Source organism: Homalodisca vitripennis, chromosome 7 (assembly GCF_021130785.1).
Source record: "Homalodisca vitripennis isolate AUS2020 chromosome 7, UT_GWSS_2.1, whole genome shotgun sequence".
Taxonomy (NCBI): domain Eukaryota; kingdom Metazoa; phylum Arthropoda; class Insecta; order Hemiptera; family Cicadellidae; genus Homalodisca; species Homalodisca vitripennis.
Window position 1 is genome coordinate 145,162,668 of NC_060213.1, and position 144,179 is coordinate 145,306,846.

At 34.7% G+C, this 144,179-nt stretch overlaps 2 protein-coding genes across 4 annotated transcripts; one reads left to right on the plus strand and one right to left on the minus strand.

Moving 5' to 3' along the window:
• Positions 1–4,312: 4,312 nt before the first annotated feature.
• On the plus strand, positions 4,313–30,616 carry LOC124366462 (nuclear receptor corepressor 1-like). The gene is given in 4 exon segments (XM_046823036.1): positions 4,313–4,606; positions 13,899–13,979; positions 24,989–26,263; positions 26,265–30,616. Coding segments are annotated over 2 exon segments (2,244 nt in total). The 5' UTR covers positions 4,313–4,606; positions 13,899–13,979; positions 24,989–25,020; the 3' UTR covers positions 27,266–30,616.
• Positions 5,824–51,036, minus strand: LOC124366461 (zinc finger protein 708-like). 3 transcript variants are annotated; one of them, XR_006922813.1, is made up of 6 exons: positions 50,255–50,558; positions 46,936–47,419; positions 44,772–44,841; positions 41,040–42,362; positions 15,416–15,542; positions 5,824–6,645 (listed from the first exon to the last, which is right to left on the minus strand). XR_006922813.1 is itself a non-coding variant. In XM_046823035.1 (4 exons), exons 2-4 carry the CDS (start codon positions 47,167–47,169, stop codon positions 41,050–41,052), a joined length of 1,617 nt encoding a protein of 538 aa, XP_046678991.1. In that variant the 5' UTR covers positions 47,170–47,419; positions 50,910–51,036; the 3' UTR covers positions 40,927–41,049. The 3 variants fall into 3 exon arrangements, 2 of the variants coding, with proteins under 2 accessions (XP_046678991.1, XP_046678990.1); XM_046823035.1 differs by lacking the exons at positions 5,824–6,645; positions 15,416–15,542; positions 50,255–50,558 and adding an exon at positions 50,910–51,036 and having other exon boundaries at positions 40,927–42,362; XM_046823034.1 differs by lacking the exons at positions 5,824–6,645; positions 15,416–15,542 and having other exon boundaries at positions 40,927–42,362.
• Positions 51,037–144,179: the final 93,143 nt, after the last annotated feature.

The window sequence follows — 144,179 nt, forward strand, 5'->3', positions numbered from 1 at the left end:
TAATATTCAAGAAAACAACACAATTATGTTTATTAATGTTTCTCTCCTCATCTCTTCAAACCTATGTGCCAAACATGGTTTCTTTAGCTTAACTAGTTTTAAAGAAAATACATATTTATAAACAGTACTAAATGGTGGCTAGCGCCTAAACGAGTCATTTATCGACCTATGTTTATATAAATTTTCTTGTAATGATGAGTAGTATTACCAACATACGTTTGGGATTCCTTTTTGTGAACGCCCTGTATATAAGTATACAATATTACATATAAAACTCAACTTTAGTGTAGTCTGTCTTGTGTACACAAGGTTTGGTAACGATCTACACTTTTTCAGACAGACGAATGCTTTGATTTGCCTTCAATAGTTTTCTAAACTACTTATTTACATTACGGTAGCGTTCACAGTGTGTATAAATGAGAAGGCGCACAGTTTGTAAGGTCGTAAAATAGAACACTCTTAGGAGTTAAAAAGTCAGTATTATTTAGACGATTGGTAAAGTTTAACAACAATTCTATATATTTTATTCGTTTTGTACCTTCAAGTGTCACTGTTATTGTTTGTGTCGGTGATCTGTTGACATTCTGCTTGCTTTTTGTTAACTTTTTTGGATATTACTGATCAACTGAGATGTATTGGGCTACCTGGGATAAGTCGTATATGATCATCATTATCATCGATATTTATGATAATTATTAACTATGGCATTCGCATTAATTAATATTGTAAATATTGAGTACCTTAACATTACATTTTGGTTATGTTAATTTCCGTGTCATAAAATAATCATAGCATGCTAAGTTGAACCTTGTATTAAATTATAAAACTTGTTAAATAGGCTATACTATCGTCTGTATTTAAGGGCGCGTTTTATAACAGGCCACACACAGCCTTTTTGTACGGTGGCTTGAAAGCCCATGATATTGTTTTTGTAATAACCGAATGAAATCCTTTCAAAAACTATTCTTTATCGAACTCTAAACGTGTTAAATAAATGTAACGCTTATTAAAAGTACTACCTAAAACTTTAGTTTTCGAAATTAGCCAACCAAAAAGTCCATCTGAAGCTGAGTTCAAGAAGAGAGCTAAAATTAAATTTAAAGAAGTCAAAACGCAGTATTGGAACTTTGAAAAACTGGTTACCAACACAAGTGCACATACTTAAAACAGATGAATTTGTTCCTTTAATCTGTACAAGTACTAGTGGCATCTCTACTGATGAACTCTCTTCCTCCACTACCAGTGTAGGCCTAAATGAAGAAGAACAACTTAGAACAAGTTTAGAACCCAAAACATTTAGCTACGATCGCGATCCGGCGAACTGGGTTATAAATAATGCATTGCGTGATTACGAATCCACGCTAAAAGATGTGTGGGAGCCGTTCTTGGCATTTTCCATCTAATTAGTTAGTTAATGGAGAAAAACAAAATAGAGCCTGGGCGGTGTTCTCTGAAACTAAACGCCCAGTTTTTTGTAGTCCTTGCCGTATTTCTCATTTCAACACAACCCAAGTATTCTTTTGTGAAAGAAGGTTTTAGTGACGGGAAAAATGTATCTGTGAGACTTATATAACATGAAACCTGTTTCCTACAAAACCAATACAATGATTTTAAAAGAAAGAGGAGAAAAATTGGGTAAAGTTGATTACTGAAATGATTTATCAAACAATGAGCCACCAGAAAATTATACTGCAAAGAGTTTTCGTTGTGATAAAGGCTTTAGCTTCTCGTCGATTGCCGTTTCCGGAGTCAGAAGTATTTGGTACAATTCAAATGGGAACTACATGATGATGCTTGAAGATCTCGCTGAGTCAGACACTTTTTCGGCCGAACAAATTAGAAAATATGGAAATCCTTGGAGATGAAACATTTCGTATTTCTCATCCGATGTGTGCAATGAATTCGTTTACCTACTTGAAAAGCCAGTACGGCACTAACTTACATTTTTAATTCGGCTAGAAACTCCCAATACTTTTCATTTGTTGTGAATTCTACTCCGAACATTTCGCATGTGGATCAGTTGTCATTTGTAACACGCTATTTGAAGCAAAGTGGAGAGCCAGTTGAGAGATTTCTTAAGTTCTTGCCAAAAGTTGGACACAAGGGTTTTGATTCCAGCCGTCAACGAGGCTCTGCAACATTTAGGATTGGACATATAAAAGTACTGCGGGCTATCTTACGACAACGCGTCAAACATGTCTGGGAATTTTGGTCTACAAGCAAGAATTCTTGGTCAGTCCATTTGCATCAAATGTCTCTTGTGCGGCCCATTCTCTGAACTTAATTGATACTCTTGCAGTAGATTCCTGCCTTGAAGCTGTATAGTTCTTTAATCTCCTCCAAGAGTTGTATAATTTTGTTGCAGATTAATATATAGATGGAAAGTATTAAATATGTACAAAGACATTAAATTTACAACAAAAATCCTTTACACGACGAGGTGGTCTGCTAGGTATGACGCTGTGAGAGCTTTATAAAAACAATGGTCTGCAGTTATCAAAGCTTTTGAAGAACTGGGGAGCGACCGAGATCAAAAGACTGGTACCTGAGCGGAAGCAAAAGGTCTGATCAAAAGACTAATGCTGTTAGAAACAGCTGAAAGCAAAGCACTAGACGTTTACGAAACAAAAACGTATGGCCTTGACGGAAACGCAAAACAACCAAGAAACTTAAGCTGACGAGTTCCGGAATGCCGAAGTTTGCTTTTCTATGAGAAGTTTACAGACAACTTTGGAGCAACTATAAAATTGTGGAACTTAACTACACAACAACTGGAAATTGAAAGTAAAAAACTTGTTGATGATTTAGAGACTTCGATTTTTAAAGAACTTGATAATCTAAAATCCCACTTCATAGTCAACAATATTAAAACAAAAATTCCACTGCCCCCCCCTCTTTCTCAGCAAATAGAAAGTGGCTTACAGGAAATCCTATTGTAGAAATCTTTATGAGGATGTTTCTCTCTACCCCAGTGACGAACTGAGAGGAATGTAACAAAATACAAACAGCCTAATTTAATATTTAAATTAAGTTTAGTTCGCGGAGAACTATGATGACAATGACTTTACTGTCCATTGAACTTAATGCGGTGTAATAATCATGTGTAACCTAAAGCGACTTACCCAGTTTGTGTTGTGACATTAAATTTGTTTGTTTTCTAGTACTAATCTTATCTTAGTACATCTCTCGAGCTCAATTCACACTCTCAGGATATCTTGTTTTTGTGTCACCTTTTTAGAAGATCTTTACTTATTCGCCTTCATTGTACCACCTTTAAGCGCCATCTCATCTGTCTACTATAACTTACCTTATGCACATTTCCACACTGTAAACTCCCACACATACACCTCACTGTATCTCTTGTTATTACTTTGATGTCTATTTTTATTATTTTCTGGTGTTAATGATAGTTATTTGTTAATCATCATATACTGCATGATATTGATTTTTGTTTTTCATCAATCGTCTCAAACTCAATTAGGACGATTTCCATATCCGGTATGTTTTCTCATAGTAGACTGACGTCGCTGAAGTGTATTTGAAGATAACAAAACTTGAGGATGATATGCAAATGACACATTGATAACTTGTCTGGGTAGTTAGCAAGAGTCCTGTTCTACTCAGGAAGTATGGAGCATGACAGCAAAACGACTGTGTGTTACATATTTTTACAGTAACCTCATATATGACCTGGTATTATGGATACTTCTCTTGAGGTAGATAGGGCTGGGGATTCTTCTAAAAAGGCAGTCAGGATATTGCGCAATTAAAACATAGCAGCTCATGTATGCCACTTAGAAACCATGACTGTCTTTTGCTAGTATTGTGTGGTGGCTTTCTTAATCTACGTCAAGGAAGACATTGCTAACCGAACCTTCTTATAAAGGATAAAGTGCATAAATTCAACATACGTGACGCGGGTGATATAGAAATCCCTTTAAGAATTCTTTTATATTGAAGAAATTTCCTGATGCTGCCATGATAATGTTCAATAATATGTCCTACAAAGAGCAGTGTACCGACAAAGACGATGATCATGGTAATGTTAAATTATTATCTAGGTTACATGACTACATAGTAAGCCCTGCGTATAATTCTTTCCTATTCTTTGCGTGACTACATATTGAGCCGTGGCTGTTGAATTTAGATACTGTAATAATTGACATAGCGTTAAAATATAGTAATATAATAAAGAAGGAAATGTACATTAATACTTGAAAAATATTAACCATTATACAGGGAATTGTATGAAAAGTGTAGGAAATCTTACCTCTATTAGGGAATATATTTTGGCTTTAGCTGGTAACCCTGCAGTAAGAGCTGTATTGTCAGTTTCCCTCCGTTGTCCAAATACGGGATTTTTGTGTTATTGTTTATCTTAATGTTAATGTTATCTTCTGAAAATTCCACATTTTAGTGTTTTTTACTGCATAGATTTACTACTGTGGATATTAAAGTTCAGCTCATTTAGTCACTAGGAATCCATACCGACTTATAAATATTTTTAATTCTAAATGTAGATTTTCTTATAATAATGGAATATAGGCTTAGGCCTAAAACTTCTAAAACGTGTAAACAAGGCAGAGAAAGAAAGGATCTTGGATCAGTAAGTAGGCAACCTTATATTTAAGATTTTCTGTAATATTACTAAAATATTTGTTATAGGTACCTATTTTAACCGTCAGTATGTTACAAACAAGCCACACTCATAAATTTTGATACTAGAATTTATTATCCTTTATAAATTATTAAATCAATGTGTAGGCCTAGCAGGTTATGAATGAACAACACAAAATCTCTATTGATATGAAAAATAACACCTTAAGTCAAACACTGTGATATGTTTTGTGCTACCTAGTAATTATGAGTGTTTGCCCATTTTTCATGTAGGCCTAGGCCTATCTGAAAAGAGTTAAGGTTAGTGAAATTTTATGCCAGAGGTATACAATTATTATTACTTTAGCCTACCAATTTTTATATTAAATGATTTAATAACGGTTTTCATAATTTGCTATCTATACGTCATTGGCTAATTAGCCTATGTGTAAGTGAGGTTGAGGTTAAGTGAAAGAAAGGAATTGTAGTCTTAACTTCGCCTCCAATAAAGCCAAGGCAATTGTGAAGTTAAGGGCTAACCTGGCAAAATACGAGTATCATGTTGTTAACCTATTGCTATCGTCCTGAACAAAACAATATTAAAGTTTCAATCTGTGGAAATGACAAATAATGAAGTCATAGAGCATTAAAAGTGAAACTACTTTTCTTGCGCAGAGTAATATTTAATTATTCTAAGAGAGTCATGTGGTCTTGTTATGATCGTAAGTCAACCTCGTATTGGTTGCTACTGACGTCAGCCTTAATGCCATCATTGGATACGTAAAATAATAACAATGCTAAAATCAGGGGAAGTTACCCAAATATAAGATGTTTTCTTAATTTAAACCTTCAAAGAATAAAGGTTTATATCTAAAAAAAATATCTAAAGGTTTAAAGGTCCCTGACACAAGTGACTCAGCACGGAGCAGCATCAAAGGATGGTGAAAGATCATGGTGACATACGAAAAACCTCCCTTGAGGTAGTACCTATCAGTAAAAAATAAAATTCTAAATGGTTTGATCACAAATCCCTTCAGCCATTACTGCGTTATAGGAAACACAACTAAAAAAAAATCATGAACAACCTGTTGTAAATTCACCTAACCATAACTTCCTACAATCTTGAAATGTTCTACTTTGAATGTTCTAAAATTCATTATTTGTCATTGTACAAGGCGTGTTCAGAAATTAGGAAGTACCGTTAAAAAATAAACAAGTAAACAATTTTTTAACACAATTTTATTTCTTCATGAAAGCCCAAACCTTTCACTGCAGTTTTAACTTCATCGTCGGTTTCAAAGTGTAGGCTGCCTAGATTGCTCTCTTCATGTGCAGGAAGAAGTGGTGGTCAGATGATGCCAAGTCAGAGCTGTAGGGCGGGTGATTGAACTGCTCCCAACGAAATTGTCGAACCAATGTTTTGAGTGTCACCAGCTATATGGGGCCGAGCATTGTTGTGGAGCAACACAATTCTGTTACTGAGTATTTCTCTCAGTTTGTTTTGAATTGCCCACCTCAGTTTTCTTAAGGTTTCGCAATACCTTGCCGCATTAGTGGTTTCACCTCTTGAGAGAAAATGCATTTTTTATGCATACATTGTTGTCTTGAATTTTTGTTTCTTTGGGGATTGTGTCACTTTATTGACTGGTGTTTGGATTCTGGTGTGACATGACAGACCCAAGTTTCATTACCTGTCACAATTTTGTTAAAAAAAAATCTTCACCATCATCACTGTACTGTGTTAGAAAATTCAAAGCACTTCCGAGTCTCTTGGTTTCGTGCACGTCAGTGATCATTTTCGGAACCCATCGGGAACACAGATCACGATAACCTACGCGGTCCATAATAATTTCGTACAAAAGAGTTCGTGAAATTTGTGGAAATCATCAGATAGCGTTGTCATGGTGAAATGTCTGTTCTCTTGGATTTTTTTGTCAACTGTCCTTACTAGATCATCGGTGAGAGAAGACTCTATGCACATTTGTTTGATCGCCATTTAACATTCTAACCGACTTTCTCACCATCATTCCTTCACTCATCACATCTTTCCTGTAAACATCATGAAGTTTGAGTTAGCTAAAAACCAGCATGACGTAACAAGAAATGCTTTATTAGTAGTTTGGTGTTATACAAAGCCCACTATGACACTATCTACTACTTGTCATTACGCGTTATAAGTAAGTGTAGATTAGGTTATCGTTAATAGGTTACTAGTGGTAACAAAGTTAACTTTTACAAGCACTCATGTGATCAGAGCTTAAATTTGGGTATTATCTCAAGGAGTGTTTCTTTTTTTGCCAGAAGTGCGGAGTGGCGTTCTACTTGATTTGACGTTGGAAAAGTACTGTTCGGAAATGGCTTCAGTGGCGCCTTCTATTCTGCACTTCTGGAAAAAAAGAAACATCCCTCGAGATAGTACTTAAACCAAGTTCAGATCCTGTTGAACGTTTGAAAAAGTTAACTGCAACTTGTTTTATTTATAATACGTACGTGTGTATTTCCCTACTTATATTACCTAATATCGAGTAGTTGATAGGGGCAGAGTGGCCTCTGTATAATAATACCAAAGTACCATTTTGTTTATTACATTTTATAAATATGAATAACCTAGATAGTGTTTTCATTTATCAAGATTTCAAGATATACAAATTGCTGATCTAGACTGTAGTTTGAACAACGTATTATAACATAATTTGGTTTATCATTTTGGTGTCATTAGTTTTAGATACTCGTAAATATCAACGATTTAATAATCATGAAGGTACTTTGGTATTATCCGAAAGCCACTATTTTTGGATAAATTTTTGTTACCAGGCACCTAAAACCTACACTATTAGAAAGAACGGACTTTATTTGACTTACTATGAAAATTACATATGTCATTATGATGATTGGTTCTGTTTTCTGGTTCCCTAAAGGAAGTGTATTCGACGAGAAGGAGACCACTCTGTACCTATTTACTGTTTGTTAAGGGGCTATATAAGTAGGTTTATATTAGGTTATCATAAATATGTTACTTGTAGTACCACAATTCTATAACCCTTAAAAAAGCTCATGTGATCTGAGCTCGAATTTGAGTACTATCTAGGAATATTTTTCTCCAGAAGTGTGGGATAGGCGCCACCAAAACCTGCACTGATGGCTAGGGGCTTTTGCTATTGGTACTTTTCCTACCTCAGATCACGTCCCAGATTGTATCTAATATTGGACGATTTGGCATGTGATCTGAGGTTGGGAAAGTACCGATCGGAAATGTTCCTGGCCATCAGTGTTAGCTTCGGTGGGGCCCCCACACTTCTGACTATAAAAGAAAAAACATACCTTGAGATAGTATTTAAATTCAAGCTAACATCACTTGAGCACTCATTAACTTTTTATATTTATAATCTGTACATATGTATTTACCTACTTTATATAGCCTAATAACATATAATACATAGGGACAAAAGTGGACTCTTTCTCGCCGACATCACTTTCTTTTGGGAAGCAGAAAACAAGAATCGATCGCCTTTACACAGTATGTCCACAAAGTCATGTCACACTTTTAAATGATTTTATTTACAAAAGTATATAAAGCACAAAAATGATGTAATCATAGGCATAAATAGTACGTTAAACAGTCTTACGTCAGTATATCTGAGCTCGACATGAAGCACTCTGCAGACGTCCAAGTGAACTTGATCTCCTCCCATGCTTTAATAAGGATTTCCGGGGTACAGTAATTAATTAATTTGCTGCTCTGATTCTTTGCTTTAAATGTTAAATATATGATTTTTTTAACAATTCACATTTCGAAATAAGTTAGCCTCATTACTGAAACCAATGTGGCTTATAACATTTGAATCCAGTTATTTTCATACATAATAACAAGAATAATGGACTTCTTGCAAAAAAAGGGTTTTGAGCACTCTCGATGTTTCCATCTCTTGTTTTTAGCCTGCCTGTCCATGTTTTGTCCAATAAGCTGTGTGTGCTCCCTTAAACTTCTTAACTTATCGATAAATGCTGCGTCATTAAGACTGATTTTCATGACACATTTGATAATACTTACGTTGCGCTGAAATCAAGAATAAACTTTGTTACCCACAACATAATGTACACTAAAATTTTCTTTGCAAAAGTTGCCATGTTGACTGTTGTCATAAAAGTGTTAGCCACACTTTACTAGATGACAGCAATGGGTAACTGAACTAATGAAACTTTAGAAACCGCTGTTTTAATTTACATCTGTTCATAGGCATGCGTTCAATAATATATTATTTATAAACAATTAAAAGTGTGACATGACTTTGTGAACACACCGTATTGCAGCCTAGACCTATGGCAAAAAAAAATGTAACAATTAAAATAATGGTATATCTCAAATTGACCATCGATATACAGGACCAGGAGGAATCGGGTTTCTGGATCAGAAGATAGCATTTGAAGAAGTGATAACAGGAATATCAACACGTACACACGAAAAAAAGACATCCAACAACTGCATTTGAGGGTAATTTTTGGTTTGACTTTTGGCAACAGTTTCTTCCTTTTTAATTTGTTCAATATTTCATTCTGGGCTGTAATTTTGGTCTTGTTTGCAATTGGGGATCTTTTATTGAGTATTGTTTGCGAATCCTAATTGGTCAGTATATTTTTCCTTGTTTGATTTGAAGAGTAATGTCCTAGTTCTCCATTATTGGTTGTGAGGACAGACCTATGTTTTTGTGCCTTTGAAGATTGCAAAATGGTAGTATTCCTTCCAGAGCTATGGTTAGGTGAGCTTATATTTTTTAGCACTCTTCAAAGCACTGTGGTTAGACCTTCTAGAATTTTGATCTGTTATTGAAAGCTACAATCTCAAGGGATGTTCCTCGCTCACCACTATCAGCGTGGAAAGGAGCTGGAAGGTAATAATTTACCAGCAAGCCTTTTCAACTATTTAGCAATATTTCTGAATTTTGGTTAAAGATTTTAGGGCTTTTTATACTTTTAATAGTTCTCTGCTGTTTTCCTAAGGGCTTTCAATTTGTAAAAATTAACAAATAATGTGACATAAGTATAGTAAGCATTTACGATTTTGTTTTATAGGGTAAAACATAGCCTATATTGTAACCTGTTATACCAATCACTGTATAAAATAGAAATAGCCTGTGACAATTAGGAAAAATTCTGAAAATTTCATTTTACTAGAGTTTGGCCTCTGAACATATGATAATTCATGGACTCAACAGAAGGATAATCAATCCAAGAGTAGAAAATTTAGGGATGTATTATGTAATTTTCTTCTACAGACTCACAAATATCCTCAATTACAACCTATTACTTTATATATGTTATATAGTATTTCCATTACAAAATCTACATTATTTATTAATATTATACATTAACAGGTAATTGTATATGCTATTTAACTCTGAATTGAATTGAAAATTTCTTTATTTATACACTATACAAGATTGTATACAATAGCAAAGCAATTAACAATAATTAAGTAATTGTATTATATAATTTATTATTTAAAGAGTATTATTATGTATTATGTACCAGTAGCAATATTCAACAATTAAAATTTTATGTCACAGAAAAGTACGCCTCAAAACTGTATAATGCAATACCTAATAGATATAGTTTTACATTTTTATTAAATTGATTCACATTTTGCTCTTTTTTTTAAAGTTAGGAGTGCTTATTTTCAAACCTATAAAGTTTTTTTTTGCAAAACTGTTTTATGTGATTAGACTTTTCGGACATCTTTTCCTCTTGTATTATAATTATCAATGTCTTGGTTTGGCCAAAAAATTAAGTTATTTTTAAAATTTAGAAGTTCTATATATGAACATGGAGTAAACCGTTAAAAATCCCTGTTCAGTAAAATGTGTCTTACAAGAATCTCATATGTCAAGTTTAAAAATTATTCTAATAGCACTTTTTTGCAACTGTAAAATTCAATCAAATTTTCATTTTTATGCACTTCCATACACCTCTATTTCGTAACATGAGGTTGTATGAGAGTAAAATAACGCATGTGACATCCTCTTAAGAGCAAACAGTGCTGAACTCATTTTATTGTAAATTTTGTCAATAGCTAGTCTGAAGTTTTCATCTAAGATAACGTCTAGAAATTGAGCTTGGAAGTCTAGTTCCTTATGTAATAAAAATTATACTGGTACATTTACATCATTATGTTGTTTTAAAGAAGCCCTAGAAGTAAAGTTTACAAATTTCGATTTACTCAGTTTTAGCAACAAAGTTTTGTCTGTCAAGAAGTTATCAATTTATTGTGATAAAGATTGTCCATTTATTTTTTACTATTGGAAGATTTTTGTTCTGAAGTAACAAGCTTACGTCATCAGTAATACATTTATAAAATTAATCCGCATTATAGAGAATAAAAATTTAATTTAATATTAGTTTATGCAGTATAAAAATAAAAAAAGTTCCAAACACCGTTCTTTGAAGATCTTATTGCGTATGTAATTTCTTTAATATCAGATTTTATGTTTTGTAAAAAAATTTTTGGAAGTGTTTTTATTTCAACATATTTTGGCGATTTCCAAGATAAGACTGTAACCAAAACAGTACTTTATGTTTTATTCCTAAATATGATAATTTTTTGAGTAATGCTGTGGGATACACTGTTGAACACCTTGGTGAAATCCAAGAACACACCAGTGACATTATTATTTTTATCTGAGGCTTCTATGGTATTTTCTACAAAGATAATTAAATTTGTAGTACAAGACTTAAGGTCTGAATCCATGCTGTTCAAAATCCAATAATGAATTTTTCTCAAAAAAATCAGTTAATTGATAAAGCATGCATTTTTTCAAAAACTTTTGACAGTGCTGGCTAAACTGCAACAGGCCTGTAGTTGTTGAGATCGGTTTTGTCACCCTTCTTAAACAGAGGAATCATTTTAGAAACTTTTCAAGAATCAAGAAGTTTTTATTGTCTTTAAACACAAACAGTGTAATTGACAAAGTCATCTAGGCTTATAATTATGTTGTTCATATTTACTAACAATTACAATTATATATTGTTTAACATACAACATGATCACAATTAACAATAAAATGATATTACAAAATAACAATGGCGTAATTAAAATATATTATAAACTTTGTTCTACAGATAACACATTTAGACAAGACAACAAAGTGATTTTAGATTAAAATACTAATACTAAAATAAAATATACAATAACAACAAAGACATATAATAGCTATTAAAATGAGATAAACACATAATTAAAATTAAAGACGTCAACAACTTAATGTACTAATATCACAGGCCAAAAATTTGTCAATGGAGTAAAAAATATTATCCTTCAACCATCTACCTATTACTTTTTTTTGACCGTTTCAAGGACACATCCCATGCATTTTTAGGCAGTTTATTGAATAATTTCATCTTCATACATGATGTATGACTACTTCTGGTTTTTTTCTAATCTTAGTAATGCTAAGTAAAGAAGATGGTTTTTCCTAGTAAAATAATCATGAGTCTGTTTTCTTGTAGGAAGGGTATTTAAAGATTCCTTAACATCGATCAAGCAGCAATAAACATACAGGTTTCGAAGAGTCATTATTTTAAATTCTTTGAAAATTGATAAACATGACTCTCAATCAGAAACATTCTTGATTGCTCTTAAAACCTTTTTTTGCCATGTGAACGCATTTTGTGCACTACAACAGTTGCCCCATAGAGTTATTCCATATCTTATGTGGGAATAGAAAAATACATAATAAGCAGTTAACATTTAAAATTTCATAATAGTTGTGTGAAAAAATTGAATTCAAGTTTTTATTTATCTTAACAGCAGATGATTGAATACTGCCAAGTGTTCTTACCTTTAACAGCCGAAGTAAAAGATGCATCCTTATTTGTATGAGAGTTCCACACCATGTTATATGATCTACTAGTGCATTATTGATAATTATGATAATTAACTGCATTAGGTCTCAATGCATCACTAACTCTTTTAGGATTTTTAGTTTGATTATTCAAGTTGAGTTGCCTTTCCAGTAAAATTATTGTTTCTTCCTTCTTTAATATTGTATTTTCAAGTTGAATGTTTTATGGTTCCATAGTTGTCTTATTATGTATTTCCTTCATTTAGTGCTTTAATTATTGCTTGTTGTGAGTAGAGAGAGCTCCTGAGTTATATCATTATTACATCTTCCAAGCCCAAAGTAATATCAATAGACATGCACTTATGGCAAATCCACTTTTTGTTAGATTTCTCTAAATTTTTAAATTCCTCCAAAGAGAAAGATGTGCATTTACAATGATACCATATTCCCTTACATAAAATACCATGACCGTTTTACAAACATTTTTATTGCACTGTCCACAAGGATATTTTGATGTTTTATTTTTTCATTTTTATTTATTTAAGTAGAAGAAAAGTATCTTCAGAATTTAGTATTAAAGTTATATAAAATAATAAATAGATAATATCAATTTTTCTATAAAATAACTATGACAATTTTTTTACTAGCAAAAAGTAAATTTCCAGTAAGTTGTATTTGATCCATAAACCTCTGTCTTGATAATCCAAGACCTTAGCAACTGAGCTATTCTAGTCTGATAACAAGATATCAGTAGATATCTGTGTATTGTATATAAACTGCAAAAAACAACAAAAAACAAGAACTTCCTGGCAGATACCGTTTATTTCAGACAATCTTAATTATTACTTTTCTAAAATGTTATATTATACTAATGTTACTTCTATGTAAATTTCAGATACTGAATTTAAAAATATAACCAACAATGTGTTCAAGAGTAGTTTGATGAATTAACAACTAGTGGTACTTGTTAATCTAACCAGCCCCTAGATGTCATATAAAGTATTGCAAAAACACTATGGAAATGTACAAATCTGTCTCTTGAGATCAATTAAATAGTTTATGATTTAATTTGATGGAACATAAAGATAAGGAATGACAAAGTTATAAAAATGTTATTGTAAACTTCAAAATTTGAAAACAAATTAATATAAAATTCAGTTAGAAAAATTAGTCAAGAAATGTTCACTTAGTTTAAAATAAACTGGATCAATATATTAGAAAATTATTGTTTTATATCAGTGTTTGGTTTTAAAAATATATTTGATATCCATAAGATTTTTGGATTTGATGTTTAATTTTGCATTAAACCGAATTAGAAATGTATTGCTCTTTCTACTGTCATAAACCATTTAAAAATAGAAATAAGGAAGAGTTAATTTTATTTTACCGAGTAGTTTGCTTAGATTTTAACTAGTACACTTGGATCATAAGTAATGCTTGTGTAATTAACACTGAAGTTATTTTCAGGATGGGGTTGATTTATTGCAATATTCTAAGGACACCAATGCAAATCATAGCCAGGTAGAAGAAGAACCATCAGCAAAAAAGGTTAGATGTGAAATGTTGAATATACCTTTAGTTTTGAGAAATTTGTAAGTGCTGGGAAAATTAAACATGTATGGCACATGCCACAAATAAGAATTTGGCTTATGATTACAATGGCTGGAGAATGTTGATCACTAAATAAATTAACCTATTTAAAGATTTTGCCTTGCTGTTCACCTCCGATAGTGAATGGAATCCACCACCAGTAGGTATTGAGGTATAATATAATTTTGATTCTCTTACTAAATTTGAAACGAGGACACACCAAGTTAGTGTTTGTAACAAAGTACAAATTAAAATTTATGGTTAACCTTGCTCCATGTAGCAATATGCTAGTTAATGTTGTCATGTAGTGATCTACGTATGAAGAGACTAAATGTTTATTCCTGGAAGATGGAATAGTCGTATTTTATCAACCCAGACCGAAGTGAATTAAAATAAAAACCACTATGAAGATAAACTGGAAGTGTAGATGTCCTCCCTGGAGAGCAGCTCCCAGTTATGAGATATTAAGTTGCTATAAAACAAAATTGGAACAATCATAATTAGCAAAGAGTTAGAAACAAACAAAAAAATCTGAATTTTGAGAGTTAATTTAATGGGACAACTATCACGAGTATCTGGGTTAGAGACGGAAGGTAGGTTCTGTTGTAGTTGAGAATCCTTATAGATCGTAATGGCCAGTACCGATTTGATCACTGGTCAAGCCGAGAACTGGATTTCATGAATCCAGTATCAGTATCAGTATCAGTAGTCTAAAATTTAGACATTTAATGTGTTTACATGTTTGTTTGGTAGCAAGTTCAGCATCTGCCTATAATGTTAGGATAGACAAACCAACACTCCTAATATCACCCAATTTGATTTTGAGTGTTTGGTGAATCCCTTGAAATATTGTGGAGAGGGGTTAACTCGTACAAATACCCTGGTGACACTGCACATATGAGTAAAGTGCCATGCAAAGTACTGCACAGCAGTATTACCTGTTTTGGTCTTAGGACTCTTTACAGTGCAATATCTTCCTTATTGGGTTTAAATGACAAGTTAAAGATTAGGATACTTTCAGATGAAGAAAGCTCTTCACTGAATACAATTTTGAAAAATAATTTAAATTAAGCTCTAACTAAACTGGTTAAACAACAGTGAACAGAAGAATACCCTAGTCTGCCAATACAAAATTGTCTTTCTAAATTTTGAGATTAAACTGAACTTCCTGAAGTCACGAGGGACACACCTTTGATGGTGACTTGTGAGGCATGTGATGGAAAAACAATTTCACTAGAAAATTAAAATAATGTTTATTTATTAGGCCTATTTCTATTGTATTTAACTGGAGTGGACCTATACTGTCACAGAACATTAGCCTTGAGTGCTTTTTGTACTCTCCACAAAGCAAAAGAGTGTTTCAGTGAGGAGAATGAAAAAGAGCTATAACTTACCAGTGAGCTTGTTATGAGGTACCATAAGGCTGTGAGTCCATTGTTAGTGTGCTCAGCAGTCTCCCACACACACAGCACACACTGAGGTCTTTGTCTGGATCTTGTAAATGTGCTTTCTACAAGTGCTCTGTAACAATAGACATCATTCTTTATTACATATTCATAAGAACAGCAATAGTGTCATGAGTACAAGTAAATTTGGTTATGTTACAGATATGAATGTTCATGAATCTGTGCATCTCAGGTCATCTTCTCTTGCACTTATGAATTCTTCTAGTGTGTAGACGGGTCTGCTCACGAGGAAGTCATGTAGTCTTCTTTTTAGAGCTGTTCCATTGAGCTGTTTTATTGATGTTGGTAGAAGGTTCCACAGTTTCCGGCCATTGTAAGATGGACTTTTTCCATACAGGGTTGTACGGTGTATTGACAGTACATAGTTTTTGGAATTCCTTGTATTATATTTATGGAAGTTTTCATTGGTTTGCAGATTTAGCTTGTCGATCAATGTCGACAAGCCTCATTTCTCAATGCAGATCTCATTTATCCAGCAGCAGTGCTTCCGTGAGAACTTCTGTAAAAGGTGAATGTAAAAGAAGTTTACTGTTTCTTAGCTTTGTGAGTTCTGCTTAGGTGTTGTCTTTTGCCCAATTATTAATTAATTACCTGATGACACTTTTCACCTTTACTCCTGGAAATCCCACAAAACAACTGACATCGTATGACCTGTGATACATTGCAGTATGTATCATTCAACTTCAGTTTCATTGCCTCGAATTCCAGTGTGGTCTGGGATCCAGCACACAGATTGTTGACTCTGACTGACTTGGGAGATTGCAACACACTCTCCGAGTTAGCTTTAGTTACAGGTGATGTACCATAGGGATCGGTCCTGGGCCCATTCTTATTCTTAGTTTTTATAAATGATTTGCCTACCAATGTGGATTACGGTTCAGTAATTTTCGCAGATGACTCCACATTGTATTGTACAAATGACGATATAGATACCTTGTTTGTAGAGAGGACTCATGTCCTCCACCAAGGTAACCACTGGTTTTCATCTGATGGTTTGTTACTAAATGATAATAAATCACAAAATATTTTGTTTTCTCTAAGTAAAAATCTTACGTTAACGAAGTATAATTTAAATTTAAAGTCCTGTCTAAGACTGTTGGGTATAACTTTAGATTCTAAGTTGACTTGGCAACCCCATGTGCAAAGTGTCTGTTGTAGGCTGTCAAGAGTGGTTTTTTTGCTGCGCCACCTAAAGAAACTTGTTCCCAAAGATTATCTTAAATCTGCATATTATACATTTTTTCACAGTACCATATTGTATGGAATCGCCCTATGCGGTAACAGTCATAATATTCAAAAGGTACTACTAATATAGAAAAAGGCTGTTAGAATTTTGACTAGTATCTTCTCCTTAACTACATGTAAACCTATTTTTGCGGAGGAAAATTATTCTTACAGTTATCAACCTTTATATTTATTTATGTCTGATTAAAGTAAAACAGAATCTTGGTGACTTTTCTCTTAGAAATGACATTCAACACTATCCTACTAGAGGCAGCTTATATTTAGATCAGCCCTACTGCAGATTAAGTAAATCACAATCTAAGTATTCTTTTATTGGTATCTGTTTGTTTAATAAACACATCTTACCAGTCATAACATTAGTCTTAGTAAATTCAAATCAGTGATGTATAAATAACTAGACCTTTTTATAGTATAGATTAATATCTCGCACTTTCTCTGGTGTATGTTTCTTTTTAATTTTAAACCTCTGTATTGTAGCCTATCTAAAATTTTAACTGTTTTAATTGTCTGTTATTGTACTATTAATTTATTCTTTGTTGAATCTGTTTATACAGGGTGTTTCCTAAAGGTGTTCCAATATTTTGGTATTTTGTTCTAGACTTGAAAATGAGCAAAAAACTTCATATGGAGGTATGTCCTAAAACTTTCAGTTTTCTGTCTATCTGTCTGTATGTGATTTTTACCAAAAAAGTTATATCTTTTATACCAGTAAAGATAAAGTTATGAAACTTTGCAGTTGTGTTGGCCTTTTTATGCCCATATGAGAAAAAAATATGAACAAATTATCTTTACCCATTTCAAAATGGCAGCCAATCATAAATTTTGATGTTAAATTCCGCAAAATCGATACCCTGTATGAAAATTTAACAAGAATATTAAAATGTTGTAATCTTTATTCTAAATCTAATAGTGGTTGTTTCATTAAAATCGGATAACAAACAACTGATTAGTACTATTAAACATAATACCATGTTTTACACACTACACAACAGGAAGTATAGTTTTCTAAACGGTTTTACTCTGAACAGCTGATTTAAAGTCTATGAGTTGATTAATGTGAATAGCTCTTTATTTCTTCTGTAATGTAAAAGTTGTTTTGTCTCCATTCCAATTATAGCCCAGTCAATCTAGGTTTTTACCCGGAAATGCGAGGTATAAAGCTAATTTTTTGCACAGATGTCCGTTATGGTATACCAAATCACATCCTAAAAGTCCCCGCCCGTCCCCCGTGTGCGTCCCCCGTTTTAACGAAATAAAGGGGGGAGGGGGTGCGGCTTACTTAAACGCACATTACTCGAGAACAAAAGCAGATGGAGGAAAAATAACAACTGTGTTTAATTCATAAAAATATAAGCTACAAAATATTATGATGATTTTCTTTTAATCAGTTTTAGTTAGTGCATGAAAAATTGTTAACCAACAAAAAAATGTTGATTTACTCTTTATTGTTAAGGTTTTAATACTGAAGTCTTTTTCTCCTATGTTTTTATTTTATCAATGGTTTTCCGTCAACACTACACTTTATTTTCTTTCCTTAAATGTATATTTCAGTTGGGAAATAAACTGGTATATGAATAAACTCCAGTTGAAGTATGTAGAATGAACGTGGTCAATGGTCTAAAAAGTATAACATTAGCATGGTATTAAATAAATAATGTACAGAATACAGTAAAATTTAATGGTTTAACAATTACATTTTTAAGTACAATCATAAAATATTATTAATTTAAAATAATATTTGTACAAATCATATTAACTATATTCAATATGATACCCAATTTTAATTTATTTTAATGATTTTAAAATGTACAACCGTATGTCAAAAAGCAATTGTATTGAACAGTGTGTTGTATCCACTATCTTGTTTAAAACTGACCTTTAGTTACTATCAACGTCCTCTTCCTCTAAATCAATTGTCTGCAGTGTGTTGTTGCAGTCTCTGCCTTGACAATGAGCACACATTGCCGAACAAGCTAATCCTGACCTTATGCAATCACACGATCGGGCACACTCTTTCTTGCAATCACATGTAATGAAGTAATCTTCTGTCTAGCTATCAGTTTATTGAACATAAAGTACCTTAGTTCATTTAATGTTTTGCACTTTGTATCTCCGTATATCGCAAGAAAGTATTGTTCTCCACATGATGTTAACATGTCAGGCTCAGCAGTTGGATCTTTGAAAATGTTTGACATTTTTTGAAGTTCCGCACTTTTTTCCAACACTTTCCATGGCACTTTCTTCCCTTTTCTAAACGTGGCGGATGTTGTATCGCATCCAGAAAATGCGTGTGCAAACAGTATACAGTCTTTCATATTGCCTAAGTTACTACTAATTTCAGCTACTGGGTAAACTTTGTAGGAACCTTTACTGCCTTCTGGTTTGATGAAGAATAATGTATCAGAACTTTTAACTCCATGCACAAGAAGTGCTAGAAGATCAGTGTCTGTACCAACCACAGCTGTTTTCATACCTTTAGAACACTGCTGAAGAGCTGTTGAAGCAATAAAAAAGTCAGCATCTGCTACAGCATGTACAACTGAAAAGCCAGCTCGATCAAAATGTGATTTCAGTTCACTTATAAGTCGGCTTTTATTTGCAGCGTTACCAAGAAATTCAGCCTGAGTCACTGATGCTGTCATGTTTAAGTCGAAATGTATTGTTCTTGATTGAATTCGACATGCTCTTCTATCTTGCTCTTGGTTCTTTGTGGTCGCTGGTCCCTCATAGCCATCAAAAACTACGGTTACACTTGAACCGTAATGGATGCGAATAAATTCAACATATCCTGAAATAATTTGTTCATATGTGGCAGGCTTAGGCCAAACAGCATGATAAAGCAAATGTCCTCCGTCCAATACATAAACATAGTCTTGAGGCCAACTATGAAGGGTAGGTGTGCTCATTTCTATAACATCACAAAGTGCTGACTTAGCTGTTTTTCTCATCGCTGCTCCGTTAAAGAGAGAAGGTGGCCTCGGAGCCAATTCAAAGGCCATGTAATCTTCATAGTCAGATGGAGATTTTAAAATACACGATATTCTAAGAAACAGTTGATTCGGATTCACTTCTATAACATCGTGACCTCTTACTTTGATAGTGGCATAAATAGCAGCAAGAGGAGTAACTTTACTTTTTCTTTTAAGTTTTACATCACCAAACGTTTGGCCAGTCATTTGAGTCATTGCAAGAAGACCTGTTTCTGTGGCGGTCTCCGGGTTTATTTTAGCGTCAGCAACTGTTCCAGTCGACAAAGAAATTAAACCTCCATTTATGTCAACACTGAAAGGCGAATGTGACTTTAGCCAACAAAGTAGTTTGTCCAAATCTTTATCATCTCTTGATTGCCGAGCATCGCGTAGCTCAACATGTTGTTCTGTAGTTCCAGAGTTTATGTGACACAATTTTTCAAACGCATTCGTGACAACAGAACAGGCTGGACGCGCTAGGACAAATCTCGCTAAGTTACTGTCAGTGACGCCTCTTCCATGGATAAGTCCACCTGACACTTTCAAAGAACGCATGAGCTCCTGCTCAATCACCATATCTGTCCAGTTTCCACCCCAGAACCTTTCTGTCCTACGAACTGTAAAGAAACCTAAAGAAATGAATCTCTCGAGCTCGTCTTTACTTAGAACCTGTGGTAAATCTTCCATTTCCTGGACATAGTGGGTTGACGGTTCACTTGAAACTTCACTTCCAACATTTTTAGATATATACTTCTTAATGCTTGTAGGTCTGGTATAATTCTTTCGGCAAACATCATGAACTTTCAGGTCTGTAACTGTACTAAACTTGTCATGTAAGCCATCTCCGCGTTTTTCACTTGCACTTTTTAGTCCTTCTACACCTTTCTCAGTTACGCTAACAATGTTCAGTGTGTTTTTAGAATCACAACCAGCACCAAAGCCATGGGCACACAAAAAACAATCTATTTCCATATTTAATGCAAAAAATACAACCAATCTGAAAGTACACTAACATCACTTCAAAAGACACGCACGCACAAAACGTGAAATATTAACAAAACGCACGCACTGGCTGTAAACAGAACGGGCACTCCGCCTCAACTACAGTGCAGTTGTAAACATGTTCAAGAACGCATGCGCGACACGCCGTTCACGTTGAATCCTGTCAGCGATGACTGTGCCTCTGCCGCACCGCGACCGCTGTCATCGCACCGTGCCGGCGCGGCGCGGCGGGCGTCCGGCTTCGCTATTAAGTAAACACTCACGATTGTCTATAAGTTGTGTATACTTTATTAACATGTAATAGAGCTTTTACAACTTTGTTACATCAAGAAATAACACTAGAATATAGCATTATAACACAATTCTAGCTAAAAAGAAAGTAAAACAATAAATAAATTAATTATTAATGCTTAACGGTTACAGTTATCACATTTTATCACATGACCTTTATTAATGGCCACATTTTACTGAATCTAAATCAGTTTTTTATATTTCTGTATATCTTACCGTTCTAAAGCAGTAAGCGTTTAAGTAATATTCGCCCCCCTCCCCCCTATTTTCGTTATACCGGAAGAAGCACACAGGGGACGGTAGGGGACTTTTAGTATATGGTCAAGGATATCATAAAGAACATCTGTGCCAAAATTCAGCTTTATACCTCGCATTTCCGGGTTTGCATGATTTTTTACCTAGATTGACTGGGCTATTACTTTAGTATAATGTATTGTTTGTTTTAATTAGTTTCTTTTCATTAGCAACAGGAATGGCAAATAATGATATTACCAATTTTACCAACTCAGAATTAAACAACTTTTAATAGCTTGAATAAAAAGCTGTTCACATTAATCAGTTCGTATACTTTAAATCAGCTGTTCAGAGTAAAACCATTTAGAAAACTATACTTCCTGTTGTGTAGTGTGTAAAACATGGTATTATGTTTAATAGTACTAATCAGTTGTTTTTATCCGATTTTAATGAAACAACCACTGTTAGATTTAGAATAAAGATTACAACATTTTAATATTCTTGTTAAATTTTCATACAGGGTATCGATTTTGCGGAATTTAACATCAAAATTTATGACTGGCTGCCATTTTGAAACGGGTAAAGATAATTTGTTTATATTTTTTTCTCATATGGGCATAAAAAAGGCCAACACAACTGCAAAGTTTCATAACTTTATCTTTACTGGTATAAAAGATATAACTTTTTTGGTAAAAATCACATACAGACAGATAGACGGAAAACTGAAAGTTTTAGGACATACCTCCATATGAAGTTTTTTGCTCATTTTCATGTCTAGAACAAAATACCAAAATATTGGAACACCTTTAGGAAACACCCTGTATATGTATTTATTGTTGATTGTCCATGCTTAGTTAAACATAAGATACTATTGTTTCATCTCGGCCAGTCAGGTTTTCACTTGAATTAACATTTAATTTAATCTATTATGAGCTAATATTCTATTGAAGCTTTGGTGAATGCATGTTAATGATGTTATGATGACTAATAAAGATTCTTGATTCTTGCAATGTATGTTTCTCAGATTATCCTTGATGTGAAATCAAGGCAGAAAAATGGACAATAATCTTCATTGACATATTCTATTCAGAATAGTACATGTAAAAAGACAGGGCTTTAAGGAAAATTAGAATTTTGTTAGGCTTTCACTCTAATTCTCAGATTGTCACAAATCTAATCTGTAATCAATGGCTGGAACTTTGGCCTGGAATAAAGTGGAGTACTAATTTATGTGGAGGTAGAAAGAAACACGTACCAGCGTGCTCCCCTTCCATTCTAGTACCATTTCTCCTCTCTTTCGTGGATCAGTTTTTGTGCCATTCCAAACCACAGTGAAGAGTTCTCTGTCCATTGAGCCATTACTCTCATGAAGGCATTCATACTTGTCTGTTCTGGTCTTTAGATTTAGTCACAAAAACTATTTATTTTGCAAGATAGTGTTAAGCAAGTTTGTTATGGATCTTTTAAAGTCATATTTAGTGTTTTTGTTAGTAATTTTATATGTGATATATTGTAATTAGTAAGCGTAGATCATGCTAGGCTATTGTGCAATGCAGTGAAAGTGTTTGGGAGCTACAATATTAGTGATAGAATATCATGGGTGTGGTTTATTATGTTGTTTTATAGCTTGTTACAGGTTTGTTTTAGTCTCTCATTTCAATAATGTCCCAATGTTTTGCTACTAGGTGGTCTCTAACATTAGAGAACTCGTTGACTTATCAGAATTGGACAACCTTGCCTTGACAGTGACACCTCGATTTATCTCTATACTTTCTAGAACTCAAAATAAGCCAATATTTCAGAAAAAAATTCACAATTATTATTTATGTATTCTAAAATAAATATAAACAGTGAAATATTACTATAATAAAAATTTAAAACAATGACCGTATCCATGGTATCAAATTGTGGTACATCCCTCCACTTTTCAAAAATAACATTTTTAAATTGGTTATTAATGTATGTATTGTTTTGTTAAGAATACAATTTTCTAAATTTTGGAAACATATAGTGTAATAAGAATTATATTTTGTATAAAAATTGTACCCATAGTAACAAATTCAATGTTTAATGTAATATTTGTGGTTTTTACAATAGCCTATATTTAATTTTTCTTCAAGAGAACCTGGATACCATTATATATACTCTGATACTAGATAAAATTATGAATATATTGGCTATCCCAAATTATAATATTTATTATATTGTCTCAGGTGACCAGGTCTAATGAAGTCATATATGTTTTAACAGTTTATGCCTAATGTTTCTGTACCATAATTATTTCCACATTCTCATGACAAAAAAATAATGTAATACATATATAGGTTTGTAGTAAAAATTATTTTTGTTACAAAATGTTTAAAGTACGGGTACAAACCATCTGAGAAAAAGTTACTGTCAGTGTAGGATTAATAGCAGCAGTGGTGAAGACTTGCAAGTCTCTACACACCTGCACACTACAGCAAATGTGGAAGTGTTCAACTATGTTGATATGGTTGTTATGCTGTAGAAAGTTCATGCTCAAAGTTTAAATAATTAAATATTTTTCAAGTTTTTCAAGCAGTTTCACAGAGATAATGTTGGGAGTCCTTTTGAAAAGAAATCCATTACTTACTAGTTTAATAAAATAGCAACCTTTGTCCGCTATCGTAGTGGTCATTATTTTCATAATATTACATTGTTAAACTTATGTTGGCAATATATGAATTACATTAATGTTTTATTACTGAACCTGAACATGATGCTAATAGTTAACTTATTAATAACGTCATTAGCTTATTTTATTACACTTGAATTATTCACACATCAAAAAACATTTAATTAAACAAAATTTAAGTAGGCTGTAACTCCTAAACGAGTAAATTATAAAAAATGGCAAGAATAAGAAAGTTGTAAAATGTCGTTTTATATCCAAAATTACATAAAAATATTGGCTAATGGCAGCAAAATTCTAAATTAATATGTTTAATTATCATTGAAATGTAGGTGAAGTTCTTCATTAAGACTTTTCAGTAAATTAAGGTAACAATGATGACACAGTTAAAACGAACACTCTATACAGACAGGTGGCTCTGAATTCTTATGTTTTGGCGAGTCTGTTTGGAACTACTTTCTTCAGGTCTCTGCTGGCCTGCAAAAGTCAATAATCTCTTTTTGTGATATGTTAACAAGTGGGTACAAGAAGTAAGCCACTGATAAGTTGGTAAATGAAACTTCTTCGTTTTGTAATTAATAGACCGTTCTGTGGTCCAGGAGCTCTGTATTCAGACATACTGGCAGTTAAGTTCTGGGCTCAAGAGAATGTGGTCCTACGGTGAGGATCTCCACAAGAGTAAATCTGCACTTCTTGCTCCTTCAAGGTGAATTGTGAATTGGGCTTATGACGTATTGTCAAGAAACACAAAAATATGATGGTGATCTTTATCTTACAGCTTAGTATTTATTGTTTTTTATGGAACTTTTCTGTATTATTGTATTATAAGGAAAAAGGAGTGGACGACATGTATTGACATTGTGGGTAGGGATTTTCACCTTCTCCAGCAGTGCCTCATGGGCAGATTACAGCACCATAAGCCTCATATGCTTTTAGTAATCACCCAAGCACAGAAAGCGCTATAGGCATAAAGAATATGCATTAGGACAGAGGTCCGTACCTCATGATTAGATTATAATAGAATAGGCATATGCTTATATAGTATGTCAGTGATTAGTGACCAGCTAAAGCTGTTTTATCATACTGATAAAAACATAATGACTACAGGTTAGCAAGTCAGTGCCGGCCTGGGACTCACCATGTGGAACTGGAACTATGATATCCTCCCATTCTACAACGAGCCGCTAAGCACCCATAATCCGGAGAAGGTTCTTCGTAGAAGCCTCAATGACGACTCTCCTCAGTCACTTACACCAATCACCCAACCTCCTCAGCCACTTACATCACCTACCCACTCTGCTCAGTTACTTATACCGACTACCCAACCTCCCCAGTCACTTACACCGACTACCCAACCTCCCCAGTCACTTACACCGACTACCCAACCTCCCCAGTCACTTACACCGACTACCCAACCTCCCCTGTCACTTACACCGACTTCCCAACCTCCCCAGTCACTTACACCTACTACCCAACCTCCCCAGTCACTTACACCAATTACCCAACCTCCTCAGCCACTTACATCAACTACCCACTCTGCTCAGTCACTTATACCGACTACCCAACCTCCCCAGTCACTTACACCAACTACCTACCCTCTCCAGTCACTTACACCAACCACCCACCCTCCCCAGTCACTTACACCAACCACCCACCCTCCCCAGTCACTTAAACCAACTAACTACTCTCCCACAACTTTGTATAATGTGTCAAATAACAGTCAGTACATGGTACCATCTATCCAGGCTATCAATTTACAAGATTTAGGTCCTCCTGTCAAGAAAATCTGTTTTGACAAACATAAACATGAGTTGCAACAGCAGGTATCAGTTGAAATTCTACAGGAACCACTAATCTCCATTTCTGATTACAAACCTCAGGTTGAAACCATATCACCCTTAATGTTATCTGAGAATTTTGTAGAAAGGCTCAAGTATCGGACTATCAAGGATGAGATCCTGCAAAAGTTCGACAAACTTAATAGAGAAATCAGCAAGGTAGAGAATACGTTGCTGAAATTAAAGAATCAAGAGCAAGAACTAGTCAAGGCAGCCTGTCAGCCCAATGATAAAAAGGATGATGAGGAAGAGAGGCTGGGACAGCAGCCAAAACTTCAGCCCTTTACTCAGAAGATCTATGATGAAAACAGGAGAAAGGTGAAAAAAGCGGTCTTGGAGATGTTGGGTCCTAAATTTGATTTTCCTCTCTACAATCAGCCTTCAGATACAGCAGTATACCATGAAAACAAGAAAAAACATGCTCATTTCAAGAATAGACTGATGTCATCACTGATAGTTAAGAAAAAGCAAAAGATTCGTGATGAATACTTTGCTCAAACATATACAAGGCTAATGCAAGAGTGGCATCGTAAAGTGGAAAAAAATTGAAAATTCTCCAAAACGAAAAACAAATGATGCAAAAAATCGAAAGTTATTTGAGAAGGTATTTCCAGAGTTGATAAAGCAGAGAGAAAATCAGGAGCGGTTCAACCGTATCGGAACTCGGATCAAGAGTGATGCTGACTTAGAGGAGATCATGGATGGGCTACAAAAGCAAGAGATGGAGAAAAAGAAGATGCGGTTGAATGCAGTTATCCCACCTCTGTTGCTTAATGCCGATCAACGCAAGTACAGTTACATCAACACCAATGGCAAGATTGAAGACTTGGCTAAGGAGTACAAAGAGAGACAATTTTTTAATATCTGGACTGAAGCGGAGGTCAAAATTTTTAAAGAAATGCTCCTGCAGCATCACAAAAACTTTAGTGTAATCGCTTCTTATCTCGAGCATAAAAGTGTTGGTGACTGTATACAGTACTATTACCAAACCAAAAAAGAAGAAAACTACAAGAGTCTTTTACGTAAACAACAGCGGAAACGGTCGAGTCGTAACAACCATAGAAAAGTAAATGTCAGTGCCGGTGCGACTAACAGTGCAATGGATTTAATACTAAGCAGCGGGACCGGTGTGACTACGCGACTGCAGTTCGAACAAATGCAGAAAAAAGAACACCCACCAACTGTCTCCACCCCTATCTGTGATAAACTAACTGTAGAGACCAGTGCCAAGACTCCAGTGCGTTTCGAGTCGTTCACCACTACTGCTAATGTGACTGCTGTCGGCTCTGTTAGTGAATGTGAGACGAAACAGGACAAGAAGAAGAAGGAACGGAAAGAAAAAAAAGAGGAAGGAGTGCTTGGTGACGTAATAGATGGAGAAATGCCAGATCGTGAGAAAAGTTGCACAGTTTGGAAAAATGAGTCCGAGCATACAGGTGCTCTGCGACGGTCACATGTCATAAAGTATGACTTAACAGAGGAGGATATGCCAGCTGGAATTATTCCACGCCTTCGGACTTCCCTCCCGTACACTCATGAAGTCTGAACCTCAGTACTTTTGTGTGATATGTAAATAGTTTACATTTTTTAGACTAACTAATCTATTTACGAATCTATTGCCAAAAACTAAGTGGCTCAGGGAGATCTCACTAAATAAGTTGAAACTACAACACATCAGCAAACAAGAGAAGAAAAATTACGATTGTTAATGTTTTGAAATTCACTCTAAACATTGGCCATAAGTAGTTTAATTCATTACCTTTATAGAAAAGCAAAGCAGCTTTTAGTATAGTTGTATTTAGGTAAATAATTACTACGTCTAATTATAAAGCCATTTTAAGAGTTACTCTCATTAACACGTTTGCTACTGCCATGTTGAAAAATATGCGAAATTATAGACAGACTAGGTGCCACAAATGTGCAGTAACTGGGTTTTACCTTTAGACTGCATCTGCTCATTTGTAGCACATGGTCTCATTGAAATAGACTGTCCTCTTGTCAGTCAATAACGAGTTTTGAAACACTAGTCTATTTTAAACATCAATGCATGTCTTAAGAGATGTCTGCAGCACTGTGGATATGTTGTTTTCAATTTTAATTCTTTAATAGTGGCTGTACTACCTTAACCCGTTGATGAAAAGCTAACATATAATTTACATTTATAAATTGAAACTGATATTTATTACATTTGCCTTGAAATTAGCGTAAATGAGAAAATCTTGTGTTTTTTTTCTCCCTGTGGGAAAATGACAGTTTGTCCCCGCGCTTAGTCCTAAAAGGACCTTTGCACCTGCCTTACTTTAATTTTGTGTCCTCAAAGTCCAAGGCTTTTGCAAAAACCAATCAGATTTGAGGGCTCCTGTTCTCTGATATTCTTAGGGCTCAGGAGACAGTGTTAAGTTTTACAAATGTGTGTTTTTATGTAATACTCTGTGTATATGGCACTCTGTAGCGAACATGTTAATATCAGAACACTTCAAAAACATATACATTTCTTCTCTCTGACTTGCTTTGATACAGAAATCTGAACTATTTCTAAGAAATTATAAGTTTGCTCGAGCAAAGGCTAAAAAATTGTAAGTTATAACTAGACCAAAGAATTAATTATAAACTAATCTTTATTCACTTTGAATTTGAGTTAACCCATCTGGAGAGTTGCAGCTATAAAGTTAGTTACTACTGAAAGTGTTGAGAAAAATTTCAAACCTGGTTACAATGTTAAAATAGATAGCATTATTTACAACTATGTTTTATTCACTTTAATGTCAAACTTGATTTATCCAAAGAAGCCTAATTATAAAACATGAATGAAATGAACCATGATTAAAAGGATAATTCATGTTGTATTGTGTTACCAGCTGATGTAAGGACCACACAACACACAACAGACTGATTATCTATAAGCGACTGATTGTTGTACATAGTTATAGTTTTTGTAAAAATAAACATTTTTTGTACTGTAAATATGTTTATATATGTTATATACATTTTATTCACCATATGTTATACATTAAAGTGCCTTGTCAGTTTCAATTGAATAAAAGCTGCTAGTGATGTTAACAGTTCAAGAAAATACATGGGAAAATTTATGTATGTAATAACAAACTTTGTTTTCTATAAAGTTGTGCACATTGTATGAATCTGACGTGCCTTTGATAGTTCATGTGATATAAAAGCTATCCTAGAGAAACTTGGGAAAGTTTTCAGAAAATTAAAACTTTAAATTTGATTATAAAAAATAAGTGATACCATAACTGTATAAGTAACGCTTTTATTACACAGCATTGATATGTTATATTATATGAAACAAAAGTGTGGAACAAGATACAAGATAGGTCTATCTATCTTTCAGTTGTGTTCATGTTGTTCTGGTTTCATAGCTATCATCCACGATTCACCACAGGGTTAATTTCAAATCACCCAATGGATGGTAATGCACTATTGTTTTTTAGGCCAATCAATCAAAGAATGGCAACTGGATAAACGGGTCCTCTCGGCAGGGAGAGGTAAAGGATGCGGCTCAGTGGTTGGAGAGCAAGGACTTCCGAGACATGTTCCAGGAGTCCCAAGAGTATAAGTGCGTTTGTTGTAGAATTTGCTTAGTGCACGTTAAAGCCTCCGACTATGAAATCCGGAAACACAGTCTGTCCAGGGAAAGCTGAAGGATAATCCAGTTGTGCAGATCTGTTTGGAGGAAAATTTCAAGAGAGCTGAAAGCTTGATGTTTGATTTATTTAAGAAATGAAAATGGCCTCTATCGGTTCAGGAGTCGTTTTACAGTTTGGTTGAAGGTTTCGCCGCTGGCTCAAAAGTGGCCACCGTTCTGTGTCAGCAAAAGAAGGTAACAAGTTTTGCAATAGAAAGTGACAGTGATTGTATTGCTCCTTTATTTCTCAGCAATACTCAAAACACATTGCATTGCATTGCATTGAAAACTGAACATGATAGCCTAATTATGTTAACAAACTGGGGAGTGTATTTAATTATTTAAGCAAGTTGTACTTTGTAAATACTCTTTAAGTTTTAATATTTGTTTTCTATTATTATATTTTTTATACTGTAAACTTAGAATAATTTATGTAGGCCAGCTCAATATTTAATAGGTTTTGTAATAAGTTATTAAGAAGTTTGAAAATATCTCAAACAAAATTATTAAATGGAAGTTTGCTCCATTATAAACAATAAACTACTTTTCCATTATTTATCCTACTTGGAAACAATAATTTGAATCCTTTTGTTTAATTACCATTTGGATTAGCAAATATACTGTACGATACGATCTACAGATACAACCACAGATCGAGTGTACGAGGGATGCCTCTGTAACATCGGTTGGCTGCCATTTTCACCCTAATTGAGTGAAGGTTGCAATGAGCATGACAAATTGTCATCAGTGTATTATATCATAAGTTATGGTACAATTAGACAAATATTACAAAACTGATAGAAAAAGTGCAATTTTGTTTCAATCTCAGAAAGGGGTATTAAGGGTATTACTATCTTTAAATTGTATCTGTATGTAATAATGGAGTTTGAAAATGTCTTGGCAAAATTTGTTCTAATTTACATTTTACATGAAATAATGAATTTGATATAAACCTTGGTAAATAAATCCATGTATTAAAATTGCCCATAAGTTAACTTTTCCTAAGTTTATTCCCTATCTGTACTTAAGTTTTTTTAAAAAAAAACAAAGTAACTTAAGAGATTTTTGGACTCAATGAACTCATCTTCATTATGAGTAATATTTACCAAGTAGGTACTTCAATAATAGATTTAAGTAATTTCATACCTCAACATGAACATGTTACCTCACTTGCCTTAATTGTAAACAATTTATATTATTAATCTATGTCATTTTTACTTGTTATGTGTACCAATAAACTATTGTTTTTAATTGTATTTTTATTTTTTGCCTTTTATACATTAAGTTTAGTGATGAGGAAATATTTGTATTGGATGACATGATAAGACATCCTTTGGTGATTAAACCAAAGCCCTAGAATTGGAAATGGTGAGTATGCTGGTTAGAGAGAGATTTGTATTCTTTGTAAGGTACATTTCAAAAATGCATATCAAATTTTTGTATTTACCCATCAAGATGCTGTCTTATTCACAAGGAGATGCTCATTCATATCATAGTATAAGTATAATTTTTTGTAATGGTTTTGGTTTTGGCACTCATGTAGAATGAAAAAAATTTCATTTAACTAACATTGTAAGTTTAGCCCTTTAATAAATTTGTTTGAGCAATTTGTTATATGCAAAAGATAGGTAGCTTAAACTTGTGTTTATAGGAATTGCAGATATTTGTGTTATGGTTTTATATTATAAAAGTAACATTTCATAATTAGTATACATCTATTAACCCTCCATCAGGCGCTTAAAATTAGAAACACCATCAGGCACTCACGGAGGTTTCCTCCAGGTTAGTGAATAATGGATATTATAGTCGTTTAAACTGTTTTTATTTGTTTAAATATTCATACTGATTTAATTACAATGTAATATATTCATTTTTAGAATTTAAATACAAATTACTCTCTTATGTAATGAATTTTCCAAATGAGAATTTCGAAATTTAAAAAAATGTTATTGTATAATAACAACATGATTTATTTTAAGGAATAATGCAATTAATTGTAAAAATGTGTAACCTTCTGTAATAATATATGGAAATTAACTTAGTTTTTAACTTCTTACAAAAACAAATTACTTCAATACTTAAGATATTATACAATTGTAATGTCAATTATTACTCTAAAATCAAAATTTATTCTTTACTAAAAATTTTTTTAACACTACACAAAGTTTCAAAACATTTTCCTTCTGGTTCTTATAACGACAATGTTCACTCCATAAACAGTACTGAAATGTTCCCTAGCACACGGGTCTAGCACAGTGAAGTCTCTCGTCTTCATTCTCCATTTCACAAAATTCAAATAAAATATATTGTAAAACTTAAAAAGGAACCTGTCTTAATTTGTGGGTTACTGATCTATTGATACAGCTATATTGGAAAAGTACTTAGTAAAATATTAAATAAACACTGATATAAAAATGTTTCTATAGTGACAAATTTTATATTTATATCTATATAAAAGGCAAAGCCCTCACTGAGTATTTAAATCCTACTTAAAAAACTAAATGGAAAATTTGAAATATCAGTCGGGTGACCTTGTAATAGCCAAGTTAAAAGGGCATGCTGCATGGCCAGCAGTGGTTGAAAATGTAGAAAAAAAAGGAAATTCTTTTATTTTTAGTGTAATGTTTTATGGTTCTAAAGATAAAGGAATATGTAGATTGAGTGAATTGTCAAGCTATGTAGAACAAAAACATAAAATTTCACAGGAAAAAAAGATGAAAAATGGAATTTATGCATTAGCACTTAAAGAAATCGAAGCCGATTGGAAAATCAAGCAGAAAAAACAACATAATAGATGTTCACTAAATAATAGTACTGTTTCTCCCCTACGGGAAAACACTTTAGATTTGCCGCTTACACAACCGACGCCCAGGGAAACTCCAATTAGTAATTTATTTACAGCTAAAAATAAAACCGCTAAATATCAAGATGTAAAAACTCAAACGTTATATTCAGTTCAAAACATGGAAACAAATACTTCAAATAAGCTCTCAATCTGCATGTCTATAATAGAATCAAAATATATTACCGATGACTCTATCGATGTGTACTATAATATGCTCACATCTAAAGTAGTTAAACAGGAAATACTGTTGATGAATCCTGTAGTAACACAAGCTGTCAAATGTCTAAATGACACTGATATTTTTGTGGAGCCTCTTCAAATTAGAAATAGGTCATTCATTTTCTTCCCAATTAGTGACTCACCTGTAAATGATGAAGTAGGGGGTTCTCACTGGAGTCTGTTGATGTATGAAAGAGAACATAACGGCTTTTTTTACTTTGACTCAATTGGGGATTATAATTTTCCACATGCAGAACAGTTTGTAAAAAACATATCTAAGCACCTGGGATTGGAAGAAACCACACCAATACACAAAGTAGCAGTACCGCAACAAAACAATGGAGTGGACTGTGGTATATATATGTTGATATTTGGGGACATACTCATCCAACTTATAAATCAGGGTAGAATCCATGAAATAAAAAATAATGAAGGTGATTTCTGGCCAGACATTAAAGCAGGTGATATTATAACTAAGCGAGCACAACTAGCTTTCCTGCTGCATAATAATAACTTTATTGCACTCAGGTCTGATACAGTTGCTGAAATGATGTATCAAGTACCCACTCCTACCCCTAACCTGGCTCCTAGTGAGTACCCAGCTTCGGCGAGCTCCATTGTCGATGCTTCTGCAAACCACATAGCTGACTCCAACCTAAATGTAAATAACCAAAATTGTAAATGTAACATGGAACAAAATATTAAAGGTAGAAGGAATGAAGATGGTAAAGAAATAATGGATGTTGAGTTCTATTCAGACAGCCACGGAAGGGGCCTTCCTGAATTAATCGGTGCCCTTAGCAAGGGAAGGATAAGAGTAAGTGGTCTTGTTATGCCTGGGGCTACAACCCAGAAAGTGTATAGACAGGCTGAAAGAGCTCTTCACCGTCCCCTAGTGATAATTGCAGGGACTAATAATGTACTTAAAAAGTCAACAAAAGAAATTTACTTAAATTTAGAAAAAAATTTGCAGTGTCTAAGTAAAGAAAGAACTGTATACATAACAACAATCCCAAATCGTTATGATACAAATCCCACTGATCGAATACATCATGAAATAGATATAGCTAACAACTACATCAGAGAAGTTGCAGTAAGAATGAAAAAGATAAGCATCATTGACTTGGAGGACCTTAAAAGACATCACTTCACTCGTCATGGTCTACACCTAAATTACCAAGGCAAAAAGAAACTATCTTATATGATAATCAACTCTCTGAGCAAAACTTCTGTATATGAAAACGAAACATTTCTACCGGTAGACCACAACAATATCACACAAGAATTACAAAACGTTAAAGATAACACAGAAATACTGGTGAATGGTGACATAAAAATAATTGAATCCAATATGAGAAAGATAATTAATAAAAATAAAAATAATGAGCATCTAGCATTTGCCCACTGCATTTCAAGAGACTTCAGTCATAAACGACATATGAGTGCTGGGGTAGCAACCGTCTTCTGTAAACAGTTCGGTAAACCGACCACTCTCCTTACCAACTATTTAACCCACCAAAAAAGTATTGATGGAGTGAATGTGTACGGGTTGATTACTAAATCAGACTTTTATAAAAAGCCAATTGTTTCTGATTACGACACAGCCTTTAAGCATTTCACAGAGGACTTTAAAATAAAAAATTTAAAGTATTTAATTTGCTCCCCCATGGGTTGTGTCCGGGATAATATTTCAACAGAACACTTTGCAGCTAATATTGTTGATTTCCAGCAACACACAGGAGCCTCTGTGCAGATTATAATTTTTAATGAAAACTCAAAGTGACCATTAAGAAATGGACTCTCTTTCATTGATTTCAAACAAAGTCTGCATACTGCAATTTCTGCTCATCTGTTAAAACAAATGGAGACCAATCCCAACTTAGAGATGGCTGAAGCAGTTCAACCAACATCCCTGCATTCTGCAAATGGAGATCGAAATGGAGCAGATGCAAACACTGGACTGGTGACGCCTCAGGAATGTGATATATCCCTTGTGACGACTTCACTGAATGAATTTCCACCTTTACCAACTACGACTAGAACTGTTTCAGATAGTAACTATTCCTTTAACTCTTGTAAAATTTCAAATATCTCATGCTCCAAAGTTGATGAAAATGTAGGAATTTTAAAGCAAAACAGAAATGTGAGACCGGATGCCTTGCCTTTAAACTCCCCAATAACTCGGATCCAAAGCCCCACTTAAATAAATTAAATAAAAAATATAAAAATAAAAGCATAAAAATTTTTCACCAAAATATTAGGGATTTACAGATTCGTGTTGAATCTTTAGAAATAACACTATCCGAATTAGACCCTCAAATAATTGTGTTAACAGAACACAATATGTCAAAAATCAAACTTGAACGCTTTAACATAGAAAATTATATTTTAATATCAGAATATTCTCGTACTACAACTTCGGGAGGAGGTGTAGCAATTCTCTCAAAGGAGGGTTTAAGGGGGAGGCAGCTGGTTTTTCCAACTGTTGTTGAACTTTGTCAGGACAAATTATTTGAATGTTGTTTAGCTAAATTTAAGATAGAAAAGTATAGTTTTATATTAGCAGGAGTTTATAGAACACCTCAATTTAACAATAGCGAATTTTTAGATAGATTAGACTCTCTTATAGAATTTCTTGTAGCAAAAGACAAATATTTAATCATTACAGGAGATTTTAACATTAACATGTTAAATGAATCTAAAGAGACAAAGGAACTTAAGAACATTTTAAATCGCCATGGAATGAGTTTCTTAATTGATTTTCCTACTAGAGTGACACCAACATGTAAATCCTGTATAGATAATTTTTTGACAAATATTAATAGAAATGAAGTTAAAGTCTCAGGAATTATAACAGCCTTATCTGACCATGATGCACAAATGCTCGAACTTCTGCAAACCCAAATAAAAACTGGGAAAACATTAACTTTTGTTGGAAGACAATTTTCATTAAATAATATGGTACTTTTTAAATCTTTATTGGAAAAAGAAGATTGGCTCCCAGTCTTTTACTCAACAGTCAATGAAAAATATGATTGTTTTGACAGTATCTTCAGATACTATTTTAATCTTTGTTTTCCACTTACACAAATTAAAAAAGAAAATAAAAAGCAAACTTGGATTACACAAGATTTAAAGGATGAAAAAAATGAAATAATTTGTCTTAGTAAATTGTCAAGGCTTACAAAATCTGATAATTTAAAAAATGAAGTTAAGAATAAAGTTAAACAATACAATTCAAAACTAACTAAATGTAAGAAAAATTATTTTGATACCAAAATCAAAAACACAGAAAATATTAGTAAAACAACATGGCAAATTATAAATAAAGAAACAAAAAAGAATAAAAGTAAATGTGAAGGCAATCTTGTACTAAAAACTAAAGAATCGTCTATTAGTGATCCATCTCTTATTGCAATCTCCTTTAATGATTATTTTATAAATGTGACAGATGCACTGTTAAAGGATCTATCTTCAGTACAGCCAAAATATGACAAATGTGACAATCACAAACCTGGTAACACTTTATTAAAATTTCAATGCCCGCCCTTGACTGAAACAGAATTGATACAAATTTTTGACTCTCTCAAAAATAAATCGTCTAGTGGATATGATGGAGTTCCAGTGAAATTGATAAAATTTGTCAAACATTCCTTAAGTAAACCATTATTGCATTTAATAAATTCTTCTCTCATTACAGGCATATTTCCTGACAAATTAAAAGTTTCAAAGGTTATCCCAGTCTTCAAAAAAGGCTCAGCAACAGATATTCAAAATTATCGTCCAATTTCAATTTTACCATCAATCTCAAAAATTTTTGAAAGAACCATGTATCATAGGTTAGTCAAACATCTAGAGGTAAATGATCTTTATGACAAGGCACAACATGGATTTCGAAAAAATAAATCTACTATAACAGCATTGGTAGAGTTCACTGAATCTATAATAGAATCAGTTGACAAAAACGAAAATGTAACAGGAATATTCATGGATCTGTCAAAAGCTTTTGATAGCATATCTCATGACATTTTACTCGAGAAATTGAAAAATTTAGGAATCAATAACATCCATCTAAGATGGTTTGAAACATATCTTTCCAATAGAAAACAGTATGTTGAGATATCTCACATAGAAAATAACAAATTACAAAAATTTCAATCTAACATCCAAATAGTAAGAAATGGAGTACCTCAAGGATCTATTTTGGGTCCTTTATTATTTATTTGTTATATAAGGGAAATGCCAAAGTGCCTTAGTATTCTTGAAAATAACAAAAACCAGCTCTGTTTATTTGCAGATGACTCAAACTTAATCATTTCTGCCAAAACAGAAGCTGAATTAGAAATAACTGTGTATTTGGAACTTTCAAAATTACAAACATTTTTCATTGACAACAAATTAGTTCTAAATACGGAGAAAACTAACTTTATTTCTTTCAGTACCAAACAAAGTAGAAAACACTCAAGTCCCAATATCTTATTAAATGATTCCTGTTTGGGTCAAGTTCGCAATACAAAATTTCTAGGACTAATCATAGACAACAACCTTAGCTGGGATTTGCATATTGAACAGGTGATAAATCGTATCAATTCTGGAATATATGCTATTAAAAGACTGTCTTACTTATGCAGCTTATCAGCTTTAAAGATGGTCTTTCATGCCCACATTCAATCCCATATTGCATATGGAATAGGTGTGTATGGAGGAACCACAAATCAAAATTTTAATAAAATTCTTATCTTGCAAAAAAAAGCGCTGCGAATAATGTTAAAAATTGATAAGGAAGAATCAGTTAAAAATCATTTCACTGAACTAAATATTTTAACAGTGCATAGCCTTTACATTTTAGAATGTGTGATGTATGTTAAGACTCATCAGTCCAGTTTCAAGAGTCACTGTGAAAATCATACATATAACACTAGAAATAAGAAGGAATTAGTATTACCTAAGCATAATTTGGAGTATTATAAAAAAAAAACTTCTTATGCTGGAATAAAATTTTTAAAATCAATTCCAAAAATAATATCAAGTGTTCGAGACATAAAGAAGTTCAAATCAATGTTAAAAAAGTATTTAATTCAAAAGGCATTTTATTCATTTGAAGAATTTTATACAATATTATGATTTTACTCATAACTATTATAGTAACTTATTTTTAGTGACGCTATTTATTGTACTCATGTGCAAAATATAAATAAAGATATTAAATAAATAAAATAAACCATCACAGGTCACACATTTAGGCGCACACGGATTATTACTCCATAAAAACTAAACACTATAAGGCGCTCACGGAGATTTCGTCCAAGGACTACAAACACGACATCGGGTGCTCACAGAGGAATCGTCCAGTCTCGCACGGAAGTAGACCTCATACTGACAGATTTTGACAAAGATAAGCGGGAGGCTATTGTTTCGCTTCCCCGAAAGATGCTCGTGAAGTACACTGCGGGAAACGACTGCCAACATCAGAAAAGTAGTACTATTTTTAATAATAAAAAATACACGGAGGAAAACTCCGTTTAGCGCCCGATGGAGGGTTAAATGAACAAACAGTGAAATGTTTCTTGCAAACTTCAAAACACCAATCATGATCAGTACTTATAGACAATAGACAATAGACAATAGACAATTTATTGGCCATTAATAATTTTCAATAAAATTACAATAGGCTTCGTCAAATATTAAGGCTTAAATTACTAGCCTAATCTAAAGTTAAAAATCCTTATGAACGATCTCACAGCTAAAATATTCATTAATATTATAGAAAGGTCTATTTTTTAGCCAAGAATACAATTTATTATTAAAAACTTGACATGGTAAAGTTTGAACAGCATAAGGTAACAAATTGAACATTTTAATGCCTAAGGTTGTATGGTAATTCATGGTTTTACCTAATCTAGCTCTATCTACATTTAACTTATCTTTATTTCTTGTATTATAGTGATGAACATCATTTCTTTTCAAAACCATGTGTGACTTTTTTCTTACATCTACTAATACCTCATAAATATACAGATTTATAACAGTTAAAACACCAATATTTACAAACAAAGGTTTACAATGATCTAACACAGGTGCATCCGCTAAAATTCTCACAGCCTTCTTTTGGATTACTAGCACCTGATCAATGCCTGTACCATTACCCCAAATTATTTAAACCATATCTAATAATACTTTCAAAAATGCAAAGTAGGCCATTTTTTATATACCTTTGTGATACTATTTTTTTTAAATTACACAATAAGTAAATAACCCTAGACAATCTCTTGCATACATAATCAATGTGTTGTTTCCAAGATAGCCTGTTGTCCACTATTATCCCCAATAACTTAACAAAAACTTCAGATTCAAATATAGGCCTATTAATATTTCTTAAGAGTTATTAACATTTGTTTTGTTTTTTCTGCGTTTAAATAGAGACCATTTACATTAAACCAGTTAACAGTTTCATTCATTGTAGTCTCTACCAAGTTGTTTAAGTAAAGCAAATTTGTGTGACTATTTAACAAAGTGGTATCATCAGCATATATAATAGTAAAACTAGAGACATTAAAACTTAAATCATTAATAAATATAATAAACAAAAACAGGACCCAACACAGATCCCTGTGGCACACCTATATTTATATCAGCCACTTGGGAATAAGCTCCATTAACCATAACAACCTGTTTGCGATTTGCAAGATAGGACCTTAACAATGTTCAAATTCTTTGCACGAAACCCATAGAATTCCAATTTGTTCACCAATATATCAGGTCTAACACAATCAAATGCTTTGCTCAGATCACAAAGTGTGATCTGAGCCCAACAATTATTTTCCAAAGCTAAGAGAACATTATTTACAAAGAGTATTTACAGCTTTAACCGTTGAACAATCAGTGCGGTAACCAAATTGACTAGAACTAAATAATTTGAGATTTTCAAAATGAATACATATTTGATGTTTAAGTAATTTCTCAATTACCTTAGACAAGATTGGTACACATGAGATAGGCCTATAATTATTCGGACAATCAAGTGAGCCATTTTTATACACAGGTACAACTTTTTGAAAATTTTAAACATGTTGGAAAAATCCCTTCCAATACACAACAATTAATAGAATATGTCAAAGGCTCAATTATATAATCAATAACAGCCTTAATTAAAATACTACTCAATCCATACACATCTTTAGAATGGGAATTTTTTAGAGATAAAACAATTTTACGAACATCATCTACAGTGACAGGACAAAAAAACACACTCCTCAAATGGAGGCAATAACTTATTAAGACATTGATTTGCACTATTCACAGAACTTTTCACTTTGGCACTGATCTCTTCAATAGCTGTCACACAGTGTGAGTTGAATTCATCAGGCAGAATATTACTGGACCGACTGCGTAGGGTTTCCTTCCCCGATGCTTTGTTAATGATTGTCCATGCTGCTCTACATTTATTGACTGAATTTTCTATGTAATCTTCATTACTCTGTCTCTTTGCTTCTTTAATAGCCAGTCTATAGCGCCTTCTAAGAGTTCTCAGCAAGTTGAGTAAATTATCATTATTCGTTCTATTATAAATGTCATGACAACACAAAATTTGCTTTTTCATGTTCTCTAGCTCTGGGGTAATACCAATTTAAATTTTGCTTTTTAGTTCTATTAATTAGGTTTATTAATCTTTATCTCTTGCATTGGATGGCATTGATTAAAAATTTCTAAAAATGTATTATAAAACAAATCAAAAGTTTCTTCTGCTGTTAAGTTACAATTCTGAGGAGCAATAAAATTCCAGTCTACCTTACTTAAACAGTATTTAAACCCCTCCAGGTTCACAGTTGTATACCTTCTTGCAAATTGAATCGAAGGCCTACTTGAATTTATTTTACCGGGGCCATCAGTCTTCTTATTGATAGGCCTATTCTCCGCCAACCAAACCATAACTTGAATAGCCTTATGATCTGACAACAAAGGTTCAAAAATATGCAGCTCGTAATTTTTAGGGCAGAGGTCAGTAATAACATTGTCCAAACAGGCTTCTCCACGAGTAGGCAAATTATTTACACAAAACAAATTATATTGCCGGAGACAGTTCAAAAAGTCATTTACACTAGGTTTTTGAGGTGTTTCGGATATCAAAGTCGGCATTAATATCTCCACAAATTATTACTTTACATTTAGGCCTAAGTCTGATTAAAAATCTCAGAAGTTGATCTAACTTGTCCAGAAAGACATTTTACTTTACCTTCAGGGGAACGGTACAGAGAAATAATAATGACATTTAATTCAATCAGCCTGATAGCACACACCTCAAAATGTAACTATTCACAAAACTGTAATTCTTACCCCCAGCATGGTAGCTGTGACAGTTTAATTATACTAAATAATCGTTAAGTAATATGTTGCTCTCTTTTTTCATAATAAACATTGTAATTTAAATTTAATTTAATGTCTTACGTAAAACTGCAAACAAAAAACGTTTTAGCCAGGAATATGGAATCAGGTAATATTAAAACTATAACAAGTATAATAACAGGATATACAAAAAATATTGCAAAGATGGAAATATAACATGTAACTTACAATAAAAACAATTAATTTAAAGCACATCTAAGAAAATACCACAAAGTTATTAGTTTAATTGCATCTGAACCGAAGTAGAATCCTCTTGCTTAAAAGCTTTGACATTATTGTTATAAGTATTTTCTTCAGCTTGATTTTCAACAACATTACCATAATGCTCATTCACATGTGACTTCAAATGATTAACAAATTCTTCTCTAGTAGGACTAATGGTATGACAAAGCGCACATCTATATTCTGTATCTTTAGTGTGGGTCAATAAATGTTTTATGAAATTATAATTGTTAAACTTGTTGAAATTACAAAGGGGACATTTCTTTGGTAAAGCTTTACTGTGAATTGTAAAATGTCTTTTCAGTCTTTCTCTAACATTGGTGGAATAGTCACATCGGTCACACTCGTAAGGTTTCTCTTGTGAGTGTTTAACCTTGTGGCGGGTCAGGTTGTTTTGAGTCGTCCCGGCGTAGTCACACTGCTCACATTTATAGCTACGAATTACGTCATCAGTTTTCACAAGCTCCTTGCTTTTCAACTGTTCCGTGTTTGAATACAAGCATTGTTCTGAGTGCTTCGATGTGTGTTCTATGATTTTTGACTTCGACATTGTAGAGAAATCGCATTCAGAACATTTAAATTTCCTATCGCCTGTGTGAATCTTCATGTGTTTTCTCAAGTTGGAGTTAAAAGCACAAGTGAATCCACAAATGTGGCACTCAAACGGTTTCATATTCGTGTGGAGAGCCTCGTGCTTTCGTAGGTCATGGATGCTGTTTCCGGTATAAGAGCACGAATCACAAGTGAACAGTTTAGTCTCAGAGTGCACCATCAAGTGTCTCTTGAGTGTCGACTGTTCAGCTGAAGAGTAACTGCACATCTGACATCGGTACGGCTTCTCACCAGCGGTGTGCTGGTTCATGTGGTGCACTCTTAACTTGTATTTTTCATTACACGCGTACGAACACTCACTGCACTTGTACGGTTTCACCTTCGAATGCGTGTACATGTGTTTCTTCAACACTGTCCTGCTGGTGGTCCCGTAATTACACAGAGTGCACCGATAGGGCTTCTCTGATGTGTGGGAGGTGACGTGGCTGCTCAACTTGTACCTATTGATGTTCTTGTACGGACAGAAAGGACATTTTATCGACAGTTCAAAGTCCTTTCTCGAGGAGTGGTCGGTGTTGATGTGATGAACGACATCGTCCTTCCTGATGTACTCCAGACCACACAGCTTGCAGTAAAGTAGAATGTCAGACTTCCGACCGATCAACATCTCCAAGTTGGTCTCTTGGCTGTCAAACGTTCCATAAGATGTTGTCAAAAAATGTTGGCTGATGGAACTATCTATATCACAATTCATGTCTGAAACAAGGGCAGATAATCGGTTGGATGTGATAAAAATTAATAAACAAAAAATTAGTTTTTCAGGTGATGCATTTGGTAATATTTGAAAAGATATGAACAAATGAATAATCCTACATATCCAATAAAAATACCAGCAAAAAATTATAATTATTGGACCTCAAACTTATGTCAAGTGTGAGACTAAGCCCTGCAACCCAGTCTTGCCTATTTACAATCACTAGTGGGTGGGGGTTGGTATTATATTGAACCTGATCCTGATCAAAAATGTTTAGCTTCGTGACGGTGGGCGGCAATTTAAGTTGGCTTAGCCAGGGCAGTTGTTGTCAGGTGGATTCCCGAAGTTCTTTACCAGTTAGTTGGGTCTAGTATATAGAGTAAAATAGCAATTTGAGGTGCTTTTTCAGAAGATGAAAACCTCCAAAAATTCTTTCTTTCCCAAATTCCTTCCTTACTTGATTACTTTCACCTTAAAAGTTCCTGTATAATTTAAACACCGTAACTGTCATTAAGGTTTCTTACCTTGATATCATCGCAGAAAGCACATCCTGATGAAATAAACACAGAGATTCGCTCTCGGAAAAGTCCTAAGTGAATGTAGTCTATTGAATAGTTGTGTTTAATTAAAAAGGAAGTGTTTGCTCATTGCTTTCTTAACACATGACTGGTCTTAGAGTGTACTGGCTAGCTACAGAACTCAGTCATTCCAGTTACAGAATTGGGGTCATTCACGGGTGAGTTATTTTCAAATTGAGAACTAATATGATATATAAAAGAAATTTATTTGTGTCTAATGAAAAAACTCAAAAGCTTAATTTTTATGTTTTTATTTCTTTCAAATTTATATTATTAAATTATTATATTAAAGTTATGGTTATATATTATATTATATAAACTATTATTATATTAAATTTATACAACACACACACATGCACAAAGGGCACATGCTTAGAATTGGTGCCCTTAGCTAATGTTATATAACATTTATTATTATTATTAATATATTCAAATGTAATTAATGATTTTGGTTAAACGGCTTAATTGATGTGGAAATGCTAATTACTATCCTTGGAAACATAAATGTCTAAGAAACTTGAATAATTATTGTCATAAATGTATATATTTATTAAAAAAGTTGTAATCAAATCAAAAAGATGAAAACATTCACAAAATTTCCAAAATACATAATTGTTACATATTTGGTTTAAACAATATATAACATTTTTTATTACTACAATTATTGTGAGTATTATGTCACAAACTTGCTTTTAGTAATACAATAATTTTCATGTTAATGAGTAAACATTGTTTGAGAGGGGATAAGCAGAGAAGAGACAGAGGTCATTGGCGAAGAGATGATTGCTCACTATATGATCAGTTGCTTTAATATTTTAATTGCCATTTCATGAGCCATGTCTTTATTCGTTCCTTATTTCCTTTTTTAGCAGATCATAGAACATAAACATATTAATGAGGCAGCTTGTCACTGTACCATGAATATGAAAGCCAAAAACAATGCTCAGTAGAAGAGATAATGAATTTGAAGTTGAAATTGGGAAGGAAGTTGTAATGTGAAGAAATTTATAGTCACTAGGCGCTAAATTAGGGATGTTTGGGGAATTATCAAATTGTTTCTAGCAAAATGCTGTGATGAGATCTTGAGTTCGTTTTGCTGCATGTGGGTGGACCCTATTGTACAGCAAAACGTATTTCTCAATATTATGTCATAAAAAAATTCTTAAAATTTGAATAAACTCTGTTTAGATGTTTTAACGCCTTTAGCACCAAACCCACATTCAAGCACGCCTCACAATCAGGAGGATTCTTACGCATTAACAGATGTAAAATGTGCTGTAATTTTATTGTGGTTTGTTAACACATGAAGGTAGACAGTTAAGAAGTGTGGAACACAGACCGCAGTGCTGCAGTGGCGGAATTCTAAAACTGTACTTACTTAAAACCTTGTAATTTAGTACAAGTTTAATCAGTTTCATACAAATTGAGTAAGAATAAATGTTTTTACAATTTTTTTCTTATTATTTTCATCACAAGTTGTTATTTGACAGAACATAAAACTTTTCATCAATAATTTACAAACCAACATCACAGCCTAAAAAAAAGAAATAGTTCACATTTTACATTGACTAAAGGACATGGTCATTACATTTTCAATATAGCTGTTATTCACAGCCGTGCTTGTTCTCACAATTAACTATCTACAATTAATTTATCGCCAATGGACAAAATTAACTATAACGCAATAAAATTCTTGAGACCGTTTATTTTAAACTCAACTTCTTGTACTCATATCACCAAAAATGAACTTTTTTAAAGAAACTAAAACTCTTATATAGAAATAATATACTCCTGGTAAATTAAAGTATTTGAAAAATAAGAATCATTCCTCACCTTGTGATAATTCAAATCTTTCTTCATTTAGCATACCATTGGACGCTTTATTTTCAGATTCATTCACCTCCTGTAAAACAAAAGTTTTATACTTACCAACAAAACTATAAAAGTTGAAACTTAAATGTTTTCAATATAAATCTATGACTTCCATATAAGCATTTGCATTGGGTACCGTTGTAATTTGAAGATTTAGTTTTAGATGCCCTGCCATATCAGAATTTCATGTTTTCAGACTACCAGGCAGTTTGAGATTAGTATATGAAAACTGCCATGACTGTCTTGAGAACTATGTTAGAAATTTTATTAAAATTATAAAATCTGATAAAAGTGATTGTTATTTTTGATGTAGAATTCTGATCACCAGTCACCATGGACATCAATCAAACAGTTTAAATTATTAAGAAAATAAAATCTCAAGACAATGTGGCATTGGCTAAAATGTGTCAACAGCTTACTTCTTCTTTGATTATGATTTCTTTAAGGAAATTACAGGTGGTAATTGGGTGAATATGGCAAACTATTCGTGGAAAACAGAGAAGATGTGATGTGCATAAGTAGATATCATTTATGATAGATATGATGGGCAGTTTGGCTCAATGATAAGGAAAAATTAGATGAAGATTATAAATATTATATATATATATATATATATATATATATATATATATATATATATATATATATATATATATCTGCATATGTGGAGGAAAAATCATATTTCCTTCACAATCCTTCCATCGTCAAAAACAAACTTCAAACAAAGTATGTGTATATGTTATAAATACATAACGTCTAAACATTACGTTTACCAAAACGTTGAAAACAATAGGAATTTATTGTGTTTTGTACGACAACAAGGAAACTATAAGTACAGGGCATTGTGTACAGGGAACCAATACACAACAGCTATCTAAATGCTTTAACACACAGTCAAGCAGAGGCGGGTTGGTTTAGCATGAAGTTTGAGGAGGGTTAACAAGTGGAGAATCTGGGTATTATGCGAATACCGCCTATGGAATGCAGGAATTGGGAACCCTCTCACAGAAAATGTAAAAAAAAATGCTCATCTTAGAATGCATTTTTACACATTTTAGAATATAAGATTTACTTTCAAATTAAACCAAAACCAAACAAAATATATATCAGGAAAATATTCACCCCTTTGACTCCCCTCCCCCCCTATATCCGTCACTGCCTACAGTTTGGGATTATTGAATACTTATTTTAATTATGTTATCTACTTCCTAGATTAGGAAAATGGAGTGTATTGCTGTAATATGTTGCTATTTCACAATATAAATTAACCAAACTATATATTTATTATTCCTTAACGTGAGATGTTGACGTACGTTTCTGTGTTAGTACCTCACGTGTATGTCAGACTGATGCATAATAGAAATTAACTTGTAAATGTTGTTTGTTAATTTATTTTTAAGTGTTCATGTGTATAGAAGTTTCATATTTTTTATACCAATTCATGTTAGATTTCAAACAACTAATGATGGGGCTAGTTTGAGCCTGAAACATTTTTCATGAAAAATGTTTTGGTACTCCTACAGTCTAATATTTAAGTATAACAATGTAAAATTCACTAAATCACACCAGAAGTCTGGTCTGATTGAACAACAACATCTAACATAATTCACCCAAGTTGAAGTGAGGCAATACTAGTATGCAGCTAGCTAAAAATGTAAAACAGTTTTACATCTGTGGGAATAATTTTTTGATACAATCATGGTGATATACCCAATCTCTTAATCCTTCAAAAAAATCCAACAAAATAGCCTCTCATACTTTAAATTTTTATATTCAAATATTTTATATAATTTTATTATCCAACAGTATGTCATACATTATATATACGCCTTCAGCGGCCATGGTCGGTGTGTCAATGGTAACATGACTTCTGCTTTTAAAAGTGGTTATTGTTATCATTACCTATACACTTGACTGAGAATTTTCAGAATTCAATCATAACTGAGGTTTTTACAAAATGAAACAGATTTTATGTTATTATGTATATATAACATTATTAGCTACAAAAAAGAACTATCATATAAACTTGGCATACAAACAATATTCATAGCAAAATGTACAGTACTTTTAAAATATACACTTGTATAAAAATGTACTTCTAAATGTTACTCTGAGCCTACTTTACCTGGATTGCTGTACAATCAGTTTTATCACTTCCTTCACAATCATGCATCTTAGAGGCTTGTTTTGATCCAGTTTGTCCTGTACTCTGATGTTCACTAATGGCAGGTTTACTGATATTACTATGCAATTTTCTTTTCTTATACACTGGAGTAGTTTCTGTTTTTTTAGTTATAGTCTCTCCATTTTTCATGGAAATTGTAATCTCTTCTTTGTGTTCTCTAGAAATAGTACTCATTGAGATGTCAGGTGTACCAGTTAATCAAGATTTAATTCTTTTTAAAGAATACCAGGTTGCAAGGTTGCATAATTGATTTTTTCCGCCCCATAGGAATCTCCAGTATTTGGTTCTGTTTCCAGTGAACTACTCATTTATGTGTTTCATAATTAGGATACGTGATATATGTTGGAATAAAGTTATTGTATTTTTATGGACAAATTAAACCAATATGAGTTAGGTGAAAGTTTATTCCTCCTTACAACTGGGCCTAAAACAACACATATAACTGTATAGTAAAGATGTACATTCATTACTAGAAATTATGTCAAAAACAATTACATTAAATTACCGAACATAATTCAATTTCTGTAACACATTCACTGCTAACGTCTAAGATCAGAGACACACCTAATTCCTTTGTAATGCTCTGTCATGACTTTTGACCGACTGCACGATCTATGGTATTTCCAGTACACTGGGTGGTCAACCACTAGATAGGGTCTCCACTATAAAATGGATCTGCACCGAACGCCGATGTTCAAATACTGCCCAGACAAAATTGACGATGCTGAACACACGTTCTTCAAGTGTGTTCGTTGGAAGGACTACAGAAGCAGCACTGAAGAAACCATAGGCACTAGGCTCTACCCCTCGAGCCTGGTGACCTATATGATCGGACAAGAGGAAAACTGGTCAGCCGTTGCAGCCTACGCACAGCACCTTTTGAAAGAAAAGACCACAGAAAGGGACCAGTGAACAGAAGCAGGCATCGTGAGACAGCATAAACTGGATTGATGTAATGCTAACGCGGTTCCAATCCAGACCTCCCCGTAACATCTACGGGGACAGGAGTTCTTTTTAGTGGGTAAGAATCCCACACTACCGACCTTCGTCTTTCAATGATGGCGGTGTCTTCAGAAAATTTTTTTCGCTTCTCTATAATAATAAAAAATATATAAAAAAAAACTAAAGGATTTGCATTTCTTTTCTACTGATCTCTCCTTCAATGAGCATGTTTATGATTTATGCAGGCATGCACAGAATGTTGAGATTTCATCGCAAGTTTAACCCATGGTATGATGACCTCCTGTTATAACACTTTTCATCCTTTGTACCTCAGCTCTTGAAGTATTCTAGTGGAGTTCTTCATCAAAAGAACATTTTAACACATTGCCTGCAGTGTGGTCACTGGCGACCACCACAGTAATGGTGTTTGGCAGTCGCCGAAGACCCCGCCACGCATTTTCTTGAGTGTAAGTATGGATTCAGAATATGTAAAAATATAAAAATGTCCTATTTTATTATATATATATTATTATTTTTTATTAGGCTATAAATATGTGGGCCACGTATTAAAAATATAAAAAAGTTAAAGTCTAAATTTATGAGTGGTCACATAATCTGAGCTTGAATGTAAGTACTATCTCAAGGGATGTTTTTTTTTTCACCAGAAGTGCAGGCCAGCGAAGTTCACACTGGCAGCCAGGGGAAATTTCGATCGATACCTCACAGCGTGCCAGATAGTCCAACATGATCTGATGTTGGAAAAGGCGAAAAACACCCCTCAAGATAGTACCAAAGTTCAATCTCGATAGGTTATCTTTAACTTTGGTAGTAGTACTAGCAATATATTTATGACAAGCTAATCTAGACTTCTTCTCCTATGGGGCGGACTATTGCTATGCACTTAAGCCTCAAGGACACTTAATAACTAGAAGTAGATAGGGACGAAGTGGCGTACTTGTCTTTAACATTGCTTTCTTTGGGAGGCAGAAAACAAGAACAGAACCAATAGTGTAGTTTTTAGGTATCCGATAAGAGAAACTGTTCCAAAATTAGTGGCCTCCAAATAATACATAATAATCCATTTTGGTAAGTGCGATAACTGAGCTGAGATAAATATCAGTGGCCAGGGTATTGGACATCTAATCAAGTGGGACAGTACTTAAAACACCATTCCGAAAGTAAAGAATCCTGGTCAGTTATTAATTTTTTGGAGTAAAAATTACTTGAGAATGACTAGTAGTTTGTTGTGGAAATGAAGTATACTGTTATAGGAAATAATTAACAACTGAATTAGGTTTAGTTGGTAAAATAAATATCAATTGTATATTGGGGGGCGAGTGGATTGTATTAATCGTAATTATAAACAATTTAAAAAAAATTATTGTTGTGCGACATTGTCACTGACTAAAAGAATTCAACATTTCGTAATTGTGAAAGTTTTACGTTATTAACTTATTGGAATTGTCCTACTGAAGAAACAATATAAGGTTTAACGGGGTGGAAATGACAATTAACGAAGTTGTAGAAACTATGAAAACTACTTTTGGAAATGTGCGGAGCAATATTTCCATATTATACATCCACGATAGGCGTTACGTAACCTTTATTGACCGGATTGCATCGGATGTGCCGCCAACTTTGGAAACTTGAATAAAAAAATAATACTGGAATGAGCAAAATTTAGATCCAAATGAAGGATGTTTTTCTTAATTTTGAGCTATTGGTTGTTATCAGGTTGAGACGAGTGCCTCCAGACATCAGCGCAGGCTACATCACGCTGCCCCGCGTCGATGTCAATGAAATTAAAACATCCCTTGAGATAGTACCTAGAAGTAAAATATCAAATTCTAGAGAGGCTAATCAGAAATATAAATTGAAAAGTAATGCAAAGAAATTTATGTTAAGTGTAAAAGATGTAATAGATCATGTAAAATCCCAATATTAATATATAAATGGACAGTAATAGAGAACACTTACCATTAAAAGGAAATAATCTCGTTTCGGTCAAAACGTAAACTCTTAACATGCAGGACAAAACACTCTTAACACACTATTTATGAATGTACCCCTTAAAACCATATATATTTTTGTTCAGGAGGATGAGCAGAATAACGCTAAATTCGTTATTTGCCGGGTCGGCCTTTAACCTCATAGATACTCAAAATTTGTTCAGGTAAGAAAACTATGACTCAATAACTGATTAAATAGGCTATAGCTTGCACATCTGTAAAATACCCAAGCAAATTCAAACTTTGTCCATCACTAGATCTTGAATAGACATATTTAATTCAGAATAAAAACGATTACCCGCACTTACCTTTGTTAACACATTTTATCAATAACACAAACCAGGCCTGTAATAAATAATACATTTAGGTTACAGTTTTAATATCTAAAACAAATTAGCCACTTGTACGAAATACGTATAAGTTTATAGCCACCTTCATGTGCTACGTAATACTTCTATTCCATCATTAATAAGAAAATAGTATTGCCTGTTTCTGTTTACTAAACAATAAACAAACACACTTTGACAGCCAGCAGACGTCCCAATCGCAATTTTTATCACAATTCGAATTCCAGATGGAACTAACTGAACTAACTAACCGATCTGCTCAATTATTCCGTTTATCGGTTTTAATCGGTTATAAACAAGCCACCCTTCGTTGAGTTTTGAGGGGAGAAATTTACCTTGTTTTGCTTGCTTCTTTGATATATGTTCGAGTTGAATATGAATTAAAAATTAAAGACGTTTAGACATATTAATAGTTTTAGGCAGTAGGTATTCGTGTTTTAATGATTTTTGTTGAGTTGGGTAAACAGCAACCTCCGATAAAAATCATTTTTCAATGCATTGTATGGAAAATATTAAAAGAAACGTTTTTAGTATTCTTCGGAAACGTATCTTTTACTGTTATTCAATAGTTTAGATACAGGAATAATGAACCTTTTAGTGTCTAAACATTACACACCTTGAAGAGTATTTGGCCTCACACAGTCAGCGATGAACGAATACATCCCTCGTGTTGCTTCATATCGAGTAAAATATTAAAATTCAAGGGAATCTGGTTGTGCATGTCTCCGGGCTTCAATGTGGGTTGCAACATTTCATCCTACTAGCGACGAACAAAAACGCCCCACATAGTAGTACCAATCCTTTATATATCAAAATATCATCGCGCGAATGAGTCATTAATGTTTGTAATTTTAATTAGTTAACATTATAATGGTCGTTATTTCATCATTTGAAAGGTGATTTCTCCTGTGTTTAGGCAATGTACTTTTTATATCACTTATTCAACGAAATAAGTGAAAAATACGCTAACTAAGTAATAACAATCACATTTCAAAACATTATCAATAGAGTCCATTAAACATATGATTTGGAATTAGAGTAGTTGTCAGTAAATTTAATATTAATTGGAAGTTTAATATAATTTAATCGGTGTATTGCAGTAAATACACGAACCAGGGGTACAAAAACCATAAAGACAGCGATTCATATTATGTATAATCATTCCCTTCACGAATTTTCAGGTAGAAGTTGTGAGATCATGACGGTAAACTTACTTTATTCTCAAACAAGGTAACCACATATTCGTTTATAAAAGCAATGTCTGCATAGGAGAGACCCATTGATACCCACGGAGACAACATGGGGATTTGGATGACTCTATGTGAAGAGGACTCAATGCAGCAGGGGTAATGGTGGTACCTACACTACGTGGCTTAGGGAATATCGCCTGAGTAGGCTAGGGAATATCGCCTGAGTAGGCCAGGGAATAACACATAAAGAGGCGTCGAAGAACAAATCTAAGTCATAACAATCACTGTTTAGAAGCAGCCGTAACATTAAAGGTATTCCTGGCGAAAATCCTAAGTTTAGAGAAGCTGACGGCTTTGGAGAAATCCATCTACAGGTAAATTGTACTAGAAAAATGCGCATACTCTCTTATCTCACTTTGAAAGTATCCTTTAATAAACGGTTACCTTGTAGTGGACAGAGAAAAATTGTTAGGATGGCTGAGGGACAAGGATAACTAGCATGTAAGTGGTTGTCGAATAGATGATATGGAAGAAATCACCAACTACGTTCTTGGAAGTGCGGGAGCAAGACCCAACGAGGCTTAGCACCCTTACCCTATACACCAATATGTTAATTTGTCAGTATAGGTACATTTATTTCTGAAACCTTATGACGTACCAATCTGAAATCTTTACTGTTTATATTTCCTTCGCTTAAAAATCATGCCTGCCACTTTCTGTGAAATCGCAAAAAGTTACTCCATGAATGTTTATTAAAAATTCCGGTTTTTTATTTATTCCTTTTTACAGGCTTTCTAAAAAGTTACAACCATTTAGTCTAGGAGGGGCAATTTGCATAGTACACAATCTGATTGTTCTTGAAATAAATAAATATAGTTTCCTAAGAAAGAAATGATCATTAATCGCACAAGTTTTGGTGGATACCGAAATGGGATGTTATCGTAAGGGTTAAACATATAAAGTGATGATGTTTTTCTTTGTTAATATTTGTATTAGCTTGGAACACTTAACATCAACCGCCAGATACGTAAATACATGTTAAATTATCGTAAGTTGACCACGTAAAGGTCCTTAAATTAGTGACTGTTGTATCTTTATTTAGTTATTTTGAGGCGATATAACAATTATTTTCATATCAACCCTCACATTTTTACCTTAAAACATTTGTCGTGACACCGATCAATTTCTTTATTAGGCAAAATTCCTCTGCCAATTTAATGAAACCCAGATTGTGTGCTTATACAATACCAATTAGTTCTCGGCTCCTAGACGTTTATTTTGCTACCTTACTTTACCACATATTAAAAAAAATACTAACGGTAAGTGGTAAAAATGCCTACACCAGATATGACACATTTTTATATGTGTATAATATTGTACAAGTACAGTCTTTTCGAAAAAAGACGTGAATAAGACTCATTAATATGGCCAGAAGAGAAGTACTCTAAAAAATTCCATGACCACAAGCAGGGATTTTCTGTCCCATGTAATTTTGTGACATACAACCACCACATGGCACGGAAAAGGTTATATTAAGAAAAACCTATAAATTTAAACTTTTTGTGTGTATGATTAGCAATGACCAAAAATTCAATTTCAATTTTAACTTACAAAGTATTTTAAGAAATCAGGCAATGGATTATATGCATCACAATGCCGTTTGGAACTAGGATCACTTATATATATATATATATATATATATATATATATATATATATATATATATATACACACACACACACACACACACACACACACACACACACACACACACACACACACACACACAAAGTACTTTTTGTGATTCAATGTTTATTGAAATTAAATGAGCTATTGCCATTTATACAATTTAATGTATATATATATATATATATATATATATATTCCTTGTGTTCGTGTGTATGTGACTGAAATCCTTCTAAACGACTGGACCGATTTTGATTAAATTTTGTGTGTGTTGAAGGAGATTCGAGAATGGTTTAGATTCATGATTTGGTCCGATTTAAATAGTTTATTTCATAAATTTTTATTTATAAATTGTTGTTGATTTTGTAATGCTTTACCTTCGATCCGGCAGACTGTGCTACGACACGTAATACAAAGTGAACTGATACTTAACAGCTGTTAATACGTTCAGCTGAAGTTCATCAAAGAGGCAGAAACGTTTGTTTATATTTAAAATTTAGAAAATTATTATTGTAAAGTGCTTGATCAGTAGTGTAATGCAGATTGCATAGAAACAGTTATTGCCTAAATTTTAAATTTAGATTGCACCCGTGATAAATAAAGTATATAATGCAATGAAAATACTATTAAACGCTGTTATAAAAAACACCTCATTGTACAAAGCCGTGAATGTTTGCACATAAGGGAATCGAATTTGGTTAGATCGAAGGTAAATGAAAAGAGCCTAAAGAAGACGGTTTATGATCAAAATTGGTTTTCGTTGATACATTTTCTTGATCGTAGCACAAGGCAAACTCCACAAAAATACTGGTAATATCTTAGACAGAAAATTAATTTTAACAGACAGAATTTGATTCTTTATAATCTAATTAGTCTATCGAGATTCATCTATATAGATTAATTGTACTGAATAACTTATCAACAACTAGCAATAACCACGAAATATAGAGACAGGAGATATGGTACACCCCTTCATAATATGCCCAAGAGGCTCACGAAGGAACGACTATCAATTATCTTAGGAGTGTTTAAAAAATATGATAAAAAACAATACTGTTTTTCAACAGGAAATTGTGTGCGAAGCCGCAGGCAACTGCTAGTATTATTGTAAATTAGCCATCATACAAATCTCGACGGACAAAACTGTTCTGCTGGAGGGTGATGACATCTTCCTCACTACCCATTACGTTAATTTAGACCGAAGTCAAAGGTTACGTAGCTATGAGGAATGTATCCTGTACTATGGCAAAAGCTAAAACTCTCTTCGAAGACACGATATCAAGTAAGGGCGCAAAAGAATGGTCAATAAGTGCAAGCACGTAGAAAAAATCGAGAAGGACTATACAGCCGCAGAACCCCAGATTTACAGTATATCTTTATTATATCAGATGGAGATGGTTCGGATACAGACAGCAGTGACAGTGACCCAGAAGAGAAAGACCATTTGAGTGGGATTGGAGAACTCTAATGAAAAAGCAACCATACTAAGTTAAATTTGTTATTAGACAGTTATATTTATTCCAACGTTTTAATTAATAAAATATTATACAACAAGGACATATACTTGTTTATTTTTCAATTTTTATAATGTCGTTTAACGTGTTTTCAAAATAACTTATTTGCCGATACTACGTTCGGGAAATTGAAATAGAGAGTTTAATCTGACGTTAGCGGGTAGCACGTAAACGCAACCCGCCACACAGATAGCGTTTATTTGTTGAAGGGGTAGTATTATGGTTCCGTGCGCGCAGCTTAATTATGTCATCTGTACACATCATTATAAGTACTTATTAGATTCAAACCTTAGATAAAATTTTTTTTTAGAAACCGACCATACTTGATATGCACGAAAGAATTTGAACTGTAAAATATTGTCAGAAGAGAGATACCATGGAAGTCAGTCACATAAATAAATTTAATCAAAATTCTATCAGTTAACATTGACACTTCCTAATGTATTTGAGAAAATAAATTTCATGAATAAGTGTAAAGTTATAATTAACAAAATGTAAAACACCGAGCTCCAAGTAAGACTCTAAGTTTAGAATGTTTTGAGTATTTTCATTTTTTTTTTTTTTTTTTTTTTTTGACTTTAATTTATTTACAATCTGTTTATATACAACAAACAATAAGTAAATTTGATGATAAATCTTAAGGACATGGTTAATCAAAGTTCATTAACCTTAATTAACATAAACATTTAAGAGATTGTTCATCTTTAAAATCGATCAGCTAAGTTTAAGAAATCATGTCTTTTTAGCCGAAATTGATGGTCACTGTTGTCCAGCAGATTAATAGCCAAGTAGTTAGGATGAGAGTTTAATTTGTTTTGATACTTGATGCAGAACTTTGGAATTTCTTCAGTAACAAAAGGGATATTCGTGTCTCTGTGAATGACTTCATTACGAACATACCATGGGGCCTGTAATATCTTTCGGAGAACTTTAGATTGGAAACGCTGTATAATTTCAATATTTGATGTAGAAGCAACTCCCCACAGTTGAATTCCGTACGTCCAGATGGGCTTTAGAACAGTCTTGTACAACAACAGTTTGCTTTCTATTGATAAATGGGATTTGTTCCCAAAAAGCCAATTTAGTTTTGAAAATTTTGAATTTAATTGGAGCCTTTTGTTCCATATGTGTGGTTTCCAAGTCAGCTTCCTATCGAGATGTACACCCAGATACTTAGCTTCATTTCTTTGAGGAATTTGAATGTTGTTTAAAAACACTGGTGGACAGGTGTCATGTTTCAACGTAAATGTGACGTGAACAGATTTAGTTTCATTCACTTTAATTCTCCAAGTTTTAAGCCAAACTGTGATAGAATTTAAGTTAGTTTGTAGAATTTGTGATGCTACAACATGGTTGGAGTGGGATGCCAGTACGGCAGTGTCATCGGCGAATGTTGCTGTCAAAGAATTTTGATTAGTTGGAATGTCTGCAGTGAAAATTAAGTACAGCACTGGTCCTAGTACACTTCCCTGAGGTACACCAGAGTTTATTTCATTCAGATCTGAAAGACAATCATCAAACTTGATTTGAAAATACCTTCGTTCTAAATAAGATTTTATAATGTTGTAAACAGTGTGAGGTAGATGACTTTTTATTTTAAATAGAAGCCCTTCATGCCACACTTTGTCAAAGGCTTGACTCACATCGAGAAATGCTGCAGAACAAAATTTTCTTGATTCCAAATCTTGCCTTATTATATTAGCTACTCTATGGACTTGTTCGATAGTGGAGTGGTGCACTCTGAAACCAAACTGATGATTGGGAATTAAATTGCATTCAGTTATAAAAACCTGAAGTCGTTTTAAAAATAACTTTTCGAATAATTTAGAAGGTATAGGTAGTAGACTGATTGGCCTGTAGGACATTACTTCGTTTTGAGGTTTTCCTGGCTTAGGAACAACAATAACTTGAGCCACCTTCCATTGTGATGGGAAGTATTCAAGCCTCAAAATAGCATTAAATACGAAGGTAAGAAAGAGTATGGCTTTCCTAGGAAGCTCTTGTAGTATCTTACCTGTTATTAACTCATAACCAGGGGCCTTTTTAGGATTAAGATTTTTAATCTCATCATATATTTCAGATGGTTTAAAGGAGCCAATAGGTAGTGAGAGTTGGTTAGGTGAATCAAGAAACTCCTTTACAACATGTCTATTATCAAAGTTGTTATCTACAGGGTATGGTTTGAAAACATTACTAAAATATGCAGCAAACAAATCAGTTTTCTCTCTGTTACTTTTCGCCCAAGAACCATCTGGTTTAGATATTGGAGGAATGGGCACTTGCGGTTTCTTTGTGCTTTTTGTTACTTTCCATAAAGAATAGTCTGTTGCTTCAGTTGGGGAGAGATTTGAAGTGAATTCTTGAAACCATATGTTTTTTAAGTTTTTAAGCAAAATCTTTAACTGTCTTGATGCTCTGTTAAACATTGTTTTATCTCTTACATTTCTAGAATTTTGCCATATTCTTCGTAAGCGACGTTTTTGAGCAATGTGCTGCTTAATATATATTGGGTAATTGATATTGCCACACGTTGTATTATTAAGTTCAGGCGTTGCACTCCAAGCAGATTTCTGAACAGTATAATTAAAAATTTCCACAGCGTTGTCTATTTCCTCTCTTGTTTTAAGTGATATATTAAGACTTAAACTGTCATTTAATGTTTCACGAAACTTCACCCAGTTTGTGCCTTTATTCGATAAGGACGCTGCCTTTTCTTTCAATACAAATGATGAACTTATTGATACGATGACCGGAGAGTGATCGGACGACAAATCAAGAGATGAAACAGCCTCCATATAGTTAGGAGAAATACCTCCCGTAACAAAGAAATCAAGAAGATCTGGAATTTTGTTGGGATCTGAAGGCCAATAGGTTGGTTCCCCTGTAGATACGTAACTCAAGTGATTGTCATTCATGCAATTTAACAAATTTCTACCTCTAGGGTTAATCAACCTTGAACCCCACATGACATGTTTGGCATTAAAGTCACCACCTGCTACAAAACGAGGCCCTAAAGTTTCGAAAAATTCGTTGAATTGAAGTTTGGTAATATTGTGCCTCGGGGGACAGTAAACACCAGAAAATGTAAGTGGTCCCATCCAGTCCTCAACCACTATGCTTGTAGCTTGAATATGATCTTCTTGAAATCTAGGTAATTCATAATGTTTTATTTGTTTTCTGATTAGCACAGCGCTACCTCCATGCGCCGTATTGTCAGGGTGGTTTGTAGAATAAAAAGTAAAATTTGGGATTTTGAAAAAATTTAAGTTTGTAAAGTGGGTCTCAGAAATTAACATAATATCTATTTTGTGTATTGAAATAAAAAGTTGAATATCTTGGCCATGTCGGGCCAAGCCATTGGCATTCCAGAGTCCAATCCTATAAAATCTATTCATTTTAGTTTTGATATGACAGTTGTCAATAGGTTAATCAATGTACCTATTTGCTGGGCTTGTTGAGACATCATCATTTCGAACTTATTTAAAAATCCATCAATTATTTGATTCAGATTGTGATTTGCTTCTACATTTGATTGACCTGATGCCACTCTAGCATAAGATAAGGTTGGTGATACTGGTTGAGACTGATTACCTGTTGAATTTTGAGTACGAACAGATATAGGTCTATCTACTTCTCGATCTTGCACTGGAGGAGGAGTGTCTTTTTTTAACGCTGGTCTTAGAGGTGGAAAAGCCTTTTTCTTAATATCTTTGTAAATAGAGCAACCTTTATAGTTGGCTGGGTGCTCACCACCACATAATACACATTTGGGAGGAACATTTACAGATTTATTACAGCTGCTAGTATCATGATCTGAGCCGCATTTTACACAGCGGTTTTGGTACCAGCAGTAAGCCTTTGTGTGCCCATATCTTTGACACTTTTTGCACTGCACCACATCATTACGTTTGTAAGGGGGCTCAAGTACAATTTTGGCATTTAGTAGGAATTCAATTTTAAAAATGTCTTTGTTGTTTGATGCTGGCTCTAAGTCTACAAAAAAAATTGACAGTGGATCTTTAGATTTGCTACTTCTAAGGTTCGACACATTCCTAACTTTGTGGTTATAAGCTTCTATAGCTGTTTTAATTTCCTGGGGTTCCGTAGAGAAGTGCATATTCTTAAGCACTACTCTATAAGCTCTGTCACCCTTTATTTGGTATGTATGGAAGTTTACTTTCATGTTAGTTAAATGTTTGACTAATGCGCGGTAGGCTTCAATAGTATCAGTGTTAATTTTTACTTTATCTCTAGCTATGCATTTAAATGAATATGACTCTTTTTTAATTACTTGTTCAATGTTTACCATCATTTTACTTATGTTGACAATGTTGGGGACAAATATAGGTGGAGGCCTCACCTTCGTCCTACATTTGTCGTCATTCATCGTTTCTTCTTCAGAGCCTAGATTGGCGTTACTCAGCATTTCAAATCTGTTGTGCAATTCAATAGGTCTAGCAGTTTTTGCAACGTACTCTGTAGGTCTACAAGGTTTCTTAACATCTGAAACGTTGGCTGTTGACAAATGTCTTTTGTTTCTAGTTGTTTCGATTTGCCACTCGTTTTGATTATTGACATCGTCATTAGAAATAGTTTTTCCTGAAATGATGTTCATTGTTTGCTTATTAGAACAATAATTGTGATCATTAGTTATGGTATCAAAATCCAAACAGTTTGAGTTGTTTGAAGGGGCAAATTTTAAGTTGTCCATTACCTTCTCACTTGAAAAACTACTAATAGTAAACAAACACTGAAAACAATTAAAGTTAACGGGTAAGGTTAGTTGTAGGAAAAGTACTGGAAAAAAAAGATTACGAAAAAAATCTAAACATTTTTATGTAAATTATGAACAAAAATGTTTTAAGAACTGTTTTATATAGTTGTAACCACTAATTGGGTAAAAAAACTACATTTTAAATTAAAATAAAGGACACAACACTGTGAGTATTTTCATAAGCACGATAAATATTACTAATGACCGCAGGTACAAAGTGGTAGCAAATAGCCTACTATCGAGCTGGATATACAAAATAATGTACACAGCCAAACCTTATTAGCCTCTTTATTTGAGAAAACGTAGCACACAACTAACTGTTAAAGTGAATTATACTCCTATTTGCAATTAGCTACATGTTAAACTCTTCTGTTATGTTATTTGTATTGTAAACTATCCAAGTAACATTAACTGCTAATTAACTATCTGTTTAGTTTATCGTCGTCAAATGCGTTGTTTATAATTGGCTAGTCAACCAATTAAAACCCCATCTACATTACGTGATGTGATGAAGTAAACAGCTAGCCTACTTCTAGAGAAAAGGAAATTAGTTAACGTATATTCACGAATTTATGAGATACGTGATTATATTATGAATATTATTTACAGTGCTTATAACTAAGATGTTAGTTGATAAAAAAATATTAATGGCCAAAAGAGACAGAGAGCGATTGTTAATATGTTTCAATAAATCCCGAAATGTTTCAAAATAAAAGTTTTACTGTTATCAACTCAACAAAACGTGGAGTTTTACCACCCACCGCCTCTTAGTTTCAGTATTTTAACGTTTATTCTTAAAACTTCTAACTCTCAAATTGAGGTACATTAAGGTCAATGTTAGGCCTATACATTTTATATCAAAACTTTGATTTTACATTTTAGTAATTCTACTTTATTTTATTAGTAACAACAACAACGTTCCAATTCTAAGATAGTAACAATGTTTTTGCTATTGCTGACGGTATATGAAACATGCAATAGCAAAAGTATTGCTGTTTTCGGTACAATGCAGCTTTGATTGCATGTCGTCTACAAAGAATAAAGAATGAAAATATAGAGCTGAAAGGCTAACGTCGGATTGCCACACGCTCTCGCGATGTGATACCCTTCCCCCTAAATCCTAGTTACCGTGTAGTAGATACTACATGATGCCAATTAAAAATTCGCCATTATTCTATCGTTCTACTAAAAACACATCCATTAATTATGTTGACTTTGATTTCTAAAGATTTTATAAAGATGTTTCATGTTTTAGTATGACGATCAGGTATGTCACAAAACATGAACATTCAGTGTCGGAAAACCGTCGTTGACTTTGCCGAGCGATAAGGTTCAAAGTTCACAATATATCATTGGCAAATTGAACACAGTCAAAACGATCCTGTGTGTGTTAACGAATACTAAATACATATTACAGATTCATGCAAGTGTAAATTTACCTTTGCCTTATTTCATCTATCGATGCAATACCCATCGAGATTTGTGTGTATACCCCAGTGGTTTGACCTTGCATTTAGGTACTATCTCGAGGGGTGGTTTATTTTTCTACCACCAATGTGGGAGCGCGCCACCAAAGCCCACACAGATGGGCAAGAGCATTTGTGATCGATACATTCTTGTGCAACATTATTTAACGTTATATGATCATGGGAAAGAACCGATCACCCAGAGAACTGCCTGATCGCCCAATAATTACTCAGAATTACCATTTATCTAAGTTGATGGTTTGACATTAAGAGTGAAACTCTATCAACCAATCAAACACGAGGTCTCTTGACTAGCGCTCCTTTCGGTAGAATACTCAACTAGCACCCCTGTAGTCGAAGAAGAAGAAATAAACGATGGCCTTACACCATTATATGAGTTATACATATGAACATAAACTGCAAACCATACGTAACATTTATAAATTCATTTTAGTCCATCTCAATGACTTCGATACATTCAGCTTACTGAAAGATATTTTCTTAATTCATTATTCACAACTACAGATAACCATTAAACTACATTGTGTAACATACTACTGTATTTTATATTGTTGAAATCCTCAGTGGCAGTTGTATCTCTGATAAATTACTAAAGCCACGACAGTTTGGAGTACAAGAACACGAGTATTCCATTTTCTACTTCAATAACAATAATAAACACGCAAATGGCTGTTACAGCCCGTACTTAAAGTCCATAACGTGTGTAATAAATAGCTTGTGGTTAATACCGAGCTCTTCTCACATAAAACAGTATTAATACTGATATTTATATAGTGTGTTTGAAAGGTCTGGAAGCGCCGTAATATTTTTTAAACCATTGCAGATAAAATCATGAAGATTCGGTTAAAAATTATCGAGTCTACCTTGAAATGAATTCTAAAAATATGCTTTGGTCAACATTTAACTGAACATTGGATAGTTGAAATAGATGTTAGCCTAGACACTGTATACGTTTATACTTATGGTAGAAAATTGATATGTAAGGTAAAGTGGAATAAACCATATAAGTATCTCTACGTCTTATTGCTACAGCCAGAAGGCTACACCATCTGAATAAAAACATAATATAACGTCACTCAATAATTCAAACTACAACAAATAAAAAATAACGACAGGCCTGTTGACAAACAAGATCCCAACGCGATCAGGAGCAGATTGATCGGTTCTGTATCTCGATCTCTCACTTTTATCAGATCTCAGAGAGACAGGTGTACTTTTGATATCGACGAGAACGTTGAAAAAGGAATGAGGGCTGAACTTTAATTTTTTAGCCAGTATTACAACGTTTTATTGCTTGGGGGATATTTATATAGGTTGTTTCATTTTATCTTACATATCAGTTTTCTAATAGTAGTATAAACCAGTGAAATGTCTACTATGCCATCAATTTTAATGTTTGAATAGTTATGACGAAATAGATTTTGGCCAAAAGTAGGTTTTAAGTTCATTTTTGATTGGAGAGTATTCACAACACGTGTAACAGTCTTATTACATCGCAAGGAAAAAATACACGAGAATGGGTTTACAGAAAAGTCAAACATTGCATTTGCTGTTGGTCCGAAGATCAACGACTTAATTGGGACAAAGCCAATGTAATAAATCGAGAATTCCATTTTTGAAAATGAAATTAACTGAGGTTCTATTCATTAAATTGATAGACAAACTGATCAGCCAACTACTCGTATCACTTGAAATTAGGCAACGTCGGTTGCTAATTCTGAAAAAAGTAAACTAACAAGAAAACCTGCAGTATCAAACGTGTTAGAGACAACACTAACAGACTAAACCAATGCGGAGTCTGTCCTATGTGGTTGGTCGGTGAGTGAACAGATCTATTATGACATTTATAATATAGTCCAGTATTAGTAGTTAGTGTTGTGTTTAGTTTGTATTAAGTGCATGTTTTATAGTTAATGTGTATGGAGTTAACAAACAACATAGATGTTGTGGTTCTGATGTATACGTGTCACTACGCTCTTGTATGATTAGTTTAATTTAACCTGGACTGTAGTTATGTGTCAGGTTAGTGAATCGTCTGAGGAAGAGATCAGATTGCAGCATAGATATAAACAATATTGCAGATCTCGAAACGTAATGTTACTGATTTTGTGTATCACTGAACGATAGCAAATGTCTGTAAAACTCCTGTTTTGTATGTTATAGTTAATATTTTACTAAGGGAATATGAACACTGTTAGCGGTCAAAAAGATTATTTAAGACGGAGAGAGATAAACGTGCAAGACCATAACACTTCTCCATAAGCGCAGTTTTCTTTTTACTCTCCGCGAACTGTAACGTGGCGTCGGCAATATAACGTAGGAACGGCCTCCTTAACAGCTTGTCATATAGATACAGCAAAAACTTTGTTCCCTCCGTTTACTTGACAGGACAGTCTCGACAATAACGACAAACAGTGGTCTGCGAACTTTGTCTAAACATTGAACACAGCAGATGACATGAGCACATGGTTATTTTATGATGAAGTTATATTGTTCTTTCAGTTTAAATATATGTATTCTGTTGCGGTTTCTCGTAACATGTATTATTTTTTCATAATTTTTCACTTACCAGTATCTTTTACCTTAAAAGACAATAGGCCTTCCATATATACGGGGAATGTGTGGCAAAGAATTTGTGCTGGTAAGCTAGTTCTGTGTTTATATTGTAGATAGCGATATCATGCCAAACCCTTACGTTATAAATCAGCACAGGATGAAATATCTTTGAATAGATTGTTCAAAATTACATTTTTGACGAAGAACGACTGTAAATATATTAAATATTCGTACAGTGAGAATCTGCGCTATAGTATAGGCTACGATTGAGTTTTCAAAAATTCATAAAAGATTAAATATTTTTCTATGGATCTGAATATTTTTGTGACAATTTTCTTAACAATGTAAATTATACTATTGTAGATTTCTAGTGTATACTGTAAAATGTGTAATCTGAACCAACTTTTCTAGTAGTTCCATTTAACTAATGCCAGTTAGATTCGTTATGTAAAGAAAGTAGCTGACGAACAATTTAGAAACAGATTTAGAAATTTATTATAAGACCTAGACTTAGAGCCTTATTATGATAAATAAAATATTTTAAATAATTGGTTGCTAAAAGTGCTACATCAAGCTATATATTATCGCATACATTTTAGTACTTAACGTAATAATGAAGAATTCTTTATTTCTCTATTTTGTGAATAATTATTGATTTAAGCAAAGTAGAAGTTCGCCACACGACGTTTCATAAGACGCTTCGCTGAGATTTGCATGCTCGAGGTATTTTCCCACACATTCAGAATCTGACACGGACATACAGATAAACAGACAGACAGATAGACAGCAAGTATTCTTCAGTCCTCACACGCAAGAGGCTTCGCTAAAGCTCGTGGAAAATTTGATTAGTATATTGTAGACAGTTAGTAACACTGGGTTGATGACAATCAGCTGTTATTGTAGTACATGGGATCATCAGCATTAGTTCAGCATACAGCAGCGATATGAGTTAATGTTGAAACATGGAGCCCATTCTTAAACTGAACAATTCTATTCTATTTATTTAAAATTTTCTAACTGTGAAAATAAACAAAGCCGTTTTGGTGTTTCTCGTTGAGATTTGGTATCCTCTTGAGTAATAATCCATGTAAGAAAAATCTCATTTTCAGTGTTTTTGGTTTTTTTTAGTTTGTATAAGTAAAAATACACTATAAACAACACATTTAAAATTTAGTTACTTAGTTTTTGTTACTCTTAATTTACCTAGAAAAGACGGTACCTTAGCTGTCGTATAAGGTAAATCATATTAGTATTATTGTTAATAAAAATAGAATATATTAAGCTGTCCTTGTAATTGTTAAAGTAATGGCAGTAAATTCTAATCGATGATAATACAGATTATTTTAAATTTTAATATATGGAAGGCCTATCCAGTAATGCATTATATTAATACAACTCAATACATAGATATAGAAAAGTTGTATTAAGTTCCTTGAATACACGATAACAATTATTTTGACTGGTGAGTAAGTAGACTAACGTACAGAAACAACCGTAACTCTGATGTAACGTGATGTTACGTACAAACCAACGGAACAACGAAATAACGAGATACAGGTATTAGTTAGCGAGTTGTAACAAAGAACGAACTCTTGTTACAATAATAACCATCCCTTTATTTATCCTTAACCTAATGATCTCACTTTTGTTTTACTTGAAATATATTTTAAGTTAAAAAAGAATATTTAGCGCTTGTAGATAATGTAAAACATACATTTTAATTTTAAAAAATTGTAATTTAATTTATACTTATTATGAAATTATTTATGCTGGTGAAAGTGATACATATAATTAGTTTTGTACTAAAAGCAAGCAAGATTGACATAGGGTCCATTCATTAACCTTCTTAATTAAGATTTTCTCACAACTAAGATTGCGAAGCTCTAATTAGCTTATTGCATATTTAAAAATTTCTCGCGAGCGGTCCCTGCGTAAGTAATCAATTTAAAATACGCCTTTCCTGGATTTTAATAAAAATATATTTTGGTCTTTTCCTTTTAAAGTTCAGATTGTGCCTTAGAGTCTTTGAATACTGAATATTGAAGGCAGCCTTGTTGAATGCCTTACTAATACTGTGAATTTCGAGATATCCCTTTTATTGTAAACATATAGTCGTTTGGTAGATTATCAAAATGCAATGGGCCAATAATCCTACTAAAGGATTTAGACTTTCAAGAAACAGTAAAAGGAAGTTCTTTTACATCAAAGCTCGCGTGGGATAAAATATTGATATCATTATTGAACATATTTAGTGATAAATAGTGTCTAAGCTTTCAAAACTCTGTTGCCAAATTTGCTTTTGATTACTTTCTTAAAGACTATGAATAACATAACGGTGAAAGAAAATTACAAGACAATTTAGAATATTGTAAAGAAAGTAAACGAACTTCAGAGAAGCTCAGTAATATTTAGAGCTTTGCAACAGCGATGTCTGCTGTATTCATCCAAATTAGGCGAAAATGCCTTTATCAGTTTTTGACATATTTCAGCCTTCTTAAAAAGTACCTATATAGCGTAGTACATTAGGATGTGCACTAATAAATATATTTTAGTATTAAGGGCTGTGCGTCCTGTCTCAAAAACGATCTATCCTATAGATTTGAAAGTTTGCATGACGCTTCATTTCTGTATGAGCGACGGTGAGTTCGATGATTGTTAATACACGGGATTTGGCTGAGCATTAGCGAATAGTTTTACATCGGTCATATGGGTAACCACAATGGCAACGAGAAAATAGCATAATAAATAAATTTGTAAACAATCTGAGAACATAAATGTATTCTAGAGTTGTTATAGCTTCCCTAACTCACCGGAGCTATTACTATTTGAACAATACTATGAAACCTAATTTGGACATAAATGTGAATGTATCATATGGCAAGGTATCTCAAGAAAGGTTTCATTTGTAGGTTTTAAATTTAGTGTAACGTTTGTACATAGACAAGAACGTGTTCTGTGATGGTGCATTCCAACTGTGGAATTTGGCTGAGCGTCATAGATTTTATCACTCATTAGGCAGACATAATTTCTCTCTTTTTCTCCAGATGAATGTTAAAATGTATTTTCTACACGATTGTCCACATGATATCTCGAGTACGAAATAAGCTTGAAATATGACATGTAACCTCAGCGAAGGCTGTTACGAGACACATGGTGTGATGTGTATCCCCTTACACATTACACATTGTCTATCATAACAGATTGACTTGGGGTACTGATATTCTGACTAGTGCGACTGTTGCTGACTGAAGTTTTAACATTCATAGCCTTATTCAGGATAAATCCTCCTGATAGCCGTAATCTTGAACATTTCCTTTCCAACGCCACAAACTTCCCCAATAATTCTCACCTTTCAATTGGATCTCGCATCTTGACTCCACGGATTCTGATGACCACGAACGCTGATAATCACGAAATTATATTTACCACGAAATTTACCCACCACGAAATTTAACGACCAAAAACCTGCCTAAAACAACCATAATTAGTTCAAAACCGAGACATTTATTAATAAAAGAAAAAACTGCTTCTCCACAAGCACGTGCAAATGCACTACTGATTTTTATCATTACAATTAAAACGGTAAGAACTGGATTATTTACACGTAAATTTTAAAATTTACAAAGAGTTCTAGACGTAATACTTGTTATTTACAAAACTAATACTTACGGAAAAAACTCGCCGGAATCATTCTCTTGGTTGAAACTAACGAATTTTGTCAGCGGAAATCACCACACTTATTCCGGAAGTAGGTATCTAACTCAGCCACGTACAATAAATACATGGTAGTTTATTATAATTGGTATCGTAAGCGCTTCAAGTTTCCTAGCTTTTTAATGTACAATACAATTAGAACACATGTAAATAATTGTTTTCTGACTTAGCTCAGAGAGGCGGCAAAATTTTACTAACATTTTTAAGAAAGTAATTTGATAAAAATGAACTAGGGACATCCTTCTGCCATTCACATCTTTAGCGATCAGTTAACGTAACGATTCCAGTATGTTAATATTAGATCGCCGTTATTTAAACGTACCCACGACTTCGTAGGATTACGGAAATAAACTCGGGTTATTACGGTCATAGTCCAGGTTAATAAGTGTTAACGTCTCTATAAACGTGGCAGTGAACGGTTGTAATATTAGCGGAATTGGTCGCGAAACGTCGCGTTGTTCTGATACAGAACCGTTAACCCCGGTACCCGTTGTTGCTATTCTACAGCAGTTCATTTAGTTCTAAAACGGTTTACAACAATCTATTCGAATAACATCATCCTTGTAATAAATATAAAACAATCCTAACTCCATATGTTTATCCCGGATTTATTATTCAACCGTATTATATAAACAGTTACATTCTTTCAAAGTTTATATAAAAAACCGACAAAATGGAGTATTCAAGGTGCTGACAAGCAGTGGCGTATATAGAAAAATATTTGGGGGGGGGCTGAATACGGGGGGGGGTCGGGGGTATGGAATACCCCCCAGTAGAAGGGTGGTCCCGGGGGTCCTCCCCCGGGAAAAATTTTGCCAATTTAAGTCTTAAAAACACAGGTTTAAGGTTTTTGGCATGTATAAACGCTAAAATGGAAAGAATGAAAATCACTCTTTCGGAGAGATTTTTAAGTTTTTCATGGCGAGTTTCCTTCTTTTCGAGCAGGTTTCACTTTTCCATTTTAGCGTTATTATGTTTATATAGAAGGACCTGTATCCTTTGTATATTATTTTTGTATAAAATTAAAAATTCAAAAACTTAAGTGTCTGCTAGTTTGGTAGTTTTCAGTTGTTAAAATAGAAAATAATAGAGGCTATAAAGTCCTATTTTTAAAATCTTTGGTTTAAAATAGTTGTTATACAAAGAAATATATGTCCTACGTATCTAAAACACAACACACCACAATATTATAAGTTGAAACTAATAAATGTTGACTATATACTATATTTATTTTTAGCAATTGAATTGTTATTTTAGTTTTTTTTAAATTTTACCTTAATGAAATCAGAAATAGTAATTTCAGTATGCACACACAATTCAAATATTTATATCGTTAAAAAACTAAAATCTCAAACAGCCTTCCAAGCAACAATAACCAGTTATTGTAGGCCTACTTTATGAACTGTTACAAGGGAAGAAAATGAAATATAGCTAAAAGTATTCATGAAACACTGTTTTATTGTCATTTTACAAAACAAAATCCAAATTTCTAGACTTCAGTGAAAATTGTTTTAAAACTTCCTCATCAGTTATGGTAATGTCTCTATGAATAGATAAAAGTGCAAGACCATTCAACCTGTTTTCCGAAGTTGTGTTTCTCAGATACGTTTTAAGTCTTCGGAGAGATGAAAAGCTCCTTTCTGCAGAAGCCACTGAAAACGGGTAAAACCGCTAACAATTTTCAAAATATTAAACATGTTTGGGAAATAGTCTTTATCACATTTTTCAAGAGCAGAAATTGCAGTTTTTTGGCAAACTTTTCTTTTTCTTCACGATTCCACTTTTGTTTCCACAGTAGAAATTCACTTCGTACCTCATCTCTGAAAGATAGATCTTTTTCATAAAACGTCAGGGGCAGGTTCCAGGGATGAAAATTCCGTTTTAATGCAGTGCTCAGGAAGAACATTCTGTAGTGAGTCGATTACTTCCCTGTGGTTTTTAAAACGCTCCTGAAAGTGAAACAGCAGAAATCGTCAAGGTATGGTATATACACTACACGCCGGTAGTATTCTTCCACGTTTGTATAAGGAGTATTGCAGCGATTAGTTTGCTTGCGACATGTACGGGGGGTTTCCTCTTTGGATACCTAATTTGTCAGTGCTTACTTTTAGCTCACTGAACAAAGCCTGGAATGTCTCTTCTGCTTTGCTTCGCCTTTCCTTTACTAGTTCCAATACATTGGAAATCTGTTTGTTGGCTTGAGCAAGATCTATATCTTTCTTTTGGAGCATCTCTGAAAGGCGGATAGTCAAAGAAAGCAAGTTGTTCAAAATAAAAAGACATGCAACAAACTGAAAACTGGTCACGGAGGCAATTAGTGTGTGTGCTTTTTTACAGAAGCTTCTGCAGTCGATTCTTCTTCAATAGTTGATAGAGCGGTAATTATAGGCTCCAAAGCTTCTTTAAACATTATAACTGAATCGTGGCGTTGCACCCAGCGAGTCTCACACAGACATATAAGTTTTTTTCTTTTCATCTCAGGGCAGCATTCAGAAATACTTGACTTAAGTATCGCAGTTCTCTTAGCTGACTTGTGAAAGAAACTACACACCTCACTGATGACACCAATACAATTCCTTATCATAGGGATTTTTTGATGCATCAGATAGACATAAGTTAAGAGAGTGAGAGGAACAATGTGTGTATATGGCTGAGGGTACTTTTTCACTTATGTATGCTTGTACCCCTCTGAACTGGCCACTCATGACAGAAGCCCCATCATATCCTTGACCACGTAAATTGTTTAAGAAATCAAGTCCAAGACTGGTTAGACTTGACATTAATGTATTGGCTAAACCTTGACCTGTTACATCATACACGGGTACAAAAGCCAGAAAATCTTCCCTAATTTTAAACAAATTCCTCGTCAACATATCGGACACAGAGGGAAAATTGTTCAATTTGGCTAATGTCTGTTGTCTCATCTGCTAATACTGAATAAAATACAGATTTCTCACGTTGGATACAATTTTTGACTGTATTTGGGAACCAAAAATACCTATAATTTCATTTTGGATAACAGAACTAGTATACATATTTTGCCACCACCAGTTTCTAGCTGTGTTTTTAAGATTATTGTCCCCCGTAATTAGCCCTGTACCTTAATAAAGAGCGAAAATTACCATCATTTTGTATAGGCTCGTCAAGATCCACTCTTCCCACCATCACGATGCCCTCTAAGAGCAATTTGTTGCCTTCCACAAAATCTAATTGTCTGGATTATCGGTATAATTCTATTTTTGTTTTCCTGAACATTCATTTTTCTCTGCATGTTGATACTGTTTATCACACTTTCTGTTTTTCCATGTACTAAGGATTTTACGTCTTCAGCCATTAACATTGCAGTTTTATGATATTGTTTATTTTCATGTTGCATGAAAACCTCCCTAGCTTTCTTAAGCTTTGTAGTAAGTGGTTTTGATACTAATACTCCTAAACTCTGATGGTTTCCTTTCCCACCTGTGTTGTGTGAGAAAAAAACACAATATTTACACAGGGCCCCTTCCTTTGCTTCCGAATAAGCTAACCATTTGAAGTCTTCCAACCACTTATATTGAAAACTTCTGTTATTTTCAACTTTAGGAAAATTCGTAACTACGTTGAGCTTCCAACAGTTCTCAATAATTGAAATTTTTTTCTCTTCATTTTGAAGTGAAAAGGAAGTTGAGGAGCAGTAATGACCAATATCATTGATATTGTGAACTAACAAAGTGTGATTACTCTCGTTAAGGTTATGTTCAATTTCACCTGTGTGATCCTTGATCTCAACAACGCTGCCAGTTGATGTAGCACAAGTGGAGGGACTCGGTGTTTATTTCAAACGATGTCTGCTCGTCGATCTCAGACGAAACACGTTTTTTCTTCACGAAAAAAAAGCTTGAATCGAACTCTGTCTCTTCATTTTAAATGTTTAATGTAGCCTATGTACTTCACACGTAAACTGTCAACTATAAAGTAATCAGATCATGTGTTTAAATAACGCGACAACAAAACATATCACTTGATAACAGTCACTACAATCACAGCACATATTGCATACAGCACTTAAAATGTCACCACGGGTGATACGCACTATACAAGGAATCACCAGAGAGTGCAGTTGGCGGCGACCAATAGAATGGACCTGGCCTGCGCGACGTTGCCACACAACTGCCGCTGCCGCACGGCACGGCTGGTGCATTGTGGCTGATAAACCGCTGCGCTGTCACAACTAACACTGAAACTGAACATTTAAAACTTATCATATAATTGAAAAACAATACTTAAAATGCGTTGACAGTTTGCTATATTATATTTAAATTACTTGTATAGTTTTATTAATGTTATTACAAACTAACTATCGATTAAAAACAAACAAATCGTCCCGTCAGTTAGTCAGAGTAAAGTACTTGCTTATTACCATACGATACAACAATCTTTTCAGTGATTTTAAACGATTACTAAACACACACAAAACATTAATATACATGTTGCTTATATTGGACACTGCATGACGTGTTGCTTGATTAAAAATAATTAAAAAAATATAACAATATAATCAATTTTAAAATTATCGAACAATTATATTTTTAAATTATGAAATAATTAAATTTTCCACTAAATAACTTTTAGGGCCTACTATTTTACAATGAAACACGTTAAAAAGCATGATTGACTTAATGATATTCTTACCTTTGCACTTGTATATTATTTATTCGCTCTCAGGCGGCAATATCGTAGCCAAAACCTCGGAGTCTTCTTCATTTTCACCTTCTGCCTCACTGCTACTCGTGTCAGAATTGTCTGCTAAGTTTATAATTATTTTCTCTACAACACTTGTGCGGATACATTCTTTTTCAAAATCAGCTTGCTGCAAGGCTTCTGCGTGCTGAACTCTTGATTGCCAGTCTTCTTTAGTCACTTTGTCCAGAGCATCATGAACAAGTTTCTCAACGTCGGTTATTTTAAATGTCTTATACACGTGCCGAACCGACATGACAAATTATTAATCTTCTACCTTTGCCGAGAGGAACCTTTAGTCCACCAGACTCAGTCGTATCCTGCCATATGTATTTTTCGAGTATGGTTTTTCATTAACCCATGTTTCATCGAGGTAATATATGGGCCTACAATCATCAGATTCTCTACGCTCTTGCATAGTTCTCAAAAATTTTAAACGAGCCGCCACAATATCATTTCGTTCCAATAAAAACTTCTACCATCCATTGGTTTTCTTATACCTGAAACCAACATGCCTTAATAATCTATTTGTTGAAGTTACCGATCCGTTGTAATCAAGTTTTTGTTTGAGATCCTGCGTGATTCTTTTTGATGTGGGAAATTCCCCTCTGTCGTAGTACGAAAGGACAGTTCGTCTCATAACATCTTTTTCAAAGCCATCAAAGCCTGTTATTTTTATTTTCGACTTCTTTGTTTTTCTGGCGTTGAAAACTTAATTTCTGATTGATGAAGGTCCATCTTCTTCGGACAGCTTAGCTTCTTTACTTATTTTGTTAACGGTTCTTTCACTTACACCGCAGGCCTCAGCACACAGTTTATCACTTTGCTTAAAGTTAGAGTTTCTCGGAAATTTGTCAACGACAGTTTTTTGAAAAAGTTTGTAAACGTTGTAAATAATACGTCGTTCTCCAATACGTAGGGTTTTTCCACTACCGCTCTTACTTCCGGATGGCTGTGCACTTGAACAAACATCATCACACTCCATTTTGTCCAAATAAGGAATCACAATAACAAGTATATTACAATTTAATGACACTACACAGAAAATAATCGGTACACTTATAATAGCTACAATAAACAACACTTAAAAACACGAAAACGTTCATCAACAGTAAAATTCAGCACAAAATAATATACGCGTACTGGAATTGAAGAGAATGCAGTATTTTCAACCGCCACTGATTAAGCGACAATAGGCACTGACTGACGGTCAGAGACCGGAAGGAGGAAGGGGCTGTTTCTTGGAAACAGTATGACTCATCCGTCTGGTATTACCACCACTGCTGGCTGGTGCGGCTTTTGTTTACATGTATTTCACCCGTTTCCTCCACATTTTCACTCGTCTGACATCATCTATTATGTACTGTGTTCAAATTTCATTATATCTGTGGATGTTATAGAAAACTTTAGAATTTTATAAGAAAGTGCATTCATATTATAAAAATACTTGTGCTGTATGATTTTTCAACTATGGCCAGTTTAAATATTTAAATCACCCACGTGTGAAAACAATTTTACATAACACAGATTCAAGACTATTAATAGCCAGGTAGGACAAAATGCCTTTCAAATGGTTATAGAATTTATGAGAACCGAAGTGCGTAACAAAACCGTTGCGGCAACAATTCCCACCGTTATGTACTGAATAAGTATATTTATGGAAAAGAACATATATTTCAGATGTATTTGATAACTTTCTTACCAAATTGAAAATCCATTTAACATAACATGATTTATACTATGCAAACATGTAATGCCTTATTATATATCAGTGATAATGGCATTATCTAACTGTTAATTAAATACGGGAAATTAACATTTTTGCGGTATTTTTATGTTTTCTTTTTAATTTATATTTCGGCTAAAGATTTTTAATCCTACGATCTTCGTATAATGAGTAATATAATACAATAATTTATTTCAATCCATTTAACTCAACATGGAAATAAGCTACAGAGATGTACTTTTTTTTTAAATGACCGTAAAATTACATTTTGTAATACGTAGTTAATTAATTCAAGACAGCTCTAACATTTCTTTCGAGCGTAACGGTTTAAGTATTTTAAGAAACGCTGGACTCGCGCGGCTTGTGGTTACAGCGGGGAACAAGTTTGGCAACGTCGCTCAGTTCTCGTTGGCCGCTCCAAGGCCACGGGCAAAATAGGCTCCTCCCTCAACTGCACTCTCTTGTGGTTTTTTGTATATATAGACAACAGCAGACAATGGCGTGGTAGTGCGGAATGAGGTCAGGTGTGGTGGGAGTGGGTGGGGGGTTGTAGGAGGAGGAGGGTTGCTAGGCAGCGGGGGGCCGCGGCGACACGTCATCGTCATATACGCATGCCTGGCGCTGGCACTACACGAGCGGCCGACGCGACAGTCAGGAGCGTCAGGCTACCTCGCACTCTTTACAGTTGCAACGCTTATTTGCATGCTTACAAAATATTAGTAATTTTCAACCTCTGAAAAAAATAAATATTGAATATTGTTTAGGTATCATAATGTATTCTTAAAATTCCACTATAAACTATAATACTAATGTAGTCGAAAGTATAGAAGCACAGCTTATTGAAAATAAAAATAAATTATCGTATATAAGTTATAATATTTTTTTTGTGTTTCAAATTTCGGGGGGGCTCGAGCCCCCTGAGCCCCCCCCTTATATACGCCCTTGCTGACAAGTAAACGAAGAGATAGTGTAGGCCTACACACGGAGAGCTCACCAGACCGACCGTTCTTTTATTTTGTTACCCTACAATTAATTATTCCATGGACCAAACGGAACCTATTTACCAAGATTCAAGTCTCTAGAACCTTTCTATCAGTTGTTGTGTCACACGGACAGACAGACGGACTGCCCTTTGACCTTTTGACCTGAAAATCAATTGTGTTCTTCATTGGACCAAGAGGAACCTAGGCTAAGTGCCAAGTTTCTAGTCTGTTGACCCTTTATAATAAGGATTATGACGCAGACGCTCCGACGAACGATACGACTCCAAAAAGGCTCTGTCGGATCATTCATACAACTGGAAAAAATAAAAAATGATAAAAATTATTTTTGCTCTCTTAGGACAAGAAGCTTAGAAATTGCGCTTAGTCATAAAAGAACCTTTGTACTGCATCCGGAGTGACAGGATATCCTGGTTGGGTAAGGTTGGTGGTAGGAACCGCCTCCTGTCGAGATCCACGAGGATTTTTGGCATTAATCTCAGTCATGAATGTCTTCTCGGATGAAGGGGAAGCCAGCTTCGAACCTATCTCTCCAGTCAAAGCAAGCAGGGCGTGGCACGCCCTTATGTCTAAGCTGACAAGAACATTTGACTCTTAGAGAACTTAGGGAACCCCATCAACTCCAACTGTCATCTCCCGCAGGAGACTAGACCTGTTTAACTACTTTTCTACCCCAGAATCTCGACATTTGCGTTTAGTGATGTGCCGCTCCTGGACATCCATAAGGTTGCCCAGATTTAAGTGACACATGGGTTTTTGCTGTACCCAGAGAGGGTTCAACTGGCAGGTATAAAGCAGCTAGAAGTGAACCCCCTTGGGACCTAATTATAAAATAATAACTATACCATTCACATTGAATTTATCAAAAGTAATCAGTTATGTCCTGTTTTAAGTAAAATTTAAATTTACTGATTACACCCTTATTGTGTAAATAATTCTGTTTCTATCCTTACTCCAATATGTTTATAGGATATTATAGAAATTTGTTGGAGGATTCATAACAATACGTGCATAAGAAGGCCTCAAACAACAAGTAAATGCTCTAAAAATGGGGATTATTGAAGATAATACAGTAAAATTATTCAGTGTGATTAGTGAACCGAAGTTAGTTAATAAAAAGGCAGTGGAAGATTAATAGAGAAGTTTAAGCGGGGTTTCATTAAAAGTATTGTTAAAGTTTCGTTCAGTTTATTATAAAAGTGATTTTGACTGTTACAGATTATTGAGTAGTATACATCCTTCAATAAAGTGGGGGTTTTACAAGGAAGCACATAAAAAACTTTAAGTACTCTCATTCTAAAAGCTTCTATGTTTAACAGATTTCTGGTAAGCTGCTTAGTTACTCCCTTTTAAGTTATAATATGCACGGAAGTGAGGGGAGTTATATTATACTTAGATTTTATGTTCTCGTACAATTTATTTATGAAATTCCTGAACTGATATACTTTTTATGAACAATGATAAAATCTTAAGTTTAGAATATAACATAAAATTATCTGTAATACTAATTTAAATACGTATATATAGTGGACAGTAAGTGAGTCAGTATAAAGGAATCAAAAAAGACTGTTTTGCTTTCCGTTACTAGTCAATTGGGATTTTAGCCAGTAACGTAGATGTTCATGTCAATTTGCGCTTTCAAGATGTTCATACTTTCCTTTACTATTCATTTGGGATTTTAGCCAGTAACGTAGATGTCCATGTCAATTTGCGCTTTCAAGATGTTCATACTTTCCATTACTAGTAAATTGGGATTTTAGTCAGTAACTTAGATGTTCATGTCAATTTGCGCTTTCAACATGATCATACTTTCCGTTACTAGTCAATTGGGGTTTTAGCCAGTAACGTAGATGTCCATGTCAATTTGCGCTTTCAACATGTTCATACTTTCCTTTACTAGTCAATTGAGATTTTAGCCAGTAACGTAGATGTCCATGTCAATTTGCGCTTTCAACATGTTCATACTTTCCTTTACTAGTCAATTGGGATTTTAGCCAGTAACGTAGATGGTCATGTCAATTTGCGCTTTCAACATGTTCATACTTTCCTTTACTAGTCAATTGGGATTTTAGCCAGTAACGTAGATGTCCATGTCAATTTGCGCTTTCAAGATGTCCATACTTTCCGTTACTAGTAAATTGGGATTTTAGCCAGTAACTTAGATGTTCATGTCAATTTGCGCTTTCAACATGATCATACTTTCCGTTACTAGTCAATTGGGATTTTAGCCAGTAACGTAGATGTTCATGTCAATTTGCGCTTTCAAGATGTTCATACTTTCCGTTACTAGTCAATTGGGATTTTAGCCAGTAACTTAGATGTTCATGTCAATTTGCGCTTTCAACATGATCATACTTTCCGTTACTAGTCAATTGGAATTTTAGCCAGTAACGTAGATGTTCATGTCAATTTGCGCTTTCAACATGTTCATACTTTCCGTTACTAGTCAATTGGGATTTTAGCCAGTAACGTAGATGGTCATGTCAATTTGCGCTTTCAACATGTTCATACTTTCCTTTACTAGTCAATTGGGATTTTAGCTAGTAACGTAGATGTCCATGTCAATTTGCGCTTTCAAGATGTCCATACTTTCCGTTACTAGTAAATTGGGATTTTAGCCAGTAACTTAGATGTTCATGTCAATTTGCGCTTTCAACATGATCATACTTTCCGTTACTAGTCAATTGGGATTTTAGCCAGTAACGTAGATGTTCATGTCAATTCGCGCTTTCAACATGTTCATACTTTCCGTTACTAGTCAATTGGGATTTTAGCCAGTAACGTAGATGTTCACGTCAATTTGCGCTTTCAACATGTTCATACTTTCCGTTACTAGTCAATTGGGGTTTTAGCCAGTAACGTAGATGTTCATGTCAATTCGCGCTTTCAACATGTTCATACTTTCCGTTACTAGTCAATTGGGATTTTAGCCAGTAACGTAGATGTTCATGTCAATTTGCGCTTTCAACATGTTCATACTTTCCGTTACTAGTCAATTGGGGTTTTAGCCAGTAACGTAGATGTTCATGTCAATTCGCGCTTTCAACATGTTCATACTTTCCGTTACTAGTCAATTGGGGTTTTAGCCAGTAACGTAGATGTTCATGTCAATTTGCGCTTTCAACATATTCATACTTCCCGTAACAGGTTTTAAGAAAATTAATTTAATGTGCTACTGATAAAAATGTCCTTACATATATACACATATTTATATTTACAAATTCAAGCTGTTACATACAGAATGTATAGGTTAAAAAATAAAATGTTTCAAAGCGCCTGCACATGATAAACTGCATTTACAAGACAGTACTGTATAAAAATAGCTAAACACTATTTGAAGGCGCTCAGTTATAATGCATATTTGTAATACAGTACATGAACGTGTAGCATTCATCTTTTTATAATTTTGTTGTGGCTCGCAGAAAACCTCTGGCTACAAAAAATGAAAAATCGTCCATATTTATAAATAATATGAGCAATGATGACAATCATGAAATAATATTAATTATTTATTCAATCTTACTTGAATCATTGGGTGCAATCGAATGAGAGCAATCACAACAGGTGTTTTTATTTTTGTTACGATTACTCAAAACAGTATCTAAAAATCCTAACTCTAATAATATTACAAATGCGAAAGTGCCTTTGCTTGTTTGTTTTGCTTTCACGCATAAACTATTCAACGGAATGCGCTGAAATTTGACGTAGACATTCTTAGAGCCCTGGAATGAATATAGGCCTATTGATATTTGAAAAATCCCTCCAGGCTACGCCCCACTGGTCTTTAAACTAGCGACAATATGCCACCTTAGTCTCCAAAGTTGGAAAATATTAATAAAAAGAGCATTTCTATTGTGATCACATTTCTGTGCAAACATAGTTTATTATTTTCAATTTGCTACTCTTATAGTGAATACAAAATTTTTTTAACGCAGTTTTAGACTTCAGAGATTAGGTAAGTACCTATTCATATACGTTACAAAATGCCCCAAACAAGATTTTCAGAATTATTACTTAAGTAAATTAGAATGGCCATCAGTATAAACTTTTTACGTATTTTCTTGATCGTGGCAACAAGGCAAACTCAATATTGGCGTCGGAAATCTAATTTACTCGAATCACCAGTGGTCATACACGTGCAACGCCTACTAAATTTCCTGCATAAGAGCGGGTAACTGCTAGCAGTGAATATACAAGAAACAATGCAGTCTAACCTTACTCTACATTTAAAGACTGTTATAACACCTAAATTAGTGGCTTTTGACAAAAATAGGGTACCAGAGCTGTGTATGCATATACTCGTATATCTTCTTGGTGAGAAAAGAGGCATAATCAAAATAGAACAAAATAATACTAACGTCGAAATAAATTTCAGTTACCATAATTACATACTTTTTAACATATTTTGGGAAGAAGCATAACTCAACATTAGCGTGGGAAATATAGTTTACTCGAACCAGTAGTGTTCATACAAGTGGAAAACCTACGAAATTGTTTGCGGATCCGCGCGTAACTGCTAGTATTTTAAAATAATAACATGAACCATGATTTTTGAGCTAAAGGACGAATTTTTTATTTGGCAGGAAAAAATGGGAAGATTATGTTTAAATATTGACAAATTATAAATACACATTTGATTTTAAATTAAGCAGTAGTACTGCACATGTGTAGTTTCAGTATTGTGGTTATTTATTAAACCCAGCTCTCTAGACGGTATGAGTTAGCTTTTTATACTTTGCTATTTTAGTTTGTTTCTATTCTGCTGCGCTAGCTTGTTTTGTTTTTCTAACCGCTCAGTAAACCCAGTTGGTATTGGAATTTAATATAAAAAATGGCATATAAATACGAAATTAAAAAAAAAAAAAAAAAATAATAATAAACTCAATAATATAATATATTCGAATAAAATCGAAGTATTTCGGTTCTCACCGATCACAATTTGTTTACAAACTCTCTTTTCAGAGATGGAGCTAGTGAAGTGCCAATGCATGAGGTAATTGAATAGACAAATCACACACACAAACAGACGACAAATAAAAAAACACACGACGATTGACAAACTGAATAATACTCCTCTTGAAAGAAGAAACAGACATATAGAAAATGTCAACAAACACTCCCCATCGTTTAGCCACCAAGCTTCTGAAGCCACGCCACTCCACTGCTGTATGCGTAGGATGTATGGAGAAATCTCAGACTGAACACTGACCGGGATCTCGTTCCCCTCGGTACACTCAGATCTATCAACACCAGGAGATCAGGGCAATCCACCAGTCCATTGATCAGCTTCAAGAGAAATATCATATCAAAGAGATATCGATGATGGAGAGTTTGTGGAGAGAAAGGCTGTTATAGTTCGGCGTATATTAGTATTGGCGTTACTTTATGTATTGTAAGTCTAAAAATGAAAAAATATAATATGAATATAAGAATATAAACGTCGTGTTTCGCAGCTAATCGAGATCTGGTCTTTGTTGAAATAATGTGTTATGTGTGCTTGAACTATGCAAGCACACATAGGCTACATATACTAACAAGTGCAAGAAAAAAAACACAATCTAGCCTACATAAAATAAATACGAAAGTAAATAATGTTAACATTATAAACAATCAATCACATAGAGAAAATATTCCTCACGTCATTAGTTGAAAATTCGATCTTCAACCTCCATTTTCTTACAAGTCTAGTATAATCTTTACTATCAAAAATTGACGTCGGATATCCGTAAAAAATTACAAAGTTTACAGAATAATCTATTAACTATTCTAACTAGAAAACCAGAATAATTTCATTCATTGCTTTATGTAAATATACGTTTGATACGTAGATATATGTTAGAGCTTAAACTGTGTCACAGCGTCTACTAAAACCAGAATAATTTCATTCATTGTTTTATGTAAATATACGTTTGATACGTAGATTTATGTTAGAGCTTAAACCGTGTCACAGCGTCTACTAAAACCAAACCATTATCGTTAAATGACAAGAAGTATGTCTTACGCTGTTAACGTCAATGTCCTGGTGTTACATGAAAGGTGCAGACATTGTTTACAAAACGTTCAAGCTATCTTCAACCTTGAACATGTTTCTAAAACTTGTATGATAACATTGCCCACTACTCTCATTGTTCGAATTATATTTAAATAATAATATGTTAAAACACATTTTAGACATGATCTTTATATTGGTTTTACCAATATAGACAAATAACATTGATACTGTTTATAGAAAAGTAACTTTATAATATAACATGACATTACATTATATTGCTCTATACATTGAATGATTACTTTGTGAATAATAATAATAATAATTAATTTACTAAAATTAAAGATATTTGTAATATGTTTTGGAATTTTGTCCTTGGGACGCAATATAGACCAAGAGAATATAATATAAAAATAGCGCTTGTGTTTTATATAAATACTTAGATTTCGTTTGTTTCACTGTGTACGTTTATATTTAAGAATTCATAACCAACAAATGTACCTGGAAGAGTATGGTTTCCAAAGTTTTCATTATCACGATAATTTGGATGAGTCTTAAGATTTTCTCGAATACTCAGATGGCTACAGAAACAGAAACCAATATCAAGTTTCATTGAGATGACATGAAGGTAAATAGTTATTGAGAAATAAACATATTCCCGAGAAGACAGTATTAATAACACCTTATATTATCAGATGGGATGAAAAATAAGTAAAGAGTCGCTTTTTTAAGTCACTTTCATGTGATATAAATGCAGTGAGACTTGATAATAAAACAACTACTTAACTTACTTCTTCCCATAAATTGAAATCGTAACAAACAATGTAAAACATACAATGGTAAAGTATTATTATGGTAATACTTTAAATGTTACCAGCCAACAAGCTGTTTAAAAATGAAATGCCTAATTATTGATTCGGCCAAGAATTGGTGCCAAAATGTCAACCCCCACATTTAAGCCACTCCCTCAGCAAATAACTACCGATATCCCTCGGTAAGAAGACAAACATTTAATCACGATCGGTCTGTATAACCGTACTAACTCTGTTATTTACTCACTCCTCCAGCCTTTCCTGTTTTAATTGCATTATTGAATCGGTTTTAGTGTGATTAAAACACATTTACTGTAAATTTGTCACTTTACTAAATCATACATTCAGAAGGATATACTTGTATACGAGGGACGAAAAACGAACTCCCCTCTTGCAACGAACGGGGATGATATTGAAATAATTTTACAGTAAAAGTAAGTGATTAAATCCTGGTTTTAGAGTCGAAGATACAGCCATGCACATTGTTTTGTCAGTCTGTTCAACATTGTGAAAGTCTCAAACCAATCACCAGAATTGCGTTGGAATCAAATTTAGGAAAATAAAATGGAACAATGTAAAAATTCCAAATTTTGATAATAGCATTGTGCAATTTACTGAACTACAAAATTTAACAGCTAAGCGTAATCGAGCAAGGCTGCACTAGCTATACTGTATCTGGACAAAGTGTATCTAGAGCGGTCTCGTGTGGAGCTGGAGCCTGGATTCTCTATAGTAGGCAACCTTCTGGGAAAATACTGAAGGTAGTTCGAATAAGTTACAGAAATAGTTTAATCGATATTTGGAAGAATCTCCCTCAATTCAGACTGTCAATATTGATTACAGTTGACGTGACGGAGATGTGAATAAAATTTGGAGAGTACTTCACTTCCATATATAAATGTTTGACAAAGCACAGTGGGGAGAGGAGCCGTATATAGTAAATATTGATTACAGTGCTGTAGTTGACGTGACTGAGATGTGAAGAAAAGTTGGTGAGTACTTCACTTCAACATATAAATGTTTGACAAAGCATAGTGGGGAGATGAGCCGTATATAGTAAATATTGATTACAGTGCTGTAGTTGACGTGAATGAGATGTGAAGAAAAGTTGGTGAGTACTTCACTTCAACATATAAATGTTTGACAAACCATAGTGGGGAGAGGAGCCGAATATAGTAAATATTGATTACAGTGCTGTAGTTGACGTGAATGAGATGTGAAGAAAAGTTGGTGAGTACTTCACTTCAACATATAAATGTTTTGGACAAACCATAGTGGGGAGATGAGCGCGATATATAGTAAATATTAAATTACAGTGCTGTAGTTGACGTGACTGAGATTGTGAAGAAAAGTTGGTGAGTTAGAGGTTCACTTCAACATATTAAATGAGTTTGTACAAACCATAGTGTGGGAGATATGAGCCGTTTATATAGTAATAATATTTGATTACAGTGTGCTAGTAGTTGACCGCTGGACTGAGAAGTGTGAAGAAAAGTTGGTGAGTACTTCACTTCAACATATAAATGTTTGACAAACGCAATAGTGGGAGATGAGGCCGTATATAGTAAATATTGATCAAAGTGCTGTAGATTGACGTAGACTGGATATGTGCAAGAAAAAATGTTGTGTGAGTACTTCACTTCAACCAATATAAATAGTTTGGACCAAACCATTAATAGTGGGGTAGATGACGCCGTATATAGTAAATTATTGATTACAGTGCTGTAGTTGACGTGTATGAGGATCGTGAAGAAAAAGTTGGTGAGTACTTCACTTCAACTATATAAATGTTTGACATAACCATTAGTGGGGAGATGGAGCACGTATATCAGTAAATATTGAATTAACAGTGCTTGTGTAAGTTGGACGTTAACTGAGATGGTGAAGAAAAAGTTCGTGTGAGTACCTTCAATTCAACATATTATAAATGTTTGACAAAGCATAGTTGGTGAGAGGATGCCGCAATATAGTAAATATTGTATTACAGTGCTGATCGTTGACGTGCTGAGATGTGAAGAAAAGTTGGTGAATAACTTTTTTTGTTAACTTCTACATATTATAAATGTTTGACAAAGCATAGTGGGGAGAGGATGTCCGAATATAGTAAACTATTGATTACAGCGCTGTAGTTTGACGTGCGACTGATCAGATTGTGAAGAATAGTTGGTGAAGTATCTTCACTTCAAACATAATACATGTTTGACAAACCATAGTGGGGAGATGAGCCGTATATAGTAAATTATTGTGATTACAGCTGCTGTAGTTGACGTGAAATGAGATTGTGAAGAAAAGTTTGAACTTGTGATGAGTACTTCACTTCAACATATAAATGTTTGACAAACCATAAGTGGGGAGATGAGCCGTACTATAGTAAATATTTGATTACAGTGCTGTAAGTTGGGGACGTGACTTGAGGATGTGGAAGAAAAGTTGAGTGAGTACTTATCACTTCAACATATAAAATCGTTTGACAAACCATAGTGGGGAGATGAGCACGTCATATAGTAAATATTGATAACAGTGCATGTAGATTGACGTGACTGAGATGTGAAAGAAAAGTTGTGTGAGATAGTTCACTTCCAACATATAAATGTTTGACAAACCATAGTGGGGAGATGGCATCCGTATATAGTAAATATTGATTACAGTGCTGTAGTTTGGACGTGAGCTGAGATGTGAAGAAAAGTTGGTGAGTACTTCACTTTCAACATATAAATGGTTCTGACAACCATAGTGGGGAGATCAGGGAGATGAGCCGTATATATATAAGTAAAAATTAATTGTATTAAAGTGCTGTAGTTGACGTGACTGAGATGTGAAGAAAAGTTGCGTGAGTACTTCACTTCAACATATAAATGTTTTGACAAACCAAGTTGGTGGAGATGAGCCGTAATATAGTAAATTAGTGATTACAGTGCTGTAGGTTGACGTGACTGAGATGGTGAAGAAAAGTATTGGTGTGATGTATACTTCACTTCTAACGATATAAAATGTTTGACAAACCATAGTGGGGGAGATGAGCCGTATATAGTAGAATATTGATTACAGTGCTGTAGTTGACGTGACTGAGATGTGAAGAAAAGTTGGTGAGTACTTCACTTCAACATTATAAATTGTTTTGGACAAACCATAGTGGGGAGATGAAGCGCGTATATAGTAAATATTGGATTAACAGTGCTGTAGTTGACGTGACTGAGATGTGAAGAAAAGGTTGGTGAGTACTTCAACTTCAACATATAACATTTGTTGGACAAATCCTATGTGGGGAGATTGAGCCCGATATAAAGTAAATATTGATTACAGTGCTGTGAGTTGACGTGAATGAGATTGTGAAGAAAACGTTGGTGAGTACTTCACTTCAACATATAAATGTTTGACAAACCATAGTGGGGATATGAGTGCCGTATATTAGTAAAATATTGATTAACAGTGCTGTAGTTGACTGTGAATGAGATGTGAAGATAAGTTGGTGAGTTACATGCACTCTCAACAATAAATGTTTTGGACAAACCATAGTGGGGAGGATCGATGCACGTATATAGTAAATATTGATTACTCAGATGCTGTAGGTTGACGTTACTGAGAGTGTGAAGAAAAGTTGGTGAGAAGTACTTCACTTCGGCAACATATATATAAATGTTTTGACAAAGCATAGTGGGGAGAGGAGCCGAATATAGTAAATATTGATTACAGTGCTTGTACGTTGACCGGTGACTGAGATGTGAAGAAAAAGTTTGGAGAGTACTTCACTTCCACTATATAAATGGTTTTGGACAAACCATAGTGGGGAGATGAGCCGACTAATATTAAGGGTAAAAAAAAAAAAAAAAAATTTTTATTATTTTTTTTGGGGATTTTACAGGTGCAGTAGTTGGACGTGACTGAGATGTGAAGAAAAGTTTGGTGAGTAGTTCACTTCAACATATAAATGTTTGACAAACCATAGTGGGGAGATGAAGGCCCGTATATAGGTGAAATATTGATTACAGTGCTGTAGTGTTGACGTGAATAGAGATGTGAAGAAAAAAGATTGGTGAGTATTTTCCTTCAACTTCAACATTATACATGTTTGAACAAAACACATAGTGGGGAGATGAGCCGTACATAAATTAAATATTGGATTACCAGTGCTGGAGTTGACCGTGAATGGAGATGTGAAGAAAAGTTAGGTGAGGTACTTAAATGGGCGGAGGTCCAGGGTTTGTCACGTTCAACATATAGAATGTTTGACAAAACCATAGTGTGGGAGATGAGCCGAGTATATAGTAAATATTTATTACAGTGCTGTAGTTGACGTGACTGAGATGTGAAGAAAAGTTGGTGAGTTACTTCACTTCAACATATAAATGTTTGACCAAATCCATAGTGGCGGAGAATTGAGCCGTATATAGTAAATATTGAATTACAGTGCTGTTAGTTGACGTGGACTGAGATGTGAAGAAAAGATTGGTGAAGTAGTTCACTTCAACATATAAATGTTTTGTGGACAAACCATAAGTGGGGAGATGGAGCCGTATATAGTAAATATTGATTACAGTTTGAATGTAGTTTTGACGTGACTGAGATGTGAAGCATAGTTTGGTGAGTACTTCACTTCAACATATAAATGTTTTGACAAACTCATAGTGTGGGAGATGAGCCGTACTATAGGAAAAAAAATCGATTAAAGTGCTGTAGTTGGACGGGACTGAGCAGTTGTGAAGGAAAAGTTGGTGAGTACTTCACTTCAACATATAAATGTTTTGACAAACCATAGTGGGGAGATGAGCCGTATATAGTACATATATTGATTACAGTGCTGTAGTTGACGTGAATGAGATGTGAAGAAAAGTTGGTGAGTACTTCACTTCAACATATAAATGTTTGACAAACCATAGTGGGGAGATGAGCCGTATATAGTAAATATTGATTACAGTGCTGTAGTTGACGTGAATGAGATGTGAAGAAAAGTTGGTGAGTACTTCACTTCAACATATAAATGTTTGACAAACCATAGTGGGGAGATGAGCCGTATATAGTAAATATTGATTACAGTGCTGTAGTTGACGTGACTGAGATGTGAAGAAAAGTTGGTGAGTACTTCACTTCAACATATAAATGTTTGACAAACCATAGTGGGGAGATGAGCCGTATATAGTAAATATTGATTACAGTGCTGTAGTTGACGTGAATGAGATGTGAAGAAAAGTTGGTGAGTACTTCACTTCAACATATAAATGTTTGACAAACCATAGTGGGGAGATGAGCCGTATATAGTAAATATTGATTACAGTGCTGTAGTTGACGTGAATGAGATGTGAAGAAAAGTTGGTGAGTACTTCACTTCAACATATAAATGTTTGACAAACCATAGTGGGGAGATGAGCCGTATATAGTAAATATTGATTACAGTGCTGTAGTTGACGTTACTGAGATGTGAAGAAAAGTTGGTGAGTACTTCACTTCAACATATTATAAATGTTTGACAAAGCATAGTGGGGAGAGGAGCCGAATATAGTAAATATTGATTACAGTGCTGTAGTTGACGTGACTGAGATGTGAAGAAAAGTTGGAGAGTACTTCACTTCCACATATAAATGTTTGACAAAGCACAGTGGGGAGAGGAGCCGTATATAATAAATACGAATTACTATAAGTGAACAGGTTGATGTTGTTCAGTCTGCCATGGAAGTCTAAAAGACAAAAGCCTGCGTTCATTACGAGAGGTAAATGTTGTTGTCTCAAGGGTTCACGGCCTGTAAGTAATTTAGCATTGTTTTTACCGATCCTGTTTTGGATCAATACTATCAAACTAGACAGAGAAACTGTTTGAAGCTCCTAAAACACTTATTTGTGAAAAAATCTAGAGTTTTAGAACTTTCTCTTAACTTAATTGTTGATTCAAATTCATCCTATGAATACTGCAATTTGGTGAGGAGTATTCTGAGAATGTTTTTATCAGTTTTGAAGTGGATTGTGGCTCCAAGATGATGTACGAAAAGTGATAGACCATTAGTTGTATTTAGTTATTGCCTCCTCTTGGTTCTTGGAAAAGAATTCTAAAGATTGTAGCCAGAGTTCTGAAATATCCTGTATAGTAAATGCAATACGTATGAATTCTAAGCATTATGCACAGAACCCAGTGACGGTTTAAGGTATATAATTATTTTAGAAATCCTTGAATCACTTTATAGAATGAAAAATAAATTATACCACTAGAACCAATTTAAAAATCTTTATTTTTTTAAAATTTTAATGGCTGTAACAGAGTAAAATAAGACACAAATTGGAGTTTTCACATTAATGGCCGTATCATCTTAAAATTTACATCTTAGTCCATTTAAAAGATTAAAATAAAAAAATACTATTTAAAAAAAGAGACACAAATATCCATTAGTATAAAATTTATTAAAATAAAATTCTTACGGTTTTTTTACGAAACGGACCAATTGTAATAACCGTATATATTTGGTTAAACACTCCATTCAGAGATAGTTTATACGATTAAGTTGTATATAAAGGAACAGGGTGCGCGGTATACATTACCTTTAAAGAGGATAAACTCAGATAGAATCTACCGTCGTCTAGCAGTGAACTTCCATCACAACATGTAATAATCCTACTTCGTTACCTCAAAGGCAATGACAATAATCCCACAAAGGGAGGATTTTTGGCCGGATTGTGCCCACGGATACAATAATCCACTGCTTAGCGACTTTTCCTTGAAAATGTGTTATTAATCACTCCCTTTCCTTTACTAATTTAAACAAATTACTAATCAGTTTAACCCTTTTGTAATTTATTTAGGATATACCGACTCTGAATTGATTATGTAAATGTTGAATACATGATTCCTAATAACTGATATTTAATTTGTGTAAAATAATAACTTTAAATCTCAATTTAAAATTTGTTTAGTCCCAAAACAATGGTGGATTAGACAATAACAATACGCTCATCGTCTACACCTCACCAGTTCACCCACTGGCCAATTTTAAAAGTCATTTGTATTTAATAATCCAACCTGGCCGTTTACACTGAAGTTTGGTTTTTTAGTTTTACCCACTTTGGTTTATACGGTCGAGGTTTCGTTTTATATGTTTGTGTGTAACACCTTTCGGTTTCATGTCAATTGTCCCGTGCACACTACTGTTGGACTCCTTAACTATGTCCGGTAAGGATATTTAGGACTCGTATATAGCCATTCGTACCTACAATGAGCAGTAAATATTTTATACGTTTTCCTTTAAGGGTTCGGTTTAGCCGCTTCTCAATAGAACTTTTCAAATGTGATCGAGCAGAGTAAAGGTTAATGTATTTATTTATGTTTTACGTGGATGTTGTACCAATCTTTACCTTGGCCAGTTCAAAGTTTTTCATTTTGAGTCTCGCTACTGCGGGTTGTAAGGCAAGCACAAGTTCCACAGCAGTCTTGTTCCTTATCGAACAGCAAACGAGAGTTACGAGAAACAGTTGAGTATCGTCAGTGAATACTTGAGACCCTTGATCACTCTTGTGTGAGATACCATCTTCACCAGATCGGCGTGATACAGATCGTTAAGTTCAGCCTAACTTTGCTTCTATCTAAACGGCTTGTGAAATTGTTTCGCTATTGCATCCATTTTGTAAATGAATCCAAAGAAATAATACAACAATATTTATAACTGTATAAATTAAGCGTGTTTTCGGAACACTCGTACTATGTTAAACATAGTAACCAGGTTAAGCATTATTGTAATATATGAGTCGATCCAGATGTAACTGGTAATAAACACTTTATAACTGGCAGTAAATTGGTGAAGTTGCTGAATCTCCGAGAACAGTGGACGTCTTATTAGCCGCCTATACTACCTCCCAAACAGAGCTCAAAATTTACGTACATCCCGAAGCTCTGGAGAACCAAGTACTGTACTACTACACAGACGGTGTCTTATAATTATACACAAGGGCTCACCAGGAGATTATGTGGGCGAGATGACCGATGAGTTTGTCGAATACGATTCCCAAATAATGCCCCGCTCTTCCAACCGGAGGAGCTGTCCGACGATGATGGATACGCGAGGCTCCGCTTCATTTTTGAGTACGATGTAGGTTCGTACTTTCGGATGAGGAAAACGGCATTTTTTAAGACTTTTTGAGTCTCTAAGCAACTTCTAGGTAAGTCTTTTTGCTATATCCGTAAGGTAGAGTGCAATTGTTATCACTGTACTTTTTTCGGTTTGGGCCGGTAATTTTAAATATTATTTCTCTTCCACTGTAACGATGTTCTTATATTTTGGTACGCTTAATTCTGTTTTCAACAATTTCCAAAGTTGAATTGGTTTCAGTAACATCTAACAATGTAATTTTTCACTAGTTTTTAAATGTAGGGTCCGATCTTTAATTTCATATACTTGATAGGACGGACTGGAGCGTAAGTGTAGGCCACTGACGGAGCCTAACAGCTCTTAAACCTCAATGTGCCAGTGAGTGCAACAAAGGCAAAGAACAGTCCAAATACATAATGGACGGGGCATTATTGGGGAACCGTACTCGACCAACTCATCGGTCATCTCGCCCACATTATCTCCTGTGGAGTCCCTGTGTACGTATATGACACCGTTTGTGTAGTAGTAGTGGAGTACTTGGTTCTCCAGAGCTTCGACATGTACGAAAATACATTCTGTCGGTGCAGCTTACCGCTCCCATGACTGATCGTGTCACTCGGCTTCTGTCCCTTTTTTTCTGACTACCGGAATTTCATGAAAATTTGTTTTTGAAGACCAAAGTGTTTTCCTTTCTTATTTGTCTTAATACCATATCCCTGATTCCTGCAATTAGAAATGTCCAGGTAGTAAACTTAAAGATTTTTAAAGACAGTTTCTGATGTTCCGTTTCCTGAAGTGTCTGTTATTTCAATTAAACCGAGGAACTTTAAAAAATGCCATCATTTTTCTCCTTTGCTCTGTGGACATGCCTCAAAATAGCAGCTACCTCTTCTTTCCTACTTAAATCGGGCGAGCAAGTAACACGCATAGTATTTCGTGTTACTATGCAGTTTTCAAAATTAATAAAAAGTTCCTTCGAAGGAGGCTGTTTTCCACCATCTCTGGAAATTGCCAAGGTGACCCAAAAAAGGATATAAGCTATCAGTTGGAAACTATTTACCAATCTCAATTTTGCCTGTTCTCAGCAAAATCTTTCAAAAACCGGTTTTTAAAGAATTTTGCATTTTTTTGCCTACCTTAGGTGTGTTTCTTGAACTTCGAATACATAGACCACAGTGTTTTCAAAAATAGGAATCGCACGGTGTTCTGGGTGTGCCGCAGATGTGGCTCAGTTCTTTTCCGTGTGGTCAAACTCATGTCGTCAGTGTTTCTAGTCAGGCCCCGGGATCAAAACATCTGAGCTATGGTATCCCTTAGGGATCAATACTCAGTACTCTTCTCTTCCTGATACACCTGGACGACATAGGCTCATCACTACAACAAGGGTGACTCGTAAAGTATGCCGTTGACACGGCTCTCTGCATCAGTGAAAATTAAAAATCTGAGCTCGAAATACAAACTTTTAAAGAATTGAGTAGTTGCTTGTAAAGTTGTAATAAAATGGATCTGAAAGTAAACTCGATCAAGTCAAATTTAATACATTTCTGCCTGAGACCCATGGAAATCATGAGTGGCCCAGCAGTTTGGCAGAAGTCTGTTCCACAGTGTTCCTTCGAATCGAATTCACCTTGATCGAGGGCTGACATGGAACTCGTGGGCACGCAGAAGAAGTCTGCTCAAAGTTGTTTTCTGCAATCATTGCCTTGAGAAGACTGTCCGTATACTGCCCAACTCAGATACTGATGACCGCATATTATGGACCATCTACCCCTCCATTTCATATGAGTAACGCGCTTGGGCGTATGTTCAAATGCAAAATGTATGAGATTAATTCTACTCCAAAAAATGCTGTAAGAATAATCACAAACTGAAAAGAAGAGAGTCGTGTAGACATGCGTTCAAAGAGTTACATATATTAACTTTACTCTGCCTCTACATCCTTGAAACTGTGTCATTTTGCGTGTCTAAAAGTGTCTTAACACGGGGCCGAGACATTCACAGTCACAACACCAGAGGCAGGAATAATCTCCGTACTGGCAGGCACATGACAGTAGCCTTCGAACACTTGCCCTCGCAAGCAGGACTGGATAAGCGAGTGATACATTTTAGATTATTTTCAATTAATAGTTTACCTTTGATATACAATTAATTGTAATTATCTAATAGCAATAAAATACATTATTATTTTGCTTCTATAATTATATTTATTATTTCTTTCCTTACTTTGTCTCCCAACAGAGTCAATAACTCGTTTTTTGTTAACTCCTACAATTATCAACTGCTCATTTTACTTGTTGAAACAGCAAAGAGGAGCATTAGAAGCATATTTATTGTTCTTATTGTAAACAAGCAACAGTTTAGTTATCAACTAAAAGTCACACAGTTTAATCTGTATCGAAAAGTCCTTAAAACCTTTACTGTGTAAGGTGTTCATTATGCTGTATGTCCCTTATCGGCACCCCTAGACAACCGCACATGTGCTGTTAGGTCGGCCCTTGTTATATAAAACAATGGTTGCCGTATTAGTTGCTAAGTAGTGAATATCAAGGCGTTGTCTGTGTATGTATGCAAGAACTTGTACTCTATAAAAGTGAGGTTTCAGATACTCTAAATTAACACGTTGACTGCGGTAGATACCTTACGACGCAGAAGTACATTGAGACTGGTCAGCCTCACTCTTTATAGGTGAAGGTTGTGTGTTATACCTGCCTTACTTTGAGGTAATACACAGTTCAAACACATAAAGGGTATATAAGTGATTGGTTACTCCCAGGAGGGTTTACTTCTCGATGGTTTATACCTTACAGTTGAACCTACAGGTATACTGGGTACAGCAAAAACCGATATATGACTTAAATCTGGATGACCTTGAGGATGTCCGGGAGCGGCATATCACTAACAGCAAATGTCGAGATTCTGGAGGAATGGGTAAATCTATAGGTCTAGTCTACTGCGGGGGATGACTGTTGGAGTTGCTGTGGCCCTCCAAGTGCTAAGAACTGTTTCTACAAGGTCTTGCTGCCCTCTGCCTACTTTGACTGGAGAGACATTAATCTCAGTCATGAATTACCCATCCCAGTTACCCGGAAGCAGCGCAAGGGTCCTTTTAGAGTTCCTTGTAATATTTAAGATTATTGTCCTAAAAAAAAAAAACAAGTTTGGCTCTATTTTGATTAAATCATTTTTGCGTTAAAATAGGGTAATTTCAAATCAAAAATGTAGTTCTAGGAATTTGTATTTCTGATTCTGAGTCGAGGCCGACGTTGGTAATTGAGAGTTTATGAAATAAATGCCTCTGCACTAGGGATAACAATTCTACAGGTGTCCTGTTCAGCGCATGTGCTGGTAGTGTAGTAATAGATCACACCCAAAAGGGCTTTAATTTAATATTTTAGATAAAAATATAGCATAACACAATGGGAACTAGCTTGAAAGAATTAAATTCATAATTGCACTGTATTAAACTGAAGTAATGTATAAAACAACGTAGAACTGGAAATAAAGAAAATAAAGAAGTAACCTTTTCTTTAAAAGTTGGACCATGGCTCTACAACATCTGTAATAAAGTGTAGTGTTCCTCACCACCTACACAACACCCTCATCTCACGTCCATCCTTCCCTCGACCACTTTACCCAGTGACTAATCAGCAGAGTGAAGGTTTATATTTTTGAACTATAGCAATAAAACTATAGAAATGTTGTTAATAGCCAACATTACCTGAGGATTTAATAACCCATCGTCGTTACAAAAGTTCTCATATAAGCGAACTCTCACAGCCTATAGAATCGATTCCTGCTTGTCTTCTGACGGAAAGAACAATTAGGTTCCGAACAGATTGATCTACTTTGGAATCTTGCAATCTTGAAAGCTTGAAATCTTGCAATCTTGCATGAATACCTCAATCTATGAAACAAGATATTTTATATTGGTAACTGTTTGTCCTGGGATCATAGAATAAAAAGGCTAATTTTAAAAGTATGTGGGGAATGTTATAATGTTGAAGTGTGGTAAAATATTTATTTTGTTTTCTACATAAAATCAATGACACTAAATGTTTTGGATCTAGTAATGTTTAGGAAACTAATACTGTTCTTATATTAGTTCTTCACGCAAAATCAATTAAAAGTAAAGTTTTCATGACAACTATTTACATGAATACATAAATGAGTGATCAAGTGCAGGAAATAAATAAACATTATATAATTAAAAAAAGTAAACCTGTTAGTAAACTGCCACTAAAGACGATACAAGCCATATTCAGTTATTAATACATGCATTGATACAATCAAATTATACTTAATTCCAAAGAAGTGACAGAACATCATGGTATTCTGATAAAGTATCGCTTTAGATGTACCGTATTCATTTTTGGCAAATGATATTCTTCAGAATAGTTAAGATGGTAGAAGTATGGGACTAAAATGCAGAAAATTAAAATTGATTTGAAATTTACGAATAATATGAAGAAACATGGAGAATAAATGTCAAAAAATACGATCAAGATCATTACTTAGCATAAAAGTATTATTAAATGTTTTCTAAAATGAAAAATGTTTAAAGTTACTTTAGAGGTGACATATTTTTAAATACCATGCCAATTAGTTCCTTAAATGTCTAAAAACCGACCTAAGTATATGGAAATTTCTGAAATTAAATATAATTTCGTATGCAATTTATTACATCTTTAACATTCTAAATGTTTTATTGCCAAATAGAGTATATTCACAGATATCAAATGTTATACCTGTAAAACTTGATAAATTAGTAAATTTCATCCAGCCAATTATTACAGGAACCAATAAGACACGTGAAACCCCCTAGAGGGTATAACTAACATGAAACGTTGCACCCATTAAGGGGTATAACTAACACGATACGTGGCAACCCTCAGAGGGTATAAACAATACGATACGTGGCAGCCCTCATGGATATTATCAAGAATATACGTGACAGTCCTCAGGGATATAAACAACATGATACGTGGCACACCTCAGGGGGTATAAGCAAAACGATACGTGGCAACCCTCAGATGGTATAAAAAAACGATACATTTAAACCCTCAGGAGGTATAAACAACACTACACGTGGTAACCCTCAGGGGTATAAACAAAACTACACGTGGTAACCCTCACAGGTATAAACAAAACGATACGTGGCAACCGTCAGGGGGTATAAACAAAACGATACGTGGCAACCCTTAGGGAAAACAACACGACAGCGATACCTGACAGACTAGAGACATGACAACAACGGGCAACAGATGACTGTTTGTGTTGTCGAGCTGGAAACTGTGTGTGAAATGTTTGTACAGTATGTTTACTATTGCGACAACAAACAGTTTTTATCTAGCACACATTTTATATCGAAATTATTCTAATAGTTTTAGAAATTTCAAGCTGTTCCGACTCTCCCTCTCTTGAGGTTTTTAAGAAACATGTCAAGGAGTTTTTTATTCTCATAAGCAGTGAGAGGGCCCAGTTACTTATCTCTGTTGACTACAGACGGACCTAGACTGTCTGACAACTGACTGACGGCACTGACCCCTCCCCTCTCCTCACCTCTTCAAACTATAGATAATAAAATCCATTCACTTAAGTAATTAGCCTATTTTTTGTAATTTTTGTTCACTCAATATTTTTATTTGTTTTTGTCTACTTTAGAATAAGAATAAGAAGAATAAGAATAAGAAATATTTATTCCATTTGAAAATAAATACAGATATAAATCATAATTAAAAACTCGGAATTCTAGCCATCTAGACAGGTGGCGATGGCTAGCACAGTTTATCAAACAACTAAATTGGCATACAACAGTCTATATTTGACACTTAAACTGGCGGTCCACTGCAGCGCCTACTATATACACACAAAGTATTTACACAAAACTATTAAGTCAAAACTAAGAATTATAGATTATTTCTTGTTAAAATTAATACCCCAGTAAGTACATATTTTCAAATTTTTACGAAACAGAAATAAAATATTATATATTCTAAACTTAATAGTACCATTTTCAATGTTTCATCCACAACATAACATTTAATGGAAATTAAAATTACTCCCAAGATGAAGTATTAAATCATTGTATAATACAATTTTAATTTACATCGAGTTTATAATATATCAAATCAAATCAAATCAAATCAAATATTTATTTGTTGTAAACATGTTCACATGTACAACAAAGTCAACTTAAAAGGTTACTTAACCTAACTTAAAGAGTTAACAACTTCGTAAAATTCTGTTACATCGTTATAAGCAGGTTGCAACTAGAAAGTTCTTTAGTTTTTGTCTAAATCTAGTGAGTGGCAGACTCTTTAATACCTTCCGGCAAAACATTAAAACATTTTTATGCCTTGGTATAGAACACTCTTCTGAGTTGCAGAGTATCTGCATCGTTCACTTATAAGTTTATTTTTGTTTCTAGTTGCATAGTTATGGGACCTCAGACATTGCAGGCAAAAGTGCCAAGTTCCTCTTAACAAACAAGAGTGTGCTAAATATATACATAGAAGGCAATGAAAGGACACCTAACCTAATGAAGAGCTCTTTACAGTGGGCCTGCCAGTGTGCATCACAAATCAGACGGATTGCTTTTTTTTTGCAGCACAAAAAGCTTCTGTACATATCCATGGTTTGCCCAGATTGAAGTTCCATAAGAGAGGTAGCTATGTATGTGGCCATAGTAAACAACAGAGCAGAACACCAACAGAGACACTGCCTTTAAGTGCTCTGATCATGAAAATGCCTTTTGAAATTTTGTTCGCAAGACTGTCAATTTGCTGATGCCATTTAAGATTGCTCTGGACTGTGAACCCCAAGAATTTTGAGTGGGTTACTTCCCCCCGATTGCTAAGGCTGAAAGCAAGGTCCTGAGTTTTTCCCGTCATTAAGGCTTTAACTTATTTGCATTACACCAGTCATGAATGGTTTTAGTTTTGGTGTCGATTATGTAACCCACATTTTCTGCACTGTTACCCTGGACACACACTGCCAAATCGTCAGCAAATAGAAATGATTTTACTGAATGAGCATTTAGGTTGTACGGCAGGTCATTAACATAGAGTATGAAAAGCAAGGGTCCCAAAATGGACCCTTGTGGGACACCTTGTTTTACACTTAACTGTTTTGAGTAAGAGCCATTTAGGAATACGGATTGCCATCGATTGTTCAAATAAGATCTTAAGAACTGCACTACACTGTTGTCAATAGAATAAAAATACATCTTATCCAGTAAAATATGATGCGACACTGTGTCAAAGGCCTTGGACATATCAAATGATCTGAAAAGAACGTTCAGGTTGTTCTCCAGTCCTTCAAACAATTCAAGATCCAAATCCTGAGTAGCTTCAAACAGTGCTATGGTTAGGTCTAAAGCCGTACTGATTCTTGGACAATAACTTATTTGATTCCAAGAAGGAGGAAAGTTGTTCATGAATGAGACGTTCCAAGACCTTTGACAGCGTCGGAACAATGGATATTGGCCTATAGTTGGCACAATCATCCCTAGGCCCTCTTTTGTGTATTGGAATGACCTTACTTACTTTTAGTTTGTCAGGATAAATACCCTGCTTAATACACAAGTTGAAAAGATATGTTAGTACTTCACAAATAGACCTAGCTGATAACTTCAGTATTGCCGCATTGGTGCCATATATATCAAGACAAGTGCTATTATTTCAGTTGGTTTATGGCTAGGTAGACTTCTTCTACTGTAAAACTTCTAAGAGTGAATAACCCTACTGAATTGTTTCCTGTTGCACAGTTTCTCACTATTGTCAAGAAAAAACACTATGATTAGGCTTATTTACATCAGTTGGTATGCTATTACAAATTTGTTCTACACTGGTAAGAAAAAAAAAAATGTTTAAAAGCATACAGGCGTTAAATTAGCGTTAATATTGGGAGGCTTACTGTTAACATTTCTAAGCTGATTTATGACAGACCATGCAGCTTTTGATTTATTGTTTGAACTGTCAATTATGTTGTTATTATGATTAAGTTTGGGCTTTTTTAATTTCTGCCTTGTACGTTCTCTTAAGAGCAATATAATTTTCTTTAGACCTGTTACAGTTAGTGTTGCAGAATAAATAGTAAGCATTGTCAAGTTGGACCTTTAATATTCTTAAGTCCTCATTATACCATTTGTTATTAGATTTACTATTTCTGTTGGTTATCCCAACAGTTTTCATAGGCATTGCGCTGTTTACCGCCCATAACAACAAATCAAAGAACTTATTGAACTATTGTTTAAGTCATCACTGAATGATGCCTGTTAATTCAGTAATTTCATCCTTTTCCAGCAACCAAATTCTAATTTTTTTTAAATAAATGTTTTTTTACAAATAAATTTGATTTGGTTTGGTAGCAGGTTAAACAATTTTGGACCTAAAAATACAAATGACTTTCTAAAGAATGACTTATACCACTTTTGGTCTTTTGAAAAGACCTTCTGACCTCTTTCTCCACTATATTGCTGATTATCGGAATTCCAGGTCATATCCGTCGTTTATTCTGCTTTAGATGTCTTCTTTCAATTAACAAATTTTATAAAATTAATCTACACTCTGCTCGAGATAAAATTCGAATCGTAACAATTTCAACTCGAGTCTACGCACAGGCCATTAAGGCCCATGTAGGCTCTTTTTCCATTATTTGAATTTATCCAGAAATTATGTAGCAAATTTAATGCTGTTTTTACTAGGTATGCGTGTATGGATGTGGATATGCATGTATATGTATGTGTATATACATATATGTATATTTCATCTTTTTATTCATTATATTGATTTATTTATGTGACATAAGTCTTTTTTAAATTATTTTAACGTTAATTATTTAATTTTATTTTTTGAATTGTATTACTAGAAAACTTTTGTATGTTTTATATGAATTAGATAATATACAAATGCTACATTTGTTATCATATCAATGTAAAGATTTATTTTGTTTTTCATTTCTTTTTGTGTGTGGAAATAAACGTGATTTGATTTGATTTATTGTGTGTATGTACCTGCTAACGATTATCAGATTGACGCTTTAGTAACAATTCCGATCTTTCCTTCTAAGAGCCAACGGCTTAGTGGAATTTAATTTCACAGCCCTATTTTATTAATAAAAATAATAAAATATGATTATAAAAGTGTTATTCAAAGATGTTTTCAGTTTACTACTCGGTTTGAAATTGCACACTTAAATTAAACTGTAAACACTTATAACGTTGGTTTGATATAAACAGTGAGGGTTTTTAGTAACACAGGCAAGTGGTAATTTATTTTAATATTTATTTATATTTAGTTCTAATCCATAAATGTATAAATACTCCATGACACTAAATAACTTTACATTAGTTTAGAATTTCAGTTATCTGTTTCTATATTTGGTACAAATTCGTATAATCTTGTATAATAAGTATATATTCTCCGATTTTGTATAATGTTAATTATTTAGAATCCGTTAATATATTTCACCTGCTAATGTGAATAATCTGTTTAGGAGTTTCCTCTATAAACAAAAATTTTCACAAAAACAATAGTTTGAATGATAATAATATAAATTAAAAAAAATTAATGTAACTCAGCCACACTTAAAAACTAATCGCAATAATAACAAAATCATACATTCTCGAGGGGACTTTTAGAGACGACATCTGCAGTCATGGAGACACATCTGACGGATGATGGGTCCTGTGTACTACCTTCGTACTGATGGAATATGTTTTAAATACTGCACGTGTTTTAAACTTATCTCATTGAATCGATTTCCATATCCACAGTTCCCGGCCTATGTCGAAAATCCTTTAAGGTAACGTTAGGGTAGAATACCTTGACATCGTCTGCAAGTAAAAGACGATTAGTCTCGATAGTGCTGACCCGATTATTGAGGAAGAATCTGAACAAAATCGGTTCCAGTTGAGATCCATGCGGCACTCCCTATACGGTAATGAATATAATGAGAGACGACACCCATGAATTGTTCGGTTCTACGTGTGTGACGGTTCTAAATATGGTTAGAAGATGACGTTGGCTGACAGTAACGAATGCCTTTAAAAGTTTATATGGGTAGTATCAATTTTGCAGTTGATAGAAGGCCGCTTTGGCTGCTGATAATGACAAGTGAACTAAATAGGAAACATTAAAATAAATACTTTCTGAGTCACATAATGGGTTTTTAAACCCAATTTTGATTTAACAGTAAAACTAGCCTAGCCTCGTTCCCTATTTGCAGACATTTTCTTTCTGCAATGTAAACCACACCTTAATATTGGCTATTATTCAGTGGTGAGTGGTTTGGTTATTTAGATCAGATATACTATACCATTTGGTGTTAGTTTTTCTGCAATGTAAACCACAACTTAATATTGGCTATTGTTCAGTGGTCAGTGGTTTGGTTATTAAGATCAGATATACTATAACATTTGGTGTTAGTTTTTCTGCAATGTAAACCACAACTTAATATTGGCTATTGTTCAGTGGTGAGTGGTTTGGTTATTTAGACCAGATATACTATAACATTTGGTGTTAGTTTTTCTGCAATGTAAACCACAACTTAATATTGGCTATTGTTCAGTGGTCAGTGGTTTGGTTATTTAGATCAGATATACTATAACATTTGGTGTTAGTTTTTCTGCAATGTAAACCACAACTTAATGTTGGCTATTGTTCAGTGGTCAGTGGTTTGGTTATTTAGATCAGATATACTATAACATTTGATGTTAGTTTTTCGAATTGCACGTTTTGAGATGATGTGTATAGAGTTGAAATTATGTTTGTTGTGGTTTCGGACATATGCGTGTCGCAATAGTTTATGTATTAGGCTAGTTATTCACCTGAGGTAAAGGCCATATTGCTGACGTTGTGATGTAAACTTCGACGATAGAACACATCCTAAAATCTGTTATCCTAACATGTATTAATGACAAAGAAAACATTCAGCACAAGCAACTGCTAAAGATTATGATTAAATAAGTTAGTGCACCCAATAGAACATTGCACTCTGGCTGTATTGCAATCATAGTGTACAGAGCACAGTAGGATACTGCAGTTAGATTGAGTTATACAACCGTATACACACACGGGAGTCGGCCCACATACATTGTTACCATTCTCACGATTATGATTAAATAAGTGAATGCACCCAATAGAACATTGCACTCTGGCTGTATTGCAATCATAGTGTACAGAGCACAGTAGGATACTGCAGTTAGATTGAGTTATACAACCGTAAACACACACGGGAGTCGGCCCACATACATTGTTACCATTCTCACGATTATGATTAAATAAGTGAATGCACCCAATAGAACATTGCACTCTGGCTGTATTGCAATCATAGTGTACAGAGCACAGTAGGATACTGCAGTTAGATTGAGTTATACAACCGTAAACACACACGGGAGTCGGCCCACATACATTGTTACCATTCTCACGATTATGATTAAATAAGTGAATGCACCCAATAGAACATTGCACTCTGGCTGTATTGCAATCATAGTGTACAGAGCACAGTAGGATACTGCAGTTAGATTGAGTTATACAACCGTAAACACACACGGGAGTCGGCCCACATACATTGTTACCATTCTCACGATTATGATTAAATAAGTGAATGCACCCAATAGAACATTGCACTCTGGCTGTATTGCAATCATAGTGTACAGAGCACAGTAGGATACTGCAGTTAGATTGAGTTATACAACCGTAAACACACACGGGAGTCGGCCCACATACATTGTTACCATTCTCACGATTATGATTAAATAAGTGAATGCACCCAATAGAACATTGCACTCTGGCTGTATTGCAATCATAGTGTACAGAGCACAGTAGGATACTGCAGTTAGATTGAGTTATACAACCGTAAACACACACGGGAGTCGGCCCACATACATTGTTACCATTCTCACGATTATGATTAAATAAGTGAATGCACCCAATAGAACATTGCACTCTGGCTGTATTGCAATCATAGTGTACAGAGCACAGTAGGATACTGCAGTTAGATTGAGTTATACAACCGTAAACACACACGGGAGTCGGCCCACATACATTGTTACCATTCTCACGATTATGATTAAATAAGTGAATGCACCCAATAGAACATTGCACTCTGGCTGTATTGCAATCATAGTGTACAGAGCACAGTAGGATACTGCAGTTAGATTGAGTTATACAACCGTAAACACACACGGGAGTCGGCCCACATACATTGTTACCATTCTCACGATTATGATTAAATAAGTGAATGCACCCAATAGAACATTGCACTCTGGCTGTATTGCAATCATAGTGTACAGAGCACAGTAGGATACTGCAGTTAGATTGAGTTATACAACCGTAAACACACACGGGAGTCGGCCCACATACATTGTTACCATTCTCACGATTATGATTAAATAAGTGAATGCACCCAATAGAACATTGCACTCTGGCTGTATTGCAATCATAGTGTACAGAGCACAGTAGGATACTGCAGTTAGATTGAGTTATACAACCGTAAACACACACGGGAGTCGGCCCACATACATTGTTACCATTCTCACGATTATGATTAAATAAGTGAATGCACCCAATAGAACATTGCACTCTGGCTGTATTGCAATCATAGTGTACAGAGCACAGTAGGATACTGCAGTTAGATTGAGTTATACAACCGTAAACACACACGGGAGTCGGCCCACATACATTGTTACCATTCTCACGATTATGATTAAATAAGTGAATGCACCCAATAGAACATTGCACTCTGGCTGTATTGCAATCATAGTGTACAGAGCACAGTAGGATACTGCAGTTAGATTGAGTTATACAACCGTAAACACACACGGGAGTCGGCCCACATACATTGTTACCATTCTCACGATTATGATTAAATAAGTGAATGCACCCAATAGAACATTGCACTCTGGCTGTATTGCAATCATAGTGTACAGAGCACAGTAGGATACTGCAGTTAGATTGAGTTATACAACCGTAAACACACACGGGAGTCGGCCCACATACATTGTTACCATTCTCACGATTCCAATGTTACTGGACAATGCCAGTTGATTACCGAGTCGGTATTCTGGGTACAATCCGCGGTTACAGTACCTCATATCGATGGGCTGATCGAGCCTGGGTAGACCGATGTTAATCTTAGGTACATCTTAGATAGTCCAATTAATTTGTTTCAAGATATACTGAAATAAAATTAGGCAACGCCTATGGAATTTCGTTTATAAGAACTGGTTTGTATTTGTATAAATTACAGGAAATCAAACCGCGAGAACACCTACAAATCCGCTGTGTGTGAGTCCGTTTGCAGGTAGGAATAATGTAACTGCGCTGTGGAATATCCAACTGCAAAATGCAACAATTACTTTGCTCTTTTATGTTTTAGATTCTTGATATGTCCACTGCAATAAACTCTAAAAGGCGTAGATAGTCTAAGAGTTGAACAAGCGAAAATTGATACTGTACTATTCAATTTATGTGGAAACTGTGTTTATAGAATAGCCTACAGCATGATCTGCCATATATTTGGATATAAAAAGCTACTTTAAAATCAAAATATTTTATACAGATTTCTATCTTTATGCTATGTTGAACTAAATTCTTTGAATATGTTTTGTATACAGTTAATTCATGAATGTAATTATTTACTCTCCGCATAACATTTATATTATACAAATTATTAAAAAAATATGGGAAAACATTTTGGGGTATATTGAATAGGTGAAAATAAAAAAACACAGTTTCTCTAACACTGTTTATATTTCGCTTCGATACATACAGGATGTTACAGACAACCCATAAAATGTCTGACTGACAAACGTTTAAATGTAATGCAGAGATTTAGTTTAAACGGATTCCCCACTAAATCGACCCTATGTGTTACGGTATGCTCGTGGATTTAATACATTACTTTCTTGTTAGGCCTCTTAATTGCCTAACAACTTGTAAAAAGGCAATACAAACTTCTTCTTGGTACCCAAAAATAGAATTTATTTGGCGCTGATTTTAATGACTTGAGATAGGAAAGAACTGTAAGAATGAAAGTTATTCAGTTTGGTGCGGCCTTTAATTTGATGTGGTAGAAACCCCCCTCACTATTTACAATTGTTGGGTTTTGGGAATATTTATATTTTAAAACAGTAAATTTTACAGTGATTAAATGTTCTTTAAATACAACCCTGAATGGTACCATTTTAAAGTTTGTTTCAATAAATGTCGAAACAAAACTTTTGGTCATATGACATGAGAGGCAATAAAAAAGAAAAAAAACGCGATTTTCTATAAACTTTGACTGCCATTTTTAAGCGAATAGAGATAACACAGTTGGTTATTTGCTTAGTTATATATTTATTATTAGTACATACAAGATACACAGGCTACGCTTAGGCAGCATACACAATTCCATGCCTCACGCGTATAGACATAGTTAACTTTCAGCCAATTCACCATACTAGTTTAATTCCATTTATACTTAACAGTATTATTCAATCTTAGTACTTATAGGTTTATTTTAGCTATACGAGTAATATAACTAAATTAAGAACCACTAATAAACATCTATAGCTTATTAATAAACATTCTGCCTAAGGCAATAACATTATTATATTTAAACGTCTAAAAATACCAGCTGACATTTACAGAAAAAATTACCACTGTTTTATTAGCTGTAACTTATACATTAAAATTGTATACTCTGTCAGAATTGTAAAAATCAACATTTAATACATTTACTCAATGCGTAATGTAAAGTAAAAGTAGAGTAAAAGTAAAGTAAAAGTAGAGTAAAAGTAAAGTAAAAGTAGAATAAAAGTAAAGTAAATGTAGAGTAAAAGTAAAGTAAAAGTAGAGTAAAAGTAAAGTAAAATTAGAGTAAAAGTAAAGTAAAGTAGAATAAAAGTAAAGTAAAAGTAGAGTAAAAGTAAAGTAAAAGTAAAATAAAAGTAAAGAAAAGATGTTATTTTACCAGGCGAAGTACAAGACATCTTTTTAGTTGGGTTCTTATAGTTGTTTTATTTTAAGTAGATCTACAGCTATAAATATGTAAAACTTTATTGTAAATTGATGCTCAGAGATGAGAAACAATAGAAACTACAATTTCGTTTGATACCATTTACTGGATATTACAAAAAGAAATCGGGTCATAGTCATACTAGTAGTGATATTTTGCCTATCAAAAATTAGAGGTAAAATATACTAAATTTCAAGAACATGAAATATAATTTTCTATAGCGTTTGCACAAGCAGAAAAGCATATGATTTGAATAATAATTGTAACTAACAACATAAAAAAAAACTAAACACTTATTGCATGAATCTATCTCTTACATATATTACAAGAAAGAACATTATAGGACACTTTGACGTGAATAAATATTATTGTAAAATTAATATTGATTTCAAATCACGATAAACATAATAATAATAATATAATCTGAAACCTCTTAAGAATATTTCATGACAATTTTATTAGATCAAAGTTTTTTTTTACTCATAGCGATTCATAAATATCTTCATAAAAATCAACATCACACTAATAAAGAATCAGTTATCTCTAGTGGTACATAATTAATTACTTCGTTAAACATGACTTATTGTTTATTTATGTGAACAAAAAGCATAGGGTAATAATTAAAGGAAGGTTGGCTAACCTGTGGTCTAGTACGTAATCCGCTGTTATTGCTACCTGTTCGTTGTATTGATATACTACGGCGTGCTCAGTACAGTACGTAACCATGATATAGTGAACTACTTGTTGCTGCGCCCGCTAATATATAAGGGAGTTTAAACTGTCTTGATCTACCTTGTACTTGTTTATTGAGTATATCAGAGATTTGTATATCATATTCACACACAGCGCACTCTTCCGCCTGTTTTGTGTTGCTTTTATAACTCATAACTTGTGAAATGTGAAACTGATATAAATTACTCAATTTAAGGCAATAGATATTTTCACTGACTGTGAAATATCTATCATATTAAATGTATATGTAAATTTCAAAATAAATGTCATACACAATTCTGAGTTGTGGAACATAAAAATGATCGAAAAAATATAATGCAAAGAAGACATACATTAAAAAGCTAATTTCTAACCAAAAGGCAAGAAAACCCTATTGAAAATTAATATTTATTGTTATAAATAAATTTATTTAATAAACACATAGGTATTCAAATTAATTCTCCAAAACTACATGAGCAATATAAAATCCTGTAATCAATTATTTTTTTAGTCTTGTCTTAACATCTAAGTATCAACAATATCTTTTGAGACTATTATTTATATTATTTTAAAATATGTTATCATAAATTGTATCATATTCATATAGTAACATAATTTTATCATAAGTTAGAACTGATTAAGCTTTAAAACAGCCACCATTTTGAAAAAGGTTATGACAAAAGAAATAGAAGAATGATAACTATGTTTAAATTCTACGCTCCTTTGACAATATTCTGCTATAAAGGCACAATTTGAAAATATGGAGGTTAAACCAGAAACGGTTATAGTGTTATGCATGGTTATAATAGTGTGGATAGATTAAAAAGACTTAAAACTTTTAGTTGCGTAATTTTCCAGGTTCTACCCTTTCACGCATTTAAATGCAATATTACGTTTATATAGATTGAATAAAAGTGCGCTACTGACGTGATATTACGCAGCATTATATTATTTCTGGTTTATTTTGTCATCTTCCGTTATATTGAGCAAGAAGAATTTCTATGACAACCGCGCATCGCGGAAGTAGTTCTAGCATTTTCTACTAGATGTGAGCACTTCCTCGGTCCTCTGCAACATTATTGGTAAATTCGCTGTAGTCACACAGTGCAGACAGCTACCGCGGTTTATTGTTACATGTCACCTGTCCTGGAGTTTTTTATGATATATTTCTAGTGTTTATTGTACGTATTGGCTTCTTTTGCGTGACTATGACGCGGATACTAAAAATAACTTATTGGACAATAACACAAATTTGAAAAACATACTCTACAAATTATCTGTTTGCACAAAAAAGCATATATCTAAACTCTGCAAAACCCGTATCTATCAAAAACAGAAAAAAATGCAGCAAAAACATAACTTTAAATACCTAAAACAAAACCATTAAGGGTTAATTAAACATTTTTAGCTTTTTCAAACCCAGTGAGCACGCATGACGAAGATTTCCAATTACTGCCCGGGGGTTGATAGCCAGATAACGGGCAGAGATGTGTTTGTGAATCAATATTACGAATACCAATATTTATATGAATAAATTAATACGATTAAACAGTGATTACGTCAGTCAAATTTGTAGTAAAACGTAAGCGTAACGATTATATAGTGTTAGTATTACGTCACTGCTATATATAACTTCGATACGTATAGAATTATTGGCTAATTATCTGGGGTTATTACAGTCATGAGCGAATTTAATGTTTAAACGTGGCAATAAATGGTAGTGATATTAGCGGAACTGGTGGTGAAACGTCCTTCTAATACAGAACAGCTGAGGTTATTACAGTCATGAGCGAATTTAATGTTTAAACGTGGCAATAAATGGTAATAATATTAGCGGAATTGGTGGTGAAACGTCCTTCTGATACAGAACAGCTGAGGTTCATTACAGTCATGAGCGAATTTAATGTTTAAACGTGGCAATAAATGGTAATAATATTAGCGGAATTAGTGGTGAAACGTCCTTCTGATACAGAACAGCTGAGGTTACTACAGTCATGAGCGAATTTAATGTTTAAACGTGGCAATAAATGGTAATAATATTAGCGGAATTGGTGGTGAAACGTCCTTCTGATACAGAACAGCTGAGGTTATTACAGTCATGAGCGAATTTAATGTTTAAACGTGGCAATAAATGGTAGTGATACTAGCGGAATTGGTGGTGAAACGTCCTTCTGATACAGAACAGCTGAGGTTTATTACAGTCATGAGCGAATTTAATGTTTAAACGTGGCAATAAATGGTAGTGATATTAGCGGAACTAGTGGTGAAACGTCCTTCTGATACAGAACAGCTGCGGTTATTACAGTCATGAGCGAATTTAATGTTTAAACGTGGCAATAAATGGTAATAATATTAGCGGAACTGGTGGTGAAACGTCCTTCTGATACAGAACAGTTGAGGTTTATTACAGTGATGAGCGAATTTAATGTTTAAACGAGGCAATAAATGGTAGTGATACTAGCGGAACTGGTGGTGAAACGTCCTTCTGATACAGAACAGCTGAGGTTATTACAGTCATGAGCGAATTTAATGTTTAAACGTGGCAATAAATGGTAATAATATTAGCGGAATTGGTGGTGAAACGTCCTTCTGATACAGAACAGCTGAGGTTATTACAGTCATGAGCGAATTTAATGTTTAAACGTGGCAATAAATGGTAGTGATATTAGCGGAACTGGTGGTGAAACGTCCTTCTGATACAGAACAGCTGAGGTTATTACAGTCTGAGCGAATTTAATGTTTAAACGTGGCAATAAATGGTAGTGATACTAGCGGAATTGGTGGTGAAACGTCCTTCTGATACAGAACAGCTGAGGTTTATTACAGTCATGAGCGAATTTAATGTTTAAACGTGGCAATAAATGGTAGTGATATTAGCGGAACTGGTGAGACGTCCTTCTGATACAGAACAGCTGAGGTTATTACAGTCATGAGCGAATTTAATGTTTAAACGTGGCAATAAATGGTAATAATATTAGCGGAATTGGTGGTGAAACGTCCTTCTGATACAGAACAGCTCGCTACGTGTATTTACAAACCCCAAGTGTCTCAGACATCGCTTGGCCGAATCATGACGGAAACGCCCGAAACCAGGTACGTGCCAGATCGGTTCTGAACCGTCGATTTACGAGTTTTCACATGTAAGCCATTCAAATTGGATAACAGAACAAAGGTTCTCAAATATAAAACATTAATTGTTCAGCAAAGATTTTGTTTACCAGCACTCCAGTAAAAATAAGGCGCCAATTAAGAAACTTAGTGCAAGGATTAGAGCCAAGGAGTGGTGAGCATGTAACTTTTAAGTTTTAAAAAGTTAACAAAAATAATATACAAAAAATCATGTTACCTCAAGGAAGGTATCAACTATGTTATCAATGTGACGTCTGATCACACCCATTCTGACAATGTTGCTGAAGCTTACAGTTTAACTCTTATTTTACAACTGGAATGTCTGCAGCTGCTGCTAAATCTTTTCAAGAAATTTAAATAATTGAATCCTAAAAAAATGGCAATGAAATTTTACCAACTTAGCCAATGCTCAGGCGAATCCAATTGTAAAAAATTTTTGGAAGCAGTAAAAACAAAAAAGGCTCTCCTGGAAAAAAGGATTTTTGGGCAAATATTGATGAAAAATCCAAAGATTTAACTGCGGTAACTTAAATCATGAAACGAGTGTTACAACATAACATGCAAATGATTTTTTTAGACTCTTTTGGATCAAGTGACCAAAAAACCACAATTCTTACATTTGTATTTTCTGTTAACAAAATAGGAGCTCTACCATTATTCTATGTACTTAATCCATCAGAAACCAAAGAAAAGTTTGCTTAAAGAAGCGATTGATACAATACAGACAAGGTATTTTCTCCATTAGTCATTATGAATGACGATAGTTCTGCTAGTTTTGCTGAACTAAAGTATATCAGGCAGTTTGGAGGTGGCTGTGGGATATCAAACACAATGTGTTGAAAGAAGACGGTAAAACTATTATGAAAAGCTTTAAAAAAGATTTGTATGTTAACTTTTAAATTAAAGTTGGTGCGTCAGAGCAGTCTTATGAGGAGTGTCAACAAGAAATGAAGAATAATGAAAAGGAATACGTTATTTTAAAATACTTTGGGATCGGAGAGCTGAATGGTGCTTATCAATTCGCAACAACGTGATGACCCAAGGGGATGATACACAAAATTACTGGGAAGCGTCCGTGCGCATGTTTAAAGATGTTTTATTGCAACCATGTAAAGCTTTTAATGCATGTGCGGGTTGAGTATATTCGCTACTCATTTAAAACTAACATAAACCAAACTCATTGATTTTGCCAGTTATCGACGTGATTCAAAGATTACGAGCCATTAAGCGAAGATTACAAAATGAAATGTTGTCAAGATTGACGAAACCGAGTACTCTGTTAGCTCTGAAACAGAAAACATTATACACGTGGTCCATGTAGATTTGTAACCTGTGACTGTCCATTTGGTAGAGGAGACTCGAATAGTTTCATGCCCGAGTTCGGACATCTCCGCCACGCCTCGGCAGACCCGAATTAAGTGAGCGATGAAACAAACCACTTCGGGTTTGTAAATACGTGCCCAGTACAGTGTAGCTGTCACTGAGGTACATTTAGAATTCTAATACCAACATATCGTACAACATAACGTCTACAATCTAGTGTACGAGCGGTCTAAGCCGTCGGAACTTGGTTCAAAATTAGAGATAGAGCAGGTTCAAGTCCTGTCTATGACCATAGTAATTGTTATCAGTACTATCCACCTTGGGCTGTATCGACTCTCCCCCTTATTCTGTTTGATAAGATCCTCGCACAGGCCGGTGGCCGATGAGGACGGGCAGAATAAGGATTAAAAGAGGACCGTCCTCTCCTTTTTATATAAAGGGAATCATTGTGGATAAATTACCTTAAATGTTATGTTAACTGTAAACTAAATTGATATCCTTTATTGAACTCTCAGTTCAATGATGGTTTAATGATCCGTCTAAATGACTAAACTCTTTAATTTTTTAAATTTCTTACGTAGTGTGTATGAAGACTTTCGTAAAATAACACAGGGGAATTAATTTTAACATTGCTTAGCAAAAGTTATTCCATAAAGTTCATCAATAAATAAGTTTTATCGGGTTTCTTTAAGCAATTTTCTGTTAATATACACTCATATACGATAAAACAGTAATAAGTTAAATTACATAGCCTAGCCAAGCTTGTAGGTACTGAAGATCAAACCTATAGTTTAGATGATTGTCTACGCTAACTTAGGATATTGCTGTTTGGGTGGAGCAAGCAATCATGAGGCAAATCTGTCTATCTGTTTTTATATAAAAATAATGTTTAAACAATGATCAACCAAACTTTAGCAAACAATGATTTTTTGACATAAAAAAACCTGTTACATGAACTTTTAAATTAAATTTAAAATGTGGCCTTTTGCAGTATTTAAATGTTGAATTCGGATGACAAACAACCAACTTATTGCAAGTTTAGCTCGACTATGCATGTCCAATCTTAAATTTGTTCGTAATAAGGTAACAGTTCAACAATGGAAAAAATAATACATAACAAATTATTTGAAATGTGATTATTTATTTAACCCTGTTTAACTGATATTGGTCTGACGATATAATCTTATGAGAGAACACTTCATAGGCACTCCAATTTCAAAAGAACTGGGCTTGGGTGAATTCCAAATTCAATATGTTGGGAATTTATTTTCGGACTATAAATGTTGCCTTAGGGCTGATACTAAGCTTGTTTTAAAATAGTATTTTTTGTAGTTCTATCTCATACTTTCCGTAATTTCAATGGATTATTATTATTTGAATATTGGAGAATATACAGCATTTAAAAATTATATGAAGATATTGATAATTATATAGAAACAAGGTTACATTACACCTCGTTCATTGACATTGGCGTACAATAATGATACTACTATCTAATAAAACATATAATATGAAGATTATTCAACTTATATATGACTTCTAACTTCTAATATGAAGAAGAAGGTTCAACTTATTCCAGACTGTAGAATAGTTTCATATTGACCAGATTCATACTATATGATTGTTTAGAAATAAATAATAAAGTCCCCGTAACCATGAACTAGGCTACATAGTACACTTTACTGCTACTATTGAACAATAATAATTTAATAAGGTTAAACCCAATCATTTATAAAACCATACATACGATGTCAGTGTCTTAATCGAATAGGAATGCTATGTGCCACATGTGCTATTTGAACATGTGTCATTGTGTTGCATAAACAAATACAAATCTTCTCTGATGTCAAAATATCCTGCTTAGTCCCTTGAACCAAGCGTACTCTGTGTTAGCCACGTAATAGGCTGGGGAAGAACAAAGGTTTCGTTACTTTTGACAAGGAATGTTAAATTAAATTCTTATGAATAAATTAACCGAACTTCATTGACATTGTAACAACCTCTACACGATTAGCTGTTAATATACCTACGTCAGAAAGTAGTTAAAATTAAGCATTCAAACATTAAATGTTTGTTTTATTTAGCTTTGTGTTTTTCTTAGATTAAAAGTATTTCTAAGGACAACGAGCGTGTCAACGACATGTATTATAGCTATGCAATTATTGTAGAGTAGTTTAAATTAGGTCACTTTCGTTTAACCATACTTTTAGGCAATATAACAATATTCTTAAATGTTTTATATTTAATTGAATAACATTTTGTTGATTTATAGCATATAATTTTAAGAAAAATATTCGTATAAAATATATTTATGGATTTTTTGTAATTTAACTTGATGAGTTTAAACTGGCCCCCTATAATAGAGGTGTAGAAAATTAACGTGGTGGCGCTAAACGTCCATTCGTTACAATCAAATAGTTTTAAGGAAATTTAATTTTAGTAGATAAACTGGCCTTGATATGAAAATTGCACATTAGCAAAACAAAATAGTGTCCTGGCGTAGCGATAAAAGTCTTTATGGATGACATACCCACTCTGATGTGATCAATCATATCCAACAGTATAGCCATCTCAAAACATATCAGCCTGCTTAAAAATATCCATATAGCCAGTTAACTATAAACTCACTGTATAAATCTTGTATTTTTAAGTATTTGGTAGCGGTTTTTAGTATTACACAGTGCTCACTAATACGGAGAATGCAGAAAAGCTCTAAAATTATGATTACTTCTCATATTGAAAATACTTAACACATTAGGAACACGTTGCAGACTAAAAGGTTTTCTAAATACTAACTTTTTACTTTTTAAAAGTTTAAGTACGTTTGTGTTTGAGCTTAAACTGTGTCACATTGGCTCTAGACAACAGCCATTAAAGGTCGTGACAAGAACTACGACTTGCCCAGTTAACATCAAAGTCGTGTTTACATAAAAGCTGCAGTCAGTTTTTACAAAATGTTCAGTCCATCTACAATCTTCATCATTTTCTGAAGTTTATATTATAACCTAACTATGAAGCAACAATGGCATAAAATAAAAACTAATTTTTCAGAAAATATAACATGACAAATACAATTTTTTCCAAAAATAATTGTTACTTCATAATTTTATTAATGATTGGATTATTATAAATAGTTAAGGATATTATAGAAATAATCTTGCCTGTCTGTGTTTGTTTTGATTAAACATTTACCTCAAACATCCTCGTATACACACAACTGACGTGAAGAATTGTGATTAAGCAGGATTGTCTGTTTAATGTCAATGTTGAATATAGCACCTGTTCACCTTCCTCGTACTCGCTGCCACAGACTAGACTCCTGGATAGATCCAACTGTACCTCGTATACACACGACTGACGTGGAGAATTGTGATTAGGCAGGATTGTCTGTCTAATGTCAATGTTGAATATAGCACTTGTTCACCTTCCTCGTACTCGCTACCACAGACTTGACTGGACTCCTGGATAGATCCAACTGTACCTCGTATACACACGACTGACGTGGAGAATTGTGATAGGCAGGATTGTCTGTCTAATGTCAATGTTGAATATAGCGCCTGTTCACCTTCCTCATACTCGCTACCACAGACTTGACTGGACTCCTGGATAGATCCAACTGTACCTCGTATACACACGACTGACGTGGAGAATTGTGATAGGCAGGATTGTCTGTCTAATGTCAATGTTGAATATAGCGCCTGTTCACCTTCCTCATACTCGCTACCACAGACTTGACTGGACTCCTGGATAGATCCAACTGTACCTCGTATACACACGACTGACGTGGAGAATTGTGATAGGCAGGATTGTCTGTCTAATGTCAATGTTGAATATAGCGCCTGTTCACCTTCCTCGTACTCGCTACCACAGACTTGACTGGACTCCTGGATAGATCCAACTGTACCTCGTATACACACGACTGACGTGGAGAATTGTGATAGGCAGGATTGTCTGTCTAATGTCAATGTTGAATATAGCACCTGTTCACCTTCCTCATACTCGCTACCACAGACTTGCCTGGACTCCTGGATAGATCCAACTGTACCTCGTATACACACGACTGACGTGGAGAATTGTGACAGGCAGGAGTTTCTGTCTAATGTCAATGTTGAATATAGCGCCTGTTCACCTTCCTCGTACTCGCTACCACAGGCTTGACTGGACTCCTGGATAGATCCAACTGTACCTCGTATACACACGACTGACGTGGAGAATTGTGATAGGCAGGATTGTCTGTCTAATGTCAATGTTGAATATAGCACCTGTTCACCTTCCTCGTACTCGCTGCCACAGACTTGCCTGGACTCCTGGATAGATCCAACTGTACCTCGTATACACACGACTGACGTGGAGAATTGTGATTAGGCAGGATTGTCTGTTTAATGTTAATGTTGAATATAGCACCTGTTCACCTTCCTCGTACTCGCTGCCACAGACTAGACTCCTGGATAGATCCAACTGTACCTCGTATACACACGACTGACGTGGAGAATTGTGATAGGCAGGATTGTCTGTCTAATGTCAATGTTGAATATAGCGCCTGTTCACCTTCCTCGTACTCGCTACCACAGACTTGACTGGACTCCTGGATAGATCCAACTGTACCTCGTATACACACGACTGACGTGGAGAATTGTGATAGGCAGGATTGTCTGTCTAATGTCAATGTTGAATATAGCACCTGTTCACCTTCCTCGTACTCGCTGCCACAGACTTGCCTGGACTCCTGGATAGATCCAACTGTACCTCGTATACACACGACTGACGTGGAGAATTGTGATTAGGCAGGATTGTCTGTTTAATGTTAATGTTGAATATAGCACCTGTTCACCTTCCTCGTACTCGCTGCCACAGACTAGACTCCTGGATAGATCCAACTGTACCTCGTATACACACGACTGACGTGGAGAATTGTGATAGGCAGGATTGTCTGTCTAATGTCAATGTTGAATATAGCGCCTGTTCACCTTCCTCGTACTCGCTACCACAGACTTGACTGGACTCCTGGATAGATCCAACTGTACCTCGTATACACACGACTGACGTGGAGAATTGTGATAGGCAGGATTGTCTGTCTAATGTCAATGTTGAATATAGCACCTGTTCACCTTCCTCATACTCGCTACCACAGACTTGCCTGGACTCCTGGATAGATCCAACTGTACCTCGTATACACACGACTGACGTGGAGAATTGTGACAGGCAGGAGTTTCTGTCTAATGTCAATGTTGAATATAGCGCCTGTTCACCTTCCTCGTACTCGCTACCACAGGCTTGACTGGACTCCTGGATAGATCCAACTGTACCTCGTATACACACGACTGACGTGGAGAATTGTGATAGGCAGGATTGTCTGTCTAATGTCAATGTTGAATATAGCGCCTGTTCACCTTCCTCGTACTCGCTACCACAGACTTGACTGGACTCCTGGATAGATCCAACTGTACCTCGTATACACACGACTGACGTGGAGAATTGTGACAGGCAGGAGTTTCTGTCTAATGTCAATGTTGAATATAGCGCCTGTTCACCTTCCTCGTACTCGCTACCACAGACTTGACTGGACTCCTGGATAGATCCAACTGTACCTCGTATACACACGACTGACGTGGAGAATTGTGATAGGCAGGATTGTCTGTCTAATGTCAATGTTGAATATAGCACCTTTTCACCTTCCTCGTGCTCGCTGCCACAGACTAGACTACTGGATAGATCCAACTGTACCTCGTATACACACGACTGACGTGGAGAATTGTGACAGGCAGGAGTTTCTGTCTAATTTCAATGTTGAATATAGCACCTGTTCACCTTCCTCGTACTCGCTGCCACAGACTAGACTACTGGATAGATCCAACTGTACCTCGTATACACACGACTGACGTGGAGAATTGTGACAGGCAGGAGTTTCTGTCTAATGTCAATGTTGAATATAGCACCTGTTCACCTTCCTCGTACTCGCTGCCACAGACTTGCCTGGACTCCTGGATAGATCCAACTGTACCTCGTATACACACGACTGACGTGGAGAATTGTGATTAGGCAGGATTGTCTGTTTAATGTTAATGTTGAATATAGCACCTGTTCACCTTCCTCGTACTCGCTGCCACAGACTAGACTCCTGGATAGATCCAACTGTACCTCGTATACACACGACTGACGTGGAGAATTGTGATAGGCAGGATTGTCTGTCTAATGTCAATGTTGAATATAGCGCCTGTTCACCTTCCTCGTACTCGCTACCACAGACTTGACTGGACTCCTGGATAGATCCAACTGTACCTCGTATACACACGACTGACGTGGAGAATTGTGATAGGCAGGATTGTCTGTCTAATGTCAATGTTGAATATAGCGCCTGTTCACCTTCCTCATACTCGCTACCACAGACTTGACTGGACTCCTGGATAGATCCAACTGTACCTCGTATACACACGACTGACGTGGAGAATTGTGATAGGCAGGATTGTCTGTCTAATGTCAATGTTGAATATAGCGCCTGTTCACCTTCCTCATACTCGCTACCACAGACTTGACTGGACTCCTGGATAGATCCAACTGTACCTCGTATACACACGACTGACGTGGAGAATTGTGATAGGCAGGATTGTCTGTCTAATGTCAATGTTGAATATAGCGCCTGTTCACCTTCCTCATACTCGCTACCACAGACTTGACTGGACTCCTGGATAGATCCAACTGTACCTCGTATACACACGACTGACGTGGAGAATTGTGATAGGCAGGATTGTCTGTCTAATGTCAATGTTGAATATAGCGCCTGTTCACCTTCCTCGTACTCGCTACCACAGACTTGACTGGACTCCTGGATAGATCCAACTGTACCTCGTATACACACGACTGACGTGGAGAATTGTGATAGGCAGGATTGTCTGTCTAATGTCAATGTTGAATATAGCACCTGTTCACCTTCCTCGTACTCGCTGCCACAGACTTGCCTGGACTCCTGGATAGATCCAACTGTACCTCGTATACACACGACTGACGTGGAGAATTGTGACAGGCAGGAGTTTCTGTCTAATGTCAATGTTGAATATAGCGCCTGTTCACCTTCCTCGTACTCGCTACCACAGGCTTGACTGGACTCCTGGATAGATCCAACTGTACCTCGTATACACACGACTGACGTGGAGAATTGTGATAGGCAGGATTGTCTGTCTAATGTCAATGTTGAATATAGCGCCTGTTCACCTTCCTCGTACTCGCTACCACAGACTTGACTGGACTCCTGGATAGATCCAACTGTACCTCGTATACACACGACTGACGTGGAGAATTGTGACAGGCAGGAGTTTCTGTCTAATGTCAATGTTGAATATAGCGCCTGTTCACCTTCCTCGTACTCGCTACCACAGACTTGACTGGACTCCTGGATAGATCCAACTGTACCTCGTATACACACGACTGACGTGGAGAATTGTGATAGGCAGGATTGTCTGTCTAATGTCAATGTTGAATATAGCACCTTTTCACCTTCCTCGTGCTCGCTGCCACAGACTAGACTACTGGATAGATCCAACTGTACCTCGTATACACACGACTGACGTGGAGAATTGTGACAGGCAGGAGTTTCTGTCTAATGTCAATGTTGAATATAGCACCTGTTCACCTTCCTCGTACTCGCTGCCACAGACTAGACTACTCCTGGATAGATCCAACTGTACCTCGTATACACACGACTGACGTGGAGAATTGTGACAGGCAGGAGTTTCTGTCTAATGTCAATGTTGAATATAGCGCCTGTTCACCTTCCTCGTACTCGCTACCACAGACTTGACTGGACTCCTGGATAGATCCAACTGTACCTCGTATACACACGACTGACGTGGAGAATTGTGATAGGCAGGATTGTCTGTCTAATGTCAATGTTGAATATAGCACCTGTTCACCTTCCTCGTACTCGCTACCACAGACTTGCCTGGACTCCTGGATAGATCCAACTGTACCTCGTATACACACGACTGACGTGGAGAATTGTGACAGGCAGGAGTTTCTGTCTAATGTCAATGTTGAATATAGCGCCTGTTCACCTTCCTCGTACTCGCTACCACAGACTTGACTGGACTCCTGGATAGATCCAACTGTACCTCGTATACACACGACTGACGTGGAGAATTGTGATAGGCAGGATTGTCTGTCTAATGTCAATGTTGAATATAGCACCTTTTCACCTTCCTCGTACTCGCTGCCACAGACTAGACTACTGGATAGATCCAACTGTACCTCGTATACACACGACTGACGTGGAGAATTGTGACAGGCAGGAGTTTCTGTCTAATGTCAATGTTGAATATAGCGCCTGTTCACCTTCCTCGTACTCGCTACCACAGACTTGACTGGACTCCTGGATAGATCCAACTGTACCTCGTATACACACGACTGACGTGGAGAATTGTGATAGGCAGGATTGTCTGTCTAATGTCAATGTTGAATATAGCACCTGTTCACCTTCCTCGTACTCGCTACCACAGACTTGCCTGGACTCCTGGATAGATCCAACTGTACCTCGTATACACACGACTGACGTGGAGAATTGTGACAGGCAGGAGTTTCTGTCTAATGTCAATGTTGAATATAGCGCCTGTTCACCTTCCTCGTACTCGCTACCACAGACTTGACTGGACTCCTGGATAGATCCAACTGTACCTCGTATACACACGACTGACGTGGAGAATTGTGATAGGCAGGATTGTCTGTCTAATGTCAATGTTGAATATAGCACCTTTTCACCTTCCTCGTACTCGCTGCCACAGACTAGACTACTGGATAGATCCAACTGTACCTCGTATACACACGGCTGACGTGGAGAATTGTGACAGGCAGGATTGTCTGTCTAATGTCAATGTTGAATATAGCGCCTGTTCACCTTCCTCGTACTCGCTACCACAGACTTGACTGGACTCCTGGATAGATCCAACTGTACCTCGTATACACACGACTGACGTGGAGAATTGTGATAGGCAGGATTGTCTGTCTAATGTCAATGTTGAATATAGCACCTGTTCACCTTCCTCATACTCGCTACCACAGACTTGCCTGGACTCCTGGATAGATCCAACTGTACCTCGTATACACACGACTGACGTGGAGAATTGTGACAGGCAGGAGTTTCTGTCTAATGTCAATGTTGAATATAGCGCCTGTTCACCTTCCTCGTACTCGCTACCACAGACTTGACTGGACTCCTGGATAGATCCAACTGTACCTCGTATACACACGACTGACGTGGAGAATTGTGACAGGCAGGAGTTGTCTGTCTAATGTCAATGTTGAATATAGCGCCTGTTCACCTTCCTCGTACTCGCTATCACAGACTTGACTGGACTCCTGGATAGATCCAACTGTACCTCGTATACACACGACTGACGTGGAGAATTGTGATAGGCAGGATTGTCTGTCTAATGTCAATGTTGAATATAGCGCCTGTTCACCTTCCTCGTACTCGCTATCACAGACTTGACTGGACTCCTGGATAGATCCAACTGTACCTCGTATACACACGACTGACGTGGAGAATTGTGATAGGCAGGATTGTCTGTCTAATGTCAATGTTGAATATAGCACCTTTTCACCTTCCTCGTACTCGCTGCCACAGACTAGACTACTGGATAGATCCAACTGTACCTCGTATACACACGACTGACGTGGAGAATTGTGACAGGCAGGAGTTTCTGTCTAATGTCAATGTTGAATATAGCACCTGTTCACCTTCCTCGTACTCGCTGCCACAGACTAGACTACTGGATAGATCCAACTGTACCTCGTATACACACGACTGACGTGGAGAATTGTGATAGGCAGGATTGTCTGCCTAATGTCAATGTTGAATATAGCATCTGTTCACCTTCCTCGTACTCGCTGCCACAGACTTACCTGGACTCCTGGATAGATCCAACTGTATAAGCACACAATCTGTTGTTTTATCGATAGATGCTGTTTTTCTAAGAGTGAAATAGACTGCTAGCCACGCTGATTTTGGCGGAAGTGAAAATGGGACAGTATCCAAAGGGTTAAAAAATAAAACGAAAATATTTCTCATATCATATTTTTCCTGGTTTTATTTACCGGTACCTTAAACCGGCCGTCAGACACACAAATGATAGTTACAGCTCCTTCACATAACTAGACAAAGACACTCAAAGTCCCTACTTTAAGGGTCTCATATACGTTTAGCTGATGCTGATTATATATACATATATTTTCGTGACTGATAGTTGGTTTGTAAGTACGTATGGAAAATGAGATTTGAAAAATTTCATTTCATATTTTTTAACCTATTGATAATCTCCCATGTTAACCCATAATAAAACTAGCGTGATATAAGATAGATGCTCAGGTTGAGTGATCATACAACGCAAATTAGCTTTCTGTTCTCGGACTATACAGTTATACCCAAACTCCACGTAACGAAAATTGCTAACATGTGCCTGCAAAGAAATAATCAACAACACAATAAATGTTTTGAGCAAAAATTTATCCCTTTTTAAATTACTATATTTTTATGAGAATAAGATTCATTATTATCATGTAGAATAATTTGGATTATATTAGTATTTTATACCTGAGTAGTCTATAAGCTGGGTTAAAATGTATTATAGACCAGATCGTTGAATGAAGTGATCGCCTCCCACTGGGAAAGACGTTTTAATCCGACATCACCTGAGATCACGTGATGGCCTGATCGGCATGGCATAACGTTTCCTGTGCGCTTCCCGTGTACATGATGTGACTTATGGCGAGGGTCTCTGACTTTATCCTGTATTCTTGTAGTGTTTGCCAAACGTTCAATATATAACTTTTTCTTTAGTTGTTTCTCGTTATCTCCATTTGCGTTCGAGTTTTGTTTAACCCGGGACATATGAGTACCTGTGTACCCCGCGTCTCCCACTCAGGCGCCAGTGACTGTTGTGAAGTGTCTCCCACTCCGATGCCAGTGACTGTTTTGAAGTGTTAGCTGTATCTTATGAACACCGAATCGACCCCATGGGAGACCTTCAGAGGATGCGACGTCAGTTCTACCTCAAAATCTCTGTCAGCCTTGACATAGACGTGGGACAGAATTTCAGGGAATTTCTTGCCAATATTAAGAAAACACCGCCTCTAAATAAATGTCGGTAATAGTGTAAGGCAATAGTATATCCTTGTAAATTAAAAAAATCCGTAAGATTTTAGGCCTGTCTTGTAAACAACAGATTTCAAGTACGTCAGGGTCAGGTTCTGGACGAAAAATATTATGTTTTTTTCACAAAATGTCTTAGATGCTTAGATAACAGTGTCTTCGTTGCGAAGTCGTTCTGAAAAAGGCCGATTGTCACTGATAACCTTTATGATTTCACTTACACCACCACTGCTCTGCTTTAACTCGTTCACCAACCGTCCAGTGTTCCATTTGATGAGGTTCTGGCCAGTGTTGTTCCAGTACCAATACTTTGTGCAATATTTACCTAAAGGTGACGCTGTTTGCGCGCAATAATTAGTCAGAGGTTACTGGATCACCAAGCGTCCTGTGTTCCATTTGATGAGGCTCTGGCCAGTGTTGTTCCATTAGCAGTATGTTGTAAAATACTATCAGAATGATGACACTGTTTGCGCGCAATAATTAGTCAGAGGTTACTGGATCACCAAGCGTCCTGTGTTCCATTTGATGAGGCTCTGGCCAGTGTTGTTCCAGTACCAATACTTTGTGCAATATTTACCTAAAGATGACGCTGTTTGCGCGCAATAATTAGTCAGAGGTTACTGGATAACCAAGCGTCCTGTGTTCCATTTGATGAAGCTCTGTCCAGTGTTGTTCCAGTATCAATACTTTGTGCAATATTTACCTAAAGATGACGCTGTTTGCGCGCAATAATTAGTCAGATATTACTGGATCACCAAGCGTCCTGTGTTCCATTTATGAGGCTCTAGCCACTGTTGTTCCAGTACCAATACTTTGTGCAATATTTACCAATGTATAACCAAATATTCGGTGTTCCAGTTAATGAGGTACTAGTTAGTGTTGATACAGTAGCATTACGTTGTACAATACTTATCGTAAAGATGACACTGTTTGCGCGCAATAATTAGTCAGGAGTTGCTGGATAACCAAGCGTCCCGTGCTTTACTTAATGAGGTACTGGTCAGTGTTGTTCCATTAGCAGTATGTTGTACAATATTTACCGTAATGATGACACTGTTTGCACGCAATAATTAGTCAGAGGTTGCTTTATAACCAAGCGTCCCGTGCTTTACTTAATGAGGTACTGGTCAGTGTTGTTCCATTAGCAGTATGTTGTACAATATTTACCGTAATGATGACACTGTTTGCGCGCAATAATTAGTCAGAGGTTGCTTTATAACCAAGCGTCCCGTGCTTTACTTAATGAGGTACTGGTCAGTGTTGTTCCATTAGCAGTATGTTGTACAATATTTACCGTAATGATGACACTGTTTGCGCGCAATAATTAGTCAGAGGTTGCTTTATAACCAAGCGTCCCGTACCTTAATTAATGAGGTACTGGTCAGTTAATTCCATTGGCAGTAGTTTATACTTTCCTTGTCATAATCAGAATCCCGCAATAATTGTTTGCATGAGAATGTGTGCAGCCATTGAGGATATTATTACCTTATTCTTTTCCTTACCCTATCTCTGAACTATGCCTATTCAAATTAACATTATATTTTTAATGCTATACTTGAGCGAACATTATATGAGATTTTAATTTCGTGCTTGGTGTTCTTGTTTATTGTTTACTTTTGATTTATTCATATTGAGATACTTAGGTGTGAAATCAGTTAACTGAATCTATAAATATTATAATTTCAGTAGAAAGGCACTATGTTAATAATGTAGAATATATAACCGATATTCAGAACAATAATTCTTGAATATATTAGTCTGCTGCGTGAAGATCACTATCGCAATGTTCCTTACATTTCAGGGGGAAATTTTAATCAACCAGGAGAGCTCATAAAAATTAGGTTTTGTAATGTTGCATAATTTAGAGTTGTTGAAGATCTATGAACATGTTTGAAAATGATGACCGCTTTCAGGTTGTTAACATATTCTATCTTTTTATGAAACTGATAAATCCAAAAAGCACCTACATCACCGCTTGTCTACATATTTAAAATGCATATAACTTTTAATGTATACTTAGTTTGTTTACATAATTTTGTATTCTGCATTCTTATTGTTACTATTATGGTCTTATCGAAATTTTAAGATTACATTTTTATTCTGTTTATTAATATATTATCTGATAATAAAATATAAATAGTATAATATACAGGAAATGCAAGTCAATAAGAAAATAAGCCTCCTTAGACACTTTAGGATATATTTAAAATGCAAATATAAATATTGTCTAAAATACTATAAATATCATATAGTAAATGTTCCTAGAAACATTTAGAAGCCAAAAAAAATGAATGAACTATAAACGTTTTTCTGTACCCAGAAAATGTTAAATTGGCTATAATTGATATTTTTATGTTTGTGAAGTTACTATGCACATATAGGCCTGCACTTTTAATGTTGAGATTAGCGTTAGGTTAAATTAGTTAAGACAATATTGTAGTTTTTTTAGGTTTTAGTTATGATATATAGATGACGTCATTCTTGCAAGCCAACTTCGCACTAGGCTGAACCATCACAGAATTAATTAAAATTAATGTTAATCGTAGGTTTACGTTAGTTTAGGTTATTTTAAAAAAGATTTGATATTAGCTTAGAATTTTTACCCAATTAAGTGTGACTAGAAACTTTTGTGATATAGATGACTTCATTGCTGAAGGCCAACTCCACACAAGCCTTCACTGTTATAGAATTCATTATATTGACGTGGATCGTTAGTTTACAGAGTTTAGCATTAGTTAAGCATTATATAACACAATCAAATTTTGCCTGTAGCAATGACGTCATCTATATTACACAAGTTTCTAGTCAAATTTGACTGGGTTAACATTCTAAACCATTTTCTAATATCTGCAATTAACCTAAAATAAGGATTCACGTCAATTTTTATCAATTCTGTGATGGTGCAGGCTAGTGTCAAGTTAGCTTACAAGAACTACGTCATCTATATCTCATAACTAAAACCTAAACAAACGTCGATATTGTCTAAACTAACCTAAACTAACTATTAACATCAAAATTCAGTGCACTCAAATGCATGGCCAGTCTGTGCACGCCAATTTCACAGAAATAGAATTTTTAATGATTAGCGATGCCTGTTACTTGAAACAGTGTTTGTCGTATTCCTACTTTGCAGAATTATTAAAGTCGATGGCGTAATTTCATCTTATAATTTACAACTCTCCATATAACATATTGACAATTTTAATAATCATTGTAGCTTAAATTCCAAATGTTCAGGTTTGATGATGGTGAGATTACGTGTTTATATATAAGTATTTTGTGTTGTTTTCCTAAACACCAATCTTTTAATTTCAATGTAGCCAAAACTCCAACAAATTCAGGCTTACTATTGGTTAGATTAGGTGTTTAGGTATACGTAGTTTGTGCTGATTTCCTATACATCAAACGTCCTAAAATTTCAACGTAGCCAAAACTGTAAACGTTCAGTCTTGATGATAGTGAGATTAGTTGTTTAGATATCTGTTGTCGTGTTTATGTTTTATATTACATACTTGAAAACTGACATACTTGTTTTGATGCACTCGTTCTATTATGTCCAAAATTTGTAGATTCAAATAAATTTTTTCAAATGTTATTGTAAACATGATGTTTATGTGACATTGATATTGATATAATGTATGTATTTAACAAAACCATCTTTATCATAAGCCGGACTCGCCAAACTTCTTCGTAACGAATCCATAACGTCGGCTCATTGTAGTGGAATCTACTCAGCGCTTTCCATGGATACTTTTGGCGCTTCATGTTACAAAGGTGTACTCTCTATCACTCCGTCACAGCAACAAACGATGAAGAAGAAGATTTTAGTTAGTTCCGGTATATACTGAGAATGTTTTCTAAATTATTTGAAATTGCTCCTTTGGTAAAGATTGAGCTGCTATAGCTTAGAGTAAATAATTTTCGATATAATTTTACTCCTAATAATTTTGACGGAATGTTAAAATCCTGATGTGTTTGTTAATGTGTAAACACAGTGCTTTTAACAAAAAACATGAATACGAGCTTAATGTCAATAAATGCTAATAACAATTAAATATCGTTACTTTAAAAACAATAAATTTAATACATTGTAGTTTTATTCTACTATTAAAGCCAACTTTAAATGCATTTGATAGAGGTAATTAAACCTAGAGAACGGGATCAGGTCCCAGATTTCCAGGATCTAAAATTTACTGTTCAGACTATAAATCTCAAAGCTGACCGGGTTTGGGTGGGAGAGGAAAGTTCTAATCGGTATAAAGTAACAATAAAACAAGATTTACCTCTCGAGTTGTTGGAGCGATAATTGGCGAGCTTGCAGTACCGAGGAACTTCAGTTGTCCTTGTTTGTTTTATACGAAACAAAATATCCAACAAAACCATCTTCGAGTTTGATTTAGATGTGAGGGAACGGTGACACTTTCAATTACCATTCTTCAACTTTAACACGTTTTCATTACAATAATCTTGTTATGAAGTGACACTAAATATAATATTCAGTGTCTTACATGTGACAGTGCGTTTTAGTATTTTATTTGTATATTTAGTAAAATTATTTTAGAGATTCATAAAGTAAATCAATTCCTTCTGCTGGTAACATGTTAAAGTGTATGAGTTCATATTAAAAATTACTAATAAATGTCAATCCCAGTTAATGAATGATTTTAATTGATGAAAGTAAACCTCTAATCGATGTTTAAACTATGAAATATAAGAGAGTAGGGAGTTAATAATTTAAAATGTTTAAATATAAACCAATGTAAATTACGTAATTATTACAATCAGGATGTTATGGTAGGTTGATAAGAACAATTCAAAACCTACTCTATATACCCCATCACGTTAAAATATAATTCTTGTAGCGATATACCGACGGTTTACTACAAGCACAGTAAGGCAAGTCTAGTCTACCACAGCAGTAAACAAACTAGAGATCGCACCTCGAGGCACATTACACTCAGGGCTAGAGTACGACTTACTACTCATATATAACCGTGGGTATTAACCCTACTCTGGGTATACAAATCTAGTCTACCACAGCAGTAAATAAACTAGAGATCGCACCTCGAGGCACATTACACTCAGGGCTAGAGTACGACTTACTACTCATATATAACCGTGGGTACTAACCCTACTCTGGGTATACAAGTCTAGTCTACCACAGCAGTAAACAAACTAGAGGTCGCACCTCGAGGCACATTACACTCAGGGCTAGAGTACGACTTACTACTCATATATAACCGTGGGTACTAACCCTACTCTGGGTATAAAATCTAGTCTACCACAGCAGTAAACAAACTAGAGATCGCACCTCGAGGCACATTACACTCAGGGCTAGAGTACGACTTACTACTCATATATAACCGTGGGTACTAACCCTACTCTGGGTATACAAATCTAGTCTACCACAGCAGTAAACAAACTAGAGATCGCACCTCGAGGCACATTACACTCAGGGCTAGAGTACGACTTACTACTCATATATCACCGTGGGTACTAACCCTACTCTGGGTATACAAATCTAGTCTACCACAGCAGTAAACAAACTAGAGATCGTACCTCGAGGCACATTACACTCAGGGCTAGAGTACGACTTACTACTCATATATAACCGTGGGTACTAACCCTACTCTGGGTATACAAATCTAGTCTACCACAGCAGTAAACAAACTAGAGATCGCACCTCGAGGCACATTACACTCCGGAGTAGAGTACGACTTACTACTCATATATAACCGTGGGAGTAGATATGAATATGGGGTTCCTAGCGCACTTTTGGGACAGTCAGAAAATCAATGGAAAATACTGTTCATTGAACCATAAACGAATCTATACATCTCGAATAAAAAATAACCGAATCTATAGCTGTTTTCTTCTACTTTCTTAACCTGTCTATTGGAAAGTTAGTCAAATGGGCAAGAATCAATCTATTGGAAATGTTGTTGAATCTGCTACGAATAAACGAAAAATCTATAACAATTGTAATAAATCTGCTTAGAATCCATGTAAAATCTATTGCCAATTTTCTCATATCTGTTTTGAATAAACGGAAAATCTATAACAATTGTAGTTAAATCTGCTTTACTCAATCGCTAGACCACGAAGCCAGCTCACGAAGCAAACTCACGAAGCCAGCTCACGAAGCAAGACCACGAAGCGGTCAGATTAAGAACTCACATGCAAAATCACAATAAATAGAACATAAACACAAAAATCACGTTTATTTTACGTTCATGTTGTCAATGTTGTCAACTTTTACGTTCATGTTGTCAATATTGTCAACTTTTACGTATATGTTGTCAAATTTGTTGTCAATAAATGGATAACTGTTTTAAAAAATGTTCTACTTGTAACATGGTAAAAGATATTGCAGAATTTGGAAAACAACTCGAAAAAATCAGATCATCTTGTAAAAAATGTATAAATAAAAAACGATTAAATCGATATTATAAAAATAAAAATGATAACAAAGACCTGGAATTTTATGACAAAAACGATAATAGTCTTGATCACAGTCGCGCAAAATTGCATACCAATCAAGGTATAAATCTGTTAAAACAATATAGAGAATCAGGTTATTTTAAAAGAGAAAACTTAAAATTTTAAATAGGTCACTAAATTTGTCAATATTTTTCTTAAATAAATGGCTAGTGCAATAACAATATTAAAAAGCGAAACAGAAAAAATAGAAGAAAAAAGAAATCAAAAAATCTTAGAAATAATACAAAATGCAGAAGCAAACTTTAAGAATTTGAGAAAAAACTTATACAATCTTCTAGATGACAAATTTAAACCAGGGCTTGTAGAAATACAGTTCAAAAATGGTAACAGTACTGTACATACATTAAACAATGAAGAATCAGATTCTTTTACATTCGATACAGAAGATGAAGAAAAAATTTCTGATTATAGTCAAAAAGATTATCAATAGCACAATTGATGTAGATGAGTTACAAAATATTTCTGGAGGTCGACTGTATAAATATAGATTTAGACCAAAATACGGTTGTGGAATAAGAGAAAATCTTAAATTCTAAACAAACAACAAACTTTTTAATGGACACAATTTTATAAGCTCAAAGCAGATATAAGAACACTGAAAATATACTTTACATTGATTCTAAGCGGATTTGACAATATTTCCAAAAGATTATACATTTCTTCCAAACAGATTTTACATTGATTTCAAGCGGATTTGACATCATTTTTAATAGATAGTTCATGGCTTCGTGAGCTGGCTTCGTCGTCTAGCTTCGTGAGCGTTCTTCGTCGTCTAGCTTCGTGAGCTTGCTTCGTGGTCTGGCTTCGTGGTCTAACTTCGTGAGCTGGCTTCGTGAGTTTGCTTCGTGAGCTGGCTTCGTGGTCTAGCGATTGAGTAAAGCAGATTTAACTACAATTGTTATAGATTTTCCGTTTATTCGAAACAGATATGAGAAAATTGGCAATAGATTTTACATGGATTCGAAGCAGATTTATTACAATTGTTATAGATTTTTCGTTTATTCGTAGCAGATTTAACAACATTTCCAATAGATTGATTCTTACCTATTTGACTAAGTTTCCAATAGACAGGTTAAGAAAGTAGAAGAAAACAGCTATAGATTCGGTTATTTTTTATTCGAGATTTATAGATTCGTTTATGGTTCAATGAACAGTATTTTCCATTGATTTTCTGACTGTCCCAAAAGTGCGCTAGGAACCCCATATTCATATCTACTCGTGGGTACTAACCCTACTCTGGGTATACAAGTCTAGTCTACCTCAGCAGTAAACAAACTAGAGATCGCACCTCGAGGCACATTACACTCCGGAGTAGAGTACGACTTACTACTCGTATATATCCGAGGGAATCAACGCTACTCAGTAAACAAACTAGAGATCCCACCTCGAGGCACATTACACTCCGGAGTAGAGTACGACTTACTACTCATATATATCCGAGGGAATCAACGCTACTCTGGGTATACAAGTCTAGTCTACCTCAGCAGTAAACAAACTAGAGATCCCACCTCGAGGCACATTACACTCCGGAGTAAAGTACGACTTACTACTCACATATAACCGTGGGAACTAACCCTACTCTGGGTATACAAATCTAGTCTACCTCAGCAGTAAACAAACTAGACATCGCACCTCGAGACACATTACACTCCGTAGTAGAGTACGACTTACTACTCGTATATAACCGAGGGAATCAACGCTACTCTGGGTATACAAGTCTAGTCTACATCAGCAGTAAACAAACTAGAAATCGCACCTCGAGACGCATTAAACTCCGGAGTGGAGTACGATTTACTACTCGTATATAGCCGAGGGAACTAACGCTACTCTGGGTATATACTTTAGTGCTTACCGACGTAACCTTAACAGTTTTCATAAATTTGACTAATACCACAGGATTGCTTCATCAATTGTTCTACACGTAAGAAAATATTCTCAAAATTGTTTTTAGTTGGTTTCTATAAAAAAGTCTATAATTTTTAGTTTTTAAAGCAGTAAAAGTGTTTAGACCTGTACTAACGGCACGGGCTGATAAACAAGACTTGTCAGTTATTGCGTATTCTCAACATTAAGATACCATCATAAGAAAAAGAAACTCTTTTGTCGGCGGTGTTACCAAACGAAAGGAGCGGTGAGTCCCGCCACATCAAAATTTCCCTCCCCTATCCCAAGCGAAGAGCCCTCGGCCAACCTTCCTCACTACAGAAGTGTCCACCAATATTCTGTTCTACTTGGTCGCAGTGACGATTTGAGCTTCAGATCCACTCCAAAGATCATTCACACATCCACATGTGCGCTGTGCAGGAACAGTAACAAGTCGGAGCAGCTCGTGTAGTCGCTCTCACGCTGTTACGTTGTGGAGATCTCCAACCACCATTGAACAAATCGAAGCTGAACTTCCAGGATGATATCAATCAATGCAACTGACTTCTTACTGCGATATTCTTCATCGTTACCGTTAACCCAAGAATGAGATCCTCTCCACACATCATACGGGAGTTTTCTTTAGTACTCATACGCTACAGCATTCCTAGTCCAAGTTTCTTTACGACTGCCTGGAGTGGATGTTTCACTCACCGGTGCGTTAGAGGATATCAACGTATTTTGTTTATCTAAACCAGAAACTTCACTGTTAGACGTAAGATCCTTCAATACAACGCATTATTTTAGAAATGCAACTTTTTTATTGAGATGACCTACGATAAGCTCAATGCAACGAAACGTGCATTACGATGTATTTATAACATATTCCTTGTGCTATGTAATCTAGTTTGTTTATATAATATTAAATATATGATGTTATGTTACTTTAAAAAAATCGTATGTTCAAAGCCCATTATATTATTTATAAATTATATCAATCTCCTTAGCAACCAAGCCCTGACATACAAATAAAACATACATATGTAATCATACATATAAAAAGACAAACATCTTAGGCGTTTATACATGTTTTCAACTCTTAGTACCTCCTATAAGTATTTATTTCAAAATATTAATAAGCGTGTTTGCAATATAATATAATAAAAAATGACATTCATAAAATAATTGAACAAAAAGTATTTGCTGTTTCTCAAGACATTTTAGAGTTGTCTCTTAATCAAACGCACTTCTTTAACCATCGAGGCAAATATTTAATTTTATAAATTAGAATGAAATCTACGAACTAGAATTTTAATGAGCAAGGAAACCTAATACCGCACACATTACATGTGCTAGTGAGTTTTTTTTATATAACATTTGTTATTGATGATGGAAGGTTTGAAAGGCTAATAGGATTTTGGACATTTGCCATAGTTATATGCTACAAAACGTATTTCACAACGTTTTGAGGTAGGAACTCTATCCTATTCTTCAGGCGAGGAAATAATTGGTACATATAAAAATAAACAAAAAAGTAGAGAAAGAAAAGGACTTGTCACTGCATAGGATGCAAATAAAGAGACAAGTCATTTTCGCCTGTGCGGGTGTAATGTCGTAGTGCTCTTAAAAGTTTGCTCATGACTTAAAGGTCAAACAGTAAAAAGACTTGTTACAAAATAGTCAATCACTGCTGAAGCAAAGATGGTGACTGGTCTTATTGGGTACCTCCGATAACACAAACAAGGTGGACTCAAGTTTCTCGATATTGTGTACTCACCAATTATCGCTCCAGCTGGCTCGAGTGGTAAATCTTGTTTCATTGTTATTTTATATCTTCCTCTCTCACCTATAATCAGGTCGGGTCTAGTTACAGATCTGTATATTCTTGACAATAAACTCGCACCAGCTAGCCCGAGTGATAAACCTTGTTTCATTGTTATTTTATACCTTCCTCTCTCACCTATAATCAGGTCGGGTCTAGTTACAGATCTGTATAGTCTTGACAATAAACTCGCACCAGCTAGCTGGAGTGGTAAACCTTGTTTCATTGTTATTTTATACCTTCCTCTCTCACCTATAATCAGGTCGGGTCTAGTTACAGATCTATATAGTCTGGACAGTAAACGTAAGATCCTAGAAGCGCTAATATCCGATTCTATCAATTCGTTTGAGTTACCTCTTTCGAGTGCAATGAAAGTTGGTTTAAACAACAAGAATAAATACACGTGTTATCCATTACTCCTGCTCTTATTATTTGTTATTTGTTTCAAATAGAAAATTTGTAAGAATTACGTTTGCCGTAACGTTTGATTACAAAATTACGAAATATAAGTTTAAGACAGCTTAACTAAAACTAAAAAAAAAAACACGGAATACTTTTTATTTAGCTTGTTAAATTAATTTTGTTAACCTTATTTGTACAAAAACATATCCGTCAATTTTTTCATTAAAAAGATAAAACTTAATTAGTCACATACTCATCTTTGCTGTAGGCCCAAACTCCAAGGCAGTTTCCACTCATATAAACATGTTTTAAAGTTTTTATTAATGGTAGAAGATTTTTTTAGGTTTTTGTGTGGATATTTAACCGTATGTATTAAAGTTTTTGACGTGCGAAAAAAGATAGAGAGAATTTATTGCAAAGTAGATTTATATTGAGTTATTTGGTCGTTAAAAAAATTTCATCCTTATAAGTCTTTAATATTACTAAATGTTTTATAATGTCATTAATTTTGTGTCTTTTTAGTCATACGGGTATTTTGGTATTTGATTTTATTTAGTTTGAGAGCGGGTAAAAAGTTGTTGTTAAATAGGAAGGGTGACTTTTAATGTAAAACAATACTCCCCATGGAAGTATATGTACGCTACAAAATCCATGTTCGTACCTCATTTAGTTTCTTTATAAATAAAGATAAAACATTAAAAAACCACCCTGTATAGCTGTATAACATTTATATTGTTCTGAATATAGTTTGCATTCTAACATTAACATATGTAACCCATGTTAACGTGTAAAGTTGTATATAATCAATGAGGTGCCGCTCTGTATAGCTGTATAACATTTATATTGTTCTGAATATAGTTTGCATTCTAACATTAACATATGTAACCCATGTTAACGTGTAAAGTGGTATATAATCAATGAGGTGCCGCTCTGTATAGCTGTATAACATTTATATTGTTCTGAATATAGTTTGCATTCTAACATTAACATAATGTAACCCATGTTAACGTGTAAAGTTGAATATAATCAATGAGGTGCCGCTCTGTATAGCTGTATAACATTTATATTGTTCTGAATATAGTTTGCATTCTAACATTAACATATGTAACCCATGTTAACGTGTAAAGTTGTACATAATCAATGAGGTGCCGCTCTGTATAGCTGTATAACAGTTATATTGTTCTGAATATAGTTTGCATTCTAACACTAACATATGTAACCCATGTTAACGTGTAACGTATTATATAATCAATGAGGTGCCGCTTTGTATAGCTGTATAACATTTATATTGTTCTGAATATAGGTTGCATTCTAACATTAACATATGTAACCCATGTTAACGTGTAAAGTGGTATATAATCAATGAGGTGCCGCTCTGTATAGCTGTATAACATTTATATTGTTCTGAATATAGTTTGCATTCTAACATTAACATATGTAACACATGTTAACGTGTAAAGTTGTATATAATCAATGAGGTGCCGCTCTGTATAGCTGTATAACATTTATATTGTTCTGAATATAGTTTGCATTCTAACATTAACATATGTAACCCATGTTAACGTGTAAAGTGGTATATAATCAATGAGGTGCCGCTCTGTATAGCTGTATAACATTTATATTGTTCTGAATATAGTTTGCATTCTAACATTAACATATGTAACCCATGTTAACGTGTAAAGTTGTATATAATCAATGAGGTGCCGCTCTGTATAGCTGTATAACATTTATATTGTTCTGAATATAGCTTGCATTCTAACATTAACATATGTAACCCATGTTAACGTGTAAAGTTGTATATAATCAATGAGGTGCCGCTCTGTATAGCTGTATAACATTTATATTGTTCTGAATATAGTTTGCATTCTAACATTAACATATGTAACCCATGTTAACGTGTAAAGTGGTATATAATCAATGAGGTGCCGCTCTGTATAGCTGTATAACATTTATATTGTTCTGAATATAGTTTGCATTCTAACATTAACATATGTAACCCATGTTAACGTGTAAAGTTGTATATAATCAATGAGGTGCCGCTCTGTATAGCTGTATAACATTTATATTGTTCTGAATATAGTTTGCATTCTAACATTAACATATGTAACCCATGTTAACGTGTAAAGTGGTATATAATCAATGAGGTGCCGCTCTGTATAGCTGTATAACATTTATATTGTTCTGAATATAGTTTGCATTCTAACATTAACATATGTAACACATGTTAACGTGTAAAGTGGTATATAATCAATGAGGTGCCGCTCTGTATAGCTGTATAACATTTATATTGTTCTGAATATAGTTTGCATTCTAACATTAACATATGTAACCCATGTTAACGTGTAAAGTTGTATATAATCAATGAGGTGCCGCTCTGTATAGCTGTATAACATTTATATTGTTCTGAATATAGTTTGCATTCTAACATTAACATATGTAACCCATGTTAACGTGTAAAGTTGTATATAATCAATGAGGTGCCGCTCTGTATAGCTGTATAACATTTATATTGTTCTGAATATAGTTTGCATTCTAACATTAACATATGTAACCCATGTTAACGTGTAAAGTGGTATATAATCAATGAGGTGCCGCTCTGTATAGCTGTATAACATTTATATTGTTCTGAATATAGTTTGCATTCTAACATTAACATATGTAACCCATGTTAACGTGTAAAGTTGTATATAATCAATGAGGTGCCGCTCTGTATAGCTGTATAACATTTATATTGTTCTGAATATAGTTTGCATTCTAACATTAACATATGTAACCCATGTTAACGTGTAAAGTGGTATATAATCAATGAGGTGCCGCTCTGTATAGCTGTATAACATTTATATTGTTCTGAATATAGTTTGCATTCTAACATTAACATATGTAACCACATGTTAACGTGTAAAGTTGTATATAATCAATGAGGTGCCGCTCTGTATAGCTGTATAACATTTATATTGTTCTGAATATAGTTTGCATTCTAACATTAACATATGTAACACATGTTAACGTGTAAAGTTGTATATAATCAATGAGGTGCCGCTCTGTATAGCTGTATAACATTTATATTGTTCTGAATATAGTTTGCATTCTAACATTAACATATGTAACCCATGTTAACGTGTAAAGTGGTATATAATCAATGAGGTGCCGCTCTGTATAGCTGTATAACATTTATATTGTTCTGAATATAGTTTGCATTCTAACATTAACATATGTAACACATGTTAACGTGTAAAGTTGTATATAATCAATGAGGTGCCGCTCTGTATAGCTGTATAACATTTATATTGTTCTGAATATAGTTTGCATTCTAACATTAACATATGTAACCCATGTTAACGTGTAAAGTTGTATATAATCAATGAGGTGCCGCTCTGTATAGCTGTATAACATTTATATTGTTCTGAATATAGTTTGCATTCTAACATTAACATATGTAACACATGTTAACGTGTAAAGTGGTATATAATCAATGAGGTACCGCTCTGTATAGCTGTATAACATTTATATTGTTCTGAATATAGTTTGCATTCTAACATTAACATATGTAACCCATGTTAACGTGTAAAGTTGTATATAATCAATGAGGTGCCGCTCTGTATAGCTGTATAACATTTTATATTGTTCTGAATATAGGTTGCATTCTAACATTAACATATGTAACCCATGTTAACGTGTAAAGTGGTATATAATCAATGAGGTGCCGCTCTGTATAGCTGTATAACATTTATATTGTTCTGAATATAGTTTGCATTCTAACATTAACATATGTAACACATGTTAACGTGTAAAGTGGTATATAATCAATGAGGTACCGCTCTGTATAGCTGTATAACATTTATATTGTTCTGAATATAGTTTGCATTCTAACATTAACATATGTAACCCATGTTAACGTGTAAAGTTGTATATAATCAATGAGGTGCCGCTCTGTATAGCTGTATAACATTTATATTGTTCTGAATATAGTTTGCATTCTAACATTAACATATGTAACCCATGTTAACGTGTAAAGTATTATATAATCAATGAGGTGCCGCTCTGTATAGCTGTATAACATTTATATTGTTCTGAATATAGTTTGCATTCTAACATTAACATATGTAACCCATGTTAACGTGTAAAGTGGTATATAATCAATGAGGTACCGCTCTGTATAGCTGTATAACATTTATATTGTTCTGAATATAGTTTGCATTCTAACATTAACATATGTAACCCATGTTAACGTGTAAAGTGGTATATAATCAATGAGGTGCCGCTCTGTATAGCTGTATAACATTTATATTGTTCTGAATATAGTTTGCATTCTAACATTAACATATGTAACCCATGTTAACGTGTAAAGTTGTATATAATTAATGAGGTGCCTCTCTGTATAGCTGTATAACAGTTATATTGTTCTGAATATAGCTTGCATTCTAACATTAACATATGTAACCCATGTTAACGTGTAACGTATTATATAATCAGTGAGGTGCCGCTCTGTATAGCTGTATAACATTTATATTGTTCTGAATATAGTTTGCATTCTAACATTAACATATGTAACCCATGTTAACGTGTAAAGTTGTATATAATCAATGAGGTGCCGCTCTGTATAGCTGTATAACATTTATATTGTTCTGAATATAGTTTGCATTCTAACATTAACATATGTAACCCATGTTAACGTGTAACGTATTATATAATCAATGAGGTGCCGCTCTGTATAGCTGTATAACATTTATATTGTTCTGAATATAGTTTGCATTCTAACATTAACATATGTAACCCATGTTAACGTGTAAAGTTGTATATAATCAATGAGGTGCCGCTCTGTATAGGTGTATAACATTTATATTGTTCTGAATATAGTTTGCATTCTAACATTAACATATGTAACCCATGTTAACGTGTAAAGTTGTATATAATCAATAAGGTGCCGCTCTGTATAGCTGTATAACATTTATATTGTTCTGAATATAGTTTGCATTCTAACATTAACATATGTAACCCATGTTAACGTGTAAAGTTGTATATAATCAATGAGGTGCCGCTCTGTATAGGTGTATAACATTTATATTGTTCTGCATATAGTTTGCATTCTAACATTAACATATGTAACCCATGTTAACGTGTAAAGTTGTATATAATCAATGAGGTGCCGCAACTGACTACGGCAACACACAGCTGATTACAGAGATCACCTGAACTCTTCTCTTACCGAGATACCCCTCGGTTTGTATTGTGATAGAAACGTATCCAGCTGGCGTAATATTGTGTGCCGTTTTCCCTGTCGCACAGCTGTGGTCACTATTACTCACTTTAATTAGTTACTACGCTAATTACATCATTAGTTTACGCTTTACACTAGTTTACCTGCTCCAATAATTACAGGAACAGCCAATTGTATGTAACAGTGTGCCAATACCCCGCTGAAAACACTGCAAGGAGGGTTTAATAACCAGGGCAGTAAACTAGAGGCTAGACATCTCACCTCGCTGCGTTGCACGCTATGTTCCCAGACACTGTAAAGCCGGTAACGTTTACCAGCGTATACTGACCTATTTGGATGAATAGCATTAATAAAGAACATTTCAATTAAAGAGCTTTTAATTATATGTGACTCACAGAGCATATGCATCATAAAAAACTTCAGATTACCTATTATTAACTCATCTGCTCTAATAAATAACTATAATTTGTTTACATGCTGTTCATAATCGGCGAAGACAAAGAGGAGTATGCTGATGAAATCGCTTCAAATATAAAAATAAATTGTTTCTCCATTGAAATATGAACAAAACTCCAAATATACTGTTTATTTCACTAACACTAACCAAGAGATGGTAGTATTTTATCTATTGTCGGCTGAGTACTAGTTATTCGAGGGACTGCAAAGATTTTATTTCTGTCCACACGGTGGCACAAAAAGGAACAGAATTGTAGATCTAAAATTTTGCACGTGGCTTCATTTCTACCAAAGGAAAATCAAGATAAATATTTATAGTGTTAGTGAATATGTGTACACTGGACTTATGTCTTATCATAGAGTAAAAATGTTTGCAAACAGACTTGAGTACAATCATATGACATTTTAACATGTGATATTTAATGGATATCTTGGTAAGACGTTCGTTTTATTCGATTAGGTACTTCGATACTTGTTTTTATCAGTTTATTTTTACACACATAAAGTAGCGCTCTGTGATGGTGCCTGTCCATCTATGATATTTGTTAGAGCGTTAGCAAAGCTCCTGCTATTCGATCTTCAAGAAGATCTTTTTCTAGATTACAATTTAGAAATTCCGAGATCTAATATTACAAAATGTAAAATATATTTCAATCTGTAAGACTATATTGTCTAGCATTGTTTTAGTTTTCAAGATAAAATCACGGTCTGGTACTCAAAATCAGAGTTTGTTGATTATTTTGCGTTATACAATGGAATCATACCTAACGTTTTGTTTTTCGTTTCTTAAAATTGTTAATCATTATATAATTTAAAAATAATAGATTAAAATATATTCACCAGGACCTATCACATACACTTGCAAAACATTATATAATTAATATAATATAATAATAATTATTAATATAATAATTATATATTAATATAAAATAAAGGAAAGAAACGGAATGTTTCTATTTTTAGAAAACAATAACCTGAAATATTTTGTAATGGTAGAAAGTGCCTTAATACTTTTCCATGCCGTGTAATTGATATTGTTATTATCAAAGTAACATTTCCGTACAGGTTTTACAACTTTCCTTTTAGATAGACTTCTGAAGTCGAGAATATTACGCAGTTTCAAATTTTTCAGATGTTGCGCGAGTGTGTAAATTACTTTCTTGGGAACTATAGCAAGTCGATTTTTTATAACTCCGTCATTAAAACCACAAAGTACTAAAACTCATATTTTTCAAATTACAGGCATTAAAAATGTAATAAATTTCCGAACTACGTTATTTACGTAGCACAAGCAAACACATACGTTATAGTATGCTGGTACCTTTTGTAAAATGTAGGCTTAGCTAACTCCACAACATGTAACAGTGTTCGCTGCGCTGATACTACAAAACTTGTAAGATCTCTATATTCTAGTACAAAATGTAATAATAACAATTAGGACCATAAATCCTAATAAACTGATATGAAAAATACAATTCATATAATATTAGAGGTGGAGAAAATGTCTAAAAGCCAACTATACAAAAATAATGTATTTTGTTAATTTAACTAGTTTAATTGACGTTTGTAGAAATTAATATAGTCCAAAACAGTATTTATAAAACAGCTTTTTATGATAAATATTTTTAAATAACAATAAATCATGTCTCGCAATAACGTGCCATGTTAATCTGGCTATAAAAAGCCCTGGGCAGTTAAAATACATAGCTCTCAATATATCGTAGTCATAAATATGTAACGGAAAGAGAAGTATCTGTAAGCAGAAAAACGTTTAATCACAGATTAATACTCTATGGTTTAATATTTTAAGATATAGCAAGGTTTTTAAAAGAATTACATTATTTTCCTTTCATTTTGAGATTATACGAACAAATAACTAGCTGCAACATACTAGTTGCGATAGTATTTATTGATGTACTATTTAATGGGTTCCATTAAAATTATAACAATTCCACTACCAAGTGTTCGTGTTTGTGTTTGTGTGGTGTGGAGAGAGTTGAGGTGATGGATGTAGAGATCAGAGGAAACTTTATTGGGAATAACCAACGAGTATTATCGTAAATTCTAGGTTATGTTGGTGCAAGGAGCTCCACTATAAACATTGTCAGGGGAGAAATTCCCGCTTTGTGTTTGTGTGGTGACGAGAGAGTTGAGGTGATGTATGTAGAGATTAGAGGAAACTTTATTGGGAATAACCTATTATCGTAAATTCTACTCGTAGGTTATGTTGGTGCAAGGAGCTCCATTATAAACATTGTCAGGGGAGAAGTTGCCACTTTGTGTTTGTGCGGTGTCGAGAGTGTTGAGGTGATGGATGTAGAGATTAGAGGAAACTTTATTGGGAATAACCTATTATCGTAAATTCTACTCGTAGGTTATGTTGGTGCAAGGAGCTCCACTATAAACATTGTCAGGTGAGAAATTGCCGCTTTGTGTTTGTGCGGTGTCGAGAGAGTTGAGGTGATGGATGTAGAGATCAGAGGAAACTTTATTGGGAATAACCTATTATCGTAAATTCTACTCGTAGGTTATGTTGGTGCAAGGAGCTCCATTATAAACATTGTCAGGGGAGAAGTTTGCCACTTTGTGTTTGTGCGGTGCCGAGAGAGTTGAGGTGATAGATGTAGAGATCAGTGGAAACTTTATTGAGAATAACCTATTATCGTAAATTCTACTCGTAGGTTATGTTGGTGCAAGGAGCTCCACTATAAACATTGTCATGGGAGAAGTTGCCGCTTTGTGTTTGTGCGGTGGCGAGAATGTTGAGGTGATGGATGTAGAGATCAGAGGAAACTTTATTGGGAATAACCTATTATCGTAAATTCTACTCGTACGTTATGTTGGTGCAAGGAGCTCCATTATAATTATTGTCAGGGGAGAAGTTGCCGCTTTGTGTTTGTGCGGTGTCGAGAGTGTTGAGGTGATGGATTTAGAGATCAGAGGAAACTTTATTGGGAATAACCTACCAGTATTATCGTAAATTCTAGGTTATGATGGTGCAAGGAGCTCCATTATAAACATTGTCAGGGGAGATGTTGCCGCTTTGTGTTTGTGCGGTGTCGAGAGTGTTGAGGTGATGGATGTAGAGATCAGAGGAAACTTTATTTTGAAAAACCTATTATCGTAAATTCTACTCGTAGGTTATGTTGGTGCAAGGAGCTCCATTATAAACATTGTCAGGGCATAAGTTGCCGCTTTGTGTTTGTGCGGTGTCGGGAGTGTTGAGGTGATGGATGTAGATATTAGAGGAAACTTTATTGGGAATAACGTATTATCGTAAATTCTACTCGTAGGTTATGTTGGTGCAAGGAGCTCCATTATAAACATTGTCCGGGGAGAAGTTGCCACTTTGTGATTGGGCGTTGTCGGGAGTGTTGAGGTGATGGATGTAGATATTAGAGGAAACTTTATTGGGAATAACGTATTATCGTAAATTCTACTCGTAGGTTATGTTGGTGCAAGGAGCTCTATTATAAACATTGTCAGGGGAGAAGTTGCCACTTTGTGTTTGTGCGGTGTCGAGAGAGTTGAGGTGATGGATGTAGAGATTAGAGGAAACTTTATTGGGAATAACCTATTATCGTAAATTCTACTCGTAGGTTATGTTGGTGCAAGGAGCTCCATTATAAACATTGTCAGGGGAGAAGTTGCCACTTAGTGTTTGTGCGGTGTGCCGAGAGAGTTGAGGTGATAGATGTAGAGATCAGTGGAAACTTTATTGAGAATAACCGATTATCGTAAATTCTACTCGTAGGTTATGTTGGTGCAAGGAGCTCCACTATAAACATTGTCATGGGAGAAGTTGCCGCTTTGTGTTTGTGCGGTGGCGAAGAATAATGAGGTGATGGATGTAGAGATCAGAGGAAACTTTATTGGGAATAACCTATTATCGTAAATTCTACTCGTAGGTTATGATGGTGCAAGGAGCTCCATTATAAACATTGTCAGGGGAGAAGTTGCCGCTTTGTGTTTGTGTGGTGTCGAGAGTGTTGAGGTGATGGATTTAGAGATCAGAGGAAACTTTATTGGGAATAACCTATTATCGTAAATTCTAGGTTATGATGGTGCAAGGAACTCCATTATAAACATTGTCAGGGGAGATGTTGCCGCTTTGTGTTTGTGCGGTGTTGAGAGTGTTGAGGTGATGGATGTAGAGATCAGAGGAATCTTTATTTTGAAAAACCTATTATCGTAAATTCTACTCGTAGGTTATGCTGGTGCAAGGAGCTCCACAATAAACATTGTCAGGGGAGAAAGTTCCCGTTTTGTGTTTGTGTGGTGTTGAGAGGGTTGAGGTGATGGATGTAGAGATCAGAGGAAACTTTATTGGGAATAACCTATTATCGTAAATTCTACTCTAGGTTATGATGGTGCAAGGAGCTCCATTATAAACATTGTCAGGGGAGAAGTTGCCGTTTTGTGTTGTGCGGTGTCGAGAGAGTTGAGGTGATGGATGTAGAGATCAGAGGAAACTTTATTGGGAATAACCGTATTATCGTAAATTCTACTCGTAGGTTATGTTGGTGCAAGGAGCTCCATTATAAACATTGTCAGGGGAGAAGTTGCCGCTTTGTGTTTTGTGCGGTGTCGAGAGAGTTGAGGTGATGGATGTAGAGATCAGAGGAAACTTTATTGGGAATAACCTATTATCGTAAATTCTACTCGTAGGTTATGTTGGTGCAAGGAGCTCCACTATAAACATTGTCAGGGGAGAAGTTGCCGCTTTGTGTTTGTGCGGTGTCGAGAGAGTTGAGGTGATGGATGTAGAGATCAGAGGAAACTTTATTGGGAATAACCTATTATCGTAAATTCTACTCGTAGGTTATGTTGGTGCAAGGAGCTCCATTATAAACATTGTCAGGGGAGAAGTTGCCACTTTGTGTTGTTTGTGCGGTGTCGAGAGTTGAGGTGATGGATGTAGAGATCAGAGGAAACTTTATTGAGAATAACCGATTATCGTAAATTCTACTCGTAGGTTATGTTGGTGCAAGGAGCTCCACTATAAACATTGTCAGGGGAGAAGTTGCCGCTTTGTGTTTGTGCGGTGTCGAGAGTGTTGAGGTGATGGATGTAGAGATCAGAGGAAACTTTATTGGGAATAACCTATTATCGTAAATTCTACTCGTAGGTTATGTTGGTGCAAGGAGCTCCATTATAAACATTGTCAGGGGAGAAGTTGCCGCTTTGTGTTTGTGCGGTGTCGAGAGTGTTGAGGTGATGGATGTAGAGATCAGAGGAAACTTTATTGGGAATAACCTATTATCGTAAATTCTACTCGTAGGTTATGTTGGTGCAAGGAGCTCCATTATAAACATTGTCAGGGGAGAAGTTGCCGCTTTGTGTTTGTGCGGTGTGTCGAGAGTGTTGAGGTGATGGATGTAGAGATCAGAGGAAACTTTATTGGGAATAACCTATTATCGTAAATTCTACTCGTAGGTTATGTTGGTGCAAGGAGCTCCATTATAAACATTGTCAGGGGAGAAGTTGCCGCTTTGTGTTTGTGCGGTGTCGAGAGAGTTGAGGTGATGGGTTGGGTGTAGAGATCAGAGGAAAATGTATTGGTAATATTCTAATATCTTTGGCCCTAATAGTTTATGTTGGTGCTAAAATTTCTAATATGAGTATTGTCAATGGAGATGTTTCATCTTTGTGTGTGCTTTTTTGGTAGAGTTATGGTGATGGACTCTGGAGATCAGAGAAATGTATATTTGCAATATTATGTTATTATAGTTGACACTATAAGGTTATACTGGTGCTATAAGTATTGTCAAGAGAGGCGTTTCCGCACTATGTGTGTCTGGAGTTTTAATTTGATGGATTTTGGAGATCAGAGGAAACCTTATTGATAATAATGTACTGTCGTAGACACTAGTACGTTATATTGGTGCTAGGAGTTCCAATACAGGCATTGTCAAGGGAGTCGTTGCCGCTTCATGTTTCGCCATGTCAAGAGACTTGTGTTGATGGATTTTGGAGATCAGAGGAAACCTTACTGATAATAATCTACTTTCGTAGACATTAATAAGATATAATGGTGCCCTGGCACCATAAGCTTTACTACATAAGAGGAGGTGGGGAACTATAGTTGTCTTACTGTGGTGTTAAATATTCGAACTTTATTGTCCTGTTTCCTTGGTGGCTTTGATCAATCTGTGTCACATATATAAAAGATATTCTTTGTAAAATAAAGTTAACAAAAGATTGAAATTTTTTGGGTATTTTGTATTTATTGTTTATTCCTATATTAATGCCTAAATTAAGATTAATCTCCATTTACACAGCAAAAAAAGTAATGTTAGTACATAATTACATTACTTAGATTCTTTGATATCTAATACCAAAGAAGAAGAGAAAAATTTATACAAAAACTTTTATTACGATTAGATTTAGCTGTTTTTACTTTTAAATATCTGAAAATGCCATTAACAAAACTATTTCAAATAGTCTTTATACTAATACCTTGAAGTTTTCTTCGGGTAAAACAAAATTTGCAAGTTTAATTAAATTTCACGCCTAATATAATAGACAAACAGCCTTGGTATTTAACCATGTATCATAGTTTCAGACAAAAAGTATAAACTTATTTTAATCAATTATTTTAGTACAGACTTTATCAAGAGTTTATCAAAACTATATTTCAAAATACTCGTAATGTCGAATTACTGGTTCTACCACAAACTAATAGTTGTAACAGGTGGAGCAAGTTTATCAATGATAAGTTATCTGTTATTGTATTAGCTGTCATTGTGTCAATAATCGACTATAAACATAGTCCTGAAGCAATGAACAGGGGGCAGACACAGCAAGCTCCACTCTAAAGCACATAGTACAGTATATCTACCACAACTAATAGTTGTAACAGGTTGAGCAAGTTTATCAATGATAAGTTATCTGTTATTGTATTAGCTGTCATTGTGTCAATAGTCGACTATAAATATAGTCCTGAAGCAGTGAACAGATAGCAGACACAGCAATCACCCCCCCCCCCCCCCACCCCCCCCCCCCCCCACCCCCCCCCCCCCCCACCCCCCCCCCCCCCCACCCCCCCCCCCCCCCACCCCCCCCCCCCCCCACAGGAGGGTTTGGG

Excerpts from the sequence above, each read along its gene's own strand:
- LOC124366461 (XM_046823035.1), bottom strand. The coding sequence starts at position 47,169 with ATGAGTACTATTTCTAGAGAACACAAAGAAGAGATTACAATTTCCATG. Across the intron at positions 44,842-46,935 it reads CTGATTGTACAGCAATCCAG|GAGGTGAATGAATCTGAAAA; the intron begins GTAAAGTAGGCT and ends TTTGTTTTACAG. Across the intron at positions 42,363-44,771 it reads AAGATTTGAATTATCACAAG|ACATGAATTGTGATATAGAT; the intron begins GTGAGGAATGAT and ends CCCTTGTTTCAG.